This window comes from Amia ocellicauda, chromosome 1 (genome assembly GCF_036373705.1).
Source record: "Amia ocellicauda isolate fAmiCal2 chromosome 1, fAmiCal2.hap1, whole genome shotgun sequence".
Classification (NCBI taxonomy): domain Eukaryota; kingdom Metazoa; phylum Chordata; class Actinopteri; order Amiiformes; family Amiidae; genus Amia; species Amia ocellicauda.
This window is the reverse complement of record NC_089850.1, coordinates 18,043,242-18,165,137: the sequence shown is the minus strand read 5'-3', so window position 1 is coordinate 18,165,137 and position 121,896 is coordinate 18,043,242. Positions and strand designations below refer to the sequence as shown.

At 42.5% G+C, this 121,896-nt stretch overlaps 3 protein-coding genes, 2 long non-coding RNA genes and 1 pseudogene across 21 annotated transcripts in view; 1 reads left to right on the top strand and 5 right to left on the bottom strand.

Annotated features, from left to right (window-relative positions):
* Window positions 1-15,188: 15,188 nt before the first annotated feature.
* Window positions 15,189-15,996, bottom strand: LOC136758647 (serine/threonine-protein kinase pim-1-like; annotated as a pseudogene).
* A 5,882-nt stretch (window positions 15,997-21,878) lies between these two features.
* On the top strand, window positions 21,879-29,302 carry riox1 (ribosomal oxygenase 1). Its single transcript, XM_066697492.1, has 15 exons — window positions 21,879-22,010; window positions 23,043-23,303; window positions 23,711-23,856; window positions 24,370-24,469; window positions 24,993-25,106; window positions 25,416-25,522; window positions 26,029-26,136; window positions 26,769-26,803; window positions 26,932-27,110; window positions 27,374-27,478; window positions 27,600-27,741; window positions 27,994-28,114; window positions 28,308-28,407; window positions 28,639-28,725; window positions 29,067-29,302. Exons 1-15 carry the CDS (start codon window positions 21,939-21,941, stop codon window positions 29,133-29,135), a joined length of 1,746 nt encoding a protein of 581 aa, XP_066553589.1. The 5' UTR covers window positions 21,879-21,938; the 3' UTR covers window positions 29,136-29,302.
* Window positions 29,303-29,545: 243 nt separating this feature from the next.
* LOC136727172 (uncharacterized) lies at window positions 29,546-32,246 on the bottom strand. The gene is made up of 3 exons (XR_010808415.1): window positions 31,695-32,246; window positions 31,326-31,453; window positions 29,546-29,829 (listed from the first exon to the last, which is right to left on the bottom strand). It is a non-coding gene; the product is annotated as an uncharacterized LOC136727172 (long non-coding RNA).
* Window positions 32,247-33,123: 877 nt separating this feature from the next.
* fez2b (fasciculation and elongation protein zeta 2b) lies at window positions 33,124-76,215 on the bottom strand. 3 transcript variants are annotated; one of them, XM_066697494.1, is made up of 10 exons: window positions 75,810-76,215; window positions 55,795-55,903; window positions 53,683-53,799; window positions 51,240-51,384; window positions 49,627-49,895; window positions 45,809-45,889; window positions 43,666-43,741; window positions 41,269-41,334; window positions 38,779-38,803; window positions 33,124-37,874 (listed from the first exon to the last, which is right to left on the bottom strand). In XM_066697494.1, exons 1-9 carry the CDS (start codon window positions 76,121-76,123, stop codon window positions 38,793-38,795), a joined length of 1,188 nt encoding a protein of 395 aa, XP_066553591.1. In that variant the 5' UTR covers window positions 76,124-76,215; the 3' UTR covers window positions 33,124-37,874; window positions 38,779-38,792. The 3 variants fall into 3 exon arrangements, with proteins under 3 accessions (XP_066553591.1, XP_066553590.1, XP_066553592.1); XM_066697493.1 differs by lacking the exon at window positions 38,779-38,803; XM_066697495.1 differs by lacking the exons at window positions 38,779-38,803; window positions 45,809-45,889.
* A 20,830-nt stretch (window positions 76,216-97,045) lies between these two features.
* Window positions 97,046-98,171, bottom strand: LOC136759812 (uncharacterized). Its single transcript, XR_010820114.1, has 3 exons — window positions 97,918-98,171; window positions 97,553-97,669; window positions 97,046-97,204 (listed from the first exon to the last, which is right to left on the bottom strand). It is a non-coding gene; the product is annotated as an uncharacterized LOC136759812 (long non-coding RNA).
* Window positions 98,172-100,848: 2,677 nt separating this feature from the next.
* The window catches only part of afdna (afadin, adherens junction formation factor a), a 93,967-nt gene continuing 72,919 nt past the window's right edge, over window positions 100,849-121,896 (bottom strand). For 6 of the 15 annotated variants that reach the window (XM_066697477.1, XM_066697490.1, XM_066697487.1 and 3 more), the window contains 11 exons: window positions 119,065-119,130; window positions 118,565-118,638; window positions 117,900-118,018; window positions 116,878-117,072; window positions 116,393-116,484; window positions 115,913-116,104; window positions 114,517-115,659; window positions 110,314-110,448; window positions 108,337-108,631; window positions 104,606-104,690; window positions 100,849-103,694 (listed from right to left, as the gene is read on the bottom strand). In XM_066697477.1, the coding sequence (XP_066553574.1) occupies window positions 103,544-103,694; window positions 104,606-104,690; window positions 108,337-108,631; window positions 110,314-110,448; window positions 114,517-115,659; window positions 115,913-116,104; window positions 116,393-116,484; window positions 116,878-117,072; window positions 117,900-118,018; window positions 118,565-118,638; window positions 119,065-119,130 (2,547 nt within the window). In that variant the 3' untranslated portion in view covers window positions 100,849-103,543. Of the gene's footprint in view, window positions 103,698-104,605; window positions 104,691-108,108; window positions 108,632-110,313; window positions 110,449-114,516; window positions 115,660-115,912; window positions 116,105-116,392; window positions 116,485-116,862; window positions 117,073-117,899; window positions 118,019-118,564; window positions 118,639-119,064; window positions 119,131-121,896 lie in introns of all 15 variants that reach the window. The other 9 variants (XM_066697472.1, XM_066697474.1, XM_066697475.1 and 6 more) reach the window with 5 other exon arrangements.

The following is a 121,896-nucleotide window of genomic DNA, read 5'->3' as shown; positions in this document are numbered from 1 at the left end:
CACACGTGTAACTGAATAGCTTGCGAACAGCCCAATAAAGATAACTATTAAGGCATTGACGATGGGGCTACACTTGACCCAATCTATCTTACCAGCTTCACACAGCAAAGTGTAAAAATCAGCAGCGGTCTACAGGGCGACAGTGCTGAAAAAACACGTCTTACCTACAACTATGCTTCACTGCTCTCTGCTAAAGGCTCAGTACTTGCTCCTGCAATGTTATTTTGTTGTTAACAATGTTGTTGATGCTCTCCTCACAATTAGTATATTTTAGTCTTTTTAGTTGAACTGTTAGAAGAAAAGTCAGATTTTCTTCTGCCTATTCTACATTTAGTTGCCAACTGTGTTTGAGCGCTAGCTTCGCTCTTGCTCTCTTGCGCCAGCAACACGGCACTGATTGGCTGTTGTTAAACTGAATAGGCTACCTACTGTCTTCCCTCAACAAATCATGATACACTATTACTCTGCATGCCCTTTTCCCTGCCATTTCAACCAATTATGCCAATCTCAGTATTAGTAATGTATTCATAAAAATCGTCTATATTGTGATTCTCAGCACAGTGTTAAGCACCAGCAGGGGGTGCTGCAGCACCCTTCCACTCCTGTGCTTGAGATGGCTTTAGGAAGGAACTGTTTCAAGCAATACATTTTTAAAAAACTAAATTTACCAGGACAGGTTGTGGAAAGTGTGGCTAGAATTTGGAACCTGTGCTGCATTCATAATATTAATACTACAACTACTACACAATCTCAATAGAGTGCAGCTCAAAACACTTCACATTCAGACTTAAAATGCAGGATATACCAGAAAATGAAATTAAAATTAGAATAAAGACTTTTGAATCCAACAATTTAAACAATGTTTAAAGCCTGTCCTGAAAGATGAGACCACCTTTTGGCTTCTTGACTGCTGTGTCAGGTATTGATCCTAAGTCACAGAGCTGACTGCAGTTTAGAAATTTAGAAGTGTCTGTGTCTGGCACTCACACCCACCTAGTTTAGTTGCAGGCTTTGGCCTTCATGGTGCAAGCAAAGACCAACCCCCCCCCCCTCCATACACACACACACACACACAAAACGCCTCATTCCCTTGCACCCCTGGCCTGGTTTAATGAACTGTGTAACCACGGGCTTTAATGCCTCATGTATCACCTGCAGCAGCCAGCCCCCATTCATCACCCGCACGGCCGCATTCATCACTCAGAGCGCTCTCGAGCCTCACACTTCAGCCCTTTGTTTTATACTCGCTCTGTCGCCACAGATTCGGCGCTTCCATGTATCAAGCTTAGTTTTGATGCTCTGTGTGTTTTACGACAAGTGGCGGCCGGATCCCAGGCTTTGTTTTGCACTTGATTTATTGCCCTGTCTTTCAGATTTTGCAGAGATGCACCACTATGAGTCAGGCCATTCCCCCCCTCCCCATTTAAAAACTGCAGGAATACTGGAGAAAGAGGTGAAGGATCTATGACCCCTGCCACCGGCCAGTGTAATGACTCTCCTCGGACCGGACTGTGCGGTGAGAGGGGCAGATCTAATCTCTTGGGGTGCCTGTCAGGAAGTGAATTGTGTGAAAACGGGGTTCCACTACATTGAATGGCGAGTAAGAGGTGTGTGTGTGGAAGTGGGGGGGGTGGGGGGTGTGTGCTATGTATTATACCATCATTATCACCCAAATTAGGTGTTAGTGTCTGGATCTGGGCTGGACAGTCCCTGGAATGTTCTGGTTTTCATTTCAGGTGTAAATCAGTACCAAGACAAGCAAATGTCTTTTCCATAGGGGAACACAGAGGTCCATGTTGGGGGGACAGAATATTATCTATCTATCTATCTATCTATCTATCTATCTATCTATTTATGTATCTATCTCTATATATATCTAACTCTACATACACCGAACAGCCATAACATTATGACCACTGACAGGTGAAGTGAATAACACTGATAATCTCGTTATATTAGGCAGCAAGTGAACATTTTGTCCTCAAAGTTGATGTGTTAGAAGCAGGAAAAATGGGCAGCGTAAGGATCTGAGCGAATTTGACAAGGGCCAAATTGTGATGGCTAGACGACTGGGTCAGAGCATCTCCAAAACTGCAGCTCTTGTGGGGTGTTCCCGGTCTGCAGTGGTCAGTACCTATCAAAAGTGGTCCAAGGAAGGAAAAGCGGTGAATCGGCGACAGGGTCATGGGCGGCCAAGGCTCACTGATGCACGTGGGGAGCGAAGGGTGGCCCGTGTGGTCCGATCCAACAGACGAGCTACTGTAGCTCAAATTGCTGAAAAAGTTCATGCTGGTTCTGATAGAAAGGTGTCAGAACACACAGTGCATCGCAGTTTGTTGCGTATGGGGCTGCGTAGCCACAGACCAGTCAGGGTGCCCATGCTGACCCCTGTCCACTGCCGAAAGCGCCTACAATGGGCACGTGAGCATCAGAACTGCACCACGGAGCAATGGAAGAAGGTGGCCTGGTCTGATGAATTACGTTTTCTTTTACATCACGTGGATGGCCGGGTGCATGTGCTTCGCTTGCCTGAAGAACACATGGCACCAGGATGCACTATGGGAAGAAGGTAAGCCGGCGGAGGCAGTGTGATGCTTTGGGCAATGTTCTGCTGGGAAACCTTGGGTCCTGCCATTCATGTGGATGTTACTTTGACACATACCACCTACCTAAGCATTGTTCCAGACCATGAACACCCTTTCATGGAAACGGTTTTCCCTGATGGCATTGGCCTCTTTCAGCAGGATAATGCGCCTGCCACAAAGCAAAAATGGTTCAGGAATGGTTTGAGGAACACAACAACGAGTTCAAGGTGTTGACTTGGCCTCCAAATTCCCCAGATCTCAATCCAATCAAGCATCTGTGGGATGTGCTGGACAAACAAGTCCGATCCATGGAAGCCCCACCTCGCAACTTACAGGACTTAAAGGATCTGCTGCTAACGTCTTGGTTCAAGATACCACAGCACACCTTCAGATGTCTAGTGGAGTCCATGCCTCGACGGGTCAGGGCTGTTTTGGCGGCAAAAGGGGGACCTACACAATATTAGGCAGGTGGTCATAATGTTATGGCTGATCAGTGTATCTATCTATTTAATCTCATCTATGTATCTATCTATCTATTTATTGACAGACACCCTTATCTAGAATAAAACCATAGTCAGTGCCCAGATTAAGTTGTTGATGATCTATGGAGAGGCTCAGCAGGCGTATCATTTCTGAAAACAGCTAAGCTGTCAATGTGAGCTACCAGCCTTGATCAACATTATTCAACCAAAAACGTACATGTTCTAATTTTCTATCTAATTACAGCTGATAAGTGCTTCCCGTGTCTTCAGTCTGACACAAGAGCCAGCCTTCTCAGTAAATAAAATGCACACAATGCTGTGTAAAAGCACTCACTGATTTCTGTGTCTTGTTCACAGTCCCTGCTTATGTGCAGCAACCCAGTCATTACTCTTATTTGTTTTGCCCTCCCTCCCAGCCAGCTCTGTCAGCATGAAGGGAGCAGAAGAAAGCTTACAAATCAATTAGCAGGGGTCCTCCTCCTACTTCGAGTGTAACGTCACTTTTAATTGTTTACATTTATTTCTTTGCATCTATTTACCATCCTGAGAAGCAGCTGAGGCTCTCTCACGAGGGCCTGAACATCTTTAAAGGAACAAGGTGGACAGCAGAAGTTTTATTCTCACATTCGCAAAAATGGAGGGACACGAAAGTAAACTTACTTATATAGGTGTACAAGAATAATCCAGATGAATACTGTAGGGCACAAAGGAGTGTGGGTGGCTTCTGCTTCATCTGTGTTCATAATAGCCTTGGGCAGGACATTGTGATGTTTATGGGCTTGTTTTTCAGCCCAACTTTCAAATGTAGCTGAGCTTATGTAGCCAGAAGAGAGGGCTGCTATTTATTACACTATGTTTATTGATTACAGATGAAAAGCTGTCTAAAGTGATTATTTGATGCAGGGTTGGGTCCCTTTTTGAGTAATTGAGGTCGTTAGTCATGTTGGGCAGGTGGTCCCTTAATACAGTTAAATAAAAACATTGTTGGGAGGCATATCAAATGACGGCTGAATAAATGTGGTTGCATGGGCAGCTTTTACTGTATTTTTTTGTTGTGAAAGAAAATGGAGAGAACACCAAAACATTTTTCTGTCAAAGTCCCTCCCAAGAAGATGTGTCAGCCCCCATTCATCTCCAGACAGGCATCAGAAGTATTTCCTTCTTGAAAGACAAATTGAATCCCTCTCCTGATGTATCCAGTACAGGCTGGTGCCAAAAAGAGACTGTGATTAATGAATCACTGATTATTTACACAGACAGTATTAACATCCTGCTGCATTATTTACACTCCAACAGATTTCTCTTTTTGTACTGCATGTAAATGATAACAGGTACAAAAATGCAGGTCAAGTGACTGCAATGCATTCGGTGCTGGACAAAATTGGTCTGTTTTAGATGGATTTAAAGTCTAGATCGAGTCCAGACTTTGACCTGCTCCCAAATTACATCCAACGCTGTTTAAATTCTTGTCAGAACCGACTTTCTACTACTGACAATTAAAAACATGATAGGGTACAAGTTTGTAATTTGTGATTTATGGGTAGGTTAAAGTCTTGATTATGTATATGACTAATTCTGTCTTTATGAATGCCCAATCAGTCAGATTTTGAAGTATCTTTATTGGCATCTGCATTGCTATAAATGGGTAATTGCAAAAATAAGTCTAAAATCTACTGTAATAAAAAATGTATGCCTGCTTCAGGTGTGTATCCATGCTTCTTCCTCAGCGGCTACATGTCATACAGATGGGGGAAGAAATGTTATGCTTTCTTGAAATTTTTTGAGGCAACTCATTTGTGAGAATGGAATGCAAATCAGAGTCGGTAATATCTGATGGGATGGTTAAATGCTGTTTTTATCAGCTTTCACTTAACTTCTGCTTCTGCATAGAAAAACAGTGACAGGCTACCATGAAATCCACTGGAGGAAACCAATGAGAAGCATCTAATGAACGTAACATAAAGACATCCTGCCATCTGGTCTGTTAACGAGGTTCCGGCCTTGGTTATACATGCACTAGTAAGGTCTAAAAAATGTTATTTTGAATGCGCCTTAAAGGAAAATGCCCAGAGTTCATCCAATTGGAGAACATGAGCTTCCCTAGAATGCAATTTACAACACAACGAGGTGGAGACCTTGGGATAGGGGAATGAAAAATGTTTGGCTGGTATGTGTCCCTATATATAGTTTCTGACTGATGTTTGCCATTATGTAATATAGAGTATTTTTCTTTCTTCTTGCCGCACCTCCTCTAGGGAGAGAATTAAAATGTTCCTGACACTGGATTTCTTTCCTGTGACTTCAGAGAGATTGATGCATTGAGAAGTACTGCCTTTGCACAAAAAAGGAAAGGAAAAGTTCCAATTCCGTGTCGTCGCCTTTGGAGATCAAACGCATCTGATAGCTTCAGAGGATTTTGGTGTTTAAAGTTGGGAAGTAGCCCTCCAAATCTTTTCCTTATGCTCCCTGGAAAACATCAGATAGCTGGATGGAGAATGTGAGGTCATTCCTTTGGGTGAAAAAAGGTTGAGTTAGTTAATCTGTTTTTTACAAACAATAACACAGCACAAAGTCAAATAACATATGGGGATGATCATGAAACAGTTGTCTGATTATGTTATTGCTCCTTGTCCTGTAAATAGTTAGAAATCTCTAGGGTAACCAAGGTGTGGCCGAATGTCGCTCCTCCTCCACCCGTATTGTCACTTCGTCAGCACCCCCTCCCCCCAGTGGCTGAAAGTTGAACTATTCATAATCACAAATCTTTTTTCTTTTTTCTTTACATATAAAAAATACATTTGCATTTTTGTATTTGACATTGACAAGATATATGTAATTTATGAATAGTGGCAAATGCTCAGGTGCACGTGGATACAATTTACACCATAGCTAATAAAATAACATGAAATAATAACCAGTGTACAAATCGTCGGTTGAAAGGTTTTATTGAATACTATGAAATAACTGAGAAGCTCAGCTGGAATTGCAATGCATTTTATATGAATAATATGAAGTTATATATGAAGTGGGCTGTATGGAGCCTATAGCCGGCTGTAGTAAATGCCAATATAGTATATTAGTCCCGTTGCAGATCTGTGGGTCAGCTCAGGGTTGGCCTGTAGTGTTGGAGATGCCGGGTCAGAACCGCCACCTGTGCATCACATTCGTTATCTTCTTTAAAATAATTCAGATCAATGTCATGATGTGTTTATTCTAGATAATGGGCTTCTCGTTTGGGGAAAAAAGTGCAATGGGAAATGCAATTTAGCCTTTAGCAATTTATTTTTGTGCCATAAATACACACACAGTTGTATTGTTTATATACAGTACTGTGCAAAAGTTTTAGACAGCTGTGAAAAAATGCTGTAAAGTAAGAATGCTTTCAAAAATAGACATGTTAATAGATTATAAATGCAAAGTGAGTGAACAGAAGATAAATCTACATCAAATCCATATTAGGTGTGACCACCCTTTGCCTTCAAAACAGCATCAATTCTTCTAGGTACACTTGCACACAGTCAGGGATTTTGTAGGTATATAGTCAGGTGTATAATTAAACAATTATACCAAACAGGTGGTAATGATCATCAATTCAATATGTAGGTTGAAACACAATAATTAACTGACACAGACACAGCTGTGTAGGAGGAATAAAACTGGGTGAGGAACAGCCAGACTCAGCTAACAAGGTGAGGTTGCTGAAGACAGTTTACTGTCAAAAGTCATACACCATGGCAAGACTGAGCACAGCAACAAGACACAAGGTAGTTCTACTGCATCAGCAAGGTCTCTCCCAGGCAGACATTTCAAGGCAGACAGGGGTTTCCAGATGTGCTGTCCAAGCTCTTTTGAAGAAGCACAAACAAACAGGCAACGCTGAGGATCGTAGACGCAGTGGTCAGCCAAGGAAACTTACTGCAGCAGATGAGACGCATCATGCTTACTTCCCTTCACAATCGGAAGATGTCCAGCAGTGCCATCAGCTCAGAATTGGCAGAAAACAGTGGGACCCTGGTACACCCATCTACTGTCCGGAGAAGTCTGGTCAGAAGTGGCCTTCATGGAAGACTTGCGGTCAAAAAGCCATACCTCTGATGGCCAAGCAACTGAACTATGCACGAAAACACAGGAACTGGGGTGCAGAAAAATGGCTGCAGGTGCTCTGGTCTGATGAATCAAAATGTGAAATATTTGGCTGTAGCAGAAGGCAGTTTGTTCACCGAAGGGCTGGAGAGCAGTTCACGAATAAGTGTATGCAGGCATCAGTGAAGCATGGTGGAGGTTCCTTGCAAGTTTGGGGCTGCATTTCTGCAAATGGAGTCGGGGATTTGGTCAGAATGAATGGTCTCCTTAATGCTGAGAAGTACAGGCAGATACTTATCCATCATGCAGTACCATCAGGGAGGCATCTGATTGGCCCCAAATTAATTCTGCAGCATGACAACAACCCCAAACATACAGCAACAGTCATTAAGAACTATCTTAATTGTAAAGAAGAACAAGGAGTCCTGGAAGTGATGGTATGGCCCCCACAGAGCCCTGATCTCAACATCATCGAGTCTGTCTGGGATTACATGAAGAGAGAGAAGCAACTGAGGCTGCCTAAATCCACAGAAGAACTGTGGTTAGTTCTCCAAGATGTTTGGGCCAACCTACCTGCCGAGTTCCTTCAAAAACTCTGTGCAAGTGTACCTAAAAGAACTGATGCTGTTTTGAAGGCAAAGGGTGGTACATTTTTAGAAAGCATTCTTACTTTACAGCATTTTTCACACCTGCCTAAAACTTTTGCACAGTACTGTACATATACAGTGACAGTGATGGCATTGTGTGCATCATGTGAAAAGCGATTGTAGCGGCTACACGGAGAACAACATATCTCACGGTAAGTGGGTTCTTTCGGTTGTTATTTTGCCATTCAATTTCCTTTATAAATATAGACTTTAAACATACCTTTTCCAACTTAATAAAAGTTGGCTGTTTTTAGTGGTAGAAATCTAATGTTTATTGTACACAGCCTTACTTCCTACATATATGAAGACTGTTGTGATACAGCTCAGGAAGCCAATGACCCATTTCAACCACATCTGGAAAAATAGGCACGAGTTGTTCCTAGTTGTCTTCTCTGCCATGTGGCCACTTGCATGCTTGTAATATTTGACTAAGCTTGAGTCTGGAAGTGATGATCATAATACATAACTGCGCTGGTGTGTGGTATATTAGTGGTCAACACACTGAATTCCAAAAGAGACATTTTTAAAATTTCTAAAAAAAGGGAAGAAAAGTGAACATATTTAGCTTCTCTCTTGATATGATAGTTTTTTGGATTATACACCAAATTGGGAATGCACAGCCCTTTCTTGCTAACCCTTTAATGACTATGGATATTTAAGTATCTTAATATATAGTACCTTGAATGAGTGCCAGCTGCAACTGCTGGTGGGTCATTTATTATCCAGTCACACAATTATACATAGTGGAGCATGTGAAGTTCAGAACATGTCACCTGTTCCTTAAAGCTTAATTTTATTTAATACGGGACCCCCAGCTCCTCACCTGATTCCGTCTGCAGGCTTCTTTCCCCGACACAAGTCTGTGATATGCCAGAGCAAGCTGATTAGGTCATCTGCTCATGCTGTCAGGTACCCAGTCACACTTGCCCAAAATCATAGGCTGTATACAGACAAGTCATGAGATTTCACACTCAGTGTTATAGGTCTTATAGACCTAATCAGTGTGTATATATATATACAGAAATCAACCCTCTGTAAATGTAACAAATGTATGCAGGAAAATATTTCTAATTATTTTTTGGAAGAGACACATAAGCATTTCTCTAATTGATTTTTTGTATAAATAATGTATGCAGAATTGAATAAGTCAAGGCTGCACTCTATAATTAGTTTTACAGTGTATAACAGATGGACCTGCTATTGTTTCAGCTCCACTGTGTTTCTGTGTATCTCCCTACTGGTATTCACCTCAAATATTTCATCCTGTCTTCCATTTGCAAGTGGGAGAAAAGTTAATAGGACAATCATCTTAGGCAGATGTTAATGTCTGGAGGCTTTTTCATCCTCCAAAATATCTCCGGCTACCTCAGTACAGAGAGACAAAGAAAGCGATTCTGCCAAGATAAGTCGTAGATATCAGCAGTCATGTCAGCCCTGATTTATTGTGTCTCCCACACACTGTGCTCTGCTGGGAGGAAAACAAAAAATGAAGGAGATAAAAAAATAGGGAATGTGTGTATGGCAAGCCAAATAATCATTTAGAGATCTCTAAATGCATTTCAAGATATATATATATATATATATATATATATGTGAAACCTGAGGTATGGTTCAGATGGAGCCTTTGGAAGAGAAATAAGAAACAGTAGCGTAATTTGACTCCCAGTTCCTACAGCCAGATATTTGCAAGGCGCCGAGAATGACTGTCTTGGCAGTGGTTGGAATATTTCTCCCTTTCCATCACTAGATACAGTGCCGTTGGTCGAGGGCTGTAGTCCACTTACATGATAACACCACATGCCAAGGCCAGAGTGCTGCGCTCTTTTGTTAATGCACTTCCGAAAATAACACATTTTGTTTGAAACCCGTGTCATATTGTGCATTTTGGTTTGTGTTTCCTGAAAAGAAATGTAATAATATATTCCGCTTTCAAAATGGAAATCTGTCAGCTGAATTTGTAGTTATACACGGGGGCCAGCAGGACTGTAATGTGATAATTACTGCCCTCCAGTGAAGGCCTGTCAGAAAGCAGCAGCAGGTGATAGGGATGGGGGGGAACAGAACTAATCTGGTTGGTGTCACAATATTGGCGGCTTTGATTCAGCGGGGCAAGTGGGAATTTTTGGAATGGCTTATACACCGATAGTAGTGTGTGAGTGGATTTCTTTGCTGATAGGTGACGGGTTTATTAGTGCTACATGGAAATATGTTGTTACGCAATACTGGATGCTTGGGGATGATCCAGCCGTGTGTGTTATCTGGCAGTACAGTTGTGCTCAATGATTGTTGTGCTGCATAGGGGTGCCACTCCATACAAGCACTTACTCATCCAACTTTATTATAGCATCAGAAAGAGCGACAAAGAAAAACAACATTTTTAGAATTTCTTGAAAGCGGTCACCCAGGGGAATCACTTTCCTGGCTGAGGTAGGAGTGGCTGCCTCCCTACCCAACCACAAATCACAGCAAAACAATTAAGGCAGCTTCCCAAAATGACTTGTTTGCTCATATCAGAGGTTACCAAATAACACAGACCCCCTCATTGCTCCATTATCGCCAGTTTCTCTCTGTGGTACTTGTATTAATTCCTTTTTAGAGCATCTATTACCTTCTGAACTGTACTTGACTGGAATGTTTATCAGTTTTCGTTCAGATGTGACCTATATTTTTAGGCCCTGACAAGGACAATGGAACTGCAGATGGGAAATAAAACAAAAACAAGTCATGGGAACAGCAAGGGAACAAGTTTCTCTGAATAGAAGAAAATTATACTGCATCGTTAACAGGATATCAGAGATGCTTTCCATAGACACGAAATCACACTTTGCATGGAAGATTATCTCTCTTGCCAAAAGTAAATATAGAACACGAAAAAAACAAAAACATGCTAGCCATAAATCTGGCCTCAGTCAACCATTCCAACCTTGACGTTGTAACCATGCAAAACGGCTCCACAAACGTCAGTCCTCTTTTAAACACCCAGGCAATGGGAACAAACAAAAATGACAAAAAGATATTGTTAATCCCAGTAAGTAATATACACAACCTCAGCAAGCGGAGGTGTTTTATAGGTTTCGATTCATGACGGGGCATATTGCGATTGAGTAAGCTGGAGTTTCCATCTCGGCTGAGAGTAAGAGAGAGCACGATCTATCCTACTCTTAGTGATGGTTTCCTTCTTGTCACCCTGACATACAGACTAGTCTTTTGATTTAGGTGTAATCTTAGTCAAGTCGACTGAAATGTCTATGAGATTTAGTAACATTTAAGGCATGCACTTTATTTTTAGTCGACTGAAAATTGACTAAAATCTTTGTTAGTTTTAGTCAATTAAAATGACATTAGTTTTAATCACACTTTAGTCAAGCTATTTAATTTAATCATATTGACCTAAAACCTGCATAAATATAATTCAGTTTTAGTCTTTTGAATATTAAATATGTTAAATTACCTTTAACTTTAGAATTAAAACAGTTCTAATTTGTTAGCATTTAAATCCATACAATAATTGCGTGGCAACTTATTAATTACATTACTTACCAAAACAATTTAAGCAACAAACAAGGATTAAATGGAATCTCTTCATATGCTACTTCCGCACATGGGTCCTGTGCTACCAACTGGATCCCAATTGGGCTGCCCCAGTTAAATTTGGCCATGGGCGCCACGTGGGCCCCAACAAGGCTTCCCACATAGGTCCCAGTTAATGTTGACCACAGGCTCCACTGAGCTAAATGTTGGCTGTTTATGGGCTCTATGTAGGTTTCCTCACTGCAAACCCAGGTTTCAACTGGGCCGGGTTTTTTAATTCTACTTTTTTTTCTCCTAATACATTGTTATCAATTTAATTATGAGTTCACCATTAAATGTTTAAAAAATACATACTTAATTTACTCTGAAACAATATTAATACGAATGGGGAAACCAATGTTTTAATTTATTGATTTACACACTTACACTTGACTAAATAATCTGATGTTCTTTCAAAGCACTCAAAATAAAAACATAATTGTACTCGTTAATATTTGATTTATTATATATTACCATCAAAAAACAAAGGAAGGCGCACCCCCAGTATAGTGGAGGTTCAGACCAACGGAGCAAAAGCAACAAATATCAAAAGAAAAGGGAAGTGACACACACAAATGTTTCACTTCATTCCACTTTTCTGTTGGGAGTAAAGAACATAAATTGTAATTCATTATTACAATTGTCAATTATTGTTATTATTGCTTTGGATAAAAATGTCTTCAATAATATCTGTTTTCAAAATTATTATTAAAATTCAAAGATTATAGAAAAACATGTTAGGGCCTGCCTGAACGTATAGCAGTATTTGTACAATGATGCTGGGGTGCCAGGCAAGAATGAATCATACCATAAGAAAGAATAAATCTCATATGGTAGGAATTATGGAGCGCCCACTTTGTTCAAGTGTCTTTTTTCACACATTTAACTTAAATCTTGTGTTTTTTCCACATTTATTAAATAAATACATAAATAAATGCTAAATCCCCGTTTTTGAAAAATAAATAATTATCTTTTGATTAAATACTTAGCTAAATCCTAAATATGGGCTGTAGAAACTAAACATTTAACTTTGAAATAAATATTTAGTCTAAATATAAATATAAATGTTAAATGTGGAGTTGGCAAAATAAACCCATCGCTAACACGCACAGGCAGTCCCGGCCCTCAGCTCAGTCCGCCTCTACACAGGGGTGATCTCTTCAATGGCGGCGGGTCCGCCGTGTTGTGTCCGGTATTGGAGAGGTGCTGTCCGCACGCATGTATTTCTTGTGGAATCAGGTCTTAAAGGCTCAAGACAAAAAGCAGCAGAGGTTTCATCTTCATCGGTGCTTATCAAGCGCAGCTCACAAAGCCCAGCGTTTCTGTTATGAAATGAACTTTGCGGAAATGACACACATGCGCATCTCACGAGCGCCGCGGTACTGTTTTATCCACGGGTATCCCACAATGCACCTGGCTACAGGCATGACGGCTGCCCGGACTGTCTTATTTAATACAAGAGATTTGGATTTAGTTCAATATTTCATCATCAGACTAGTTTATTCAGTCTGTGTGATTTGTTTTGTTTAGACGATGACCACGTTGTGTGTGGGTATTTTGGTATTTAATTAAGTCTTTCATTGTTAAGGTCACAGAACCAGCTAAAATGCACAGGAACTATTGGCAAATAAATTTGGATGGGATAACTTATTACTGCACATACAAACTATCGATAAAGTTTTTGGTTATACTATGCCTGTGATGCTGTTTTGCTTATTATTATGCTTTCAGAAAAATGTAATTATTAAATCGTATTTATTATAATTGTTATTGAAATGCGTATTTTCTACTCGCATGTCAAGCATAATTCTATTAAGGCTACACATGTTTAGAAAATAAAGCCTCCAGATTTGTTTTCACATTTGAAGTTGAGTCTGTGGTAGGCACATCTTGCACTTCAATATTTGTTCAGTTTTGTTTCTTTGGGAGTGAACAGTTGCCTGTGCTTCCACGAGTTAAATCCCCGCTCACACACAATGTTGCCACAACGTTGTAGAGCTGTGTGTTAGCTGTGATGCTGAGCAGCTCTTTCTGCTGCTTGTTGTACAATGGCGCCGAATCAGCTGCTCTTGACTAGAGACAGTAATTGAAAACAATGTTGCAAAAATACTACATGCAGGCCCCTTCGGATCCCCTTACACTGGTACACTTTCGTGTAAATGATGTAGAAGTAATCAGTAATCCCTTACTCTTTTGCGAAGCATCGGTAATCAGAATACTCGTCTGACAGGAGTAACTGTAACCGGAGTACAAGTATCAAAATTCTGTAATCTGATTACGTAACGCTGCTACTTGTATTCTGTAACGTGTAACAGACTGATAAAGATTTAGCTAAGTTATGCTAGGAAACTATCAATTTCTCCATTTTTAACTTGTCTCTATGGGTAACTGATTGTGTTGGCAAAGTTATTTCGTTTTTGTCCCTCCTATGACCGTAATAGCAGATCAAACAATACAAAAATACACAGTGGAGATAGTAGACACAATGTGGTTGCAAGTGAATGAAATGCTACTTAGTATATGTAATGTTGTTGACAAATTGCCTAGTGGTTATATATAGTACCACATTTTTGTTCGTTTTTTTATCTTTTTTCCGGTCTATCATTCCAAAATTGGCTTATTCTGCGGAATTCTGCACGAGGAAGAGAATTCTGTGGAAAAAGGCAAATTCTGTGGGAAATTCTGCGATTGTATAATTGTGGATTCCTGGAGGGACTAATTGGAAAGCGTTTAATCATAAACCAGAGGAGTTTATCCATGCACATTTCATTATTTCCACACAATAATTTGCTTGTTGCTTCAAAAGTGTAATTTCCAATAGCAGCAGATTAAAGAAGCAGTTAGTTTCATTCAAAAGTGCTTTGTGATGATCAGCAGTGAAGGTGTCAGTTTGCTAAGACAGTCCCAGGGCTTCCGTAGAACAATGAATGGTTACACAAAAGTAATAGTCCTGCAGCAGATTAAATGCACATATTGCTGCTCCTGGGTGTGACAATGAAACAGCCACGCTCTCCCCCCCCCCTCCAATATTTTCTCATAGATTCTAGATGTGTGTTGTCATTTTTTTGCCGAGTGCTTTTTGTGTAGTCATTTGCAGCATATAAGTTAACGTAATGGTACTTAACACTTTATGTTGTTGAAGCTCTGAACAGCTGCTCGTTATTGAATTAGAACTGCGCTCATGTTTATAGTGTATTGTGACGCAGTGGGGGTTGGGTGTGAAGTGACATGTAGGCAGGGTCACAAGCACAGAGATTCGCAGGACTCCGAGTTCAAGGTACAACAGGCCGGCTTTATTTTAGACAGAAGGCTTTGCCATTATGAGCATTCAGAGAGACAAACCCAAACAGAAAACACCTCTCTTCTTTGAGCTCTATCAGTCCCATCAGTTCACCAAACAAGTAGGCAAGGAGAGTTCGTAATCGAGTGGTTTGCAAAAGTCCAATTATCAGGGGAAGTGTCCACCAGCCAGTCCAGGGTGTATTCAGCCCCTCAGCACCTCAGCCCCTCAGCCCCTGTATGGCCAATTTCAGTTTAAAGTCTTCAGTAGGACTGAATCGCAATCTGTGGTCGAGCTGTGCGTCTCTCAGGCAAACCTACAAAAATAGAGAAATAAAGATAGGGTTTGTGGCCGGATGAGACACGGTTGATGAAAGTGTAATACATTTAGCAATGCAGAGGAATAAAAAAAGAAATCTGTTTTTTGCCACCCTGATTGAGAAATGGGTAATCACTTAAAAACAGGTGCTTCATTTTGTCATTGGAGGCATTTTTTTTATTATTATTTAATTATTACTCACCTTCCAGCCAGTGAGATGGCTTCACCTCATCGCAGTATAGCGCAGGATGCCCTCCAGTGAGGGCCGGACCTTGGGATTGTGGGCCAGGCAGTCGCGAACCAGGTCCTCAAAATCTGTGGGGTGAGAGAAGGAGGGAATGTGTTGGGGGATGTCCTTGGATCAGTAAAGCACTTCAGGTGAGCTGATGGTCTTCTGCCTTAACTGTGGTGAGCTCTGCTGGGAAGTCCCCCAGCACACCCTGCACGATCTCCTCGTCTGTTTGGAAGGGTAGATCCCCACAGGTTATGGCGAATAGCAGCACGCCCAGGGACCGGACCGTGTCTGGGACGCCTCTGTAGCCAGAGTGCTGGATCCACTCAGGAGGTGTGTAGTGAGGAGTGCCTGCAGACACAGGAAATCAGTCGCCACAAACAGCTTAATGTCACTATTCAGACTTCTGTGGATCTGTTTACCAGATATATGAAGTGGCTGCAGTTTTAATACAGGCCCCACCATTTGGGCCACCGACACTCACCACTGAAGGTGCTGTAGACAGAGTCCTGAAGATCGCAGCCAAAGTCCAGGAGTTTGAGGTCACCAGTGTCCAGCTGCACTAAGATGTTCTCTGGCTTGACGTCCCGGTGCAGGACTCCTCATCCAGGCGGTTCCCTCGGTCCCGAGCGTAGCTGAACAGGTCTGGGCAGGGCTCGGGCCGCTCCAGCACCAGCAGGTACTCGTTGGGCAGCTCAAAGAAGTCCAGCAGCTGGATGACTCCCGCGTCAGTCCCGACCCTCTGCATGAGGAGCAGCTCCCTGGGCAGTTTGACTGTCTTTCCCCTGACAGTCTGCATAAAAGCATTTCAAATGTAGCCACAGTTTAGAAGACCATGAATCAAAACCTTCAGAGCAGCTGCAATATTGCTACATCTACACTTATTTACAATTAATACATTTGAATCTTTTTGAATGAAGAAAAGCCTGAAAAATGATGCACATAAACCACTCAGTGCAAGACAGAGCTGTCTCTGATTTCTCTCCGTCTCAAACACACACTGGCACATTTCACTATACGATTGTATTTCCAGTTTGTATCTGATCCTCAGTGAGGCAGGAGAGGGGTTTTGCATTCTTCCTGTTCTGGAGTGTTAAACTGACATCAGATTGAAAACAAATCCATCTGTCAATGGGAAGCATTTACTGGTCAGTAAAACATCAATGTCACCCAATTAATGGGGATGTGTTTTATTGCCACCTGAAATAAAAAAAACAACAATGCAATAATTAATACAAATAAATCAAACCTAAGGAATATTTTTGCACACTCACATTTATGAAACTACGTTCACCTCATTTCAATTAATAAACCGAGTGTATATTTATTTATTTCTGTTTGTTTGTTTTTATGGCCAGTGGACACCCATTCTGGAAGGAATAGCTCACTCATTTTTAATTTGTTTGTAACTGTTTGTAACATAATAGTGCCTGAATAGATCCAGAGTTATTTAATTTTCAATACAAATAGGAGCTAATACAAATGTGAACGTCATCTGTCGTCTCTAACCTCTTCTTGGGCAGCCAGATGACGTGACAGCGGGGAAGTGGAGAGGAGGGCCGTCGCTGTCCGTCTCCTGGCTGTCGGTGCTGCAGCGTTGAGCGCTGGGAGGAGAATCTTGGTCAGAGAACGACAGTGCTGGCCACCACGCACTCTTGACCCTTTTCTCACTGTCCCCCTCAGCTCTGCTCTCCCTGCGCTTTCGCTTCAGAGTCCGATTCCTCGGTACTGAAGGTCGGCTGCTGGTCTTTCTCTTGCCCTTTCCCTGCCTCTTCCCTCCATACTTTTTCTTCCTCTCCTTTCCTGTCACTGGGCCCTGCTGCCCTCCAGCCTCTCTCGCTGAGAAGGAAACTTCAAACAATGAATGACTGTCCAATTATTTCAACTAGTATTGACACAAACCCAGTTTATATTTATGTATTCACTAATCTGATGACTTCATACAATTTTACTTACAAGAAAATAGTGTTAGTACAGAGAGAACATATTTACAATTTTGTTAATGTATGTTTACAGATAAATACTTTTAATTCCAGTATCAAACTTCCACTTACATAACTTAATACATATAAGAAAATGTACATCATTTGAGTTAAAAATATCAAAGTTTCATAGAGAAAGCTTAAGGAAATATTTATAATAAGAGTAATCAACTTCTAAAAATGTAAGGTTGATTAATTAAAACCTTTTAACCTTTATTGAATATGTATTTCTTACTTTTAGTCGATGTTGATAAATAATTACTATCCATTGTTAAAGTTAACCTGTATATAGTTAAGCTGAAACGATCTCTGTAATGTTAAAGTGTGCATGAACAATATGTGAATACTATAGCTGTATTAACTTAAACCCCTGCAGTCATGGCAACAGCACTGATGTCATAATAGTTATAGGAATTGAATTAGTTCTGCTTCATGATGTCATCAAAAATTGTAGTGTCATGATCTATATGAATCTTTAACCTTCCACAAGAAGCCCTTGTGTGTAGTTTATCAAAAAGTAATCCCTTTAACCTAACTTCAATACACTGTACCTCGGTGTAACAGAGAATACCTAGATGGATGTGCAAAGTGAATTACAACTTTATTCAAGAGATGTTAAACACCTGATTAACAAATCTATCTAAAGTGGTACTTACCAAGCAGTCTGGCCAATGGTATGGATAAGAAACGTCCATGATGTTGAAACAAAATAAACGTTCCTCAGTCCCTGGCAACTGGACTGCCACTGACCAAGGCAGTGGTCAGGAGAGCATGACAGCAGAGGGTGCAAACCATCACCGGGTTCAGACAGGCTGCCATATTTTTCTGATGCTGGCTACGTCCAACTCTCTCTAGTGAAACACCACTTTGAGAATTTGAGGAAGAACTTGGTCAAATTAAAGGAGACAAATTAAATGAGATATTATAGGACTTAAGGACTTAAGGAATTTAGAAGAAAAGGAAAATAACTAATTGAATGGAAGAGTGGACATATTTTATTTGATAATGGCACAAAAAATGGTCACGCGAATGGTGTTGGATTCATTATACACAGGAGACTGAAGACATCATTGAATTTGACAGCCCTTCTGACAGAGCAGTGAGAATAGTTATCCAAAGGGATATCAACTGAATCAATGAAAGGGGTGATAGATTAGAATTTGCAGAAAACACATTATTATCACAAATTCTCTCCAAGAAAAAGCCAACAGAATCTGTGGCTGACACAAAGGAGCAAAGGAGAAATAATAATGAATCCGAGATCAGACCAGAATTTGTGACATCATTGAAAGAGTTAATATGGCAATGGGCCGGACACACTGCAATAAGAACAGATCAAAGATGGACAAAGGAAGTTACTGAATGGATACCAAGAGATGAAAAAGACCTAGAAGACGACCACATAAAAGTTGGGAAGATGATATTATAAACTTTGCAGGTGTGACATGGAAAAGAGAAGTTGTAGATCAAAGCAAAGGAAACATCTTGGGGAGCCCAGCAGTGGATAGATATGGGATGATGTTGGAATAAATATATATAGTTCTGCAGTTCGAACTGATTGTCATTTGTCTTTTTCAAGTTCCATCTATTGGTACAGTAGTGAATGGTATAGAGTTTAACAATTATTCCATATCGATGGATTCCATGGATATTCCACAGCCATGCTCAGCCATTGAACTCTGCTGTTCTTTCAAACTTGTCATTGGCCTCACATTGGCATCCCTCACCAGTTTCCTCCTTGCCCAGCTGCTCAGTTTGGACAGGCAGCCAGTGTCTGGATGAAATGCACCTACCGTTTCTTAGACTGTGCTCACAGGGATATTCAGTGACTTCAGTATTTGTGTACCCATCTCCTTTTCAGTGCTTTTCAATGATTTTATCCCCAACTTGCTTTGAAAACTCCTTGGTCTTCATGGCTGAGTCTTTGCTTGAAATTCACTACCTGACCAAGGAACCTCACAGAGACGGGTGCTTTTATTCTGAAATCATGAGGATCACTATTATTGCACAGAGACAGAAGCCATTCAACTAATTGTGTGGCTTGTTAAGGTCATTCTGTGCACCTGAATCAATATAGGTTCACCACACCAACTGGTTTGAATACTTATGAAATCATAACATTTCCATCTGTAATTCCTAGGAATTAGGGAGCTATATTTCATGTATTTCAATGCGTATCAAATAGTGCCCGTAATACATTTAAAACTTAATTTGTATATTTTAAAATCTATTTATCCAGAGTACTGAATTTCCCATCATGGAGAGAGGGTAGGGTGGAGTTGGAGGTAGCGTACAAATGCGTTTTTATAATTCCTTGAGGATTATTAAACTGGGAAATCCAATTTAAAATGATTGCCATTCCCTTTGCTCCAGAAGCTTAAAAAGATACAAAGGGAAAACAGTTCAAACTAATTGCACATTAAAAAAAGAAAGGAAGAAAAAAGGCTCTCCGTATCCTTCCGGATTTTCACATTTAATGTCAAGAAGGATGAAAAAAAATCTTTGATATTACTTTTCTTTATTTTAATATGCCCATTGCATCCATTACTATTCATCCCCACTCAGGCAGTGCACAGGGATGTAGGAAATGTATATGCAGAGCAGCTACTTGCTGAGTTTATGAACCCAGGATGGAGCTTGACTTGAAATGCTTCTCAATGAATTGTGCGCTGTAAATAAATAAATAAATACATACATAAAAATTGTAATGCAAAAACCCATTTCATGCTTGCATTATTAAATAGGAGAATGAAGTACTCAGAGGTGCAATTCATTATGTATGCACTTTCTTGGTAATTAATTTTTTTACATCTTGTAGTGATAATTATGCATGTGCCGTGATTTATTTGTCTCAAATCATACGCTAGCTGTAAAGTTGGGGCCACTTCTGACGGTGCAATGTAATTTCCCCAGTTTAAGAACAACTTTAAACTATGGACATATTATTCTTATTCTTATTATCATCCTTCTTATTATTATTATCTTCCCCTGCAGGAATGACATGAGACATTTTTTTGCCCCTTGCATTTTTAAATCTAGCTGATGCTCATAAGTACCAAGGGTTCTTATTATCTGTTCCCAAATTGAAATGGTAATGACAAAAGGGGGATCTACATGTAATAATAATCTTTTCTCTCGGAGAGCAAATCAGTTCTGATTGCTTTGTTGTCATGCCAGACATTAGACGTGAGGGCTACCAGCCACCTGAGCAGCACAGGACAGGAGGCACAGATGAATATGTAGACCTGATGTCATTTCTGTCCTCCCACACCGGAGTGTACAGTTAGTTTCTTGGCCTAAGGTTGTTTGGATGGCTTTGTTCTGTGATGGGCCCTCAGGTATTATGCATCATTACGAAGGTGTTTGTGAAACATGTCGTGTCACACGGGCTGCAGTCGGAGATTGGATTTAATGAAATTATGCTTCTGCTGGTGAATTAGAAAACAAGGTGCTTTTTCCACTGAGCTATTGCAATGCAGGGTGACTCTCTGGTGTTTCGGGCGGGGGAAGGGCAGAGTCATAATGTCCTAAAATAGGGCGCCATTCACACCTCTTTTCAAGGTTATCCAGGGGGCTGCTCGGTGTAGCGGAGAGTTCTCACACAATATTGTCTGCAGAATTGATCTGAAAAGTATAATCTCAAAGTTACCATTAGGCTAATCGTGATCAGTAAGTTACTATAAAAAGAGCTGCTACTCGTATATATTTAGAAAAATAGAACTGACACCTTTGATCTGCACCATGATCTCATTCCCCAGCACCCTAATGCACATGTAATCATGGTACTTAAATAGTGTATTTGTGTGTTTTATATTTTGCTATTATTTTTTACCAATGTGAAGGGATGAATTTCTAAAATATCATTACCTTATCACCTGTATTCACAAAAGAACAAAGTTTTAATGATTAAACATAACATATCCATCTGTTGCCCAAGTGAAGTTCTGATCAGCTCAGATCAGTCAGCTTTTCACTTTGTCACCTTGAGCCAAGTCTCAGTTTGGAGTGAGTGCATTAATTGTAAGACCAGAAAGTGTGTGCGTGGCGGGATGGGGTCTATAGACAAGTAAACCTCAATGGCTTATCCACTGTGCTGAATCATGGGCACTTTCACACTAGCCTCTCAGACTCTTTCTTGTATTATTTCACATTACCAGCAGAGGGCACAATTATTTTAGGAAAGGCTGCCCTTTGAAATATGAATCCTTTGATCAGAGACCACCAATAACCCCCCACGCACCGTGCAATATCCTCTGACCTCCTGGTATAATGTGATCATTATAAGTAGCCTCCTGACCCCTTCTCATGGTGCTGACATTGCCTTCACTTGCTTTTCTTACATGTACAGTTAAGTGTGCAGCAAAACTGCTGCTTTAGCTGAATAGGAATTTAGCCGCACAACTGTTTACATCCTACTTCATTAAAATTAGATTGCCTTCCTCAAATAATCTGTAATAGTGACCAACTTGGAACGTCTAACCCTTTTGACCTTTTTTATTATTTCTGAGGCTCAGCAACTGTGCACATAAACAGAGACAATAGATTAGAAGAACCTTCCTGGATTACATGCTAGCAAAGCTGGTAAATTTACATAACGTACATGCACTTGTTTAATCAGGTGACGGGGTTAATTGTACTGGGCACAGAGCTGGTACTTAATCGCGCTGCGGGCCTGATATTCCGCCGGACACTATTCTGTGCGACACCGGCTGCGACTCGTGACGTCATCATACAGGAAGTAGGGTTGCGTGTTGATATCATGGGGGAGCCACGTGTGTCTGCTTTTGCAATTTATAAGACCTTAACTGCTAAAGAAACATTGAAGACGCAGGTATTAGATTTATGTATTGAATTGTGATGGTATACAGTTAGGATTAGGTTTGTGTTCTCTATGTCACATTAAGTTAAAGACGTTTAACGATGTATATTTATAATATATTTTTTAAAATGTATCGCTTCTTTATTTTTAAGTGCTTTTAATTCAAATGCGAGGTCATTTCATTAGAGGGTTAGTTGTTACATATGTAGCTGTTACTCATTTGAATAATCATTCGACTGTTAGTTAAGTGCTTAACACTGAACTTGGTAGACGTCTTAAAAGTAGGGATGCATTACTGTAACATAAGGTCCAGTCTGTATGTGTGTGGGCATTAAAGTAGCATTTTCTTGGATCACCAATAAAGAGTCTTGAAGAAAATAAATGCAATATAACTACTGTTACAATGAACTAAACACTCAAGAACGTTGCCTGATTGAATAATAATGGGGGGCATTGAATGCAGTTCCCGGTGTTGCTTGTATTGCCTGAATATAAACAGCTGAATTTAGAAGAACAGGGTGAGAAAGTGGGTGTTTGATGTATACACTGCACAGAAATTTAAGAGACTGACTTCAGAGGGAATTCATCCTCCTGTGTGTTTGTGTGATAGTTGTAAAGCCTTCACCCAACTGTGAGCATATGTGTGTGTGTATTTAGGTTTCTGTTCGTCTTAATCAAAACGGATCTTATTTTGCATAACTGTTCTCTTGATTGCATAATTGAAACCTGAAAACTTCCAGTGAACAACTGACTAATCAAATAATCATTTTGTGCATCTCTGTGTAGCATCACCACATTATTTGATTTCATCAGTATACAGATAGCTATATATATATGTGTGTGTGTGTGTGTGTATGTATATGTATGTATGTATAATATATATATAATATATATATATATATATATATATATATATATATATATATATATATATATATATAATGACACTATGCCTAACAAATATAAACAGCAGGTGACACACAGTTGAATTATTCAGGTTTGATTTCAGCAGAATGGTGGATTTTAATGGTCTGTGATTTACAGGTATCGGAAAACGGAAAGAGGAAGGAAAATGGCATTCAGTTCCGTAAAAACAACAAGGCAGCAAAGAGGAAAATGGGAAAACCTCAATTAAATGAAGAGCTTTTGCAAGAATGTAAGGTTACGCTGACAAACGGACCGTGCACGGAGAAGTATGAATCCCAAAGGGGCTCGCAGGTTGATGCCGTCCAGAACCAGCCAGGACCCTGCAGGAGGGGGGAGAGCAAGAACAAGCAGAAGCAGAGGAGGCTGTCTGCAAAGGAGGTGTGTGTGGTGTTTGTGTATCATTGCTTTCAAGGGGGAAGAGTGAGGAAGCATCAGGTCTATGAGCTTAAAGGCTAAAGACCTCAATAGAGTCTGCAGTTGTACCTGTGAGTCGCGCTGTGCAAGACGGTGGTTGTACACCGACACTGAGGTGTTGGATGCTTAAAAGCAAGGGTCTGTGTTGCTCTGTCCGCAATGAGGGAGTCCTGTTTGGGGACTGAAGTGAGTTATTGCATAGATTTCTTCTGCCCACTTGGCCATAAGTTTTAGTTTTGGATTCCAGAAGTGAAAGTGTATGAATACATCTGTTGTGTGACAATCGGTAAAGTCTTATTTGTGTTAAACATCCATTGAATTATGATCCAGCTCCTCCTGTTGAATTTCGTGCTGCTTTCGGTTGTGTGAAGGTGGAGTCTGGAAGCCCCAAGCCGTTGGTGGGACCTCCTCTCGAGACGCTGCTGGAGGACCTGGGGAGGGTGCAGAACAGCAGGGAGAGGGCCAGCAAGCTGTTTGAGTGGCTCCTGTATCCCATCCCCCCCAGAAACTTTTTCAGGTACAGAGTCTCTTCGGAGTGCCACTTTCTATCAGTGTAGTGCAATCTGGAAAGATCAATTTCAGCATTACAACAGCCCTGGTCCTGGAAAGCCCCATCTTACATAGTTTTATCGAGCTCCCCTCTCCATATCAAGTGGGGATGTGTTTCATATTCAGCAAGTCCCTTGTTTAAGTAAGGAACCTCTGGTCCTCCAGGTGAAGGTGAACAGATGGTTATTTTAAGTGGTTTTCAGATTATTGGTGTCAACCCCTGCTTTATTGATCGGGATGAAATGTCTCTATAAATGGATGATTTCAAGGTGACCTATGAAATTGGGACTGTCCAGGAGCCATGACAGAGACCCTCTACATTACAAGCATTGTCGAATACTGACTGTGTGTTGCCACGGAAAACAATCGCCCGCATTCATCCCTTTTTTCTTTTCTTCCTTTTTTGTAGACAATATATAGTGTATTTGAAGGCTAGTGCACCCCCTCCTTGTCTGACATGATTTACTCTGCTTTGTTTCAGTGAGATCTGGGAAAAGAAGCCAGCATTAATCAGAAGGCACAACCCGGACTATTATAAGGGATTGTTTTCCACGGCCGCGTTTGACAGGATTTTGAGAGATGTAAGCCATGAAACGTAAATATCTACATGCCCAGAGATAGATGGGTCTCGTTGTCCTGCTGTTTGAGTCAAGCTCGGTTTGAAGGCAGGTATTTAAGTTGCAATACGCTGCCAGATGCCTACTGTCTAACAGAACAGAAAGTGATTAATTCCTTGCTTATCCATTAACAGTTATTTGGGTTGAAGCAGTATTAGGTCTGATTTTGACCCAGAGGCCATTTGGGTCTAAGATTATGAACTGATCTGATTACTTCTGAGCTAAGGTAGGAAAAAATGCTTTAATCAAAACTATTGCGCTTAAATTTTAGATTTTTTTACCACTTCCCCTCAGATATGAATAGGGGGCACGGGATCACAGAGATCACATGCTCCTGCCTTGATCTTGAAAGTGATTGATATGTTAATTGTGACGAGTTAAATAACTTGAGCCTGACGTCAAGTCCCACCAGATGTGCGTTGATTTGGTGTGCGTGGAGTCTTCGAGGGAATGGATTTGTGATCTGTTTTTATTTGTCACCGTTCAGGAAAATGTTCAGTTTGGTGTGAACCTGGATGTCACAAGCTACACCAATGGGAAGAGACAAACCCACAATCCTCCTGGGAGAGCACTGCCCTACACCGTGTGGGATTTCTACAAGGTACACATTCATGATATAGTGTATTAATTCTGCCAGCATAAAGGTTTCAAATCTGGCAGGACAATGTGTGAACCTGCTGGCTGTATAATGCTTGTGTTTCAGAATATAAGCTCAGCCTCAAGGATGAGCAATGTCTCCCATGTTTTAAGACGCATTGTAGCCACCCAACTATGATAGTGAATAATCATATGGTGTAAATGTGACACTGACATCTTTATTTTGAAGCAGCAGCTGGGACCCGTGTCACTGCTGGCTGAATTATTGCCTTTGGTGGCTGGAGCCTAAATCTCTCTCCCTCTCCCTCTCCAGAGCGGTTGCTCACTGCGTTTGCTGAACCCACAGAGCTTCAACGCCACCGTGTGGAGCGTGCTGTCGATCCTGCAGGAGCATTTCGGGAGCATGGCTGGAGCCAACGTGTACGTGTTCAGCTTGTCGCGGGGAGTCTGCCGCTAATGCACAGCATGCGTTTGTGCCGGGAGTGACTCCACTGCTGTAAGCAGTGTGGAGAAGGAGTTTACACACGGCTTGATTAAAACAGGACAAATTAGAGATTCAACAGCAAGGGGGGGAGTAGGTGGCTGGGAGAGATTATGAGTACTTTATTTAAATCATTTTTTCGTACAGGAATTTGCTACTTCATCAGTGACCTCGCCATAGCCCTCTATATTTGGTAATCTAACGTCAAAGTAATGAGCGATACTCTGATCAGAAAGTCTTCAAATGCAGATTCTGTGCTTGTGGCCCTGATGACCCTGTGAAGGGTGTACAGTAGCTGTGGTTAGAGAATGAACCCAGATGCTTTGAACTCTCGGCGCTCTACATCTGTATTCAGTCCTAGTTGCTCCACTGGTGTAGTTTGAGCGACACCGCAGTGAGGAGCTGACAGTAGCACTAATGATGCCCCCCACCTCCCTGTGTTCAGGTACCTGACTCCTCCAGGCACCCAGGGATTTGCCCCTCACTATGACGACATCGAGGCCTTTGTGGTTCAACTTGAAGGGAAGAAGCACTGGAGAGTTTACAATCCGAGGTGAGAGACGCCACGCCGGCCTCTAATTCGGCGAGCGCCGGGGAACCGAGCGCGGGTTGTGAAAGAGTGTTCCGCAGCCTTTGTATAATTAAAGACCCCCCTGGGCAATGAACGGAAGTGTATGCATGCTAATGTGAGCAGCAGGAGGAGTGCTATGGCCAGTGCATCGATAATGAAGCATGTGCTTTCGGGGGCGTTTGTGCAGTTTTGTTATTTCTGTGTTTGCGTTTCCCAAGGGGATTCTGGGAGGATAATGTGGTGCACGGAATTCAAAGGCATAGAGATCTGCTCTGAAGTACAGGTGGCAAACAAGATGCGATGGTTTTGATGATTATTGATGTTCAAATTAAGCATGCAGGGTTTCAAAATTCCCTGCTAAAGTGAGCAGTTCTTTCCCCCACATTTTTATAATTATTAATAATGTTCCCTTCGTTTAACAAAAAAGTGTTGACTTCATGATAAATGGTTTATGAACATAAATACTCACTCTGCTCCCTCCCTGTTTCCTGTAAGGGCTTTTCCCCATAAACAGATACTGTTTTTGCTTTGATTTCCAGTCTTTCTTTTTTTATTAAGGACTAAGTAGAAGAAGCTCCATGTTCACACCAGGCTTTTTCTCTCCGTCTTTGCAGATCCCAGGCGGAGACCCTGCCTCAATTCTCAAGCCGTAAGTGCTGCTACAAAACTGCAAAACTGCTCCCCTTAGCCATGGAGTAGAGTCGGTTTATCCTGGGAGCACTGGCGAGCCACGAATGTCCGTGTGAATCCAACGCCTCTTGTTGTGTTTCCTCCCAGCTAACTTCAGCCAGGAGGAGATCGGAGAGCCAGTGCTGGAGGTGGTCCTGGAGGCTGGCGACCTACTGTACTTCCCTCGAGGGTTCATTCACCAGGGAGACTGCCTCCCTGACGCCCACTCCCTCCACATTACCATCTCCTCCTACCAGAGGAACAGCTGGGGAGACCTCCTGGAAAAGGCAAGTCTTATTTTCCTCGATCATCTCTCTTTCAGCTTTGGAAACTGAAATGGTTCCTCAACTCATGTAGTGAGTCTCCTCTTTCCTTCTGCTTCAAAATGCTGTGTTTCTAACCAGGCTGGTGAATGTGGGAGAAAAGGTCTGAACTAGGGGACTAGGGAGGTATCTCTGGTGTCGTCTCCCTCTTATACTTCCTTTTGCATGTACACTAAGCGCTACACACATTTTCTTATTCTTGTTGTGGTTGTTTGTTTTATTGGCAGCTCGTCCCAGCAGCCTTGCAGGTGGCCATTGAGGAGGATGTGGAGTTCAGGGAAGGCCTCCCGCTGGACTACCTCACCTACATGGGAGTCCAGCACTCTGAGAAGGTGAGTTTGTATTGCATCACAGCCCCACAGTTTCTACCAATCACAGATTGCTCAGAGCTGTTTAAGTGGTGTGAGACACTGAGCCCTGAGCCTGATTGGGTGCTGTGTGTTCGGTGTGCAGGTGGACCCCCGGAGGTCAGAGTTCACGGCCAAAGTGAAGCGGCTGTTCAGGAAGATGGCCGAGTTCGCTCCGGTCGATGCTGGGGTGGATCAGAAAGCCAAGGACTTCCTGCACGACTGCCTCCCCCCAGCCCTCACTGAAGGTAGGATACACAGGCCTGGGTAGTTATCAACACGTTGTTTAACTTTTAAAGCGAACTACTGCTCAAATGTCAAATTTCGACACGCTTTTGGTCTCTGAAATTATTTGAGTTCAATGACCGGCTGTTTTGTTACGACCGTTAGCAGTTTGTTTTCCAAGCTGAATGAAAGCGCATCACTGCATAATAAACTACAGGCCATATTAGCACTTCATTATCAGTGGTCTTGTGAACAAACCCTGCACGTCTTTACAGAGGAGAAGGTGAACGGCGTGCACGGGGCTCGGACACGGTGGGAGGAAGGGGATGCCCGATACGTGACGATGCACATGACGGGGAAAAGCAGAATCCGGCTGATTCGCGAAGGTGTCGCCAGGTAAGCTTTGTTGAAGGTCGGCATCGGTTGCAGTGATATTTAGATAATTTTACTGAATTCCTTGTGATCTGCTCATTAAGTTTTGGCACCTCTCCCCTGTATCTGGTAAAATGTCAAGGGGGGGGGGGAGTCTTACGCCCTCATGGTGTGGTGTGAGACGGCAGTACAATTCTCCACTCTCATCCCATTGCAGGCTGTGCAGTGAGGGCGGTGATCTCATGCTGTATCACACTGTGGACAATTCAAGAGTCTACCACAAGGAAGAGCCACAGTGCTTTCAAGTGGAGGATGAGGTGAGCCGAACAGACCGCAGCTGTTGAGCGCACAGCATAAGAAAATATTTAAATTGCATTAATTCACTTTGCCAGATCTCAAGCAGGGTGTTGACTCGCTATGCCTCAAATCAAGAGAGATAGATGGCTGCTGTGTGAAATCGTGTCTCTCGGGGAGGAATCTGCTTTGAAATGCTTGGCTTCTCGAGGGCCGGTGTGCCTGCTTTGTGCTAATGGATATGTGTTTGTTAGTACGCAGATGCTGTGGATTTCCTGATCCGGTCGTACCCTAAGTTTGTGGCTGTGGACAGCTTGCCCTGTGACTGCCTGGAAGACAAGGTATGACTTCCCTTTGACCTTTAACCCTCACAAGCTGTGGCACCGGTCATTCTCTTTAAAGTAGGTAAAGATGAAGAAGCCCATTGCTGAGGGGAAAACCTTCCTAAAGGTTGTGATTCCCAGATCCTGCCCTGACAAAGGGCATCAAGGCGTGTGGGGAATACTTTACCCAATCTGTAAATGCTAGTGGATATTTGTTAGAAATATACAGAGTACACTGGGGCTCAGATCCATATCTATAAAAAAAATCTTTAATTGATCCCAAGTATAAGTATATGTTGAGCCACAATACTGAAACAGTGTAAATGGTCCTGTTTTAATGTATTTGTTTTGCATTCTAGGTTGCCATTTCAAAAGTGCTGTTTGAGAAAGGGCTGATCATCACGAAAGAGCCCCTGCTGTTTTCCTAAGGAAAGCGCAAATGAACTCTTCAGTGTTTCAGCTGGACCAGCAGTCAGGATTCCATGGACAGGATGACTGGGTGAACTGGGACTGTTCATGGTTCGACTTGTGGGAGAGATGTTCCCACACAGTGTTCTCAAACTTGTGATGTTCAAAATAAAATCAAAATGCCTAATTGTGTGTTTTTACAGGTTTTTCTTTATTCCACTACTGTGGTACTTCTGCTTTCATACACAGTGCATCGTTTGTGACTAGTTACAGTGAACTGAATTTCACCCCTTTGAATTAAATCTGCTGTGAGGTGTTTACCTTCAATAAACAATCCTACCACACTAGAGCCCGATATCAGTGTCAGCTACCACTCCCTACTTTTGGCAGAAAAAGATCTTCTCAACCCCCAGGGCCATGACTGCAGCAGTTGATTTGTTAGTTTTATTTTTTAAGTTGATGATGAAATCATTTTAGAAAGCATACTGCGTACCTTAACACCAATTTTACAGCTAGTAAGTAAGTACATTTCTTAACACTGATGTTCAGGGACTGGGTGCAAGTCCAGATCAGTGGTTTGTTGTGTTCCTGCACTCCTCGCTGGTGTGGGTTAGATATGGCCGATCAACCTTCTGTGTACGTGTAGGTATTCGGGGTAAGACACAAAACCGTCTCCGTCAACATCCAGGTCTTTCAGGGTGCTGTCCACTAGTTCTGTATAAAAAAATAAAATAAAAATAATCCGATCATGCAAAATGTTTTGTAGCTACGTGATCCATTGCCAAAGTGTGCTGCTTCTCCCACTGGGTCAACTGGAACGAACTGAAAGCTGCATACTAACGAGATGATCCCTTGGTCAGTGCGCAGCTCCGTACTAAACAGTCTACAAGTTTAATACCCACTGCAACGACCTTGGCGACTGAAATTCGTCCCCAGCTGCAGACTAAACAAGGCCTCCATTGCAATGAACCCCAAAACCACTGCTGCTGCCCTCTAGAGGAGACTGTGACTAAATAGGGATAGTACAGTACAGTAAATGGAACAAAATGTGAAAAATCACAATGTATTGACAACTTTTGTAACTGATCAAAAGTTCTCAAGTACAGTTTTTTTTTTTTTTTTTACATAAAATACATTTACAGTGTTGTATTTGACATTGACAACATTTCTAATTTATGAATGGCGGCAAATGGTCTGGTGAACATCGATATAATTGACGGTTGAAAGGTTTTATTAAATATTAAATAACTGAGAAGCTCTACAGGAATTATTACCCAGCTGGAACTGCAGTGCATTTTAGAATATGAAGTTATATATGAAGTGGTCTGTATAGTATACGAGTCCCATGCCGGCAGGGCTGTGTTCAGTGCCGAGAGCTCGGCTCTGGACAGCAGGCCAGTGTTGGGCTGCGGTGTTGCGCCTGTACATCACATTACTGATGTTCTTCAAAATAATTCAGACCAATGTCATATTACCATTTTAGTCTAGATAATAGGTTTGGGTCTTGTTTGGAATGCAATTGGAAATGCATTTTAGCCTTAGCTATTTCTTTTTGTGCCATAAATGCATTTTCATACACAATTTAATTGAGATTATATTATATATACAGTCACAAGAATAAATAATTCTAGCGACTATGCTACTACAATAAATGTAGCATTATATCATGTTACATGGTATTCCCATTTTCACATGATTAGCACTGCCAATACATATCAGCTTGTCAGCAGCGGCGTTCTTTAAAAACGTTGCAAACAATCACTCTGATCAGAGCAAAAAGTTTACAAACGAGAGGAGGCCATTCGCCCCATCGTGCTCATTTGGTGTCCATTAATAACTAAGTGATCCAAGGATCCTATCCAGTCTAGATGTGCTAGAGGAGGTGAGGCCTCGGCCTCATTAATGTAGAATACAGTCACAGAATTTCTAGATCTGTGCCCTGCCCTCGTCACTGACTTCACTTCCTGTCTGGGAGCAGAACAACAAATGAATCCTTAGTACGATACTAAAGCTGGGGATCAGCTAGTCTCCAACTTTGCTCCGCTTCTTTTTTCGTTGCAGTGGGTACAACTTACTACCCAGATGGGGATGATCCCGAGACAGTACCGTTCTAGTTTTAGTACAGAGCTCCGTAATAACGCTGCAAGTTCATTGCAAATGACCCGTTAGGTCTGGTAATATGGTGCCTTTTGAGGAAGAAAAACCATTACCTGCATAACTGTCCACAATTTGCTCCATTTTGAAGGATTGTTCTTCTTTGAGCTCCGGAAGGGATTCTTGCATCGCTGCCAGTATTTCAAGACCATCAAGCTTCCTGTTGCGGTCGAAGTCATGAAGCCTTTATAGAACAAATAAATGATCAATGAATCGTGTTACTCTAAGCAAGCACAAATACAGGTGACCTCTGAACTTGAATCTTCTTTCAGGGGATGCTGAGAACTGCAGTGCAGAATATACTTTGCTTTCCCAAAAAAAACTGCAGTTTAACAAAGTGCCATGAAGTGGATTTCTTTAATTCCAATGTAAAATAAATTTAAACTTCAATTTCAATATATCAGCTTACCAGAAATACAACTTACCAGAAAAAGTGAAATTGCAGTTTCTCTTCAGATTGGGTGTTCAGGTTTACAGCCCCTATGTGGTCTCGGAGTTCATCCTCAAGGTGTCTGGTAAATGCAAAAGACCTGCTTATCAACCACACCAGATCTGCCGCTCACTTTTCTTACCTTTTACTGTACTTCCATACTTCTGTGGATTTTTTTGGTTTTCTGAGAACAATTTGCATGACTGGATCATATAACGCTCATTAATGTAAAGCATAATCCAGTTCAATGTCAAGTGCACCCCAGACAGACTCCAGTGCACGGGTCAAACTGGGATCTCAGATAACCGACTACATTAACTATATTCCCCCAAGCACAAGTGAGACCCCCTGTGTAAATGTAGCTGGATTGTTTCAGTGGGGAAGAACCCTAGTATTGCACTTCCTCCCTGGCTGCTTTCCAGCATGCTAACATAGGTCTGATCCCTTCACAGCATTTCATAAATAAATAAAAAACTATATATAAATGTATTTATATTTGCATTTACATGGTGTCTATTCAGTCACACACAGCTATTTTATCCCCATCGCTTACAAAGGCAGGACTCACCGATGGTTGGTGTACATGGATGTGCTGAGAAAGTCTGAAAGTGACTCCTCTTCCTCTCTGCGATGCTCTGTCCCCAAGCCAGTGTGAAGACCCAGGGAGAGAAGGAGCAGAAACACGGGCAACCTTGTTCCACTCATGCTTCCCGCTAAACAGATTGTTTTGGTCCCTCTCTCCCAGTGTGTCTAATGCCGAGCTGTCGTCCTTGGCAGGAAAGCATTGAGCATCAAATTTGCTTCTCATTTTCCTTTACATACCCGCTCTAGTGTTACTGGGAGGGACTGGTGCAACCTGTTTTTCTGCTCCCTGGTTAGATGGTCCCTAGCTTTACTTTTGTTCTAACCTCCTAAATAAAGCAAATAGGGGGGGGGGGGGATAGACAAAAGACAGCAGATATAAAGTATCACAGCAGAGAGGGAGGCATGTCCTCTATCCCCTTCCAACTACTAGCACTGCAGGTTTGTGGTTTATTATGAGGGCCACAGTTGTTACTAAAGTTCCTCCAGCCAATTAAGTTTAGGATTATAAAGCTGTTAGGGATTAAAGACATTTAAATTAATAACGAGAAGGACTGGTAGTTTTACACTTGGAAGAAAATTTAAGTTTGGAAGGTAACTGGAGATAAATTACATAAAACGTGCTGCACTGAAACTCCAGGAGCCAGGCTGGGTAGAATCAGGCTTAGATATCCACCTGAGAAAGAAATTCCGTTTGACCCGGTAAGTGACGCTCAATTCAGGAAGTAAGGCTAGAATAAAGCACATAAACCAGGTTAATGCTCAAGGGCCAGATATGGATCGACTCCTGGAGCGTTTCAGCTTTGCATGAAGTTCAGAGGCTCCCAAATAAAGAGACACCGTCAAAAAGGCAAAATCAACTTTATTATTATTTTTTTTTAATATTTAGTTTTTATTCTCTAATGGGTTTCTGGTATGAAATTAACGTACCACTACAGACAATCAAAGTTACAAAATGGAGACACATACAGAATAAATTAATAAACAAATTAGGCTTAAAAAATAAAAGAGAAGGTTGCATTAAAAAATAATGAGTATGTTTCTATTTACAGAAATTCAGGCATTAACAAAGATAGCCCTAGTGCTCCTCTGGTCGGTGTCTGGGGAGACGGGAGGCCATTGATATGTCTCTGTGAACTGCAGAGGGTGAACACACACACACGCACACACCAGTCCACAGCGTGTGTAGTTCACAAACTATCCAGGAGATTGGAAAAAATATAGTAGTAATGCAATCTTTATTTTGCCTAGTATAATGGGAGACTATATACCAAGATCTAGATTTACAGCATTCAAGAAAATACTGCTATGGCTGAGAAATCCCTTTTTCAAAAAAATATTATTTTTAAACTTTCAGCGGAATGCACATGCAGCAAGATAACCAGCATATGGGCTATGCTTTTGAAGCCAGCTATGCGAGTATATTTAGATATCAAATTGTAGCTTCTCTCGTTTAATTAGAAGGTTAAAATGAATGAATCTCTTCTCGTCCTTTTTTTCTGCTGCACAGATGCAAGCAGTCCACTAGATGGCATTTCAGGACCTTGTATAAATTAGCACAAAACAATAAAATAAACGACCACAGGAGTAATACTGTGCCAGCATCCAAAGGGCTATAGTCAGCACTAGAAACTGCTCTGTCATTCTGCCACACGATCGATCCTTGTAGGTTTCCTGCTGATTAGGAGGAAAAAAAAGCCATTGATAGCCGTCGAACTGCTCACATAGCCTCTAGCAGCAGAGCCGTCCCCAGAGCTGCCTGTTTGAAATCTCTCAAACACCTTTTAATTGTACATACAAGCGTTACTGCTCTTGAGGGTTAAAGACGTCCCTTTCTTAGACAATGCCTGAGGAGAGTATCTGACAGAGAAGGCTGACATGCAACAAAATGGATGCATATGCTTTCTTTTCATACAATTCAAGAATAAATCCACCTTATACCCCATTCTGAATTTTGCGTTTTCCATCTTCTCTGCTCAGAGCGGGGTCAAACAGGCCAACGAAAGACATGAACACATACAATATACATGCAGGTGTTTCTACATTGCAACAGGACCAAAACTATTTTAACACACAGGAACACCCACTTAATCTGGATCTCTAATAAACATGAACATTTATTGTACATGATTATCAACAGCAAAGGATGGGTGGCAGTGTCTCAGTGAGCAATACTGAGCAATACTGAGCAAGGCCTAGTGTTACATTTAGGAGTAGGAAATCATATTTACCATAATAATAATAATAATAAAAAAAAGATTAAAAACCATTGTGCACTGTGTCCAAGCCAAAACAAAAAGGCAAGCAAACCCAATTTGAAGAAACAGAGAAGCAGCTTGAATGTGAATTAATTGATGAACTGATGATGAACCATGAATTACTACAGGTGTCTATGAAGGCCACACAGCCTGTGCGTCTTGGGGATCCCGATGTTATTTAATAAACGATCCTGGAAGAAAAATAAAGCCCGCAGTATGATCCACAAGCCGCGGCTTATCGAGCAGATTTGATGATCGCCACACAGATAAGAGCCTTATATAAAGTGCAACGTCACCCAAGATATTTTCAAAGCCCTGGTAAACACTGCAAGTTTACTGAACTGAAATCTGCATGTTTTCTTTCTCTCCACTGTGGCTCCCTCTTCCTCCTCATTTTTTCCCTGCACATCTAAGGCTGTAAGACGGATATTGTACAGGGTGTGTGAAAAGATCCTGAGCAGTAAGCAAACTGATGCCGGTCCTTAGAATCAAACTAAACAAGACATCGTGCCAAGCTAAGTTCAGTCTGCCAACAAAAGACTGTAGTGTGATGTCAGCAAATGTCTCGCTCACAGAGAAAAATACAAGCAGTCTCATTAGCAGGGGAGCTAACGAATGAGATCCCTTCTGGCATTTCGCAAAGAAACAAAAACAGAGCAAAAACAAAAAACAAACCTTAAAAATGTCAGGGATAAATACAGTATGTTTTACATACTCTTCCTAAACCTGAAACAGAAACAAAGCCAGTTGGACTGGAATTAGGCAGCAACATGTCAACGCCCCACAAGGTGCTGGGTCAGTAATACAGTCCTCTTAGAAACGCTCTCCAGGGAGATTTTAGTGACGGGAACCAGCGGAGGTTAAACCCTTAGTCTGAAAATGATACCCCATGGATACATGTACTAGATTTAAATATCAAAAGCTTGCATTCTGTCATTCCAGATCATTTGCAAAGTGGTCTCAAACTCACAGGTCTACAGACGTCTGTGTTCAATAAGCCCGAGTCTGTTTTGCGGTTCCACGCACACAACTATAACAAGACCGCTTTAGCCCATCTACAGTTATCAACCCGGCTACAGCCTGAGCTTTCAATCCCAGCTACACAATGACCAAATAGTCAGTCATAGTAAGCAAGATCATCATCCCGTAAGTGCACACTTAAATTAACCGACAACAAAAAGGCAGCACAACCAATATCAGAGGTGTGTTCCTTCCGTTACCCGCTCGATAGAAAATTATTGTGCAGAATGAGAGGAGAAACGGGAGAATTAACTGTTAGTCTGCGCTGATGGAAAGCAGTTTAATGACTCCGGGTAGGATTAATTAACCTCTTAAGAGAAATTACCTAGTGCCAGGAGTCAAGTCAAAGGGACAAATTGGCTAACACTACAGATTACAGGAGTGCACTATTAGCACTTCAGCCCTGGCAGTTAAGCAATGAAATTGATCGCACTCGCTTATCACTTCTACTGCTCTTCCTTCATTCAAGCCTGAATTTCAGGCCCAGGCTGGAGCCAGGTTCAACACAACACAGACGAGTCCAAAGGGCACACAGAACGTCACGCTGAGAAAGACTAGCAGGATACAGAGTTCACCGTGTGGCAAATCGAATTCAAGTCTTTGAAGAGGTGGCACTGAACTGTGATGTTTACAGGGAGAGTCACTGACACTGTCAAGACATAGACCACTGCATTCAAGCCCTCCTGATGAAATTAACCTTAAGCTGGAGAGAAAGCTAGAAAGTCAGACGTAACCCTGCTTCCTGTAGCAGTCAGTCACAGCTCAGTTTGTTCTCCTTTGCTTGGTAATGGCAGTCTTTTGTTCTGTATGTACTTGTCATGCGGTTTGTAGTTTGGATAAATCCCTTTGGTCGATGAATGCGTTGTGTGTTTTTCATTCAGGCTTCTCTGAAGATCTGTTTGTCTTCCCTTTTCCTCAGCAAAGCAGCAGCAGCAAATTCAACATAAACCCAGTACTGCAGCGTCATTTTGAAGTGTTTCAAGAAAACATCTCCCAGCAGCCTCAGTACATACCTTCCCCTCCCCAATCTCTCACTGCGCTTCCCAGTCGAAACACACAGAAGCAGGGAAGCTGCATCGTGAACACTGAGTTTCAGTAGTGTATGTCTGGCCCATATCACGAGGAAAATCCCATTTTCGTTCACCCAAGATTGTTACATGCCCATGATTGTGTATTGTGATGCTGCTGCTGAACTATCCATTTTTTCCCTGAAGAGAGCAATAATACTGAGACACAAACAACCCAGTAACCCCAAGGAGCCATTTTTCTATGCTAGTCACCTCTAGACTTTCTATTGGACACCAAAGACATTCCAGTGACTATAACTCATCAGAGCTGACTCATTCCCTTAAAGCACGGTTTCGAACTCCACTCCTTGGATGACGGGTGGGGGGGCTACAAGGGTGAAGCGTTTGTCATCCCACCTGAGTTTCCTCACTCTACACCTCAACACAATTTGCATAATGTGACTGACCTAACACTCTTCCCAGGTCCTAAGATAGGGAACATTTGAGGAGACCTACACTCTCAAGGATTGACCAGTGCTTTAAAGACAGAGAAAAATGGCTCCTGAACACACGGGGAACTGAGGACCTCCCACATCAAGATGTGATTAGGATCTTTCTTGAAGCACTTCACAGATAATACTTTAATGCGAGTAAGTGCACACAAATGCCTGCTGTACTAGAATGATCTGTTATCACCAAACTTACATAATTCTTTTATTAAAAATGACTTTTTAATGTTTGTGCAGACACCCCAACCCTCTCCCCAAACTGGACTAGAACTCCCATTAAAACCAGGAGCTGGCTGGGGGGGAGGGGGGGGGGAAAGGTTAAAATGACAAAAGTTAACAGCCCCCCTTTCCACAAAAGGGAAAGGGAACGATTGATATCTACCTTCTACACACTGTAAAAATAGTCGAAACACTTCTAAAAACAATACTTCTTGTTAAAACTGTACAGTTATTCCTTTGTTGTTCTCTATGCTCGTTTCATTTGATCCCCCCCCCCCCTCTCTCTCTCTCTCTCTCTCTCCCCTCTCCATGAAGGATGTTCATAATCATGGCATGGTAGCATCCTAGCTCTGCTGATGGGAAGTGTGACTGGAGGCTCAGTTACCATGCTAAATTAAAGACTACCTACACTGCTACTATGAATGGGATGTGAGTAAACACCAAGCACTGCGAAGCTCCGATGGGGAAGAAAGCCACAGAAAATGAGTCCACCTCGTTGTCATGAGAACCAAACCGTCCCACCCAACTGCATCAGAAGTCTCCGACTCCCTCCGGTCTTGCCTCTATGTGGGACAGAGAACTGCAAACAAAGAGAAAATATCAGCGCCCAACCAAACGCAAAGGAAACCGCTTCTGCTTTTGCGGTAGGTCTGTCGGTTTGTCTTTCCTCTTGGGCCGGCAAAGACTCAACGACGAGGCTCCATTCTTAGCTTGGCTCAGGGGCTCAGAGAGAAATCCCAGTGGCACAGGCATCTGCAGTGGGTTTGTACAATTGCATAAGCACAGTGTTTGGCAAACCACAGCGGGAACGTGAGCCGTCCGAGTGCGAACAGGAGCACAGAGGCTTGTGTGACGCGAACAGAATGGCTGCAGAAAGATTGCTGGCATCAGACAACATATAAGCCTCCTCCCTTACTTCTTATGATATACATATATCCTAAGGCACCCAGATAATGTAATATTGTCGATAAATAATTTTGTGCAGCTTGCATTTAAGCTTGTGTAGTGTTAACGTATCTGCCATTTTGACTATGTCTCCCATATACCAAGTGGTTTGTTCTGACTATTTAGGGATCTACAATCTCAAACACTGACACACACACATGAAACACAGTTAGTAAGCTTACAAGGGAATAGAGGCCCTAATGAGAAACTACAGAAGAACTAAACGGCTGGAGGGATGCGTCTCTTATGCAATTCAATACAAAAAAAACTAGATCTATATCATGTTTGATGTGGATGCAAGCTTGACCAGAGATGGATGCTTTTGGAAGGTGGACAGCACAGTGAGCTAGAGATTGGAAAGCAGGGTGCGGGGCGCTGTGGGGGGCAGTGAGAGTGGAGGAGGGGGTTCGAAAACACACTTGACAAGACAGACAGGAAGACACGTGTCTATCAGCACTACCACGACATGTATACTACGCAGGAATGAGAGGCTCTGTGCCAAGACCCCCATTCATGTGCTACAAACAATGTACACAAACCTCTGTCCAGATTGTCACACGAATGCTAGCAAGAACAGAGCAAATAAAGAAATAGATAAACAACTAAAGGAAATAAAAAGGTCAGGAACACAAACAAAACACCAACAACAACAAAACAGAAATTATATATATATATATATATATATATATATATATATATATATATATATATATATATATATATATATATATATATATCAGGGCATCAGAAACAATAAAAAGAACCGGGAGAAAAATAAAAGACAACAGTTTATACCTGTGATGTATTATATGCCTTCTAATTAGCTCGGCACCCATACAGTGAGCACACAGAAGGGCTAATTAGACATTGGACATGTTTGGGACACTTCATGTCTATTGATAATCGTGCCCTTGACCTCAGTACCACAAGGTAATGGTAGTTTTTCCAGAGAGCTATGTAAAAATTATAAAGAAATGCAAACAGCACTTGATCCTTAGTCATATAACGCTTGCTATGGATTTAAAAATATAAAGACACTGAAGGCTATACGGAATAAAGTAATCCCATTCAAACGGAAACGACACAGCTCTTAAACATGTGAGTCAGCCATTACATAAACATACCCTGCTTGTATCTGTACTATATTTAGTGAGGCTAAGCATATATTCGTTAATAATCTCCCCGCGGGCAAATATTGCATGCTGAATTAATAATTTTAGAATTTGCATATGTTCCACCCGAGTTCTGTGATATTCATTTTATTTAAATTTTGTGAAGAATCATATGTTAATGAGGGCAGCAATACAGCAGAGTGAAAGTGAAAGACGCTGGTAATCTGTCCCTTAATTCCTACGCAGAACCAGCACAGCTGCACCATTTGTTCCAAACGTCTCCTCCCGGGCAGAGGCAATTAGATCAGGATGGTAACCAAAAAGCCTGAAGGAGACATAGGCCCTTTAGTACCTCCTACAGTCTACATGGCAGCAGCTGTGTCTGTGAAACCAGCTGTCTGTTTACCTGCCGATCGTGCCCAAGGTTGGATTCAGGTGCTTCAATTTTCAAGGCACAGTGATTAAGCTGGGGACGTGCACAAGTTGCATTTTGCCCCAGTCTCATTTGGAAAGAGAAAGGTGTTCAAGACCCAAAAGGATGAATACATTGCGGTCGTTTTCATCGTGACCCGGAGCGTCCGTTTGTTTTTTCACCCCTCATTGATGAAAGCCCATCAAAGTCAGACACACAGCACCACGTCAACACAAGTGCAGGATGTCTACTGGTGGGGCAAAGACCCTAGAGTGCGTCGGGTCCAGACAACCCTACTGCTTTAGATTCATTTCTTTGGACGCACCCATGCATCCCTTCACTGACTTCAGTGCATCGTGGCACTGATTGCAGCTAATTGACTAGCTTTTAACGAGGGGCATCCCTGCTAGAGTGGCTTTTCCAATTACGCCATTCAGTTCAGTTCAAAAAGACGAATTATTGCCCATTAGCTAAGCATCCTGCAGTTGTGCTGTCAGTGGGTGTGCTCCGGGATGTCTGTTTGGTCGCCTGACAAATGCTTTAGGTGTGCCACAAAGACAATATTACTGTGAATTACTACCCTGCTAGCACTCACAATTAGCCTGACTATTCCCGGAATGGGAAAGAGTCTACGCCTTGGCTAAACTGGTGGCGCAGCGTTCATTTCCACAGGTGCTCTGGCGTACGTACTGGGTTGCACTGGGAAGCCTGCGGTCAGTTTGGCTGGCATTCAACTGCGTGGCCACAGATTTCCAGACTTAGAAATATAAACAGGCCTAACGTCTAGAAATTATAGTTTAAAATAGAGTTTATAACAAAAATCTGTAAGATCCATCACATTGAAGACCCAGAACATCCAGCTCTTTATTGGTTCATGATCCTTGATATAGTTTATAGACATTATAGACTTAAAAGATGTGGCTTCATGCATGTGTTCTCTTCAGTCTGATCTCTCTTTATAGTAGTAAGTAGCGCTTGATTGTCACTCAAAGAATATTAAAAAAACAAATCTATGTGGAAATGGGAGTTGGCGTTTACTTATCCTCATCTACCAGTCAACATTTATTCAAATGTGATTTAGCAAGCATGTGGAGTTTGATTGACCTTCAGCTGTAAGATGTAAACTACTGAAAGTCCTTAATAGAGTTGTACTGGATCAGGAAGGGTGAGCCTTAGGGATGTTTCTTTCCTCTGATGCTAAGCTGGTGGATTTTGCAAGTAAATGAGGAGAATAAGGAGCACCACAGCTCAAACGGAGAACATGTATAAGGTGCACAAGTAAGATATTTTCCAGGCCCCGTTCAAAACTAGATCAATTCTCAGCTTGTCAATGCAATCAATTTATACTTTCCTTCCCTCCATGTTGGCGACTCATAAGGAGGGAGGGGAAGAGTGGTTGAAAAACATCTTCCTCATGGTGAGGATAAAAATAAATGGTAGACATTCTTCATATAGACTTGCTGAACACAGTGAAGAGAACTTTGACAGACAGGGGGTTTCTGTACCTTTTAGTATGTAGTCCGTGAGTAAGCTTGGCACTTTCTCGCTGTCCTCTCGCATGGCATGGAGAACTGGAACGGGAAACAAAATAAATGCATTCAGCACAGGGGCAGCAGTTTGGTTATAGGTCCACAGCCCTAACCACTGCTCCTAAGGGCTGTGGATACCCATGAGAGACACTTTGCATCAAAGCATCAGTCGAGCTAACTACTAATTAAAAACAATAAAATAAACTGAACAGGAGGATGGGAAAAAAAGAAGCTCACGATAAATCATGACAAATCTACACCTTCCCCTGCCCGGAAAATTTAAGTGAAAGAGAATCTGGACGACAACAACAAAGTGAAGGGTAACCAGGAAAAAAAAAATATTGCCTCTGTTGTCCCTTGAAAAAACAGCAACCTACACAATTATGGCTTAAAAACATTTTATTTTTTAAAAATTGCAAAATTAAAACACCTGTATTCCTTTCATTCTTTTCCCCCACTGATATAAATACACTGCAGTCTCTTAGATTAAAGGACGTCCAGTAATCGCAGTTACATGTGCTCTGTGCTGCAGGTTCGGTCTTTTTGTAAGTATCCTGCTCTTGCAGTATGCAGCCGCTTAACTGCACTGCACGTTGAAGAGGCAGTGGTGAAAATATGCTGCCGGGAACCAAAATGTACCCTTGTGAATTACAGAGTCTCCTGATGAATACAAATAGAGTGTTGCCCAGTGCACCGAAAACAAAAAACAAAAAAACACAAAAACCTACCTAGAAGCAACAAAGCTTTAGAGCTCAGAACCGGGTGTAAAGCTAGCTTCACATTTCCTTCTACACACACCCGCTTCGTTTGAAACATTGTTCACTGATTAACGCAGTTTAACAAATACTGTTCAAGAATACTTTTCTGCTGACCTTTCAGGGCCTGTCAAACACTGACAGCCTAGAGAAAACTGCCGAGATTCCAGTTGATTGATGCAAGTTGAGACGGGGTGACAGGCCAAAGTTTACACAACCACGGTCTTAAGCCGGTTCAGTCAACTGGAATATTTCCTTTTCCCTAGGCTGAATTAGAGTTCAGGAAAATATAATTTTATCATTGTGTAAGTTGAACTTACGACACCATGTCTTTAACAATTTTTCAATGCTTTTATCTAATGGCTGAAAAGGGGTTCCCTATGTGCCATCACAGCCCTCCTAAATGATCTAGAGCTCATTTTTAGAATGTCTACCAACAATAGTTGTACCTTCACTAAAGCTTCATCAGTGGATGAATGCCTTAAACACTGAACTGAGAATTACTAGCACATTACAGAAGCCATTTTCTAACACATGAGCATGGTGCTTGAGGGAGGTGGAGGGTGCAGGGGTTGACATTTATTGATATCTAATGACTGGCTGTGCTGCAGTTAAAACACTAACGTGATTAACAAAAGGACCATGAGCAGTCATTTAAAAACAGGAGGCATCTGCATGAGCTGTGGGATTCAGCCTTCACAGCACACCGCCCCGGCCCGTAAAGGCGCACTGCGGCGCTTTCAACTAATACAGACCCCCATGGGGCCCAGTGCTTCCCTGCTGTGGGAATCTTAATTGGCAGGATCGGCCGTTCCCTTATCGCTCCTGCGGTTCTCTGTTCAAATCACTGAGGAACCACGCTTCAATTACTCTGAGCGGCTGAGAAAGCTGTCCAGCGTTCCCTGAGGAAGCCCATCGTGGGAGTAGACCGGGGGCCCAGACAGACTGATTAAGAGAATTGATTGCTGACATTAGTGTCCTGATCGCAATTGGACCTTGAAGTAGTTCTAGGAGTAAGCTTGCACAAAGCAGTCTTTTCCCTTAATGACATGCAGCAGGGTTCACCTTTTTATCCTCCCAATTTATTTAATCATCCTTCTGCTATCTCCATTCAATCAGATGGATTATTTACCGTTTTCTCTATGCTGAAGCAGTGTTCAGCTAACTCTTAAAATATCTCAATTATATTTATTCAGCCAGATGATTAATCAAATAGTTTCAAGGGAAAGGTGTGAATATCTGCAACTGACTCTCGTGTGCACGAGGGGAATAAATCAGCTCCAAGAACAGTGCGAGTAAATCGGATTAAGCTCATTACACGCAATCTAAACACACGCAAACCAAACCACAACTCTGCCAATCAATATTTCCCCTGCAGAACTTCACATTCACATTTCTCTGCTTCGCCGACACTCCTGGATACCAAGGATTTGAATGCTATGTTTTTGTAAATGATAACATTTAAGGGAAGGGAAAGGCAGGGACAAAGGTGCTCCTCTTGGGAGTGTCGGGATTTTAGATGGGCTGCTTTCATTATTTTTGTTTTGTTATCATTTTGAATTGTGCCACGGCACGGTAATTTGATCAGACACTAGCCAATATTGACATCTCTACTTACTCTTGGTGAGGATCTGGAGATCTTCCACTGAGGGAGGTCCTCCCTTCTTCTCATACGGAATGACTGTGGTCAAATACTGGGAGGGACAGAAAAAAAGAGCGAGTTTATCACTACTGCAAGAAGGCTCCTCCCGATACACCTCAATTAACACAGATGACACCTGAGCCCCATGTAATATTGTGCAACTTCACGAGTCACATGTTAGACATGAACCAGACATTAAAGAGCTCTGATCATTTCAAACAAAGCAGATGGAGGCGGCAACTCCGCGCTTTTAAAATATTTAATAAAAGGAATGAAAATGAATGGGCATTGGTGTGTGTGTGTGGGGGGGGTGGAAAAATACAATTAATATTTTATGCCAGAGGCCGCTGTGCTGTACAACTGACTTAATACAGAGAGAGGAAAGAAGTAAGTTTAAAATAAATACATAACATAAATATAAACATTTAGTGATTTAAAATTCTCTGCAATCCAATATTAATGAGTCGTTGGGCTAAGTAAGGATGGAGCGCCTTGTGATCTTTCCTGTAAAATCTTTTGACACGATTTATGAACTATAGCTTCCTAATAAGATCAAGTTGTTCACGCATGTGTTGGAAAGACGCCTAATGCGCCAGATGCCATTTCACAGCACAAACAAGAGTATAACAGTATCCAGTATACAAGATCACAATTATAATAAATAAATCTGTATTCAAATCTGTATAGTATCTATCTAGCAAGTGAGTATCACTACAAATGTTTGATGACGGTCTTAATGCTACAGTTGGTCTTCTGTGCAGTGCAGTAATAGCTCAGTTTTGATAATTTAAAAATGGAAAATAAATCTAAAATTTAAGTATTTTAGGGATGTTAAAACCATAGTGGAAATGGGGGTGGGGGAGGCAAGCACAGAAGGAGACCCTGCACTTAAAAAATAAACTGTATATTGGAACTAAAATGGAGAAATATACTCATAATTTTCCCTTTGGAAATCAGAAATGTGCTGTACGGTTTATATAATGAAATCATGAAGTGAAAATTAATTAAAACTGCACAATGCAGTGCTGTTACAATCTGTACTGATTTGAGCACCTTGAGTAGCGAGCACTCGGGGGCAGGGACAGAACATTATTTCTATGCCTCCGCTGAATACAAGCCTTTCTAAAGTAGCAGCGACTTCGTTTGAACACGACAGCTGGGACGTTTGGAGAGACAAACCCGTTTGAAGGACAAGAGCATTATTGTTAGGGTTTCTGTTATTGCTGTTATTCATTTATTTTGTCAATTTCTTCACCCAAGGCAAACCTGTTGAAATCTACTTTAAACTTTATTCTGCTGCCTGGGTGAAAACCATCTTCATTTCTTCAAATTATTTTTTCTGTCTTGTCCGGTTTCACACTGCACTCTTGTATTCCAAGTGGAATTTAATAGATTCACTTATAAGCTTTAAAAACAATGCACGTTAAGGTTCCCAGGATCTACAAACAATGTAACAAGATTAACCTTTTGGTGTTTAAGCCCCAAGTTACTGGAACAGATTGCCTGATATCACAGGATGATGTGTAGTATTTCAAACATCCCAAGGAACAAACTGAATACTATGATGTACACAATTTATCTATGTATGACTGTTTGACTGGGGTGGTAGTAACATTCATAAGCACTTCCTCTGAGTTCTGAGGTTTGATCACATCGCAACCCTAATCTAGTCTGCAACCCTAACGTCTAACCTTAGCTGATACACATGTGCTCAACATCAGAACTGTGGAGGAAGAACAAGATATTCAGTTGGTATTCCTGTGGTATTCATACACTGAGTCCATTTGAAACTTGCAGACATTTATAAAGTGTGACACATATACATTTTTCCCCCTCTTCTGTCAGTTTACCTGCTTTGGCCCCTCGTGCTCCTCAGCGGACACTCGGCACAGTGAATATTACAGAAAGGAGCAGGTTATAGCATGTTAAGCCACCACACACAACAAGTACAGGGACGGGAATAAGACACCCATTACACATCGGCAAGCTCCGCTCAGATCTGAAGCTGCAGTCGGAGGAGAAGGCCAGGCCTGGCCCACTGAAAGGCCTGGTGTTTGAGATAACGGGTGCCCGATTGCCGTCCCTGCAGATCATTAGTGACAGGGAAAAAGAGAGGCACCTGTTTCTCCCCACCCGCGTTCCCAAACGTTTGGCGGAAGCCATTCTGAATGACAGTGGAGATTCCCTCCATGCTGAAGCGCTGGAAGCAGTAGAAAGCAAAAGAGGAAGAGAAAGAGGGAGGTGGGGTAGGAGGACAGAGAAAAGAGGGAGGAGAGAGACGGGGAGAAAGAGAAAGAGCAGATGAAACGTTTTTTCCCCCCCTAGAAAGCAGAGAACGTGAGACAAGGAGACACACAAAAGATGGACTGGGGATTGGACACATGCTGGGCACATGAGGTTGACTTGGCAAAACCCAAACTAGCATGCAGTACAAGATGCACACATACAGGTCTCGTCCGTATCGGCACTAGAGGTCTTGACCCCACCAGCTCTCCACAGGATCTTTGGCATCAAAACACCAGGTGTACCATAAACGATCTGCATGTCTGCTTTCATTTCCATGTGTGATGAGTCTAGGATTCATAAGAAGCCAAAGGAGGAACTGAAAGACACTAGTTCAGTCTCAGTGGTTAATAGCCTTTTGAACATTGTGGTTTCTCTCATTACAATACTGTTTAGGCACTTGTGCCCACTGCAGTTAGTAACTGGTGGAGGACCAAAGACTCTATACCAGAGGGTTTAATTGTAGCCCCTGATAGTTGTCCTGTTGGGATGTTGATGGACCTAACTGACCTTGAACAGAGCTGTCATCTGAGATGGAGCACAGTCAGACAGAGGTGTTGTGCAGCTATCCCAGGGGGCTCAAGAGCACACAGTATAAATACGAACCTTATGCATTAGAAACTGATCCTACATGATGCACAAGGTCACACTATCATATACTGCTGAGTTGGTGCTGGCTCCACTTTGTGCTTAGTTTTGGGTCATTCGCACGCACGCACACAAACTAAAGCCGACCTCGTGTATATTGAAATTAACCCTGTCTAAATGACATTTTAATAAACCATTTCTCACAAAGCCAGTTGTAAGAAGTGCAATTTCGATGTTCAGTATTCTGTGCTTGGTTTTGTTTTCCAAATTTGCGCTAGTGAAGTCAGACAGACAGACCCTGGAAAACAGTCGAGGGCTCTTCATGAGAATTGGAGGCAATGAAACAATTCCACCTCGAACGGCATTAATATTGTACAGAAGCACTACATGTTAAGATTCTGACTCTTTCCAATTATAAACAAGAAAATTGGGATTACTTATAATTATAGAAATAAATGGGTCAATTTTCTTGTTTTTTGCAGCTTTTCTGCAGATGCTTAAGGCAGCAGTTTTTTTCCCCCCTATCAGAAAGCAAACCCTATCAGTGAACTCGTAAATCATAGACTATTAGGGGTGTAATCCAAAGGCAGGTATGTATTCAGGGGCCTGGAGCAGCCAGATGTTCTAAAGGTAGCACTCCGAGATGGGTCGAAAAGCAGCTCCACTATCTCAGAGACGCCCGGGCCTCCTTAATCACAGCAAAAGAGCCGTTCCCTCCAGGGCCACGGAAAAATGCAAGCATTGGATTTCTGCTCCGGATATCCCGTAATGTTTCAGACCTGCGCTCACACTACAGGGTTGTGCAGCCTTAGCCGATACAACTCCCCCGGGCAGTACATTTACAACACTGTTCTGCAGAGGCAAGGAGATTTTATTTTTGCGCGCACCATTAAACTATAGCGACAAGGTCAGGTTTGGATTCTAACTGAGGAAAAACACCCTCTGAGAATGAGAGTTAATAATGACCTTTCTAAAATAATCCAAACCCAAATTAATACTACTACTACTACTACTACTACTACTACTACTACTACTACTACTACTACTACTACTATAGAGTGAAAGCTACACACTAATCCATTTTCATATGTAACTTTAATGAATTCTTTATTCAAATAATCTTCCACCATTCTACTTAGACTTGAGGTGCTCTCTCACAGGGGAGAGAGAGACCAAATACATCATTAATTGGAATTAGAAAATTTGAAATGTTACTTTTTACTTGGATTCCTCTCCAGTAACATCTAAAGGTGGCTTTATGCAAACATCCTTGTAAGGAGACTGAGCTTCACCCACGAACGGAGGGATTTGAAAACACAGCTAGGGAATGCCTGGTCTGATTGTGTTGTACCAATATCTGTATTCAAAATGAAGTTGGATTTGAACACCAGAACAGTCTAGATTCTAGAACCTGGGCTCTCCTCTAAAATTACAGTTAATTAAGTTTTAACAGATTAGGAATAATTAGCATGCTCGGTTAGAAAATCATGCTTGATCATGCCCATGCACATGCTATTAATACTGAACTTGAGGACCAAAAGCTGCAAGGCAACAAACACCATCCTGAAACACCACTCAATTCACAGCAGCGTTTAGAAGCGTCTTTGACAGACCAAAAAAAAAGGCAACCATCCATTTTCTGTCCCTTTCTTAATCAGTAAAAAGCTCATCTGCTTAGCTAGCCAAGCTTCAGGGAGCAGCCAAACCTGACACTCACTGCTTTAAAAAGAAAATCTTTGCTCAACAGCTGCTTCTGTGTTTACTGCTGAGAGGATCTACAATAAAGTAGCCGGACCTTTGGAGGGGGAAAACAAAAAAGATTTGGGAGACACATGGAGGCAGAGACTGAAACACTCGCTGCACTTGTGACCTGAACAAGCATTTCCCACTGGCCAGCAAAGCAGTGACATCTCTGCTAACCACTCTGGAGAGAATGATTTTTTCTTTTTTCTCTCCTCATTGCATCATTTCAATTTTTTTGCTTTTCTTTTTTTTTTTCCTCCTCCCTCTCTCTTCGCAGAAGGCAAATTAGACTTGGGAGCTGACAATGCAGATGAAGTCTTGGAAACACAATCCCTTTAATTGGGGGAAGAAAAAAGAAAAGAAAAAAATAGAGCAAGTTCTAAAAATAGCCTGGCTGTTCTTGAATCCTCAAGAATCCTAAAGAACAGTAGGAAAAAAATAAAAAATAAAAACTACACACAGATAATCACATTACAGGATGGCAGAGCTGGCTTTTGATCTCGAAAGCGGCAGAGTTTCCCTTTAGCCGCTTGGTGAAGCAGTCCTACCCATGAGTCACAGCTTCACACCCCTGGGGCCCATTATACTCAGCGGAGCTCGGAGCCCAGAGGACAGGGCTCACACATCAGCCTGGGAGACAGACTGACATGTCAGAGGCTGCTAGGCTTTCCTCAGGGTCCAAACAGCGGAGATTTTATGGGAATTGTAAGAGTAGGGTTGGTACTGAAGGCACATACACACAAATGGAGAGAGAGAGCAGGCCACAGTGCTGTAGTAAGAAAGGAGACTGCAAGAAATTACAAAAACAAAACCTCTCATCTCATCTCATCTCATCACAGATTCTGCTTTTTGGTTTCCTAGCTAGTTAGAGCTCTGTCACATTATAATGAGCATCCCCAACCACATCAGTGGATTGCTCCCAATTCTTTTCGGGGATATGCTGGCATAAAAAGGTTTCTTACATTTAAATCTGTATGCCAACAGCACCACACAATTCACAGCACACCGATCAAATGTGGATTTAAAACAAAAGATTCAAACAGGTACACTGGTACAGATTCACAGAATGAATCCTCACGCTGCTTTTCTATGCCTGAAATGGCTGCCTATCTCAAGCTGTGCCTGCGCCTGTCTGAGCCTGTGCTGTCATGCTGTGTGACTCAGTGGAGCCCGTGGTACCGATGGGCCTGGGAACATGGCGTCCGTCGGGCTTGGGTGGGGCAGAGGATTGCGAGCTGTACCCGACACACACCGAGGCAAACCCAAACACCCGAGACAGACTAGGAGAGAAAGGGAGGGCAGCGTGCGCCGGGGGGGACTCACAGTTCCGGGCATGTGGCTGCGCTCTGGCTTGCCGTTCTGGGGGCCGGCGCTCTTCAGCTTCTTCTTCTTCTTGAGCAGCTCGCGGTGCTCCTTCTGCTTGTTCTGCACCTCGATGAGCACCGAGATGAAGCTGTTCTTCACCTCCTTCTCGAACTCCAGCTCGTCGCGCAGGGCCAGCTGCTGGATCAGCTCCTCGGAGTAGTCCCTGATGGCCGTCTCCACCTCCTCCAGCAGCTCGTTCAGCTCTGCCACGGACAGCCGCTTCACCCCTGATGGAAGACAAGCCCGAGAATCACCGGGAAGCCCCCCTGGAAGGCAGTATAGCACTGAGCTCCCCCCACTAGGAAATACTGGGGATTCTTTCCCACTCTCTACTCTTCTCACCAGCACAGCTGCCCAAGAACTCATCATCATCAGCACCTGCCAAACAATGTAAGCCGTTAAAGCTTTTACAGGGCGTATTTCAGAGCTCCTTAATCAGATTTGGGCAGCAGACACGTGATCATTGTGAAAGCTATGTATCTGCCAGGCTGGAGACAACAAGAGCACAGAGCCACCTTGTGTGTGTAAGAGGCATGATTATGATGAAGATGATTCAGCAGAAACCTCATTCCTCATTCCCACAGTATGGCACATACATGATGATTAAATTAAATGTTATGAAATACTGCTTAATCATCCTTCAAGACTTAAGATGACTTAAGGGATTAAGATGTTTGCAGTCATAGTTCACGTTTACCTCTGGCTAGTTGAGGATAACACAAATGGGCTTTAGGTAACAGTTTTTATTTCCATTTCCTTCACCATGTTCAGTGATTATAGAAGCATCTGAGACACTCTGGCTGCTTTGACAAACAGCATTACTGATATACCTTGATCAAATCCAGAACTCGAAAGATAAAGCAAGCACTGAGAAGACTCTGGGCAGAAACCATCCTCTGTCAAGGGCCCTGGATGGCAATTGAGCCGTAGATCTTATTTTTATAACCTTGCCCTTTATGCCTCTCTGCAGCCGCATGCTCTGGGCAGCGTTCATGGTGCATTAGTGTCTGGGTAGAAGGCAGTGTTGGGGATGATTTTACTGGCATGCTAAGGACTCCTCAAAAGAGAGCTTAGGGTTCCGGTAGCACCATAACTTGACCATAACGACACGCAGCCGACACTGGGGGCCACGGGAGGCGTGTGCAGAGCTATTCATTTGCACTGCCTTGAGTTAGAAATGTACTTGTAGATTCTCACTCCTTCCAAATTGAACTAATAGATGCATTAAGACTTATCTCCTTAAACTTTTAATATAAAGCATATACATGAGCAGGGACTATTATTACTATTACATACATTTATGCTGTAAAGCACCTTGAGATTTTGTGTATATGGGGCACTATATAAATAATAAGATCGAATGATTGATTTCTCAATATAAAACTACAGAAAAAAAAATCTATTGAGAAGTAGGGGACGGATTGTCTAAAATGATGTATATAAAAGTACCTATTTATTTTTAGTTTTTGTTACTTTAATATATATTGGATGGAAAATCAATACTCAACCGATATCACTTTGACACACCCAACACCTGCCCCCCCACCCCCCACCATGTCCCAGTCACTCACGCTCCTCGTAGCTGTTGTTGGTGCTGGATCTCTTCAGGGTGTGGATCTCCTGGGACAGCAGGGACAGGCGGTCGGACTGCGAGGGGGTCTCGTCGTCCTCGGGGTCCGGAGACTCCTGCATCATCTCCTCGATCTCCTCGATGACCTGGACAAGACGCACACACCCCCACAGTCACAAGGGTGCTCGAAAATCGCCCTTGGATTCTTTTTGAGTCCGTTTAAAAGACGCATGTGTGGTTAAGGGAGGGGGTAAAAAAAATAAATATATATAAGCCCAATAGCAGAGGAGGTACTTAAGCTGTCCTCCCTCTTGTCGCTATCTTTGCACATGTCCTCATCCTGAAATAGCCCTGTATTGCTCAGCAGTGAGTGGCACCGACAGGACAATAATGATCTCTCCCAGATGCAACCAAGACTCGGCCACGTTTAATCCCCTCACTCTGGCTTGTACCCATGTGGCTCTTCTGAGACTCCGATAGAGGGATGGAGTTTGTTGCACGGGGGTGGTATAACAGGGTCTGATTTTGCCATCTGTGAGTCCTGCCAACAGGTTATGGGTATGGCTCGGTTCAGCAAAAGATAACAGACATGGTCCAGGATAATACAAAGCACCACACACAACATGCAACTCATCCGACTGATGGAGCCTGAAACAATTGTGAAGATTTATTCTTTATATGTTTGTACTGGAATACTACTATGCGTTGCCATGGTTTAGCACAGTATGCATTACCATACACCCTTCTGTGCTTTACCATGTTATACATCAGTCATATCTTATAAATCAGATTAATCCACCTACACAACACTGCAGGCTTGGGACAGGATCATTCAGATAGATTAAGGATCATTTGAAGTTAATGAAACTCACTGATCCTTCTCTCTCTGGCTAGGGATTAGCTTGGCTGGGTGGCATTAAGACGACGGCATAAAGAAGATGCAAAAGACATTTGTTTGTGGAAAGCTATTTACAAACAAACACACAAAACACGGAGGTCCCTCAAACATAGCAGAATGGTCCAAACACACCTGCACAGAAGTCCAGAGCCTCTTGCAGAAACACAATGTCAGGTGACCCAAGACTCTTGTGTTTGCATCTTGTGCTGCTGTGTTTCTGGGAGTTTGTTCCGTTTTAGTCACACCACAATTTGTCACCATTTTGCTTTAAAACAGGGCAGGGGGGCTGTGCGCTTCTCTCCAACACGATTCAATTCTCTTCACCACTTTGGTCAAGCCCACGAACCCGCCCAGCAATAAAGCTGTGGCGTTCCCTAAACAAACAGGAACCCTCACGCTGACGCAAGAAGCACACCAAAGTGTCTGCAAGCGGCACACCGGGGAGCCACACACCTGCCCGATGGAGAGAGACGTACTGTAACTGATCTGCGGTATGAATATTAATTGTTAAACTCAACCTCAGTTATTGAGATGATGGCCATCTGGCATTTAATAAATAAATAAACCCGTAAACAAACAGGATATGAAAAAGTAAGCAAACTCAGGGACTGCATTGTCTTATGAATAGGCTCAGAGATCGAAGCCATCGGCATAACATTGAGGAATAACTGGAAAATGTATCTGCTGTTGTTTCACTGGATCCTCCAGAGGGGGGAAGCTGTCTATTCTGTACACATTTTCTGCCCATGTAGAGATAATTGAAGTGATTCGATTAAATAATTCATGCTTTAAAAATCATTTTCTAACCTCCTCCTTATCTTTCCCCTTTTAGAAATCATGCTGTCGGTATCACGGAGACACTTTTTCCAAGAGCCATGTAAAGGAAATGCTAAGATCCCCCGCCACAAGAAACTTTAAAAAACAAACAAAAAAAAACATTGATCTCTTCTCACACACAAAATAAAAAAGTAAAAACCCTGTATGTGTTGGAAAACTGCTGCTGACTGTGATCATTCACTCGCTCTCAAATTAGTTTCTTCTGTTCTACAAAGGGGGAGCAGTGTGTACACATGAGGCAGATTTATGAAAATTACTATTTTATATGCATTAAGAAGTGCCTCAAAGAGAAGTAAAGAATCTGATTATTAAAGGGGCCTCAAATGTGTATTTGATTTGATGTTGTTGCATTGGCCTTGATGGATTTAAACCACAACCAAAGGAACACACATTTAAGCACTAAAATGACTTGGTTATATGAATTGAACTGCATTTCCCTGTGATTGTGTTGTATCACTATCTGGTAACCATTTGCTCCAAGATGTTTTTGAAGAAAAGAAGAACAGCCCATCTTCGGTGAATCTATCTATATCCCTATAGATAAAATATAATATCCAGGATGTGACAACGTGTATTACAGATGAGGAAAACCCAAAATCAAACCAGATTATATTCTTTAAACTGGTCATGCCAAACTCTGAGCTAAAAACCTGTTTATTTTATTCCTACTGCCACAACAATAGAAATGTTAGAGATTTAGAGATTTTACCTGTTCGGCCGTGAAGAGCGGCTCATCATTTATACAGGACACAATGATCGAGTGCATGTCCAACTGCTCTCTCAGCTCCTCGTCATCAGACAGGTCCAGGTTGGCATTGTCCACCTTCTGTGAAAGAGAGCAGGACATGAGAAGGGCATGAGTCAGCTGGGGTTAATAAGAGCAAAGAAAAAGTAAACTAAACAAAACTCAGGTGCAAAAGCATGTAAATATTTGACTTGTGTACCAAAATGTATTTATTTGTAAATGCACATAAAACTGCACTTTCTGAGCTGTAAAGTAAATTCTAATTTTGCATTTGCTTTTATGACTCATTTGAAAACGCACATCATTGATCTCTGGCTTTCTCTCCCCATCCTCCTGGTTTCTCACTTGTTTACATTTTTAGACATTTGAAATTCAAAACTGGAGTGTAAACAACTTTCAAAACACTGATAATATGTTTTTGTTCAAACCGCCGTTTTCATCTCGGAGACCAAAAACAGAAGCATTTCCAAAAATAGAGTACGCTGTCAAACAAAAATAAAGTTTCAGGTCTGCATCCCTCAGCTTTCAACACACTTTTGACAGGGCAAGTTTAACATGCTTTGAGAACGCATGCAGCTATTTTTGCCGGCTCTTTCAAGAACTAATTTTCTCATTACAAAGCAGCCGCATAACAATGTTAATGTGCTCAGTAATGACAGCTCAAGAATAATGAGACCACAGAGTGACTAAGAAATGGGACCTGCAAAGAATAGACACTGAAGATTACTATACTATAAAGCTATATCCTTTCAGTCCACATGATTTACACATGAAAAACATTGGTTTTGTCAGGTACACACACTTGTGTGTGTATATATATATATATATATATACACACACACACACACACATATATATATATATATATATAAAAAAAACCAAAAAAAAAAACCATAAGAACTAAAAATATCGTACACATAAATACAATAAACCAATTGGAACAATAAAACGTGATCAGCCCTCTTCTGCCAGCAACAATAAAGTGATTATGATCTATACAGAGGTACAGATGTGTGTCACTACTTTTAAAAGATTTGCTTTCGATATGCACCATAATGGTAGTTTTAATTTTTTGGGGGGTTTCTTCCTTTGGTGTGCATTGAAAAAAAATACAGAAAGTGCACTTGCATCAACTTAACTTTGCTTCATATGAAGGGTATGAATCAATAAGGAGACAGCTGTATAAATATTCTGTGTGAAAGGCTTATAGAAGTACACCAAGCTGGGCCACACTGCATAAAGGATCAAATTAAACAACCAACGACAAATGTGTTCCCTTATCACTATTATTGTCATCAGCAGCAGCAGAATTATTTGAAGTAATTTATGTGGCTGATGCAGGTAACCTGAATTCAACAAGGAACTGATCAAAATTACATTATGCAAATTAAGTAGTAGTATAACGATAATCAAATAACACATTAATTGTGCCAAATTGGAATAAATATGTTTTGCAGAACGTCCCTGCCCATCCTGCAAAAAGATAAAATGCCTAAGCAACTGTAAAAGTCAAGAAGCAGAAGGCAATCTGTGAGTCAGCAGCTACAAGACAATGGGGAAATTTATAGCTACTGCCTGGCCACTTTATTTAGAGCAACACCCAATGTCTTTGTCAATGTTTTATTATACCCCCTACAGTCTTGCAGGTTTCCATTCCCCAAGACAAAGATGGCAAATGACACAGGATGATAGAAGGCTGTAATAAGAACTCGGCCTCCTAGTTATTGGCTAACTTACTTACTCTGTTAACCACTGCTGCCACAGATGGCCTCACACTAATGCAGTGTTAATGTAGTCAGTATGAGCTCCTCTCTCAAGTCCACCAGAACATTGTCACCTTTTTACTGATGCTGAAACAGTCATCTGAAGTAAAAGACTGAAAACAAAATGTTCAGAAAGTCTCAGGATGACAGTGTGTGAGGGACAGACATGTGACTGCATTCAAGCAAACACAGTGTAATAATGTACAATAGTGACATTTGGGCTTGGAGTCTGTCAGCAGACATTTTCAGATGGGTATTGATGTGGTCTTCACATTGGCACACAACGGTAATGGTTTCTGAAGGCAGTGCTTACCCCTTTCTCAATCAAATTCAGAGTTGGCAGGTGAAGGGAGCGTGTGTGGGATGTCTTCCAATCCACCGGCATCACATTACCATAGTTATCAGTCAGGGCATTCCAAATCCTAAGCGCACACACACACGGGGGGGGGGGGAAGGAGACAAAGAGAAAAAGGGAGGGAGAAGAGTTAGATACAGATCACAGCAGAACACTGGCAAAATTATATTTTTTTACAATTTCACTACTTGATCACTTGGTGAAAAGTCTATGTGAACAAGGGAGCACCGAGTACTGTAGGACTGTCTCAATCTCGGGGGTTGCTGATGCAGAATACACGCTGGCCCCATTTGTGCAATGAATGAAGACCAGCGAACAAGCATCCTGGGTTCACACTTTCCCACTCCGAACAGACACCCTCTTCTTCTTGAGAAGCACAAATTTACTACACAGGAAAACGCAGTGAAAAGGCCCAGAAACTCGAGCGGCAGGAGGTTAATACAGCGGTCGAGTTGGGCACGATAATTACACTCACTGAATAGCTTACTGGCACTTCCCAGCTCCTGTTCGTAACGTCTCCACGGAGACAGCTGGAGCAAGCCTGCTGGAAGCTCCACGCTGCCCTTCATGAGAGCAAACAACAAAACGAGCAGTTCTGTCACTTCCCACGGTGGGGAATGCTGAAATCAAACGCCCCGTCTCTGCGGTGATGGAGCAAAAGTGATCAATTACGGCTGAAGTTCTGCACAGAGAGGCTGCCACCGAGAACTCACGCCGAAGTGGAAGCAGACGTGACAGGAGTGAAATGCAATAGATAAGACTGTGTGCCAAATGTAGTTTCCCTATAAACTACAGAGACATTCAGAAAGTGGCTGTTCATCGCAGCGGCAAACCGCACAGAAACACCATTTGTTATTATTGCCCAGAACTGGTTGAATTGGTTGAGCCGAGTTTTTAAGCACACACAACGTATCCAATCACTCAGACGAAATGGGATATTTCACAAGCCTATAATACTAATAGTGCAAGGGACACGCTGCAGGATTTTGAGCAGTGACGACCTGTGAGACGGTCTTCGGTGGAGTCTTTCTCCATGGCGAGCAAAATGCGAATGGCTGTCAGGCAGGAGATAAGCAGGAATCTCTGGGCCAGACCCTCATTTTGTGTCAAACAAGAACCTTGCACGTTTCGACAAAATGGCAAACCTCTCAGCTCATGTAATACGGCGTTGTGACACAATCTCGCAGGGACAGATCCTGTCCTCAAGGCACTCCTGTCCCACATGCCACCTCCACTTGAATGTCCTACATTGTGACATGCCCTCTAAAGTAGAAACAACAAAACTAAATAAATACATGAAAAATAGAGGTAATTTACAAGGAGAAAACATACCCTCAAAAAAAGCACAAAAAGTCATTAAAAAGGACCTTGTTATCCCAATTCTTCCCCCTCTGCAGTGATGACATGCACAGTATGGTATTTTGACTGGAAACTGCTTTATATTAAGTCCTTTTGTTTGCCTGCCGCTTCAGATTAAAAATTCTATTTAAATGGCTTTGTGCTCCTCCACTGGGAGGTGATCCAAATTAAGTCCCTTCGTTGTGAGCTGATCTTGTTTGTTTGTTGTTTTAATTTTAGAAATAAATAAATAAAGTGCAGGCGAGGCAGTGGGGGGGCGTCATTTCTCGGTTAAGAATCCAATAAAAGTGAAAAATAGGTCTTCCTAGGAGTCATTGGCCAGATGTACAAAACCTTAAGTACTGAACATTCTGTACTAAATAATCATAGTAAAATTAATTTCTCAGGTCAGGATTACCTTAATCTGAGGAGACTGACCACTCAAACTCATCTTCAGAAAGGTAAAAGAGACAATGCCTGCACTGACTACACACACAGGCACAGGGAAATAACAGGAAAGCCGTGTCATGTAGAATCAATAATTCCACACCATAAAAATAAATATATATATATATATATATATATATATATATATATATATATATATATATATATTCGTTCCATTTACTCTCTTACCTCATGGAGTTATCCTCATGTTCCTTCATGCTTTTGACAAGAGGAGCAGTGCAGGAGATCTGACTAATCAACACAATGAGAGCAGGACAGTGAGCTGCTGAAGATCCACTATTTGGACAGGACATTATGTAACCTGTGACTATTTATGTTGTGCACGGAGGGGCACAGAGGATGTTCAGAGAGAGATTCAGAACAAGCCTGCTGGTGATATACAGCTAGGAAAAGATTTATAGCCAGATCTTTTTTAGCAAGTGTCATAATTACTTTAAAATTACAGTAAATAATTGCTCATCTTCCAACTTTCAGATCACATGGACACCAACATTCAAAGCTCAATAATATGAAGTCATCTGTGTGTGCATTTCAAAGCTTTCAGCTCTATGTCTGCTTACAAGAAGACCCCAATTGATAAACTGTTGTCCAGAGAAAACAACACATCTTGCTCTTGCACAAAACCCTTGTTGGCAGCAGCCATACAGATGCTCACAGAAGACTCTGCCTGAATCATTTAAAGCTAAGAGGGGAGAGGAAAGCTGATGATATGACCGTCATTAAAAAGTAAACACCCTTAACTGAAACCATTTATACACATCGGTGCACAGAAGTATCAAGCCACCTTTACAGTCAGACTAAGCAAAGTAGAAATGAGCATTGCATACGGATTAATATGGAAGTGTATTAGACTCAGAGGAAATCATATCTAATCAAATTCTATTATCACACAGTTGTCATAGTCATTGTTTTGCTATGATGTGTGGGGAGGGGGTTACTGTGATATCCTATATCATACCGTTTAACCCAATAATGTCAGTATTCAAATAACATTGATCTCACACACAAAATCTACACTTGTAAAGAATTATTTAAAATGTATCTTTAAGCCTTAGTGACAACAACCATTGTCATTACCTGCCATTAAATGAAATGGTGAGAATCTGATGTTGATATTGTGAGGTTTCTTCTATGTGACAACACCAAGACTAAAAGGTTAATAATACAAAAATGTGTTAGTTAACAATCCACTTCAAGACAGTTTAAGAGTTCAATTTCATAATTCTTAGTACATATGTTGTCCAATGTACCTCAAGGCACACAAAAACAAATTGACTTCTCTTGTCTGATGCTGTAGATGGCTACTTTGCTGCAATTAACACAGCCAACTCATTAAGCTCCACCTAAATTGCTCACTAAGGTGTTGTTAAAATCACAAAGCTGATGTGCAACACAAAGAACACTACTTTTCACTGCCTCCCAATAACTGGAAGCATATGCTGCTCGCGGCAGCGGAGCCACAATTAGTGGCGCAAGAGATCCGATTTCTAAAATCTTCATGTGTCCAATAAACTTAGGTATTAATTAAAAAGAATGTATTTCCAACAGATGCACGCACCTGCCAGAAGAGTATACTTTCATCTCCCATGGGCATTCTCAAAAACACAAAGAACCGCTCCTCTCAGATGTAACATTCCAGTAAGAAAACACTCCGAAGCAGTCTTTCATTAAAACTGACAGCACACTTAGTTTCTGAAATACAGTTCTCTCACTCTTTAGGGACCTCATTAAGCATTACAGGGATCTCATTGGAATGCACTGTGTGAAGAACACACAAATGCCGTTATAGGAATCCATTTAAGCCCCCCAGTGATTTTTAAAGTACTTAAAGGAACTGTGTCTTTTGTAATATGTCCTCTCCGATTGGACAGATTTCTAAATCAATTAAAGATTGAGGCATACTGCATCATATAGCCTAACTCTGGATTTGAGATGGATCGATAGATTCAAGCATTAAAGGGCTCCTGACTAACCTAAAATTCCAACCGAGATATCGACCCAAATCAGTCAATCCCTAACCTGCAGTGTTTGTTAGAGCTTTTTAACAAGAGATGGAAGTGGTGACTGATATGGAGAGGGAGTGGAATCAGCATGGGGGCTTCTTAATTAATTTAAATTACAAACAAATAGAAGTACTTCTCACTTTAAGAAATGTGCATCATAGAAATGACCAACGACTAGATTGGTATCAATGCAGCGGAGTCCTGACATGTATCAAGGCGCAACAAAGGGAACTAAAGACTAGCAGAGAAACAAAAAATACACCAAGGAAACAGAATTGTTTGGTTTAAAAAACAAGACTTCTAAATAATGTAAACTCTAAGATTAAATAAATAAATAAATAAACTGTAATCCCTTATTAATGCAACCTCTTCTCTTCATTTTGACAGAGTCTGAAGGTGAAAGCAGGGCCGAGTGCTGCATGGGGACCATTATATTTGGAGGTTTCACTGCAGTCCTTTAAAGTCCTTTCAGTAGCGGAGGGAACAAAGCCCAGGAAACCAACTGCAGTTTGACTTCCTGGAGCACTTTAACTCTCACACGGACGCTTCCCCGAGCGGACTTTGAACCACGGCTGCAGAAGAGCCTCCTGCAACATGGACTACAGCCTTCAAGGGAGGCATCCCACAGTACACAACACTGCACCCCCAAGGCACAGCTGTTCAAAGACCATCCGAACCGTGTCAAAATTCCTTCTGTTTCCGACCGCAGTGCTCAGCAGATCAATAGCGTTATTTAATTTACAATCCCGACTCTCATAAAACTGGAATGTCAGTCCTCATGGTTTTATGTTATTGCAGCTCGGAGAAGTAATGAAATTGTGACGCTGGCGATTTCTCACGGGCTTCGCAATCTGGGGGAATTTATTAGTGCGGCTCACCGAGAAAATCTCAGATCTCAGCATCGCATTTCCCTCTTAATAAGTCTCAGGAGCTGTGTTAACACTGCCATGACTGCCAGAGCAAACCTTTGCTGTATAGTCTATCTGTATATACAGAACGTGAAATGTATTTACAAGGTGTTAACATTACACAAATAGGTAAACCTTAACTTGATCAAATAGATGAGTGAACAAAAGCAATGGCACATAAAGGGGCTAATCACAAAATCACAACCATTGAGGTCTATGCTACTGTACATACTGCCAAAATAAGTTCCAGGTAATCTCAGTTCTGATATAATTCACAGTGGTGATCTAGTTCATGCGTTCCAGAGAATAAAACTGGAGTCTTCATTAACACACACATTATACTCGCTTTAAGACCTATAAACTATGAAAAAGGTGTACTGCTTACCTACATCAAAATCAACCCTTTAAAATTTTAAAAAGTCTTAGATTTCTCAGAACTATTAAAAGCAGGGATCTTAGGATAGTATTCAATAAATCACATTAAGCTAGAATTAATCTACTTAATGTGAAACATTTCTCCTTTTAACATTGACATTATTGCATGTGCTTACACAAATCCCTTAAAGTCCACAAATAGCAAACTTAATACTTCCCAGTAATGTTCCAAGAAGTGTAAGTCTCATTATAAATCCCTTACAAATCCAAAAAATAAAAAAACAGGAATAAATCACTTAGGGGAAGTGACCCAATTAAGCCCACGTAACATACAAGCCCACTTGCTCTTTTATTTTGAAATACACAAAAAGAAGAATGTTCTGTTCACAGCAAATGCACAAAGTTGTTTCTGTCATGTTACTTTTTATTTGGAGCCAATCACATTTTGTTCTTGAGTTATGTATGACTTTGTGCTGCCACTGTGCCACTTTACTTTATGAGGGGCCCTCCCAAGAAGCAATTTTTCTGGAATTTGGTGACCAAACTTGGTGAATATTGATAAGAATTATAAAATGAAGAGATTAATAAATCAAATTAAACCTTATATGATGGATTTGCTTGGTATTTTAACGCACTATTTTGCATTTAAAAATATATATTTCATGAGTTTCCGGAGCGAGCGCGGGACACTGTCAGAATGATGGTCACACAGATAGATGCAGTCGAACAACAAAACTTGAGAAAAACTGTTGATGACCATAGCAAATCAAAACATTTGAGATGTTTCAGTTAAAACTAATGTTCTATCAATTATTATAATCTAAAAACATAATTGTTTTCGTCATATGGGCTTAAAAGGAACAGTGCCCTTGAAAAGCCTATTAGCACATGGCTTGAAAGCAGAATAATTTTTTAATTTGGTGTACCAACAATAATAAACATGGTCTAAGTTGTATAAAATAACACATTTTATGTATTAAAGATATTCCATGTTTACATTAACGCTATACAAAATTATTGAGGTTAATTTCCCACGGACCACTGTTGTTCTTAATAAGCTCACTAAGCCCAGGACCCATATTATATTAAAAATGTATTAATATTACTCAAAATACATCCTTTTCATTCATGAACTTAACTACTCACCTTTTTTTCATTATGGGGACAAAATGGGTAGGCAGAGAAAAAATTATAGGGACTGCAATAACACGATGGATGCTTACTGTGAATTTCATGCGGATCACCATGGAGAGAGAAGAATAATTTTCAAGAGTATTTTGACAAGCAGTTTTTGCCAAAGATCTCTGACATGGGATTGCCAAGAGTTTAAATTTTTGACAGTCACGCGTCAGATATTTCCCTGGCACTTGCAACCGAGGCCAGAGAACATGGGGTTGTGCTTCTCCGGCTCCCATCTCACCTCACCCACATCCTCCAGCCACTGGACAAGACAGTGTTTGGTGAAGTCAAAAGTAAGGATACACCAATATGAGAATTCTGGGCCGATAACGATATCCAATATTTTCCTATTATTTATTGACCTATAGAATGAGAGCAGGTCAGCGGGTGACTGCACTGCAGTTTGTGTTCGTCATTCATATTTTGTTAAAACTACACAAGACTACAATAGAACTAGTTGGATGCTTAGTTAGACACAATAAAATCAGATAGAAATATCAGTGACAAATATCGGCCATTTTTAAGCAATCGGTCAATAGCCGATATATTTTTGCCAACGTCCCGATAACGATCGATCGATTCATCCTTAATCAAAAGGTAATGGAGGAAAGAATTGCACTGCCATTCCGGTGTTAGCAGGGACAAAATTTGAAAGGAGGAATTCCCGTGCGAAACTAGATAATGTTTTCTGGCTTGAGAGCACTGGAATATTCCCTGAGCCAGAACCGGGTGGACAGACAAGTGTCCACAAATTATGCTTCTTTTTCTGAAGCACCTGTGCAGACTTCCACAGCCCCAACAGCCCCGGCCCCAAGCCCAACAACCAGCACCCCAGCAGAGCAAACTGCCTCTACAAGTGCAACAATTCCATGTGAAGGAAATTAGTCTCAGATAATATAAAAACACAATTTTAATTGGTTAGGTTGGTTATGTGCAGTCTGAATTCAATAATCTATAAAATATTAAGTGCTTAATCAATACAATTTGAAGTATTTGTTGTTAAAACTCTTGTGGGCTTATTCGGGACACATGGGCTTAAAGGGTACATATGTACCTTATAAGCCAATAGGGGACTTTTCACTTTAGCAATTAAATAAGTTGAGAGATAGATGAGAGATTAATCTTTGATTTAATACCCACTTTATTGGGAAGAAATTCACATATTTATAAGAAAACATGTAAATCTTAGATTTTGGTGAGCTTAATTGGGTCACTTCCCCTATATGACATGTTTTCTTATAAACAGCTTTGTGAAAAGTTATTTATGTGATTGAATGTAAACATGTTGCCTCACATTACCTGCAGGATGTGCAAGATGAAGCTACAAGGTACTGATGCTTGGGTGTGATCCATTTTGTGCTTGGTGTTGTGTCGTATAAGTCAGACTTGCTCATTTTAGTATGGTAATGCTTTACAATACACAGTGGCTTTCCTGACATTTTAATTTCACGTATTAACAGCACAGTACTGGCACACACACACACAAAAAAGGTAGGGAAGTGTGGGCTCTGTACAGTAGGGCCCTGTGTCAGACAATACGCATGATTGAAAGAGCCAATTGTGTCTGGCAAGCAAACTTATGATACAACAGCTGTAGTCTCCGGCCACGGGAATACACTCCCCTTTCATTCCCCTCTCCCTGGTGCAGGCAGATCCAGAGAAAAGGAGTCTAAACTGCGCAGTTCTGGGGCTTGGCTCCTCTCCATCCCCAATGCCCCCTCCCCCCAGTCGGGCCCAAGTGCTGCAATTTGTTGGAGTCTTGTTCGCAGGTGTTATGTCAGAGTCCCCTTTCTCTGCAATCCGTGCTCCATACGAGGAACAGATGCTATGGATTCCTCAAGAGAAGTGGCAGATGAATAGCACCATATGGTCCGTCCACCACAGAGTCCCGATTTAGATTTGATTTTTTGCCGTTGTTTTTACAAATTTAAGCCAGACTGACACTGCAATGACGTTGTCAAGGAATAACTACCACACTGATTGCCTCTGTTAAAAGTCCACTGAGCCGTATTTAATAAAATCCTACTTTTATCGTCTAATCATGTGCATTATGTGCCATTTGATTGTTGCATTTACTGGTTGAAATATGTCAGATATCTACTGTGGCTTCTCTTTCACTTACTTGCGCTAGTCTAGGCAAAATGTCTGTCACTTTCAGGAGGCAGCAAACAAATCCCTAACCTGAAACACTCTCACTCTCGCTCTCAGTCATGTCAGAATCATGTCAGTCATTTGTTTTGGTTTTTATGCATTGAGTACTAAAGCAATTCAGAATACAGTTTGTTTCAACACAACACAAAACAACCCTGCAAGAGATGGGAGTACCGCTTGTCATTTTCCAGCCCTGTCAAACAAAGATTCAAGGGTTTTTCACAGCTCTCCATTTACGTAAGCCGTGCTAACTAGGACACTGCCTTGAGAAACGGCAAAAGGAAGTGACTTTCAGTGTGTGCTGCTCTATAAGCACTGCTACCTTGCTGCTGCTGTTTTCAAGGACAATCCCTTTCAGCAACAGCACAGTGACGGAGGGAGGCAGTGTCAAACAGCTCCAAACTTACTTCACTTTGCTACAATTTACCAAGAATGGCAAATGCATGCAGACACACATGATGCAAAGTAATAAAACAAACAAGCAACAACAACCAAAAACACTTATAGAACTAATCACTTTTGCTGAAAAATCTATAGTATTAGAATAGTTGTATGTCAGATTCCTAATTTCATTGGCAGTTTTTGCAAAATACTGATTTCTTTGTTGACACTATTTTGGCAGATTCAAACCACCAAAGGCAAAGACAGAACATAGCAAAGCCAGATGTGCAAGAATCGACTTCCTCCATTATGAATCAGATGATATTCGAATGGGGGAAAGAATAATTAAATAAGTACATAATTATTATACATTATATATATATATATATATATATATATATACATACATATACATATATATATACACACACATACATACACACACACATACATATATAAAACACACATACATCCATCCATACATACGTACATACATACATACACAGTAATGTGCAACATTTTGTGTGAAAAAGGTGTGAATAAATGCTGTAAAGAATGCTTTCAAAAATAGACGTTAATATATTATATTTATCAATTAACTAAATGCAAAGTGAGTGAACAGAAGAAAAATCTACATCAAATCAATATTTGGTGTGACCACCCTTTGCCTTCAAAAAAGCATCAGCTCTTCTAGGTACACTTGCACACAGTTTTTGAAGGAACTCGGCAGGTAGGTTGGCCCAAACATCTTGGAGAACTAACCACAGCTCTTCTGTGGATTTAGGCAGCCTCAGTTGCTTCTCTCTTCATGTAATCCCAGACAGACTCGATGATGTTGAGATCAGGGCTCTGTGGGGGCCATACCATCACTTCCAGGACTCCTTGTTCTTCTTTACGATTAAGATAGTTCTTAATGACTGTCGCTGTACACTCACCTAAAGGATTATTAGGAACACCTGTTCAATTTCTCATTAATGCAATTATCTAACCAACCAATCACATGGCAGTTGCTTCAATGCATTTAGGGGTGTGGTCCTGGTCAAGACAATCTCCTGAACTCCAAACTGAATGTCTGAATGGGAAAGAAAGGTGATTTAAGCAATTTTGAGCGTGGCATGGTTGTTGGTGTCAGACGGGCCGGTCTGAGTATTTCACAATCTGCTCAGTTACTGGGATTTTCACGCACAACCATTTCTAGGGTTTACAAAGAATGGTGTGAAAAGGGAAAAACATCCAGTATGCGGCAGTCCTGTGGGCGAAAATGCCTTGTTGATGCTAGAGGTCAGAGGAGAATGGGCCGACTGATTCAAGCTGATAGAAGATCAACTTTGACTGAAATAACCACTCGTTACAACCGAGGTATGCAGCAAAGCATTTGTGAAGCCACAACACGTACAACCTTGAGGCGGATGGGCTACAACAGCAGAAGACCCCACCGGGTACCACTCATCTCCACTACAAATAGGAAAAAGAGGCTACAATTTGCACAAGCTCACCAAAATTGGACAGTTGAAGACTGGAAAAATGTTGCCTGGTCTGATGAGTCTCGATTTCTGTTGAGACATTCAGATGGTAGAGTCAGAATTTGGCGTAAACAGAATGAGAACATGGATCCACCATGCCTTGTTACCACTGTGCAGGCTGGTGGTGGTGGTGTAATGGTGTGGGGGATGTTTTCTTGGCACACTTTAGGCCCCTTAGTGCCAATTGGGCATCGTTTAAATGCCACGGCCTACCTGAGCATTGTTTCTGACCATGTCCATCCCTTTATGACCACCATGTACCCATCCTCTGATGGCTACTTCCAGCAGGATAATGCACCATGTCACAAAGGTCGAATCATTTCAAATTGGTTTCTTGAACATGACAATGAGTTCACTGTACTAAACTGGCCCCCACAGTCACCAGATCTCAACCCAATAGAGCAACTTTGGGATGTGGTGGAACGGGAGCTTCGTGCCCTGGATGTGCATCCCACAAATCCCCATCAACTGCAAGATGCTATCCTATCAATATGGGCCAACATTTCTAAAGAATGCTTTCAGCACCTTGTTGAATCAATGCCACGTAGAATTAAGGCAGTTCTGAAGGCGAAAGGGGGTCAAACACAGTATTAGTATGGTGTTCCTAATAATCCTTTAGGTGAGTGTATGTCTGGGGTTGTTGTCATGCTGCAGAATAAATTTGGGGCCAATCAGATGCCTCCCTGATGGTATTGCATGATGGATAAGTATCTGCCTGTACTTCTCAGCATTGAGAAGACGATTCATTCTGACCAAATCCCCAATTCCATTTGCAGAAATGCAGCCCCAAACTTGCAAGGAACCTCCACCATGCTTCACTGTTGCCTGCAGACACTTATTCGTGAACTGCTCTCCAGCCCTTCGGTGAACAAACTGCCTTCTGCTACAGCCAAATATTTCACATTTTGACTCATCAGTCCAGAGCACCTGCTGCCATTTTTCTGCACCCCAGTTCCTGTGTTTTCGTGCATAGTTCAGTTGCTTGGCCTTGTTGCCACATCAGAGGTATGGCTTTTTGGCCAAAAGTCATCCATGAAGGCCACTTCTGACCAGACTTCTCTGGACAGTAAATGGGTGTACCAGGGTCCCACTGTATTCTGCCAATTCTGAGCTGATGGCACTGCTGGACATCTTCAGATTGGGAAGGGAAGTCAGCATGATTTGTCTCATCTGCTGCAGTAAGTTTCCTTGGCCGACCACTGCATCTACAATCCTCAAAGTTGCCTGTTTGTTTGTGCTTCTTCAAAAGAGCTTGGACAGCACATCTGGAAACCCCTGTCTGCCTTGAAATGTCTCCCTGGGAGAGACCTTGCTGATGCAGAAGAACTACCTTGTGTCTTGTTGCTGTGCTCAGTCTTGCCATGGTGTATGACTTTTGACAGTAAACTGTCTTCAACAACCTCACCTTGTTAGCTGAGTTTGGCTGTTCCTCACCCAGTTTTATTCCTCCTACACAGCTGTTTGTGTTTAAGTTAATTATTGTGTTTCACCAAACATATTGAATTGATGATCATTAGCACCAGTTTGGTATAATTGTTTAATCAGACACCTGACTATATACCTACAAAATCCCTGACTTTGTGTGCAAGTGTACCTAGAAGAATTGATGCTGTTTTGAAGGCAAAGGGTGGTCACACCAAATATGTATTTGATGTAGATTTTTCTTCTGTTCACTCACTTTGCATAATGGATACATATAATCTATTAACATGTCTATTTTTGAAAGCATTCTTACTTTACAGCATTCTTTCACACCTGCCTAAAACCTTTGCACTGTACTGTATATCTCTATATCTAATCTACCTATATAAAGACCAATCCCAAGTTGGCTGTCCTGTAAATTTAGTCAGTCAGTTTGAAGGACCTCTGAAGCCCATTGTAATAGAGAAGAGGCTTAACATTATCCCTCCAGACAACGGAAGACTGAACATTTTTCTGTAATAAGACAGGTGACGACTTTTCTGAATGCTGTTTCTTTTTAAATTTGTTTTTAAGAGGGCAGTATGTCCTAAAAAGAGAAGCTTTGAATTTGTAGCCATGAAATAAATGCACAATCGCCTCTGGAGTGGAAAGCAAGGAAGACTAAAACCAGGTCACAACTATTATCATCCTAAGAAATATTTATTCATAAGAACAACAATAGTAACAAGCGGAGTAAAATGGCACCTTTTTGGATGTGATCTGTAAAATTCATTCCCTGAGGGACCTTCCTCCACCAGACAGTGCAGACGAATTCTCGGCCTTTGTTAAGATTGCAGCTTGCAATAAATCACATTTTATCTACCCACCAATATGTATGCATCTCTTTTGCTCTCTGAAGCAAACAGAGCATAAATATCCTTAAACCAAGCAAAGCCATTCAGATGCAGCAAGATGAATCACTTTAGAAATAAAAAGGACTGGAACCTGTCAGATATAATAAAAAAGGGGGTGGGGGGTGTATGAGCACTTTTCACTGAAGCAGCTCATTCTTCATCCTAGAGGGGATGACTGTCCATAACCACAAACAAACTGCCCCAGGCCAGTTATATAGCCAGAGTGCTGCTGCAGTGTAGGTACAGGAGGAATGGTGGCTAAAGCAGAAGAGATCCAATGTGTTCAGGATTATTTGTACAAAAAACAATCAAAAATAATTACATTGGATACAGGTTGACACTTACTTGGAAGCATTATTCTGGACATTGCAACAATTCAAGACCAACTAAAAGCTAACAAACAAATGGCCAAACAAATAAGCACACATTTTCCAACCCTTTGTTCTTCAATTTCAATTCAATTCTATGCCCCTCCCAGGAAACATGAACTACTGTTTTGTGCCGTACCCATTTGATTGTGGTACCACAGAGTGTGACGACAGTCCAGCATCTCTGCACAGCAAGCAGGCGGATAATAAAGAAGGTGGCGTTTGCTTTTTGCCCTGGCTCATTTCAATGCACATCGCTCTATAACTGGAGAAAGGTTACGGAGGTTAATCATGTAGATGACAGCTCAGAGACTGTACCGTGGCGGAGATGAATAAAATGCAGAACGCAGGCTATCCACTAAAGATAACTGTAATAATAGGCGTATCTGTCTTACACACAGCCATGAAGAACAGCAACACAAGAAAGGAGGTAACAAGACCCTACACAACAGTCATTATTTAAGAAGCGCCAACAGAGAGAGTCTCTATTGGGTGATAATTTGTTTCCTAGAAGGCAATTACAATATAAAAAGGGTCCCCCCTGAAAGCATCTTAAACTGACTGAAAGGGCCTCATTAAGGCCTGCTGTGATGTGCCGGTGGGAGAGGAGGAGTGGGGGAATGATAGATGGCTTTTGGGTCCAGCCTAGCACCCTGGAATCAGTTACAGACATCTAAGCCTTAAAGTCTGGGGCTGAGCCCGATTTAATGTCAGTCACGCTCGTGTCAATCCTGTCACACATGCACAGTAAAGACAGCAAGAACAAGCGAGTGATCCACATTTCAAGATAGACCATCCTCCAGTGTAGTCACTACATCGTCCATGGAAGCAGCTGCCGATACGAACAAAGCATGCTTTAAAATAACTAGCATTCCATTTATTTATATGTTTCAAATCCTCGGTTTTGTTTCTTCCAAGCCTTCTGTATGATCTAGCTTGATCTAGAAGCCTGTGGCAAGCAGACGCGTGTGTAAGAATTCTCTGGGGGAAGCTTTGTTGTTGGGAGTCTACGAACTGTGAAAAACAACAACAACCCATCGGTTAGTCCGTGGCTCTGGGGTTGCCCGTGTGGGGCCTTTGGGGTTCTGGGCAAAAATCATTCAAGGCACCAGCTGTGTAGACTTTGCATTGACAAAACCTTCTCCCATCACTGGATGGTCAATACGCCAATTAAAATAAATAGGTTAATGAGATTCATCAGAGGGAAGAATAAAACTATTCTTAATCAGCAAAACATTGAGGTTAAAGAAGCAATCCAGCCGAAAAACTTCCTCAAGGTAAGCACAGGTTTGGTCCAACAGACTTGTTAATAGTTGGATCTCTCAGACTCTGGAAAGTTGACATCAGTATGGTGTGCTGTAGATCTTTACACAAGGGGGCATGACAGTCAAATCTTCCAAAGGAATGTAGCCATGTGGGGAAGAGAAAAGGCCAAATGACTGGGCATTAAATCCATATGAAACTCTTAATTACTGCACTTGTAACATGCAGTGCAGGCAGGTTATATTGTACCCTTTAGAGGTTTAAATATCAAACTGTACAGGTTTAGTCTTTTAAGTATGCTTGCTCTAAAGGTCACCAAGGTGGTGGGGGTTGAGCTGCAGAGTATAAACAAAACAGATATCATATGGAGAGAAGCAAGCTATAAATTAAAACCTTAATTGACTGAAAACTGGCCAAGAGGGCTGGCATGGGCTGGGAAACCAATGCCTGTCTATAGAAAAAGATGCAAGATTAACTCCTATGGACTAATCTAAGCTTTTACCTGGCTTCCAACTACAAGAATTTACACAATCCCAAGTCACAAATGTGTAAACATCAAATGCTATAAAAGACTAAGACATTGTATTACTGATATTCAGATAACTGACTTATTAACTTGCTTTTCTGAACAGAGTAGAATGATTCTTCTCATGCCAATTATCATGCCATACAAATTCACATGGAAATCATCTGAATAGGATATAACAGCATATCATGCTAGTTACTTTTCAACTAAACAGGTTACTTTTGCTGATAGATATTATTTTTCCTTTAAAAAATGCCAAACATTTAAAAAAACAAAAAGTGAAATCAGCAATGTTTTAATATCACTGCCATTGCAAATAAAACATAATAATAATGACTTGCTTTTCTTGATCCTTCAAAATGGGTTTCCTGCCAAAAAGGAGCTTTCACATATTATATAACACTGACTGTATCACTGTCCTGCCTAATGTGTCACTTGCTCGTCATGCTATATCAGCCATAAATCCTTGAGTCGAAACGGTCCAGTACACACTGGAAACACAGGTCCAGCATTAATTCACTGTACCAGTGAAAGCAGCAATCTTGGCAGGGGGATTTGCATTGCCCCAATCACTATGTTAATCCAGGCCACTCTCAGGACTTAAGCGATCTTCCACATGGGGATATTATTGCACAGAAATTGCTCCTACACAATGAAGCAGGATTATGCAAACATCTATACTTCTATAAATATAAAATCAGTAACTGGAAAGAAGGCCTCATCCATAAGTGAAAATTTATTATTTTTGCATTTTTCTCCATAGACACCTCCTCTGATATAATGCAGTGCAGCTCAGCACAGTAGATGCGTCAAATCCTGCTGAAAATAATTATTCTTACACACACAGAGTGGTCAAAACATGGCAAACAAAGGAACTTGCCAGTCTTTAACAAACCAGGGGAAGTAAAGCATTAAAAACAAAGTCTGTAGTGAATATGCAATTATCCCACCCACAAAAAAAGCCTGATTTAACAAGACAGTCTAACGCAGCCTTCAGAAATCCAGGAAATCACTCAAATTTAACACTGTGCAAGAAACAATCTCATAGCATTTGCCAGCTTAATCCCTGCTTCCAGTGAAATGGCCAGCTCGATCGTGACGCAAGTCAAAATCCTTCTCCAACATCGAATTCTCTGATACAAACGCTAGGAAGGTTGGCAACAAACCAGTGCTAAACCTGCAGCACAGAGGACCATGTCTTTCCAGCTAGTAGACACAGCCTAGTGTTTTAAAAGCTAAGGATTTAAAGTACAACACATCCAGGTTTATACAGGGATGGAATTCTGCCATGCAAAATTTAAGATCTATTTCTGTACTGGCAAATACCATGAAACAACTACTTTGTATACTAAAAATGTGAACTGTTAACAATTATATCTGACCCACACATCACAGATTTTATGATATGATATTTTGCTTAAACATCCAAATTATCAATTCATACAGGGAAAACAACTGAGTAGCCTGACCCCTAAACAATCAGCATCTTTATGTTGAATTGTGACGCTGCTTAGTGCACAACTTGACACTATATACCAATGTATAATATCAATAGCCCAGACCATTATAAGCCTAAACAACCTAAACTACAATTACAACCAACACCAGAATATCGAGATATTGGTCCATTTGGCACACCCAAATCTTTACCGAAATCAGTGAACTACATAGAAATTCTATCCTAACCTTAGCCCACACCAAAAGGTGACCGTAGTCCACAGTTTAACTGAACTTCTCAGGAAAATAGTCTAAATGCAACATGAATAGTATTCAGAATCTCTAACAGAAGCCCATGCTGAAAGAGGAGAAATAAAAGTAACAGCCATAGGGCATTGGTACAGCAAACACACTACTACCCTCCACAACAAAATAAAGTAAACAACCCCCCTTAAAAATGCAGCAAACAATCCTTTATCCAGAAAAAACCCTCTCAGTAGATTGACTAGACTGGGCTCCTCTGGCAACCATCGCAGACAGCAGACAGCTGTTTTCAGTGGAGTCAAACAATGCACATCTGGGTAGGTAACTTTCCAGTGACACCTGCCTGCAGAGGCCTAAATGATGTCAACTGAGTTTGCTCATCTCATTAAGGGTGCAGGGAGATCACTTCTTTGGATGAACACAAATTCATTTTCCAAATCAAACCACAAGGTAGAGACTGACTTTTTCTGTGGCAGTCATTATTGTTGGGGGTCAAAAAATAGGATTTTGTGGGCTTCCACTACAGCCTGGATTGTCTGACAATGAAGGGCAGCAAAGCTGACAGACAGCAGGAAGGATCAGTCCATGCTTGTTTTGTAGCGTATCAAGTGTAAAGAGTTGCCTTCACAGATTATTGTATTTTCAACATTAAGTAACTACACTGTGCTGCAGTATTCTATGCAAGAATACACAATCCATTACACAAGACTGCGCCTTTTATGTCAGCGATATAGAAAAAGTCCTAATTGTACTATACAATAATACTGCAAGACAAAAAGGACATCACAAATCATCACTGCGGGTGAGGTTTGAATCTGCCATTTGGATTGTGAACAAAGCAACATTATGCTTCCTTACAGGTGCTTCTGAATGATAATATTTCTAGATCTTCCCCTTGAGTCTTTCTGAAAATAGAATTTGAGGACTGGAGGTTTAAGATACTTGCATGTTTACCAAACATTTTCAGTAACAGGGAACACACTAATATTTCCAAACTTAGCACACCTTGAACTTCAACCTTTTCTATTCCTTTATTTAAATGTATCCAATCAAAACCATTGCACTCTACTGCAAATCTTGAAAACAAACTATTCTTTGAAAACAAACATATTCTAGTTAGGAAAATTGTCTTACAGGTCACAATTTGCAATGCTTTCTGTGAAATAAAACAATGTATCAAACAAAACATTGCACATAATTAATGCCCATGATCTATACAAATGAAAAATGCTTTAACACGCTGGTTTCATGGAATATGTCAGATTCAGCCAAGAAATGCATGAAAATCACATCCGTCATGAATACTTGTTAAATAAGTTGAAGGAAGACTAAATCATAATGGTAACATGAAAAATTCCCAGTACAGGGCCTTGGTTAATTGGTTTTTTATCATCACATCAGCCTTCTATCCTGCAAAATCACAGAGAACTGATCTGGAGTTGGAACAAATAAGTTTTCCCTTCCTTTAAAGAGAGAAAATCCTCTTAAGCATACAAACCACTTTACACACTAGCAGTTTTCTTTTAAATATGACTGAGACTGAGTTTCAAAGTGAAAGATTCAGTCTCTCAAAGTCTCAACAATAATGAGTCTGCAGAGGCCACAGCACGGGGGCATTGGGATTACAGGGTTTGCCGAGAATGTCAGTGCAAGTTAGCGGTGTATACAACCTCACCATCAGATTTTATTAATCAGTAATATGAATCTGACGACACTACATGATAAGAGTAAAAAAATAAATGGTTCAAAATTAAGATTTAGTTCTTCAATGGGAATAGCCAGAAAACATTAAATTTGATCGGTTTTGATGGCTCTTCCGTTGCAACTCGCACAACCAACACAAAAGCCATTTAACTGTAAAACTTTAACTTTTTGCATTTCACTTGGTAATCGCATATTCTGAAAGACAAGTATTTTCAATAGCATTTAAAAACAAGCGAAAGTTGCAAAACCATGTCAAATGTGTATGTAAATACCGTCCAGTCATTTGAAACAGGTTGCAGGGTCGTATGTAAGTTCTGTCCTTCAGACAGACCTGCCAACCACACACCTTCCAACAGCCATACAAGCCCCGGTCCTGCTCTGTGGAACTTGCCTGATCATTTCAATGTTGGCCCCTACATTTGCAAAGCTTAAGAGCAATGTGGTTTAAACCTGCACCTCAAGGGACAGAACGCAGGCTGATTCACTCAACCACAAGCGCCCTGCAAACTCAGCTCCAGGCGCATGATCTATAAAGGCTGCAAATCAGTCCAAGCAATTCCCATTCCCTAACCTAGCAATACCCCCCCACACACACACCTTCTCAATGCTGTGGGTTCCTGGATTTAAACCACAGTCAAATGTTAATGGTGCTTGCCAAAATATAGGCGCTTGTACTAGGGACAGTCTTTCAAAAATATTATTGGGGGAAATATACAGCTCTGGAAATAATGAAGAGACCGGTGCAAAATTATCAGTTTCTCTGGTTTTACTATGCATAGTTAGGTGTTTGGGTAAAATGAACATTTTTTGTTTTACTGACAATATTTCTCCCAAATTCCATATAAAAACATGACTGGAATGGAACGGCTGCCATACATGTAGAGATGCTGATTTAAGACAAATGTGCAGTGGTCTCTTCATTTCTTCCAGAGCTGTATATACTACTCCACTGTTGCTGCTGTCCTGTATGTCTGCACTGAGCCCTGGTATTTACAGTCCTAACTTAGGACATATCCTTAAAAACAACTGCACTGCCCCCCAATTGATGTCAGCATAATTCAGATTCAATACCATCTAGTCTACAACCAAAAATCATGATCAGTGAGTAGCCTACAGATGAGAAGATTGACAAACACACTACAGTGTACAAACCCTATGTATCAACTGTCGGTCTCCTCAGTGAAACAGACCAATTCAACCAGAATGCATTACAAAAACGCAAACAAAAAGTTGGGCGCAATTTATGACGTCACAACTAAAGCACTGCCAAAGTCTTTCAAACCCGGGGTCCTCTCTCTGGCGATGCCAGGAATGCCAACCCGGGAAAAAGGGCAAATTATCAGCAAGGTTGGCCTTGAAATCCAGCTGCACTTCCTCTATACAGGACACGGATCTGTTTCCAATGCTTACTGACCAGAAACCGGTGTTTATTACGATACCCACACAGTCGCACAGGACAATGCGCGTTGCCGAAACAGCCCCCTGGCTAACTCCTGTTCAAGCTCAATGGCAGCTGCACGCTTTACCTTTAACTTTAATACCAAATCAGCCACAGGAGAAGGAAGCCAGTCATCGTTATGGACAAATAAATACAACCAATAAAGAGGAAGCAACACCAGAGCCGAGAGTGTTGTCAGTCACTTATTAATGAGTACTATATTGTTATTATTAAGATGCGAGTGAGTGGCTTAAGGTAACCCTGCTACACGGGCGTCCCATTAAAGGGGTGTAGATCCTAATTAAAGGGGTGTTTGCCGGCCGGACACTCACTCGTCGTCCTTCATGACGCTGTCCTCGGTGATGGGCTTGACCGGCGCGATGTTCTCCGTCTTGGTGTTGTAGTTGCGGAAACACACGGTCAGCTTCTCGTCGAAGTCGTTGACCAGGTCCTCCATGGACTTGAAGCTGCCGATCTCGCCGGAGAAGCTGTTGTCCAGCTCGGAGAAGTCCTCCAGCAGGCCCGGCGGCGCATCCCCTGCCACGTTAGAGTTCATCTGGTCCAGGCGGCTCTGGGGCCCCGAGGCCGGCTTGAATTCGTAGAAGTCCTGCCAGTCCTCGTCGAACTGCGCTAGCGGCGCCGCCATGACTGCAGCAGGAAGCCGACGGGACGCGCTCCGCTCTGGGTGAGTGTCGCCGCTGCCCTCGCCGCCGCAGCCGCGTCTGAGCCAAACAGGGGGCCGAGCCGCGCCGCAGGAGAGGGGCTCTGACGTCAGCCGCAGCCAATCAGCGTCTGCCTGGCTCCTGACGTCAGCCGCATATTGTTGCGCATATTTCCACAGAGCTGCAGAATCCCGCCGATCCCATTGGTGGAGCCGTGCAGACCTGCGGAAATCTGCGCTACTTGAACGTGGTATATCTGCCTGGCTGGAACGGGTTGCCCTTCGCCTGGCGCACAGAGGGCTGGGTGTGATTTTACGATCGGTGCTGTTGTCTGTGCATTGTACTCGTCCAAGCACAGAGCTCTATCGATAAACATGTAATTGATCTCATGAGAGGAAAAATGCACAGCCGCCCCACGCTCGTTATAATCTGTCCTACTTCACTATTCTAATGATTAAGTTATTAATTATGCAAAATAATTCAAATAAAACAACAGGGAAAGGCTTTATTTGTGTAGCGATCAGTGTCTGGTAGTACACTGAATTATTTGTTAATATTTTGTCCAAATAGTTAGATTTTTGTTTCATGAGACTATAGAATCATTTACCACCATTTTCAAATTCCACAAATTGTTCCTTTTTGCCACATTTCCACACAGGCCGGATTTGTACCTGAGCTGTTGCTGGCACAAAGAGTTTCTCCCGTCTCAGACTTGGATCTCTAGGTCAGGGGTGTCAAACTCCAGTCCTGGGCCCCTGCAGTGTCTACAAGTTTGTGTTCCAGCAACAGCTTTCATTTATCAATTAATCAATTAGCACAATTATTTTCTCTGATAGGCTTATTTAAGACTTTCACATTTTAGTTTTACAGCTGGTAAGAAAAAATGTTGATTACTGAACATTTTGTATTCGCATAACATTTCAGCTTCCAGAGACAAGTGTTCAATTAATCCAATTAATCATTTAATTAGATCAATTAAGGAGCCAAGAGCTATACTGGAACAAAAAACAGAAGACACTTGGCCCTCCAGGTCTGACACCCATGTTGTAGGTCTTTCAAAGTTGTCTTTCAAAGATTCTGGGTGGTGCCATATACCTTCCACTTATTAATAATGGACTTGATTGTGTTCCAAGGTATATTAAATGACTTATACCCCTCCCCTGATCTCTGCCTTTCCACAACTTTATCCCAGAGTTGTTTTGAAAGCTCCTTGTTCTTCATGGTATTATCTTTACTTTGAATGCACTACCCAACTGTGGGACCTGTCAGGTTGTAACACAAGAAAATGTGAATATACTCATATTTGCATTTGCATTGCAGAAAGGAAAGACTTTTCACTTTTACCTATTGTTTTACATCAGTAGAGGACCTGCCCCCTCTTATGGCCAAACTGCAGCCAGAACCCCAACCCTAGGCAACACCAAAATCTCAAACTAGACTCAAACAAATCTATAAGCGATTCAGTTAACCCAGTAGAAAAACAACCCTAATCTTAAACATTTAAGATACACTACATGGCCAAAAGTATGTGGACACCTGCTCGTCTGGCCCTACCAATGGGGTGCCTAGGGAATGTGAAGTTCACGCAAAACTGCCAAGAGCTTTGAAAGTGATAGACACCTGCTTTGTATAAAACAAACACTGTAGGCCAGTGGTTGGCAATCCTGTTCCTGGAGAGCTGCAACCCTGCAGGTTTTCCAGGTCTCTTTTAATTACCAATCAATGGATACCTTGAACACAGGGACATTTTGCCTAATTAAGACCCACAATTTGTTCAATTAAGCAATTAACGATCTGGATAGAACAAAAATCTGCAGCTCTACAGGACCAGGGTTAGCCACCTCTGCTGTAGACATTCATCTAATGCCGATATGACTACGAAATCCAAATATGAATCATGTTGAATAAACCTTTACAGTGTTTCATTTTCTGTTGTCTATTTATGGATTTTAAGCAACATGCTGCTGAGAACGAATCTGGGCTGTTCAACATTGTTATATTCTGTATTGCACCTTGGTGTTGTTCTCTGTTTAACTTGGTGCATCGCAAAACAAGATAAGTTTGTGTTTGGAAATTGTGAGTTATATGCCTATATATTTATATATTTATATTGTTATTTTTGTTCCTCAAACCGAACCCTTAGTTATTACCAATGTATCTCTATATGTGCAGTGTTACCGTGGTCCTCCAGAGGGAGATGTTGAATAACTAATTGAATTCTTACTTTAGTGTTACCTTTCAAATAAATGGTATGAAATGATTGTTTTTGTTTTAAGTACAGTATTTTAATGTACATAACACAGTATAAAAAGTAATAACATTTATTTTATATAGTGCCTCTCATGTTGAGGACATCAGAATGCACTTTACAATTAAAAAATGAAACTTAAGCACATTAAAAACTAACACACAACAAATAATTAAAAAAGTAAAATCAGTAGTTAATAATAGCAAAAGAGCGTGATCAGAAGAATCACAAGTTTTACTCTAAATCACATGTAATATTGAGTGTCTATAGACACATAAAACAACCAGCAGGATTTGATTTGATTGATTCTCACTGCTGTCTCTCTACGTAAACACAGCCAGTATTGATGATGGCGTTTTGTAGTGCAGGAGTATTATTCTCGGCAGGGTGTTGAGGCGAGGCTGAGGAAGCGGTTTCCAGTTCATGCCATCCACGGATGGAGCAGGATCTCCTCCAGGGTCGGCCGACTGGCAGCAGTCATATTACAGCAGCTGCGGATCAGGTCGCAGCAATCTGTCAGGAGGGAAACAAGGGTCTCAGCTCTGGGCCAAGAGGAGCCTCCGAATATCAGAGTCACCTCTGTCAGGTGAGCTGCACTGCGGTTATTAGTCAGGCAGGTATTTCTGTGCCATTGACATCATGTACATTGTGGAGCAGGGGATTAAATGTACACAAATGTTTGAACAATGAATACTAAAATTACTTTTATAATGATCTTAACTCGCACACAATGGTCGGGGGGGGGGGTTACTTTGACTGATACGGCAGTTACAGTATTGGTTTAGGCTTGACCTGTGTTGTATAACATCAGTACCATGGGGAGTGTGTTCACAGGGTGTGAATATATTGCTTGTCACTTGGCATGGGGTCGTGCAGTTAAACAAAGTCCCTCTCAGCACCCCTCACCTTTTGAGAGTCCACTGGGGAAAGAGAGCTTCCCCTGTATAATTGCGCGGCCATCACAGAAAGGGTACGAGCCGCAAAGCAGGACATACAGGAGAACTCCCACTGACCACACTGTGGCAGGAAGCGCCCGGTACCGTCCAACCCGCACTGTCTCAGGGGCAAAGAACTCAAGAGTACCTAGGAGAACAAGTTAGGAAGAAAAGTCTGCTAAAGGAAGAGCTGACAATATATAGAGAGTCCGTGGCTCGAGTTACCATAGCTAAGCTAAGAAAGTCAAAATGTGTATATTAAGAATATTTATATACTGTTTACTAACTAGACAGACACGTATCTATGTGTTTATTCCATAAACACGGAGAAACTCATCCCTGTGAAGCAGCAAAAACATTCTGAAGAATCATAATTCCAGCGATGATTGTTATTAAAACGAGCTTAATTCCAATAAGATCCCCAAACACTGCGGATCTCCAGTCTTCACGTATGAAGTGCCATGAAAGACTGATCTCAGGGCATCGAGACATTTCTCTGGTGGCATCCATGCCTTCTGTGTGTGAACACTGTGCCGCTGCTCACCGGCCTGGTCTCTGTAGAAACCATCCCGCAGGCGGCTCGCCAGGCCAAAGTCAATCAGTTTGAGGCGGTGGCTGATGCTCTCCACAAGGATGTTTTCCATCTTGAGGTCGCGGTGGACCACTCCACGGGTGTGGCAGTGCTGAAGCGCCTGCACCACCTGCCGTAGGAAGTCCTTGGCCATGGGCTCGTCTAGGTGGCCGCCCTTCTGCATCACGAAATCGTAGAGGTCCATGCAGGGCACGGGCCGCTCCAGCACCAGCAGGCAGGACTCGGGCTCAGTGAATGAATCCAGCAGCCCGACCACACCGGGGCAGGACGGGGCAGCAGACACCTGCTGATGGAGCGCAGCCTCCAAGGGCACTGGCTCCCTCTGCTGAGGCTGGAGAGAGAGAGGATAGCAGATATATCAAATAATAACTATAATCATCATCATCGTAATACAACTGCACTGTTTAAACTACAGGCAGCAGGCAAACTCCACACAGACAGACACCAGAGCCATAGCCATAGCCCGGGTGGTTTTTTGTTTTTGCTTAATCCACATTATATCATATTTAGGTCATATATTTCTTATTTTCTAAATTTGCCATGGCTTAAAATATAATATCGCCACCTTTCCTGTCTCTAATTTCAGAGGCAGCTCGAATCTTTGACTCTGTTTCTTGTGTTTTGTTTGGTAAGAAACCTACTCACCATCGTTGCCCAGTTTGCTACAGACGTGCGATCGATGTATTTCACTGCGACCTGACAGAGCATTAATGGAGAGGAAAGAAACAGAAAAACATGATATTAAGTTATCTGTTACATACACTGTATGGCACAGCTGGGCTGAGTTGTAGTTAGGATTAAGGATTTACTCTTGTGAAGAAAAGGGATGGCAAACCTATATGAACTATGTGTCTCTTAATGTACTTTACTGTATATCTTTTAATAGAGAGATGCCCTGCAATCTTTTTTCTTTTTTTTTCTAAGCTCCAACTATGTTAATACAATTAAATGTTCCTCTTCGCTTGTGTACCTACTGAAGTGTAATACATTAAGCTTTACCATAATACTTATTAAATATTAAACCTATTAAAAGGTCTACATGACTGTACTATACTCAACTTCTAAAATTGGTAGTTTTGGACAATATACCGATATTTTTATAATTATGCTCCACTGTAGATTCAGAAAGGAGGCAAAGAAATTGAGTGAAAATCCTTACTGGCAGATTGTCTGCTTTCCTGATCCCAGCAAAGACCGAGCCATAACTCCCTGTCCCTAGCAGCTCCCCCTTCTCATATAAGTCTGAGAACTTGTCTGAAATAGAAATGTGCGCGTGGATGTGGATTTAAGAACTAGACATTCATTATGTCACACACTTGTATGGTTGTATAAACATCTAAAGCATTGCAGGGAACAGTGCTGGTTTTGTTGTGTAAAATGTGTGAATATGATCACACTCAGCAGTGGGGAAATAGGCCGTTTTTGAGAACATAGTATTTGAGAAGTAAGTGTCCTGTCAAGGAGTCTCGTCTTTTGAAATGCCTAGTTTTGCTGAATATTTACAGGCCGGTGCAATGGTAGTTATAATTAGTGATGTCAAGAGATCATGCTGACCGGAGCCGTGCTCTCCCAGCTGTACACTTGGATACATGCAGGTCCTGAAATGCTGGATTGTGTTTGAGATCCAGTACCTGGATTTGGAATTGGGTCTTTGACAGGATGTGCATGTGTGCTAAATATTGAACATGACTGTCTCGAACCCGCTGTGCTCACCTTCGGGTTTCTGCTGCTCACCCTGGCAAGAGGATTCGTTCTCCGGGTGTAGAGGGCATCCAGAGGTAGGTCTTTCTAGTTTCGCTTTTTTGCTCGCCCTCTCCTCCTTGCTCACAGCAGGGCTGCTGCCACTCGCTGAGCACGCCTCTGGCCTGAGCACCCCTGCGCTCTGAGTCGCTGAAGGCCTGTCCTGCACGGCTCTCCCTGCGGGTGGATTCTGCTCTCTGTCCGGGCTGCTCTCTGCTGCCCCTCGCTTTCGCTGCTTTCGCTGTTTTTCTCTCGGCTCTCCTCTCTTGACACTCCCGGAGCCGTTCTTCCTCCGTTTCCTGCCGTTTTCCCTCACCTCCTTCCCCTTCTCTCTAACTGCCGTCCTGCCATTTCTCCTCACTCTGGACGGGTAAGCTGAGGCAAACCATCATCGATCAGTCTATTAACTTAAGTTTTTCTGCACATTTTACTGCCAGATTTGTCTACAGATAAACCTAATCTAGAGATTCTACTTCTATAATAATTATTATTGTTATTATTATTAATAATAATAATATATTTCTTAGCAGGTGCCCTTATCACAGTGTCACATTATATATATACAATCACCCATTCATACAGCTGGGTTTTCACATGTGGGATATTTAAAAAACAACAAAACAAAACTATCAACCACAACAACAACACACTTCATATAAGACAATTTCATTAGCATAGGTTAATATAATCTATTGTATTGCTTTCTGGATTTTAACAATAACGGTATTTTATGTTTAATTAAAAAAACAGACCTGTATTTGGAAAACAGTAAATTCAGTTTGTACTGGCAAGGTGATTACAGTGATCAGAAATAGAGCCTAATGCGTAACTGATTCTTTATTGATGAGAATCGGTGACATCTGTGTGTGAACTGTGTTTCATGCGACACACTGGGTGTCGCTGTGTCCGAGACGCGCATGAAGGTGTTGTTTGTGACACACTGGGTGTCGCTGTGTCCGAGACGCGCATGAAGGTGTTGTTTGTGACACACTGGGTGTGTTAAACACGTGAACGGAGGCGTTTTTTGAACGCGAGGCGCGCGAGGAGCGGGAAGTGGAAAATCGACTCCGAAACAAAACAACAACAAAGCGACGGAAACACAAACAGAAACACAGAAACAGAAACAGAAACAGAAACACACAAACAGAGAGAGAAACAGAAACAGAAACAGAAACAGAAACACACAAACAGAGAGAGAAACAGAAACAGAAACACAGAAACAGAAACAGAAACAGAAACACACAAACAGAGAGAGAAACAGAAACAGAAACACAGAAACAGAAACAGAAACACACAAACAGAGAAACAGAAACAGAAACACAGAAACAGAAACACAGACAGAAACAGAAACAGAAACAGAAACACAGAGAGAAACAGAAACAGAAACAGAAACACACAAACAGAGAGAGAAACAGAAACAGAAACACACAAACACAGAAACAGAAACACACAAACAGAGAGAGAAACAGAAACACAGAAACACAGAAACAGAAACAGAAACACACAAACAGAGAGAGAAACAGAAACAGAAACACAGAAACAGAAACAGAAACACACAAACAGAGAAACAGAAACAGAAACACAGAAACAGAAACACAGACAGAAACAGAAACAGAAACAGAAACACAGAGAGAAACAGAAACAGAAACAGAAACACACAAACAGAGAGAGAAACAGAAACAGAAACACACAAACACAGAAACAGAAACACACAAACAGAGAGAGAAACAGAAACACAGAAACACAGAAACAGAAACAGAAACACACAAACAGAGAGAGAAACAGAAACAGAAACACAGAAACAGAAACACAGAAACAGAAACACAGACAGAAACAGAAACACAGAAATAGAAACACAGACAGAAACAGAAACAGAAACACAGAAACAGAAACACAGACAGAAACAGAAACAGAAACACAGAGAGAAACAGAAACAGAAACACAGAAACAGAGAGAGAAACAGAAACAGAAACACAGACAGAAACAGAAACAGAGAGAGAAACACAGACAGAAACACAGAAACAGAAACACAGACAGAAACACAGACAGAAACACAGACAGAAACAGAAACACAGAAATAGAAACACAGACAGAAACACAGAAACAGAAACACAGACAGAAACAGAAACAGAAACACAGAGAGAAACAGAAACAGAAACACAGAAACAGAGAGAGAAACAGAAACAGAAACACAGACAGAAACAGAAACAGAGAGAGAAACACAGACAGAAACACAGAAACAGAAACACAGACAGAAACACAGACAGAAACAGAAACACAGACAGAAACACAGAAACACAGAAACACAGACAGAAACAGAAACAGAGAGAGAAACACAGACAGAAACACAGAAACAGAAACACAGACAGAAACACAGAAACAGAAACAGAAACACAGACAGAAACACAGACAGAAACACAGAAACACAGACAGAAACACAGAAACACAGACAGAAACACAGACAGAAACACAGAAACACAGACAGAAACACAGACAGAAACACAGACAGAAACAGACAGAAACACAGAAACAGAAACACAGAAACACAGACAGAAACACAGACAGAAACAGAGACAGAAACACAGACAGAAACACAGACAGAAACACAGAAACACAGAAACACAGACAGAAACAGACAGAAACACAGACAGAAACACAGACAGAAACACAGAAACACAGAAACACAGACAGAAACACAGAAACACAGAAACACAGACAGAAACACAGACAGAAACACAGACAGAAACACAGAAACACAGAAACACAGACAGAAACACAGACAGAAACACAGAAACACAGACAGAAACACAGAAACACAGACAGAAACACAGAAACACAGAAACACAGACAGAAACAGAGAAACACAGAAACAGAAACACAGACAGAAACACAGAAACAGAAACACAGACAGAAACACAGACAGAAACACAGAAACACAGACAGAAACACAGACAGAAACACAGACAGAAACACAGACAGAAACACAGAAACAGAAACACAGACAGAAACACAGACAGAAACACAGAAACAGAAACACAGAAACACAGACAGAAACACAGACAGAAACACAGAAACAGAAACAGAAACACAGACAGAAACACAGAAACAGAAACACAGAAACACAGACAGAAACACAGACAGAAACACAGACAGAAACAGACAGAAACAGAGACAGAAACACAGACAGAAACAGACAGAAACACAGACAGAAACACAGACAGAAACACAGACAGAAACACAGACAGAAACAGACAGAAACAGAGACAGAAACACAGACAGAAACAGACAGAAACACAGACAGAAACACAGACAGAAACAGACAGAAACAGAGACAGAAACACAGACAGAAACAGACAGAAACACAGACAGAAACACAGACAGAAACAGACAGAAACAGAGACAGAAACACAGACAGAAACAGACAGAAACACAGACAGAAACACAGACAGAAACAGACAGAAACAGAGACAGAAACACAGACAGAAACAGACAGAAACACAGACAGCAGCCCAGCCGCCCGGCGAGCGCAGCGTCTGCCATTGTAACAGAGCTGCACTATTCGTGGACAGCAGGTTATAATAACACAGTACGTGTAATATGAGCGTGTACTCCACGCCTGGACGATTGGTATTGCGATTACATTACAACTGTGTGAAATGTATTTATTGAGCTGATTGAGGTGTTATTTCTCCGCGGAGGAAACTTCATTACTGGGAGAGAAAGTGCCGCAATGAGCCGTTTGCGCTCCGGCGAAGGACTGACGCGACAGAGGCAGCAAAACCGCAGCGCCGCCCGGAGAAACTGAGCCCTCAGGACGGCAGACCGGCTGAGCTGCGCTATTTTGCGTATATCGGGCTGTGCTTGTTTGCGGTATTTTGCGGTAAATCGGGCTGTGTTTGTTTGGGGTATTTTGCGGTATATCGGGCTGTTTTGCTCACTGCCCTCTACAGGCCCGAGCTCAGAGCTGCATCCGTGTCCGTTCAGCGCAAACCCTGTGATTTCTCTCACGATCAATAAATACATCAATACATCAATACATCAATACATCAATACAGACACATCGACTCTAGAGGTCGGAGTGTCGATACCACACCGTGAAAAACACAATCGTCACTCTACACCGAGTGGTTGTACCGGCGCAGCGCTAATTTGAACTGATAAAGACTTAGACTACACTGCACATCCATAAAGACAACTCGTACGGCTTTCCTCACCTGCAACTAAGTTTGATGAGACCGGGACTTCCATCGTTATGATCAGAATCTGCAATATCACAAGCTTCAATGTCCGCAATCCAAGTGTTATAATATTATGTTTCAAATGCAGAACCGATGTTATCATGTTTGTGACGTCATAGTGGCAGATGCAGCGGAATGTTGTTTAATGGAAATCTCTGGCGGGAGTAACTTATACCAGCCATCAGTGTCAGTGGGAAGATACAACATCAACATCATCATCATCATCATCATCATGGCAGGAGTAACTTATACCAGCCGTTTCAATTGGATAATAGACTTAAATTCCAAGTTAGCCTGGGGGTGAGGAGACTAACTTTTCAGACAGTCTTAGTCAGTCTTATTGTTTATGCAGCTGAGTAACTTGCGTTAGACTAGTCTAACTGTCAAATTAAGACTAGTCTAATGGTTTAGTATTATTTAACTGGCCCCAGATCATTAATATAGATTAGAAAAAGCAAAGGCCCTAGTACTGATCCCTGTGGAACTCCACTAACAACCTCACTCCAGTTAGAAGCGACTCCTCTAATCGACACCCTCTGTTTCTATACATCAACCAGTTCATAATCCATCTACTTCCATTACCCTGAATACAGGGTATTGTACTGAAATTATTATACATAATGTAGTGAAAGTTAAAACATATTTTAAAACAGAAACACAATCAAAACAATAAAATATGCACTTGATAAATTGGCACATACAAATGAGAAATTTAATTTGTTTTTGTGTTTGCACATTTTATTTTATTTATTTAATGAAAACAACACCCTAGAAGTATAACAATTCTCAGACCTGATGTTATTGAACTCTCTTATTAACCATATTTTAATTTTCTTTCTTTGTAGCAATTCAATGATTTAGCCTTCATTTGTATTGTAATATGATGTGAAGACATCTCCCATGTTCATTCTGGGTGCTATCGGCAGATTCAATTATCATAATCTAATTCATTAAGAAAATACTTACAAGAACAACACAAATGAATCATTGTCGTTGTCCCTTCTCTCCAAACTTAAAGTTTAAAGTTGAAACTCCAGATCGTAACGTTGTTCAGTTAAAACTCGATGGGGGGGAGGGGGTTGTAGACAATGCATAATTTCTGCTCATTAAACCAATACAGGTGAAACCTCTTACACCATTCAAAGACCTTCTAAATCAGTTATCAAAGTCCTGTGTATTTCAGACGTAACCCTTCACCTGTTTGACGCTTGTAAAGAAACCGAAGGCCATTGTCTGTGCGCACGCTGTTCACATGAGCAGCATTTCAGATGCATCACAGGGCATCTTTTAGAGCCCACATGCACATTTCTTTCATTATGCAGGCATGTATCCTTCATCCTTTGGTAATCAATAGCCCAAATGGTAAAAATGTGATTATTTAACATCTAAGTAATACTTATTATAAGTCAGTTGCAATAGAGAAATTATTTTCCTTTTAAAAAATAAAAAAATAAAATCCTTGTCAATGAATTACTTTTGTAACATTAATTCACTTGAGGGTAAAATAATACAACTTTTAAATGTACAGTGAGGGAAAAAAGTATTTGATCCCCTGCTGATTTTGTACGTTTGCCCACTGACAAAGAAATGATCAGTCTATAATTTTAATGGTAGGTGTATTTTAACACTGAGAGACAGAATAACAACAAAAAAATCTAGAAAAACGCATTTCAAAAAACTTATAAATTGATTTGCATGTTAATGAGGGAAATAAGTATGTGACCCCTTCGACTTAGTACTTGGTGGCAAAACCCTTGTTGGCAATCACAGAGGTCAGACGTTTCTTGTAGTTGGCCACCAGGTTTGCACACATCTCAGGAGGGATTTTGTCCCACTCCTCTTTGCAGATCCTCTCCAAGTCATTAAGGTTTCGAGGCTGACGTTTGGCAACTCGAACCTTCAGCTCCCTCCACAGATTTTCTATGGGATTAAGGTCTGGAGACTGGCTAGGCCACTCCAGGACCTTAATGTGCTTCTTCTTGAGCCACTCCTTTGTTGCCTTGGCTGTGTGTTTTGGGTCATTGTCATGCTGGAATACCCATCCATGACCCATTTTCAATGCCCTGGCTGAGGGAAGGAGGTTCTCACCCAAGATTTGACGGTACATGGCCCCGTCCATCGTCCCTTTGATGCGGTGCAGTTGTCCTGTCCCCTTAGCAGAAAAACACCCCCAAAGCATAATGTTTCCACCTCCATGTTTGACGGTGGGGATGGTGTTCTTGGGGTCATTCCTCCTCCTCCAAACACGGCGAGTTGAGTTGATGCCAAAGAGCTCGATTTTGGTCTCATCTGACCACAACACTTTCACCCAGTTCTCCTCTGAATCATTCAGATGGTCATTGGCAAACTTCAGACGGGCCTGTACATGTGCTTTCTTGAGCAGGGGGACCTTGCGGGCGCTGCAGGATTTCAGTCCTTCACGGCGTAGTGTGTTACCAATTGTTTTCTTGGTGACTATGGTCCCAGCTGCCTTGAGATCATTAATAAGATCCTCCCGTGTAGTTCTGGGCTGATTCCTCACTGTTCTTATGATCATTGAAACTCCATGAGGTGAGATCTTGCATGGAGCCCCAGACCGAGGGAGACTGACAGTTATTTTGTGTTTCTTCCATTTGCGAATAATCGCACCAACTGTTGTCACCTTCTCACCAAGCTGCTTGGCGATGCTCTTGTAGCCCATTCCAGCCTTGTGTAGGTCTACAATCTTGTCCCTGACATCCTTGGACAGCTCTTTGGTCTTGGCCATGGTGGAGAGTTTGGAATCTGATTGATTGATTGCTTCTGTGGACAGGTGTCTTTTATACAGGTAACGAGCTGAGATTAGGAGCAGTCCCTTTAAGAGAGTGCTCCTAATCTCAGCTCGTTACCTGTATAAAAGACACCTGGGAGCCAGAAATCTTGCTGATTGATAGGGGATCAAATACTTATTTCCCTCATTAACATGCAAATCAATTTATAACTTTTTTGAAATGCGTTTTTTTATTTTTTATTTTTTGTTATTCTGTCTCTCACTGTTAAAATACACCTACCATTAAAATTATAGACTGATCATTTCTTTGTCAGTGGGCAAACGAACAAAATCAGCAGGGGATCAAATACTTTTTTCCCTCACTGTACACCACAGGGTGCAGGAGCCTGCTCATGTGCCACACATGGGACGTCATAGCTGTGGCCGCTTGCTCCACTTGCACAGCTAGAAGCAAGGCCACACCAGCTTGACCATGTCGTGACAAACGAACTATATATACTACGGGGCACAGGAGCCGGCTCAATCACCACACGTGGAAACACAGGAGCAGTTGACACCTGCCGAATAGCCCAGCTAGCGCAGGGCAACCACAGCTCTTACCATGTGAATAAATTAACTATGTACACAGCGGGGCACTGGAGAAACTCAAGCGCCCTCAGCTGGAAACAGTGACAGTGAGCTCCATGCTGCAAAGGTCAGATGGAGCCACATATATATATATAGAGCGGGGTACAGCCCAGACGCATGCACCACCGCAACATAATGTATAATGAACAAACTATATACAGGACGGCCTCGTAAGGCAACACGCCTGTAGGCCGCATGACAGACCCTGGGAACACATCGACTGTCAGTAAAGCCAGGAGCAGCTCGCGTGGGTGCTCGATTGGAAGGCATAGTCCGATGGAAGGGAAGACATGGTTCATTAGCTCCCTCAGGATGCACTTACAGGGGCAGGTGCTAAATGTCTGGTAGCGGTAGGTACTGCAACCTCGTAGAGGGATCTCTCGCCGACTGAATAGTGGCAACTACCGCGTCCGACAGACCGCAGGCAATCAGTCACTCCCACTCAGGGGCCAGGCCCAGAGCTGGAGGAGGCCCGGGTTGGGGTGCCAAAGCGTGCCCTGCACCTGGGACAACAAGTCCGTTCTCACCGGGAGCTGCCAAGGCTCTCCGTGGAGGAGGGCGATCAGGTCTGGGAACCAGAATCTGCGAGGCCACCGTGGGGCTATCAGCAGAACTGTTGCTCGTTCTCTCCTGACCTTCTCCAGGACCACCGGGAGAAGGGGGAACGGTGGGAATTTGTAAAGGAGACAGCGCGGCCACATGTGGGCTAGCGGGTCGACCCCTAGGGTTCCTGAGGTGTCTTGGACGGAGAACCATAGTGGGCAGTGTGTGGACTCTGCCGAGGCAAAGAGATCCACGTCCGCCCTGCTGAACCGGCTCCATAGTTGCTGTACCACAGACTGGTGGAGGCGCCATTCCGAGACCGGGGGGCCTCCCCGAGAGAGGTGGTCCTCCGCAGTGTTGGCTAGGCCTGGGAGGTGAACTGCTCTGATGGAGCAGAACTGTGGCTGCGCCCACAGAAGCAGATGGCATGCTAGACTGTTTAGTCTGCACGACCGGAGACCTCCTTGCCTGTTGATATAGGCGACCACCACTGTGTTGTCTGTCCGAATCAGTACATGTGTGTCGCGCAGGACTGGCAGGAAATGAGACAGTCCAAGGAGTACTCGAGATGTGGGGGGGATCAGGGTCTGGCCTGCTGTTTGCGCTGCCTGTGCAAACAGAAAGGCGCAGATGTGGTCCATCCTGCTATTCAGGGCAAGGATGGCCTCATCTCTGCCTCTGTCTCTGAAGCCAGTTCTCCGTTGCTGAAGACGTGATGGGGAGGCATGGTGGGGTGGGGGCTAATGATGACTCGGAAGAGGGGGAGGGAGCCCGTGCCCCCAAGGCCCCCCTGTCACTCGCCGGAGTGGAGGATCTTCGGGCGTGGCGGCAAGTGCGGCGGCGCCAGGTGGAATGGCGGACCTCCAGGCGTGCCATAGCGGACCTGGAAGTCACGGACAAATTGCACCCGCTGTCAGTGCCCAGACAGATGGGGCATAAGACTTCCCCACTCCAGGCGGGCAAGGTGCGCTGGCCCAAGCGGCACAGTGGCGGGGGCGAGAGGAGCTCATCACCGAGCCGAGCACACACGCGCGTGCACAGGGAAACGTGCAGCACAGGCGCTTGGTCAGTGTTTGCACCGGGGGCACACAACAACTGAAACGCCTCTGCAACAAGTGGAGCACGTCTCCATCCGGCAACGTTTATATACACGAGGGCGCTGTAACACCAATCACACGCCACGTAAGGAGACTTTAATGTAAGCTAGTACAGAGGCAGAACAAATCCCATCCACTGCCGCTCAGTGCAGAGCAAACTGCTGAAAGGATCCACAAGACAGGGGGCAGAGAGGGGGCTGATTTCTGGGGTCTATGGGTGTGATATGGTTGATATGTGTTTTTCTCAGATGAGTCATCCTTCACCATATTCTCAACAAGTTGGCGAGTGCATGTGTGGGACACCAAGAGAACAGTACAGGCCTGACTACTTGACCCCTACAGTGAGGGGGTCCGGAGGCTCTTATGCTGTGGGGGGCATTTTTCTGGCATGGTTTGGGACTACTTGTCCCATTAGATTACTGCATATGGGCACCCTTTAGCTGGATATTATTAAAGCCAATCATACAGAAGTTTGACATTTTAAATAGCGCTTTCGACAGCACATTAATTCTGAAATCTGAAATTCTGAAATCGATCAGTTTTCTGATGAGAAAGTTAATTAGACCACCTTGTTCAGAGAGCCGTGCAGATCTCAATATATCAGTATGCCTGGAATTAAATCCTGGACACAATTTCTGTAATAAATAAGCAGTAGCATGTCTCAGATGACCACATAGAAATAAAAGGAAAAACAAAAAGGGGCTGCACCAATGGCAGTGTTGTCAGTGGCAGTTCTGAGGGGGGCCGGGGGGGGGGGCAGTGCCGCCACTGAGTGTTATGCAATAAATTAAAGGGATATTCCAGTTTCTTTCAGTGCCTTGAAGACCACAGTTGCTGTGTTCTCACTTTTTCTCAAGTACTTAAAACCCATTTAGTAAACCAAGTGTAGGGTTTATGGAGTATAAAACACCGAACCCTAGGTCAGCATCTAACAAAAAAAAACAAAAAACAAAAAAAACATAATTGATTTCCTACATTATGTCCATGACAATACACCTCTTTCATGATTTTTCTGAATTTCCATTTTACACATCATTCCTATAGTCTGTTTTGTACATTTCTAAATTCTACAGTTTTGCTTTTGTATAATAAATCTATTTACGAATATTTTTAGGTTAAACTATTTAGGGCCATCTAGTTAGTCTGATAAGTATACTTATATATAATGAATATATTATACATACAATATATATATAATATATAATTAATAATAATTATACTTAATATATTCTCTTATGCAAAAATGAAAAATGCAGAATATCCAGATATAACATGTTAAATATAGCTGTATTTTACTAGCACGTTGACCTGTTTCTGTAGAGTCGATTCAGCGCATCCTTCTCAATGCATGAACTAAATATTGAATGTTTTTGGGTACAAGAGAGTGGCATTATGGCCTCTGCTTAATTGATAAAGGCGCACAGTCCAGTTCTCATTCGAAGGCTGGATATTTGTACAGAGACCAGCTCAGCCGGTACAGCAGGCCCTGCACAGGAGTCGTGTTCCTGGGTTACTGAGTCCAGTCAGCACAGCGGTAGGATCTCGAATCCGATGAAGCTTCTGTACTCGTGTACCACTGCTCTCATTTCAGACTGAGGAGGGGGGGTCCATTTAAGGGTGTGCTACTGCAGCTACACAACTCCATCACGGCAGTTTGTGTTAACCGACAGCTACAAAGGACAGCCACACATTGGGGAGAGACTTTAATGACCATTGAACAATGGCATTGATTTACAGTTATCTTATTAGAGTGAAAAAGTGATGAACAAGCTTGTTGAAAAGCAGAAGAGAGGCCTTTTGTGTATTTAATTTTGAAACAACAGAAACCAGATCCATTAGAGACACTTACGGATTTCGCAGAAGCTCTTAAACATTTTCTCTATTCTCTTCAGATTTGATTGGGTGAGCTCAAAACTGAACCCCACCTAACCACCAGCCTTGTAACTGGCCTCATCATCCTATTTGTCTGAAAGAACCATTGGTTTGTAGTCATTCATGATTTTCGTGACTTTTCTGATTTCATCATTGACTTAAATCAAAGCACCTCCAGAGTAAACACCTGCGTGACGTCACGGCCTATTTCTCGGTCTCTGATTTCTGGTGAAGAAGAAATGCCCATCGCTCCGGTCAGGTATTGAGCCTCTTGGCAGATTGTATGTCCTCCAGGTTGCGGTGGTCTGTAAAGGGTGGTCAGCACCCTTCAGCCAGTGTTGCCACTCCTTAAACGCCAGCAATTCTCGGTTCCTGATGTCATAATTTTCCTCTCAGTGGGTTATAATTTCCTGGAGAAAAAGGCACAAGGGAAGAGCTTTTGAGGTTGGCCATAGCGTTGAGACACTACCCCGACACCGGATTCCGAAGCGTCCACCTCCACGACAAAGGGCAGTGAGGGGTCCGGATGTTTTAAGATGGGTGCCGTGGTGAAGATGGTCTTCAGATGCGTGAAAGCTGCTGCTGCTGTGGGTGTCCAAGCCACGCTGCGAACTGCACCTTTGAGAAGGGATGTAAGGGGAGCAGCAACAGTACTGAAGTCACGAACGAACCTCCTATAAAAGTTTGCAAAGCCCAGGAAACACTGAAGCTCCTTTACCGTGCGGGGTTGGGGCCAGTCTGTGACAGCTTGCACTTTCCGGTGGAACTCAATAACTCAACTGAATAAATAGCGAGAAGAGACATTTCTTCCTGATGGAGGACACCGATTTGCATGGTGAGGGGGTTTGGTTCAGTGAGAAACACATCCGGAACCTATCGGTTGATTGTTTACAGCCTTTACATGGAGTGGAGGTATGCAGAGGATGCCCAGCTGCTCCATCATCGTTCGGCGAATTAAGTTGCAGGAGGATCCTGAGTCTAGTAAAGCAGATACAGATAGGGTTATTATCCCACCTGAGCTTGACACGAATCTCATTCTGAACCATAGTAAGGAGTGGACACTGTCCCGTAGTCACCAAGGGTGTGGAAGGTGAGCCGGGACAGACAGGGCAGTGTCCCAAAAATGTCCCTCATGGCCACAATACAAGCACAGACATAGGTTAACTCTCCTCTGTCATTCCGTGGTTGTCAGCTGAGTGCACCCCAGTTGCTTCAGCTCATCCTGGTCTGGGCTGGACTGTGACAGTTGTGGGAATCTGGTGGTAATTGGACGTCTCCTTCTGGCCTGGAGGAGATGATCCAAATGAACAGCCATTTGTTTTACTTCCTCCAAACCAAGGTCTTCATCCCTGCAGGCTAGTTTCGACTGTAACTCTGTATGCAGTCCCCTTCTGAAAGTGACTAGCAGGGCACTCTCATTCCACCCACTGCCTGCAGCCAAGGTATGGAATTGGTGGGCATGATCGGCCGCCAAGGAGATGCCCTGTCTGAGGGAAAGCACTTCACTCTGCTGGGTGGTTAAACACGTCCTTGAAATGGGACAGGAAGACCCTCAGGGAGCTTTTGACAGCACCTCGCTGATTCCTCACCACAGACGCCCATTTCAAAGCCTTCCCAGTCAGGAGGCTGATGATGAAGGCTATTCTGGCTGCATCATGTGGAAAGGTGGAGGGTTCATTGGCAAAATACAAAGAACATTGTAACAGAAACCCCTCGCATCTATCTGGATGGATGGCCATAACATTTATCGAGGTGCACAGACCGGCAAACAATGTCAAGGAGGATCCGAAGGCGAGGTCGATGAGGCAACTCAAAAGAAGACGAGACTTAGCAATTAGTGGTAGTGACCAGGGGGTTTATATACAGGGCAATAGATGGAAGGCAATTGGAGCTGCGGCTTGCTGAGCAAATGAGAGCGGAGGGAGATGAGAGATGTGCACTGGGGTTTGAGGAATGTGGATTGACATGGTTAAAACTCTGGTGACGAGTCAGAGAAGTGCAGGAGCGTGGCGGCGTGGCTGTGTGCTTGATTTTATACACCTGTCAGCAATGGGTGTGGCTGAAATAGCCAAATCCACTAATTACAAGGGGAGTCCACATACTTTTGGCCATGTAGTGTAGCTGGGGATTCTAAAACTAACTCTAACCCAGATGTTAGTGTAACCCTAATCTGATCACTTAACTTCACTTTAATGCAATTTTTTTACAGAAAGAACTCAAATGAATGGTTCACACTGGTGTCTAGAGAAGCATTCCTAGTCGTCCAGGTGTGGATTATTCAGTGGTTATACTACACAGACAGAAGTAATTCAGTTTTCCCTGAAGGTAGAATCAAGTGGGGTCTGTGTCCATTATCGTTTAATAAAACAGTGAAAAAAGCCAATACTTTACTTTCATTATTTGCTCCCAGTTAGGTACGTCAGTTTCTCATCCACATTTCTGTGTCACTCAGTGATGTTTTGGGACTCCTGTGAAGGTCGTTCAAGTGCTTTTTAAGGGGATTCAGTTTCCGCCGACACATCACCAGCAGGGTGGGACGCCTCTTTTCTCTGAGTTGTGTGCTGAAGGGAGTCGGGGGTGATCAATACAACAATAGAAGCTGATGAGTTCCTTACCTTCAAATATTTAATGGGCATTTTAATGTTATTTCTGATTATTCCTGATTTTATTATTGGTGTGAGATTGTTGATCACCCACAGTGAGAGAAACACAGTTGAAAGCCATTCGTGACCCTTATGAGAAATAAATATTCTGGTAAATTCAACGACAGGAATGTAACACATGCTGTTATAGTCTAAATGTATCTCTCCCTTCATTTGACAATTACGGGGTGATTTGTCTAAGTGAATAAATATTGTTCATTAAACTACCCTTTTCTTTACCAATGATATGTTTTCGGAGTTTGTTGAAGACTGATTCAGTCTATGGAAAAATGAACAACAGAAAAAGATTCCTGTCGTAGGATGAGAGTTGTGTACAGGGTGTGTGTTCGTCTGTGTTTGATGGGGTTTTGTTTCACCTGAGCCACTGTTTTTCAATTGCAAATTGTGCGTTCCTGTATTCAGGTGCTCATCAGTACTTGTGCGGTCCTGTTCAAAACTATTGGCGATGCACGGCACTGTCTGGCCAATATTTCTTTACCCCCAAACAGCTATTTGAAGTCATGCCTAATCTGTTTGTCTGTGTTCGTGTCACAATGATTTCTTGCAATGCTGTGCACAAGATAAGAATGCTTTCTATTCTCGGAGATGCTGAGCTATTTCACATATGTCACATTATGCTAATGAACCACCTGGCAGCAGCCTGTGTTTTGTAATTTTACAGGCAGGTTTGAGGAGGGAATCTTTTTTATAAGCAATCTTTTTCCTTCTTCTTACTTTTGCCTCGGAAGCGGAGGATGCCTTTTTCCCACTCTGAGCATCATCCCTCCTGTAAGAAGTCTTTTACAGCTGTCAGCTATCGGCTCGAGTTTAGGTTTAGCTCTTCCAGAGTATGTGGTTGTGAATTATGCACTTTGTAATGCTTTGAGATGTTTCTTATGTATACTGTTAGTTGCCCTGGAAAAGGGTGAATGCTAATAAATAAATAAATAAATAATAAATGATTTCACCTCTAATACGAAGAAGGTTGTTGGCGCCCTCTGCTGCCCGAATCCTCACATTGCTATATACTCAGTACTATACACTCATTTGTGCTTGTTCGTTGACGTGGTTCTGCCACCTGCTGGTATACAATGGCACCACGGCCCTTAACCAGTTTTATTCAGGAAATGGTTTTAATTCATGTACAATTCAGGACCATCTAGTTAAATCAATCTGCCTTGTTGAGCAATCATACCCCCTTAAATCTGTTTTTCTTTTAAACTTAAAATAGTCTTTATCGTCTTTGAGAGTCCACTAAATCATCCTACAAGAAAGTGCTGTGTGCCGGGGATAATAATATCTGTTTCTTTCCGGACTATTGTCAGGTTATACATATTTTCTAACCATTCATTTTTACCCCCTGCCGGTTATTAAACAATCTCCAAATATATTGTTTTTTGAATGGTTCTGTCTCATAAAGCATGGCAGAATGGGGGCTAATTCTCATACCCTTATTAAATGCTTTAACACAGAAATACATCAATGTTTCACTAGTGAGAAGTTTTTTTTTTCTTTCAATATATAATACATTGCGATTTCTGCCTGACACTGGAGAGCAATTATGCAGAACAAGGAATATCATTTGAGACCAACGAAAGAGACCAAGCCGCAAGCCTTGTAGAGTGCAAATCTGCTTTTAATGAATCAATCAAACTCTGATATTACTCCTTGTGTGCCAGAGCAGATTTTCCATTCAGGTGTCACTCAGGTGTCTTTGCAGATGGACTGAACAGGAACCTTGATGTCCCGCCACACCAGGACCACAAAGTGACACGACTGTGTCTGAAAGAGACAAACAGTTTACAGAGTTGTCAGTCCTTCACCGACTGGGCAAATTCTGGGCAAATTCCTTTCCTCCTCAGCTTCAGTGCTAAGATAATGTCTTGTGCTGTACATGACACATTCATTTCTGTTAAATACCCACTGGCAAATGTGAAGTCAGAAGTCTTAAGGAAAGTGTCCCAAAAGGCACAACACAGAACTCAATCAACTGCAGAAAGTGCAAAACGTAGATGTACAGAATTGACTTGAAGCACTATTGTTCATCCCAGAGCTCCAGCGAAGGGCTAGGCTAGTGTTTAATACAGTGGCTTTAGACTAGAACAGACATTCTTCGTAAAATCGATTTACCTTAGACTGCCCATCTGTGATCATCACTGGACAATCATTTGGATTCGCATATTCTGCCTTCAGGCACTGAGTGCGGACCATCTCAGCATCGATAAGGTACTCTGCACCCATCATCACCTGTGAGAAAAATCACTGCTTTCAAAACCACTTTTAAAAGGCCTTTCATTGATTCATGTTTGCAGTTGGCAAAGGAAATGATTTGTCCGTCTTGGTCAGATATTTGTTGTCTGCCCTGCATAAAACAGTGAAACTCTGCAAATTCACCCTGATGAGCATTCATGACCCACAGAGCTCCTCTGAACTTTACACAACAAACTCCACCGAGCTCAGCTTTTAAATAGGACAAAGACCAAAGTAAACCTTACCTGAATTTCTTTAGATTGAAACTTGACGACCTTATAGAGATACAGGTCCGGGGAGATTTCGTTATAGTTAATTAGAGCAAAGAAAACCACCTCTTGGATTGTGTTGTCTCTCTTTTGAAGGTCAAGAGGTTGAGTGGAGAGAGACCCCACAGCAACGCAGACGAGGAGAGCAATGTGATGCCAGTAGAGAGAACCCATTTCCACTACGTTGAAGCTCTAGTGCCCCAGGAAGAACGAAGAACGGTTTTATATACTTGAGCTCTCAGTGTACACAATCATTTATATTAAACACACACACACACACATATATATAACAACACAAGAAAGAGTGGTTTGATTCATCGGAGCACGTTTGAGCCTGGAGCATTAAAGTGAATCTATTAATCTGACTCGAAGAAAACAAACCGGTCAAAAACAAATTGACTTTCTCAGATTCTGCAAACAATTATTCTGCCACGCGAATGTCAAATATTTGCACTGTCTTGTATAATTGGGGAATGTGAGATCATTCAACAGCAGGGAAAAAAAAGAAAAACGTCTCCCACTTAGAGCTGCAAGGTTGTAAAGAAATGTTTTCAGCCCGATGTAATGGGGTGATTAGGACTCCCAGAGATTGGCAAGCGATAGGCACCCTAACTTCAGACATAATTCTCCATATTTTCAATGCACCTACATGGTCAAAATTATTACATTTCTTAGCACACACCCTTAGCCAGGGTGACGTAAAATTGTTACAATATATCACCTTTTCTTTTTACAGCCCATTTCTACAGGCAGTCTAGGTACAACAGCAGTGTCCCCCACAACCCTGCGCTCCAGAGCCCAGAGCGCTACTCCACACCGCTGCCCCGAGTCAGAGTGTGATTTTATAAAGCTTGCCCTCTATTTGACCTGACCATTTTTGTCCAGTATTTCTGCTTCCGGATTATGTAGGGTGTCACTCTCTAACCCCAAGATTCACAGCAGTCTCCTTAACCTGGGACTAACATTGTGACCAACCAGACACCAGTTATAGACCACAAGCAGACTTATACCGGGGTTGGGCTGGGGTTTTAAATGGGTTAACAAAGACAAATTGAGTTGTGGTTTGCAGTTATGATCTTAATCCTCAACCCTGACTGTTTAGTTACTCACCTCACGTAACTACTTGAAACCCAAAGTAATCTTCAAGGTCCACCATAATGAAAGGTGAGTGGACACTAGCACCTCACACCATCTCAAACATCATTCCTGACCACAAGCCAACTGCTACACAAACTGACATGACATTTAATTATGTTTTGGGTTCCTATATTAACAAGTAGAAGCCTTTTATTTAAAATACTTAGCGAGTTGTTGGAGCACAATATTTTAGCCAGTTAAGAACAAGACTTGGTCTAAAGTTAATCAAGACTTCCACTGAGGTCAAGACTATTGGATCAACTAGGAAAACACTTTGAGCTGCCTGTGAACTACCAATCTTGTGCCCAATTGCGGTTTAACTTTTTGTCCGAAGACACTTTGTACTAGTTACAGATAAAAACGTACGAGTTGAGGTTGGTTGAATTGTTGATTTGCTCCAGGCCCGAGTTTCCCTTGACTTTTTGCCCAACACGTAACTACCTCAGTGGGAAACACCAAGTAAACTCCTGCTCAAATGGGCTGCTGCCTCACAACCAAACATCACCAGCTTAGAGACCTGTTTGTGTTAGAAAACTGGAACCTGCCACTCCTTGGAGACGTTTGCCTTCCATTGTGTTGGAGTGAAAAGCTTGCTGCTCGATTTATTAAAATTGATATAAAAGAATACCAGTCACAATGAAGAGGACGTAAGCGCAGAGCCCACAGTGTTTGCCCTCGATTCAGTCAACAAGAAGTGGCATTAGTGAGCAGGAACCCTGGATTAGCCATGGAGGAGGGTCACGGGGCCACTGGGTGCACGAAATATGCTGACCTTTGCTGATCTATATTCCCTTTCTACTTAATTCATTTTACAGTGAATATACAGATGGGTGACAAATTAAAGGAAAAACCTGACTAATTGAGTGGAGGAACGTAACGAATGCAGATGCCTCCAAACAGGTGTACTGCATGATACAATTTAGCTGAGCAGGCCCAGTTGACCTCAATTTTGGATCAAGATGGCAATAGGAAAGGATCTAAGTGACTTTGAATGAGGGGTCATTATTGGGGCACGAATGGCAGGAGCTTCAGTCACAAAGACGCTCAACTGGCTCGTGTTCTGGACAAGTGGGCGAGTGCATGTGTGGGACACCAAGAGAGCGGTACAGGCCTGACTGCTTGACCCCTACAGTGAGGGGGTCCGGAGGGTTTGTTATGCTGGGGGGGCATTTTCCTGGCATGGTTTGGGTCCACTTGTCCTCTTAGAGGGAAGGGTCACTGCAAATCATTACCAGGTTGTTCTGGGTGATCACCTTTATCCTATGGTGACACATTTCTATCCTGATGGGAGTGGTCTCTTCCAGGATGACAATGCCCCCATCCACAGGGCACGAGGGTCACTGAATGGTCTGATATGTGACTCATATGCTATGGCCTTCGCAGTCACCAGATCTCAACCCAATTGAACACCTATGGGAGACTGTGGACATACGTGTTACACAGCGCTCTCCACCACCATCATCAAAACACCAAACGAGGGAATATCTTATGGAAGAATGGTGTTCATCCCTCCAGTAGAGTCCAGAGACTCGTAGAATCTGTGCCAAGAGCATTGAAGCTGTTCTGGGGCTCGTGGTGCCCAACACCTTACTGAGACACTTTATGTTGGTTTTTCCTTTAATTTGTCACCCGGGGTACAGGGTTTACATTTTTGAAAACTGCCGTTTTTGCCTACTTGATAACTCCAGATCAGACACCTATGCTCTCGTCTACAGAAACCGTCACGCACTGAATACAAGCTTCACGTGGACTGAAAGACAGACGGCCACCTTTTTACATACAAAGATAGTTTATTAAAAATAGGTTGCAAGTGAAATACAGTAGAAATGATATACTACAGCAGTTTTGATGCTTTCCAGCAATTTTCTCCCACCTTCGAAAGAACAGCACTGGAGAGCTCATACAAGGAACCCTGACATTCCTAGAAATCCAGGCACAAACACTCAACTTATTCTCCTAAGTCTTATTTTATTTTTTTATTTTACATTTTTATTCATTTATTCATTAGAAAACAAAAATTAAATACTTCTGCAGCACAGGGATACAAGTTTGACAGGAACAGAGCAAAGGCCGTGGCAACGCTGGGCCGATCCTCTCGCCTGCACAGTCCGCCGGCTCCGACAGGCTCTTCTTACCCAAAGTCATCACCGCATTGTTCAGACATCACTTAGACACCTTACATTTAAAAAAAAAAAAAAAAAAAAAAAAAAACCTCACACCCTTTTACTGTAAAAAATTATTTCATTTCGGTACAAAAACCAAAGAAGCAGAACAGAAAACTAAAACCTGCATGTATTGATGCATGCGTGTCTATGTATATAGACACACACTTCTCCAATCTCAGGGATCTGCAATGATATCATACAATTTGTATTAATTATCTTTATTTTTAATAATTTTCCTAAGGCAGTGAATGTCTTTGCTCTCCACACAACACACACACACACACACACACACACAACAGAGGTCCACAACATACTGACGTTTAGTTCACAGGTTTCCAGTTCAAGATAAATAAAAGTTTGGTTGGTCACTTATTTTGCAGATTAAAAAGCAAAAAAACAAATAAAACAAAAAACAAAATGCTTATTCCCTATTAAATGCTTTTAATATATATATACACATTAAAAAGAAATCAAGGATTTAACTGCAGCCCAAGATTCTGAAGTCCTTCCTCTGAATGTATTAAAACCGTGACCTGTTCAAACAATGTAAAATTTGCAGGAACAATAACATACAAGAACTACTCAAACATTGTACTAGAAAAGTGTCACAGATTCAAATTAAGAGAAAACTTACAAACAGGAGAGCTGAGACACCCGTCAGTTAAACATCTCCGTATGACGAAACAGGTAGAGTGAAAAGACCCAACTTTCACCTTCACAAGAAAATCAGCACATCCAGTTACGCACCCTGCTGTGCAGCTCTGAAACATCTGAAGTGACCAATTTGCGGAGGTAAAATATATATATAAAAAAAAAAAAAAAAAAAACAGTTTTGATTAACCTTAATCTAAAATTCCAATTACATCTGTAAAATGTATGCGTCAATTAACATTTGCGAAGAGTAAAAGGAGGATACTGACACTCTCACCTGACACCTTGTTCACAATTTTACAGCTACCTTATTCTTAAACTTTTTACAGACAAACACCCAATGTCCAGGGAACGATGTTGAGAAAATGAACTTCTTTATAACCGATTAAGAAAAAAAACAATACCAAATGACTAGGATTACAATGTCAAGACGAACCCAAAACTGTGCACTGGAACGCAAGTGTTAAACATTTTTCTGTGGGCACAAATCAGGCCACTGTCAAGCAGAGAGCGACCGTCTCTTTGCAAACGTGCAGCTGGTGTCAAAGGCTCTGAAGAATACAGGGATAAAACCAAATTAAAATCATGGCATTTCCCCGGAGTCCTGGTCCCCGTCTCAAGGAAGTGGTCTCAATACCCATAACTGCAGATTCATAGTTGTGTGGCAGACAAGTTCGAACACGTACTGGGTGTGTGTACTTCGAGGCGCCTGTTACAGCAGCAAAACGCTAAAAACTAAATTAACAAAACCAAAAAATAAACAAATCAAAGCAAAACCCTCCCAACAATTAAAACACTGTTGACTCGTCAGGTTTGTCCGAACCACCTGTCAAATCCCGTGCCTGGAATGGGACAGAACCGGTCTGCTTTTGATCCTCAAACCGAGTTGAAAACGGCGAACGGCTGCGCCTCCGTGTCAGTGGAAGCACGGACACTTCAGCGCCTGCTTCTGAATTAGAGATCTCTGGGAGTGAGCGCGTCTCTCCAGATGGAGCGGCAGGACTGCTTTCAGTGTACTCATTAACACAGGACCGAACATGTTCATCTAAAGACTGGACCTACACCTGGGATCAATGAGAATCTTTTCTTCTTCAGCTGAACTCTTTCATAACAGAAATCACTGGGAAAACAGCACTGAAATATTGCTCTGTAAAAAGCCCAGGAATTTATTTTGCCAGGAGAGGAAAAAAAATCTGGAAATGTGTTATGCAGCAACAGCTAAAAAAAAACATTATAAAAGATTCCACATTAATGTAAGCTTTAAAAGAAAAAATACATATAAAAAAAAATCTTGACAATTTACCCAAGAACCATTTAAGGAAACAAAAATATATCCCCCTTCATTTGGTTTTCTCTTTCTTATTTATATATATAATTAAAACATTTTTTACAGTGCTTTAATATATCTTTGATAGATCACACAGAAAGTAAGCGAAACATTGTCTCTCGTCCTATTGCAACAATATACCTTAATCATATTTAACAGTCCATTTATTTCCAAAAAAAAAATAAAAAAAATGAATCACTCATGACAGAAAAAAAACACGCCATCTCTTCCCCCGGGGGGCGGAGGAATGGTGTGAGGGGGGCGGAGGAATGGAGTGGGGGGGGCGGGAGGTCGTGGCATGCCGCTCTGCTAAGGCTCTAGTCTATTTCGTGTTGAGTTCGTTCTCGAGCTCCATGAGTTTCCGAGATGCTTTGACTTTGTTGGAGACGTCCTGCCCCTGGGAAAAGAGCCGCTGGCGCTCCTTGAAAGTCAGACTCTCCGGGGGGGCGCCGTTGGGGTCGTCCTGCTCTTGGCTGCTGCAACGTGAAACACAAAATCGCCATCAATTTACAAAACGAAACAAGAACAGGTCCTTAGTGTGGGGCCTCCAGCACACTTACCCACTGCTCTCAGCGCTTTGAAGGGCCAGATGGATTCGGGTTCAAACTTAACACACAGGACAAACTAGGAAATGGACCAGAAGCCAAGGGAATGACGGCCAATTCCACAGTTATACGGGTCTCCTCAATGGACCTGCCTTCCTACAGCTAACCAAGGACCTGGCCTTCGACCGTATGGTTGACAAAGTGCTAAAATCTCACTAATCCGAGGCTCCCTCTGCTGGGCATTCATATAAAATGTTGAATGACACCACATGCATCCCAGTCTATATAGTCACAGTACTAAACACTGAAGAAAGGTAAAAAGTAAATACATTTCAAATTAAATAAGTTACATGTGTCTCAAGGAACAAATTAAGAGAGTCCTCTTAAAAACAGAGAAAATACATATCTGAGTTTATGCTTGAGGTCTGGCTGCCAATTTCTTCAAAACTTTTTTGGGGCATAAAGAGATCAATAACAATGAATGAGAACACTCAGCACTGAAAAGTATTGGCAAGTTAATGGCGTTGTGGATTGGAAAACTCCAGTCACACACTCCTGGCACACAGCGGGCTGTCGCGGGTGATTTAAGCACGGCCTGCGTTTTGTATTGAGACACTGATATTTCCTGCATCTGACTCATCAAACCCTACCTGGGCAAAAGACCTCATCCACAACTCTACAGACATTTGTGATTTAAGTGCCACTGGGGCTTGATGGACCAGAAAGTGTCAATCAACAGCCAATTTTGTGTAAAGCCTGCTGACTCGAACTCAAAGGCACCAGTTATCTGCAGTCATGGGGGGGACAGTGGGGATTGGAATGGACTGCACACAACTTACCCTTTACTCCTTTTCTCTCGCAGGTCTTTATAAACTTCATGCGCTCCTACAACTCCGGCCGAGTTTCCAGTGTACGAATTATATCCTGTTTTATTGAATGAAAAAGGCAAAAAAGTTACAAAAATGAGGAAGTGCCAACCACTAGCGGTGCAGAGGACAGAGTGGCATCAAAGGTCGACCTTCAAATGTTTCCTAAAGTTGCTGGGTAGTGATGTTGGCATTTTTGACCTGCATTGAACTCTTGACAACTTGAACCTGTCCATTCCACTGTGTACAACAAAGAGCAGTTTTGTTGGGATTCAATTAGAGATAGTTTTCTTTCACTTCAATACTACCCAGAAACATTCAGGCACATTTGAAGAAACCCATACAAAATTAATTATATATATCAAAGATGGAAGTCAATAGCCAGCTGGATCTAACACCAGCGCTCAGAAGATCACTGCTTTGAACTCTGTATACTCCGTTCCTACAAGGTGAAATTATGAATGATTTTGTGCACTAAACAATGTGAAGTTCAATTCCCAGCTCCCTTGTTCCAGAACTGAGGCATTTAGGCATTTCAGAAGCACCAAAAATAAATTTAAATGGCACCTAGCGCTGACTTCCACCTCCGAATCCATCAACGATACCAGTTATCATATTAGTGTGCATCAGGCTCACAGATGTCACGGTGTCTGGTGGGCTTTCAATACTTGGCCTTCATGATCTGGACATTTCAGATACAGTTGGACTAACTTAGGTGTTGCAGATAAAACAACCCTTAACATTTGAGAAAGTAAGACTAGCAGAATATCCTTGATGGCAAAAAAAAAAAAAAGCTCTGAAGGCCAACCATAGAAAGTCCGAAACAAACATGTTAATCTGAGAGAGCAAACAAACCACTCCACCAGCAACAGGTCAGCGCTGACTTGAGGAAAATGGGCCAAAGTCCTGACGTGGGTCAGACAGGCCAGCACTAAGCTGCGGCTTGGCCCACCTCCTGGTGACATTCTCCTGACCACTCCCCTCCCCCTGAACCACAAACTGGGAAACCGTAGCAAAAAATACACCACTGGAAAAATGTTTTTGGCCAGACTTCACAGCTGAATTCCCTTTGCCAAACTAATTTAGTTTCTCATTTAAAAATACTTAAAGGTCCAGGAGCTGTTTATATCAATCCTGAAATGAGAAACCGACTCATTTAGCTGGTTTGCTGGTAGGGCTTTAGCCCTTCACTGTTTACACTATACATTTTCCCCTTTCGCTGTGGCTGTGCCAGTGGAATGGTCTCAGTGTCAGTATTTCAGGAAGCAGTAGAGATGATCCAAAGATCTCTGTAGTCCAAGAGCTGGCGAAGAGGCTGCAGCACACAGTGACATCATAGAACAAGCCACATGCACACACAGCCACACACACACAATGCAGAAGACACAGATTACAAGAGAAATCGCAAGCCTTGGTGAAGCCCCTAAACCACGATGGAAGAACTCGTTCTTTTCTCTGTTATTTTGTGTTAGCCACACGCGTGGGTACAGTGTGTGGCATTGTGACTATGAACCAAACCAACTTTCTGATGAAAGCAATTTTAAAATATGGCAACGTGGGGAATTTTCTGGGAATACCCCACCTCCCCAAAAAATATATATAAATAAATGGTATATTATATAAAGTGTATTTGAAATCTTTCCATGTAAAATTATACATTTTCTCCATATTATGCCACAATTCTGCAGATCTGATTTACCCCGAATTCAGACTGGTCTGTTCTGCATCGTGGCACTGAGAAAGAACTTGTTGGGGGGGTGGGGGGACTTCACCCACAACTGCGGAGAGAGGTGGGGGGTGAGGACAGATGACGTTTCGAAAGGAGGAGAGTGAGGCAAAGCGCTGGCAGTAAACAGCAATGGATAGCAGGCTAGCAGGCTAGTCGGCTGCTTGAGCTGGGCGAGTGCATCTGTCTATGCGGGAAAGCATGTTAGTGATTGATTAAATCGGTTGGGACAGGTAATGCAGCACAGACTGTAGCTCCTCCAACTGACAAAAACAAGCTCAATGACACAGACAGTATGAAACATTCAAGAGCTACCAGTCTGTGTTGCATTATGAGCATTTTTGTACTTGGCTGTTAAAGGTGTTTCAGGATACCTACTCTGGCCTTGTCAAATACCTGCATTGTGATTAAAAGCCCTACAAAACCACTTAATACAGACTATACATCTATATCACTAAACTATTTAAAACATTTTCAGAATAGATGAATACTCTTGATATTTTAATAATTCTTTTGTGTTCTTTTTTCCTTGCACTGCCATAAATGTTGACATTTCTTTATAACTTACTAAGCTTTTTCTTTTATAAATACTTGACCAAACCTCAGCTGTTCGTCTGATACAGAATTGTTTCGCGCTTGTCCGTGTGTACGCTTTGCAATCCCTGTCTTGAGGAGTGTGAATGAAAATGGACCCTTTACACACATCCTAAAAAAGACAACTGCATTCTACAGAACAAATTTTAAAATAGCAGTATTTACATATTTACATTATCTGATAATTGGAAATCAGATCCGTTCTAATGTTTTCATTAAGTTTTGCGGCACTATCAGTCAATGTAGACCCCAGACACTCTTGTGCAAACTAAACAAAGGGTTCAGAAGTCCAAAAAATATGGGGCTGTGGAATCCAAGATTCATTTAAGCCAAAAGATGCACTTGGCACTCACAAGGAACGGAAACTTGTGTTTAAATTATTGAAGTTCTTATTTTAGTTGGAAACGTTTAGGCACTGACAGATCAAGAAGGACCACTTCAAGTTCAACTGTAATCTGCTCATCTCGCTTAACCCTGTCCTGTGTGTCCAGTACTTTTGCTACTGATGACCTTTAAACAGCCACTTACAAAGAAAATGCTTCCATCATCAGATCTTTTCCCCATTGCCAAGTGAGCTGGAGGCCCAGGAATTTTAACCCTCTGGAGCCCAGGAGCAAAGTGAGGCACAAAGCCAGAATTTACTTTTCTTTTCCCCCTTAACCCGACATGACCTGCTTAGATGGGAGCGATCCCCGAAGCAAAACCAAACAAACATGAATGAGAGTCAAAACCAACAGTACTTTGATTTGGAATGGAGACTGAATCACGTTATCGATTGCTTTTACAAAAAAATAAAAAAAAGAATGATTGAAAGAAGGGTCATTGGTAAGGACAGAGGAGAATTTTGTGGACAGAGAATCAAAAACTCGGGATTTGGTTTCTAGTAAAAAACTGAAAAAAAAAACAGGAAAAAGAAAAAAAAACGAGCACGTCACAAACTAAAGAGACTCAGAAAAATCAAACCGAAATCACAAGCTGATTGGCGGTGCTAGAAGTCTACTAGATTACGGACAGAGAGAGCGAGAGGAGGGGGGTGGGAGAAAATTGAATACAATAAAAAGCAAAACACACACAAAAATCATACTTCCAAAAATTAAATGGAAAAATGGAAGAAACAAAAACGAGGGCGATACGTCTCGCTGCTCTCTGCCTCTACCTTTGGAGTTGCCTGGAGGGATGAAGCTCGGTTTGGCGGGAGGGGGAGGGGGCGGGCCTGTCTTGGGGACAGTACTGTTGGCATTGGCTGCGGGCAGCTGGAATGAGCTGGACAGAAAGATCCCATCAGAGACTGGGCGGGGCGCGCGGGCAGACGGCGGCTGCGGCTGCCGGGGCGCAGGGGGGAGGTCGCCATAGGACTTCCGGGTGGCGGAGAACTTAACCTGACCTGCTAGGCCCACGTTCTCCTCCTCCTCCTCGTCATTGTACGAGACAAACTTGGCAGTGTACAGCGTGTCAGGGGAGATGACCTGGGTTTTGAGGTAAGAGGTGTTTCTCTGAGGCGGGGGTGGAGGGACGTTAGTGGAGGCGGGGGGCGGGGGAGGGGGGAGCTCGTAGTCCCTGGGGAGGGGAGGCCTGTACAGACCGGGCTCGTCAGGCGTCAACAGCTTGCGCTCGGCCTCCTCGTGCTGCCGGCGCCGCTCAGCCTCCAGGCGATTGTAGTACTCCTCTTCCTGTCTCCTCTGGGGATGGGGGAGGGGGTTGGAGTGGGAAGGGGAGAATGGGAAGAGGCGGTTAGCATCTCAATGTCAGTGCGGCCTACAGCGGGAGGGGAACAAAAACAAAACAGGCTTCCCGCGCAGCTCGGACCGTGCACCCCTTATTGTAGCCGTCCCCTACGCTCCGTCCCCCGGTAAGAACTTTATGGAGGAAGACTGAGGACTGTCTCCCGCTCTCACCCCGCCCAACCCTCCCTCCCCAATCCCATGTGTAAAGATAAACACACTAAATGGATAACTTCACCTTGCCATCCCTATATTGGCACAGAATGGGTATAAACTACACAGAATTTGACTCAATGTCTGCTTTATTGGATCTTTCACAGGAGGCCACGGTAGGGACATGTGAACGAGTTAATGGGACGACTACAGTAAGAGACGTGTTAGCGGTCAACCTGTTGTGAAAGCCTTTAAATGGTTTTGCTCTGGAAAAACAATTGAGAGAAAAAAGAAAAACCACCATCTAGCAATTTCAAGGTTGGTCCCACTTCTGTTTCTCTGTCTATATCTATCTATATATATATATCTATATGTACACACATATACATATATATACACATATATATATATATACATATATATATATATATATATATATATATATATATATTTATTGTAGGGAGTGTGAGGAATGCCATCAGTGAAACATGTATAGAAATTATCCGTCTCCCACAATCCCCAGCGAGGGACAGCACTCCAAACAGCAGGATAAAGCAATGTTGGGTGAAATGATCATGACATTGCAGCAAAAGAGCACTCTCTCAACCCAAAACAAAATGGGTTTACTCCACGCTTTCAGGGGGCTGAAATGAAAAGGGATAAACTTAATAACAGAAGTCACACACCAAAAACTCAGAGCTCTTAATTAACAGCAGCCCGAGAGGCACCACAGATACAATTAAGTTGCCTTTTTTGGTTTGTTTTTGTTATTGCAGAGCGGCACATAAAAGGCGCACTCTACCACAAACCCTGTCGACAACAAAGCCCTGTAATGGTAGGAATTGAAGTGTGCAATTGAAACGTGTGGGGTTTTAGCAAAATTATTCGGGAAAGCGGAATCGTCAGTTGTCTAGTTGTCGCTTCCATGTCAACGGATACATCTTTCATTTAACTTCAAACGACATTTATGGCTTAACTTACAAAAAAGTGAGTTGACTGAAATGTGAGCGCCGTCAGGCTGCTGCTAACTGCAAACCCATACGAAATGAGGTTTCATTTGGTTTGTTTGTTCAACTGCAATGACTGACTCTGGTAAAAGCATTCATAACCGTAAAGGCAAACATTTTTCAAATGAGAGACAGACACGGGATCCCATCCAATGATAAAAAAGCAGTATATGTAAATAAATAAGCATCGATATGTCTTTCAGGTCTATTGAAACCTGTTTCAGTGGCGAGGGAGGGGTCCTTTTGTAATGTATCCCTCACGGTTTCTGAGGGTAACCACAATTAGCCTGATAGATGAACAGCTCTGAGGACTGTACAGTAATTGCAATTTTAAACCGCCTGCTATGGAACGAGCGCTATAGTCATCGCAGAAAACAAACCACAGCAACAACAACAAACATATATTTAAGGCAGACTCCAGTAAATTAACAGCAAATGTAATATACACCCCCACCGCCCTCCCCGAGACAAAAACGGCACCTTTTCCTCTGCCTCTCGCCGGGCTCTCTCCTCCTCCCTCCAGCGCCGCTCCTCCTCCTGCTTGGCCCGGTCCTCTGCCTCCCTCTTGCGGATCTCCTCCAGCTGCTGTTTCCTCCGTCGCTCCTCGTCCTGCAACTGAGAGGCGGACAGACTTTTCAGCAGGCCTCTCTGGACTCCTCCACCCCCCTGCCCTGACCACCCCTTACGATCTCCACCGTCTTTCACAGAGGAACTGTCTGAGGCCCAAATCCTGGGGAAACCAGCGCGTTTCAAAAGGCTTTGAAGGAGATCCACAACGTGCCTTTCTGATGGGCATGGCTAAAAAGTTCAGGAGGGAGTTACCAGGAACTCTAAATATATGTTGGTGTCATATTAATAACATATATATGCGTGTGTGTGTGTGTGTGTGTGTCTGCTTTTCATTTGTAGAGATGCTCTGATCTGGAACCACAGTTCACACTACAAATGAGTTAACAAGCTCAAACATCAGCTTTCAATTTCATCCCTGCGGCACTGCTACTTCCGACGCACGTCTGTAATTAACGTCAAGAAAACCGTGCCTTGTAAAAATGTGTAAGCAGGATAAACTCAAACCTGTGGCTTCATACAGAGAAGTGTATTGAAGGTAATTGAGTGTGTGGCTTGTTTGAAAGCATACAGGGGTCACACAACAAGGCTGGTTTTGTTTCTTCTACCTTATAAGGAAAGGAAGTGTTCTTGGTATGGTTTGGCAGCTTCTGTACACAGCGCAAACAGATGCATGTAATAAAACTCACTTGTGACGGTTAGTGTTCTGCCACCTCCACTTAGACTTGTGCATCTAGTTAAAGACGACACTGACACTTAAATTTTGGACAGGGCAAGCTGGTTTTCCGAAGAAGAAATATCAAAATAAATATTATTCGTGGTACTGCATAAAGACGTGGCAGACTAAACACACAGCTTTATTTAGACAGAAATCCAGTGATACTGGAAGAGATCAAAAGCTAGGAACCACAAGGCAAACCATTTTACCTATATTTTCCCTCTTTTTCAGATTTTTTTCCCCCACTTACATATGTTTTTCTTGTTTATTTTTTCTGCATTGGCATGTATTTTATAGTCATACTGTCTCCACTGGTGAAATCAGAATTGCCAAAGACACCCACAAGAAAAAAAAAGTATATATATATATATATATATATATATATATATATATATATATATATATATAAAAAAATATGTTTTTGGAAGTGCGTTCTTACCCTGCAGCACAGACGGCTGGTACATTGCAATTCAAAGCAAACCAACATAAAACTGATCAACAACAAAGACAACAACAGCTGGAACATGCGGATGGATGAGGGCATGCGTCACCACTGTGGCAGAGTGCAGGGGAAATGTAATTTCTCAAGGCAGGTGTCTGCAGGGCTCTAGATGCCAGGATGTCTAGTTCATACAGCCTTAATGCATTCAAGAGCAGGGGACTCCCAGGCACAGTTTAAACTGGTGGGAAAACATGCTTCCCAACTGCTACAATAGGGGGTTGAAAAAGCTCTCCTCACCTCCAAGACTTTTGAGAAAAAAATTTGCAGCCCAGGCGCAATGTACTCAACTCCAAATATAATTCACCTACGGCTCTCAAACGGAGTTTAAGCAGATGTATAAAAAAAACAAAAAAAAACAAAAAACACCACAGCTTTGCTTATGAAGCCTCCATTAACAAGCTGGATAAAACAAAATCAGGTTCATAGACGGATGTAGTGTCTTCTGGTCTGTTTCAATTTCTTGATCAACTGGGTTATGTTATCAGTTAGACACGTATAACATGTTGAAGCCAGAAGCCTGTAGGAGATGGCCCTTAGGTGTAAAAGCCCAGTTGGAAGATGCATTTTTGTGCTATCCAACTTTCTTCAACTTGCTAAAGTAATCCTCCTTTCTGCTTGGCCAAACATGCCTAACAAGCTGGGGAAATAAATATGTAAATGGAAGTATCTAATCTAAATTCCTCAAATCAAATAAGCACATTAGGCACCAAGCAAAACATGGTTGCATTTTGTCCAGGAATATGCCTCCATATGCCAACACTAAGCCAATGTAGATTTGTTATCCGTTTCAAAAACAAAAACATGAAGACCACAGTGCAAATTTGGCAGGATCTCAAGCAGTGCGGTACTGGGAGACCTCTAGGCACATCAGGAGAGTTCCAAGCCTACGGCTGCCTGGAAGAAGACCTCAGAGACCTTGGGATGAACGGATGTTGAAAATTCGAGGGGCTTGATGACCAAGGGGTTCAACTCACAGGAGAAACAGCACTGGATGAACGAAAACCACAACAAGATGATGAAACAAACATGCAGATGGGGAATCGTCCGGCGCTGCAGGATTCAGTTTAACTTTGGACAAGGTTGGAGGGTGAGGGGGTTCCTTTCCATGCAGGGCAGCAACTCTCTTCAGTGCCCAGTGACAACTGCTGCCCCTGGCTCCCTGGCCTTGTGCACCGCCGAGTGGCAGGGATGGGAAATTAATGTTCATTAAATTGCTTCCCTTATGGTTTATTGTCTTACAAGATTTGTTATTCAATAAATAAGAATTTTGGGGAAAAAATAGGCAGGTTCTTTTTGCCTATTTCCTGGAAGATGGAAAATATATACATTACATACACAAGGATAACTTTTGGCCACTATCAAGCGTATTGGTATACACACTGACCAGCATATCCTGAACTGCAGGATAATACGGATTCTTCACAGCTGACAGACAGACTTGACTTGGGTTTCAAAACCAACTCAGAAATGGTTATCAGTTTTCCAGGGAACGAACGATCGTTTTCACAGCAGCAGTTGTCGAGTGCGGGAAAGGGTCACAGAGAAAAATAATTTAAAAAATAAAGAAACGGGAATAAAAATGAGCATCTCCAGGCTGGGTTCACTGCAGCTGCTGCGAAGCCCAAAAGGACGGTTTCTGGACTTTAAGTAACTTCTTCCCACGACCAGAGACAAGACCATGATGCCCAGGCAAGATGAACAGAGTGACTGGATGAGTTGCACAGGGTGGCGTTTCAGCAGCATGAATGGAGGGGAAGAAAAAAAAGAGTGTAAAGAAACGTACCAAGTCTAGAACAGAGATTGCTGGAACAGCGGTCTGCTGCAGGAAAGGAAGAAATAAAGAAAAGGAGAAGAGGAGGAGGAAGAAGAAAAATAAAGATAAAAGTGAAAACATTGCTTTGGTTGGACTCAAGTGATCTGGTGCCAAGAACATTCCTCACAGGCATGGGATTCATTAGCATCACTGTCCCACTTCCCCCTCGGCAAGCACTCGGGATGTAACTGAAGAAAAGCGTGAGGTTTAAGATGGAATTTCCACTTCATTCCAGAGCCCCCACTGCAGCAAAGACAATATTGTTCCTTTAAACAACCAAAGGCTATGACCTTCAATAAAAAAACGCACTGGCCTCTCCTTCCCCTTCACTCAGAGAGCCTAGGGAGTGTGTGAGGAAGTTGAAGGGTGATTTCTCCTTGGTGAGACCCAGGTCCACAACAGCACTGCAACCCCAAGTCTCCTGCAGCGACATGGTGATGAAATCACCCTCCCTATACTTGAATGGTTACTGTTATACTGGCACATATATACCCTACTTTGTTCTGCTACAGAGTCCCGGGCTTTTAAAACAGGGAAACCCAGACGATGCTTCTTCTACATCCACCTTCCGATGAGCACTTCTGCAAGAGAAGTGGTTAGCAGGGAAAGCAGAGGGGGAAGGCAAAGAGACGCCAGCTGCTGTGAAACACACACACACTTCTCCATCAGGAGGGAGAACAGAGGAGAAAATTGCACCTGGCAAGGATCAAGGCCTTGGCTTTACCTCACCCTGCAGAAAAGCTCAGACTGCCCCTCCCTAGTCATTGTGTTGCTGTGGCCCCATCTCCTACACTAGCACTATAAAGTCGCTATCTCTACCCTCCTTACCTAGCCCCCTGAGGAGTACTCCAACTACCCTGATCGCCATCTCCTATAAAACCACCCTCATCCAATACCGTTGGTCTCCTGGTGCTTTTGTGGGCACACCGCTATGAAACTACTGCCTAAATTGACACTCAACCAATTTGATATCCTTCTCCCTGGCAAACCACCCATCTTCTCCTCTCCTAATCTGATTTAATGACACCCTGCCCTCACTCCCACCTACATAACCGTCCCTGCCCTCCCAGCCCCGCCGCTCACCCGCGCTCTCTTCTCGGCCTCCAGCCTCTGCATGATCATCATGGTGTCCACGTCCTCGTCGTCATCCTCCTCATCCTCCTCGTCCTCCTCACTTTGCTTGGACTCCTGCAGCCGCTTCTGGAACTGCCACTCCAGCATGAGCTTGCGCAGCCGGTCGCTCTCCTCGGCCGTGCGCTCCGGCTTCGACTGCAGCTCCTGGATCTCCTTGTCCAGCAGGTCCACAATGTGCAGCTGCTGCTGCTTCTCCAGCTTCTCGCGGGCGTCGCGCTTCCAGGGGTCAGGCGAGAGGCTGTCGCTGGAGGCCAGCTCGTCCTTGTTCATGGTGAAGAACTGCAGGTCACGCCGCTCGATGGTGCGCGGCTGCTGCTGGGGGAGCAGCTCCCGGATGATTGTGTCCTGCGGGGGCGGTGGCGCTCTGGGGAGGCTGGCCGGTTTCTCTGGCCTGGGAGGCTGCTGGTGCTGGGGAGGAAGGTAGGGCTGGGGAGGCTGCATGGGCATGGGCATGGACATGGGGCCGGGGGGAGGCAGGGGCTGGTGCTGCAGGGGTGGGGGCAGGGTGCCGTGCTGCTGGTTTGGGAGCGGGCCGGGTCCAGGAGGGTTGCGCATCTGGCCCAGCTTCCTCTCCTGCTCCCTGCGTTTCCGGTCCCTCTCCTCCTCCAGCCGCGCCTTCTCCTTCTCGTACCAGCGCTGCTGCTCCTCCCTCTTCTTGCGGTCGGCGGCGGCCTGCAGGGGGACGGAGGAGGGCGGGGGGGGGAGAGGGAGGTCGGTCTGGGTGTCGAACTCGGCCGGGTAGTGCACAGGGGGTGGGGGAGGGGGCGGGGGCAGCAGGTCCGTGCGCATCGGCTGGGACACGGCCACGGGGGCGGAGTTCGGGCCGAGGGGGGTCTTCCAGCGGCCTGGACCACTCTTGTGGTTGGGCGGGTTCTTGGAGGAGGACGAGGAGGAGTAGTTAAGGTGCTCCTGGCTGGAGGTGCTTGACTCTACCGAGGAGGAGACTTGGTGGTTCCAGTGGTCCCCGCTGCCCCGCTCCTGGTGGTACTCCGTGTCCCGCTGCAGCTGCTGGTGGTGGTGCAGCTGAGCCAGGTCCTCTGGGATGTAAACCCCCCGCTCGTCGGACAGCTCCTCCTGAGAGCGCGTGGCCCGCTGAGGGGGACACAAGGAGGAGAAGGTGAGAGGTCGAGCAAATCGCCCTTCCCAGCAAGTGACGGCAGCAGGGTCTGACCCACACTGCTTCACAGAGAGGCTGGGGAAGTGATCAGCTGGTTCAGGAGCATTACTGGCATCTTAAACTATTACAGGTTAAAAGAAACTAAGAAATTAAATCAGATGTGCAATCATGGCACAAACAGCCCTGGTGGAGATCTACAGTGGAGGGGCTGCGGAGGAGTCCTCTTACCTGCATGCTCATATTTCCTGGGGGGTGCTCATCAGGGTGGACTAGGGTTCCATCCTCGTAGGTCTGCCACTGCTGCCCGGGGCCAGGGGCCATCCTGTCCTGGGATTTGGAGGCCGGGAAGGTGAAGTACTCTCTGGGGTAGGTCTGGGTAGGGATAGGGTAGGCTTCGGGGCGTGGAGGCGGGGTCTGCTCCTGAGGGGAGGGAGATGGGATTCAACAAGTTCAAGGGTCATGCGGATATTCAAAGATCAGGTGAGCTTTTCTTGTAGACTTTTGTTTTGGGTTTTAAATCACTACTAAAGCCGATATGTTTTATTTTAAAAAAGGAATTGTTGGGCGAAAAGTCACCCGCCACCTCAAGTTCAGAACAGGAACCAACAACTCTGGGTGATAATCATTAATTTGTCCGATTTGGTTGTGTGTGTGTGTGTGTGTGTGTGTGTTGCCAACTGTCTCTCAGTCTCACAGATCTGTGCTTACCTCGGGGCAGAGGTTTCCAGTAGAGGCAGATGTGATTTTCGGTGCTGGTCCCCCAGGATAAACAGGCTTCCCCCCGGGACTCTGGGGCTGGTCTGTGGGAGCAATGGTGTTGGATACAAGGTTGAGCAAAGGAAACCAACATCAATGGCCCTATATACACAAGTCAACTCAAAATTGCCACAACTAAGTTTTCTGCACCCCAGGAAGGAAACGCCGTTCCTGGATTCACAGTTCACAATGTTTGAGGGAGTAAATTTAAAGTAGGTGCAAATTAAAGCATGCATGGGACTGTGGGAGCGTCTTTATGGCTCACTAGGAGATTATAAAGTTGGACAAAATGTCTAGCACAATTATTTCAGGTGACATGGCTGCTAGGCAGTGCGGCCCCTTGGTGTGTCGCCCAGCCCAGTCTGCCAAGTTGGTTAGAAAGTTAGTAGTTGTGTTAGTAGAGCAATGTGGGTGTGGCTGACCTGGGCTGTACTCACTGGCCACGTTTGGACTGGAGCGGTGATCCGCTCTCTTCAGCAGCCTTTCCTCGCCAGTCATTTTCTTTGGTTCTGGATACTCTCCCCACGGGTCCGGGGGGCTCTCTGGCGACCCGTTCTGCGCAGAATTGTTGTATAGCTCGAAGCCCTCGCTCTTTGGTCTGGGTTTACCCGAGCCACGGCCACGGTCAGAAGCTGAGCAAAGAAGCAGGAGGGAAATTATACTACCAGGACACTGCTCCCTGCTTTTGCATTGTGTTTGTGTGTTTCATAATTGAAAGCACATTTACTCTGCCACCCCCCCACCACTAACACACACATTGTTTGGACCAGGTTTGATAAAAACATCCTAGATACTGATCAAGTGATTCTTTTACAAAGCAGCCAGTTTCAGATATTTTACAGGCCCAAGTTACAGGACTTACCCAAAAACCTTGTTCATCACATTTCCTTGCTCTTAGTGTACTATGTTTCTCAGTGTGTTTCATATTCCAGAGGACACACACATGCAATATACGACTAGTTCAAATGGCTATTGCCAAAGGGTAGATGTATCCTAGATAGGTAGATGGTTTTTGCATGAGCCTCAGACAGCCGCACTTCTGGCCACCTCGGACGGAATCGGATGAGACGGCTGACTGATCTCTGCATAAGTTAATATTTACCAGAAGCCATGCCTGAAAAAGTTTACATCTTTACAATAACAGGCTGTGTCCGTTTCTGCGAGCCCTTCCTGTACTGAGAATGAGCTTCCTTCTTCTGCCTCTCTGGATGCTTGAAGCTATTGTAATACAATTTTACTGGACATACCAACTGGGATTGGAGCAAAGCGAATTTTACTCTGGGATGGCACATCCATATTGCTTTTTACAGGCAACCACACAACTGATTCCTTTTTATTACGATTGACTGCACAACAGGGGGTTCATGCTCCACATTTTCCTGTCATTAATGGGTTTCCCATTGCCTTTTCCTCTACCTTTACCCTGTGACTGATCTTGCACTGCTGTCAGGACTCTTACCCCGTTGCATCATGGGAGAAGGTTGGTTCAGCAGTGTGGCCAGTCCATGATAAATTGCTCCTTGCTTAGCCACCTCCAGTGTCACCACAGAGCCAGTGCGTGTCATCAGCTCTGCCGCCCTAAAGAGGATTTTTTTTTTTTTTTTTTTAATCAGATTGGTTTCCAAAACACTCGGCACGCACACACGCTCGGCAAGAACTTTCCATTTCAGCATAACCATGACTGATGAAATTATAACCGTTTAAATCAGGGCTTGGCCAGTTTATTTTTGCAGCACTTTACGGTTACTAAGTAGTATGTTGACTGCTATTAAGACTTATTCCCCATCGAAAACAGAGAACTGATACGGTTGAAGCTGCTCTTCCCACCAAATGCTCCTTGTTGACAGCGGCACATAACCCCTTTCAAACCGCATGAACTTTAAGGCATTCAGGAAGAACTTTAATCAAACCCACCCCCTCCCTACTGCCTCCTAATTATGTTATCAGATAAAAATACTTGAAGTGATTGAAACTTAATGTGCAACTAAATAAAAAGTGGTATTCAAAAAAAAAAAAAAAATGCCTGGACCAGTGTTACTACACAGCTTAAGGCCTTAGCTGACAGAAGTGCAGAGAGGTGTCAGTGCGTTGTTGAGGGACAGGACGTCTCGTTGTCGGTGCTACCTTTCTTGAGAGAGCCCCACGAGGCTGCGTCCATCCACACTGAGTAACTGGTCTCCGGCCGCCAGCCTCCCGTCCTGCACAGAGCACAGGGAAATCGTCAAGTGCACACCAACCCACAAGAGAGCAGAACTCATTCAAATATCACGCCATCACTCAACCTTACAGTTATTATTACAATAAACGTGGGTCAAGCTAGGGCTTCGGATCGGAAATACCAGTCGTCTGTGGGAGTCAGAAGTTCAAGCAAGGGGCCTGAGGTCTGCAGGGACCTGTAACACTTACAACTGAACCATTTGTATGCAGTTTTGTTTTTATTTTTAAGCGTTCTGCTCTGCTGTTGGAAAGCACATGAACAGCCGTTTCATCCCCCCACTGTGATTTAGTTTCAAGTTTTCAAAGAAGCACAAGAGCTCTCAATTCAACATTCCTCCTCTGCAGGCAAACATAATGCGGAATTAAGAAAACAAAACAAAATACAAAAACGGTGCATTTCCACTCACCACGTCAGCTGCTCCTCCTTTCACCACAGACTTGATGTAAATTCCTAGCTTGTCCTGCCCAGCTCCCTAGAAGTAAAAAGATAAATTAAATGAATGTTATACGGTTACGCCTGCGGAATTTCAAAGGTCATGTAACCTAAACAATACAGGGGGAAAGAAATTCTGTTCATCACATGTAGGTATTTAGAGGCCGCCAAATGAACAGAGTGCTAAAGTTAAAGTGTCACATAAATCAAGATCCCAGTTTAAGGATCTCTGATCGTGGCACTATGGGGGGTTGGTAACCAAAAGAATTTGTGGTAATTTATTTTTTTATTAATAATCATAATTTAGCCCTTTAGGCTATTTTCAAGCAGATCAGGCAAAACTTCTCCGTGTTTTATATATAGGGGCTTAAGTTCTACGACCAAATTAAAACCTTTTCCTCCTCTGCTCCCGAAAACTGAGCTAAGAAATGTGGCATCTGGAATCAGTCCATTCAACCCACACAACGCCATGAATCCAGAGACATCAAGAAGCTTCTGGAAAGATGTTTCACTGTTGAATACTTTGTGCTTCCTCTCAAAACCACACTCAGCGCACTGAAACGGGCAGCGTCTAGAGAAGCTTGCAGAATATAAAGATGTAACCAAAACCAGAGGTGAATTTTGACTTGCTTTACTCTGTTCAGATTCAGAGTTTGGCTTTAGCGACACTGTGGTTCGTCGTGTTGTGTCGATCTGGTCTTTTTGTGGCTCATACTGTGACACAGATCCCAATTATTTTTCATTATTTCAGCTGCTAGGTATTCATGATATAAAATGCTGATTTCAGGCATAAAGAGACAAAAAATGATTTTTGTTTTCGTAACCGCTACCTAGTAGCATTCAGCTCAAATCAAGAAGGAAAACAGACTTTCAAATTGTAGGGACATAAACCACAATCCCTGATCAGCAGCAAGGACTGGATGAAAAGACCATAGCATATTCTCTGAAATATTCTCTGTACTTGGTAAACCCATGTGAAGAAAGTGAAGTTCACTGAAGAATGTCACAGATTAACTGCACATGAAACATTTATAGAAGGAACACAAAATAAAAAGGTTTACAATAAAACAAAGTTTGCAGGTATTTTTCCACATTATTTTTGCAGGGCTGGACAAGCACTTGAACCAATAATAATAATACACAACAACACAAAGCTCATAATGCCAGCGGTAATATTTTGAAAATATAATATTAAGAGTGTCTGGAAGAATGACACCTTTGTTATGAAGAGCATAATAATGAAAATAAGCCTACATTAAGCGCCTGCTGAGCCACTTCAAATCAAATGTCACTCATGCAAACACATGAATCCTAGACCTACGTTATATATTATACTTATGTCGTGTCCCACAGGACTAGCCACTGTAGTGGTGTTTTAAGTCCCCTGGACAGCTTTTATTACCACAGAATGAATGCCTCACTTCACAATTACAAAACAAACATAACTGTCACTCCCACCACTAACCACAAGAAAATCCCCCAAAATTTTAATAGCAGCTAGTTTCTGTGTCCCCCCCCTCCCAGATGGGTGTACAGAAAGGGCGGTGATTTCAGTCAAGCTCCTCAGAACTCACTCACACCCACCGTCCTCTGAGCTTAAGAACTCACCAGCTCTATTCATTTAGGGCTGTATCAGCATCACTGTAAGCTGTGTATAGGCATTTCTGTCATGATATATCACTATAAACACAAATTACCTCTACACGATAACCATTACAATTACTAAGCACACACCTTCATCCGAGGCATTTTTTTTTTTTTTTTGTATTTTACCAAGATATAATACAAGAGCAAGAAACACTTTTCTTTAAATCCACATATTACATTTAATAAAATTAGGGTAAGAATAAAGTGTGGATCAGAATTGTCAACCGGTGCAAATATTACAGTATCCAAGGGCAATATGTATATAGAAATTGTCCTATAGACAGAAGCTTAAAGGAAAATAATATATGCATTCATAACTGATAAGTAAAACTCAGCAAAAGCCTAGATGTGTAGTTTTCCTCAACACTGTGTGGGATTTTGTTCTTTCAATGGATCAAAATAGGTAACTAGATAGTAACCAGTCTGAATAATAAGAAATTCCTGTAGCAGGTGTTGCTAATTTTGAAAATCACTGAGGTGAAACTTTATTCATACTGAGATGCCACATAAGATTATGCACATGAGATAACCTGATAATGAACCAAGCAGCGGTCAACAGGATGTGTTGACCAGACTCCATTTTGGATTTTGCTTGTATTCTATATAGATATTGTGGAAAGAAAATATATCTGGGAACCATCTACACTATGGGGTAGCAAAAAAAAAAAAAAAAAAACAGAACGCCTTCACAGCTTTTATATAATACAAAATAAAATCCTAAACATTGATAGTTTTTTTTTGTATTTCAATTTTTCCTTGATGTGGTTAACATTCTTTAAGCCTCACAAATGACTGCATATTACATCATGCGAGCCATGGTCTTTGTGGAGTACAGCCATACTCCAGACTGTAGACTGTAGACTACAACACAGAGGAGTCAACATAAATTCTCTACAAGTCTACTGGTTACAAAGAATAATATATTTTGTCATTGTTTTTGTTTTATAAACTGTTACCAGGAAATACTGTAAACATTCAACTTTGTTAAGGAATCAGGATTCCTAACAAAGAGGAATTTCATACAGACTAAATAAAAGAGAAGCCTTAATACACTAGTCCCAAAAAAACACCCACCCACCCCCACTTGAAACAGGTGCTTTGCGCGTCTCTCTTCCGTGTCCGTACTGGCCATTGTGAGACATTCACAAGCCCACATCGC

Bases quoted from the DNA above. Each gene is read 5' to 3' on its own strand.
- riox1 (XM_066697492.1), top strand. From the start codon at position 21,939: ATGGGGGAGCCACGTGTGTCTGCTTTTGCAATTTATAAGACCTTAACT. The intron at 24,470-24,992 runs GTAAGCCATGAA...GTCACCGTTCAG, and splicing joins TTGACAGGATTTTGAGAGAT to GAAAATGTTCAGTTTGGTGT. The intron at 25,523-26,028 runs GTACGTGTTCAG...CCCTGTGTTCAG, and splicing joins AGCATGGCTGGAGCCAACGT to GTACCTGACTCCTCCAGGCA.
- fez2b (XM_066697493.1), bottom strand. From the start codon at position 76,123: ATGGCGGCGCCGCTAGCGCAGTTCGACGAGGACTGGCAGGACTTCTAC. The intron at 53,800-55,794 runs GTAAGCACTGCC...TCTCTTTCACAG, and splicing joins TGAATTTGATTGAGAAAGGG to AAGGTGGACAATGCCAACCT. The intron at 43,742-45,808 runs GTGCCTCTCTTT...TGTCCCTCCCAG, and splicing joins ACGCGGGTGGGGAGAAACAG to TATTTGACCACAGTCATTCC.